This window comes from Scleropages formosus, chromosome 12 (assembly GCF_900964775.1).
Source record: "Scleropages formosus chromosome 12, fSclFor1.1, whole genome shotgun sequence".
NCBI classification, from domain to species: Eukaryota; Metazoa; Chordata; class Actinopteri; order Osteoglossiformes; family Osteoglossidae; genus Scleropages; species Scleropages formosus.
Genome location: NC_041817.1, coordinates 25,042,065 through 25,159,250, shown reverse-complemented (window position 1 = coordinate 25,159,250; position 117,186 = coordinate 25,042,065). Strand labels below are relative to the sequence as shown.

At 48.6% G+C, this 117,186-nt stretch overlaps 1 protein-coding gene and 1 non-coding gene across 5 annotated transcripts; one reads left to right on the top strand and one right to left on the bottom strand.

The window, feature by feature from the left end:
* The first annotated feature begins 2,525 nt into the window (after positions 1-2,525).
* Positions 2,526-2,636, top strand: trnal-caa (transfer RNA leucine (anticodon CAA)). The gene is made up of 2 exons: positions 2,526-2,563; positions 2,591-2,636. It is a non-coding gene; the product is annotated as a tRNA-Leu (tRNA).
* A 22,182-nt stretch (positions 2,637-24,818) lies between these two features.
* Positions 24,819-110,886, bottom strand: gli2a (GLI family zinc finger 2a). Of its 4 annotated transcripts, XM_029256721.1 has the most exons (15): positions 110,334-110,886; positions 92,932-93,003; positions 90,228-90,375; positions 63,308-63,413; positions 52,611-52,813; positions 49,928-50,107; positions 41,776-41,977; positions 40,913-41,105; positions 40,153-40,263; positions 38,356-38,496; positions 34,749-34,898; positions 33,318-33,482; positions 31,164-31,445; positions 28,589-28,925; positions 24,819-28,162 (listed from the first exon to the last, which is right to left on the bottom strand). In XM_029256721.1, exons 3-15 carry the CDS (start codon positions 90,340-90,342, stop codon positions 25,869-25,871), a joined length of 4,479 nt encoding a protein of 1,492 aa, XP_029112554.1. In that variant the 5' UTR covers positions 90,343-90,375; positions 92,932-93,003; positions 110,334-110,886; the 3' UTR covers positions 24,819-25,868. The 4 variants fall into 4 exon arrangements, with proteins under 4 accessions (XP_029112554.1, XP_029112552.1, XP_029112555.1 ...); XM_029256719.1 differs by lacking the exon at positions 92,932-93,003; XM_029256722.1 differs by lacking the exon at positions 92,932-93,003 and having other exon boundaries at positions 28,595-28,925.
* Positions 110,887-117,186: the final 6,300 nt, after the last annotated feature.

Genomic DNA, 117,186 nt, shown 5'->3' with positions numbered 1-117,186 from the left:
AAAACAGATTTTGCAAAGAGATTACTGTGCAATCCAACAATTGTGGCCAAAGGCTGAAGATAAAAAATAAACCCAAGAGGCTTCTTTGAGGGGGAAAAAAATGGATTTATCCTGACTGACAGGTAGAGACTAGTTTCCTCTGTGAATTCTAGGAACTTGGTGCCCAAGTATGTAGGAGGAACTAGATCTTATGCATGAGAGATGAAGGGAGGCAAGATTTTAGCAGCACTTGCCAGTAAAGAGATAAGGGGGCACTAAGAAGTTTACCCTTGTTCTGGAGGAAAGTATTTGCCCTCTGTGTAGAAAAAGATTAAAAAGATCCCTTTTTTGTCAGTGTTTTTAGATTAGTACAGTACCATTGAGAACATCTGAAGTCTATTTTTTTAACAGGCACAAAATCTACAGATTTTAGATGGTAAGAGGGGCCCCTGAGGAACTGTCCTTCTGGGAGTTGTCCAGTTGGCCCAGGCAGCTTTGTTTTGACACCATGGGCCCACAAAAACACTTTTTTTTTCCCCTTCAACAGTATGATTCCCGTCCTGTGCAGCCTCACTTCGTGACATATATCAGTCCAAGTGTGCTTCACATTTTCTTTCCTGTTGAATTGCAATAATCACTATTTACATGGTACCTGTTGTGCAGTACAGTGAGGTAAATATTACTTTCCTGTGTTCACTCGCACACCTTACTTTGCTGGTCACAGCACACACTTTCTTTACTTGAAAACCTTGACACTTGGCTGCCAAACCGGTTTTGCATAATTTGGCTAGAAAGGCAACAGTACCTGTACGTACTCCGCCTTTTTCTCTGCCTTTTGTTTTGACGGCCAAGAATAGCAGAGAGGCCTTTTTCTCAGGCTTTCTAGGTAACTTGGAATGTCTGTCAGCTACATTTCTCGATTGCCAACTTTTTTTTAAAAAAAATTTCCCAAAATAATTGCTCAACTCGTCGGATGAGCCACGCTGCAGCCGAGAGGTGCAGAATTACATTACATTAATTCATTAAGGTATTTGCAGCAAGGCAGCTCTGGGAGTGACAGCAGTGACGGCGGGAACATTGAGCTTTTTTTGTCAAAAACAAACTTTATTGACAAAAACAAGTTACAAAAGTTAGCGTCGTAAAGAAAACAAAGAACCACAGCAATCCATATGACAACAAACAGCAATACCAGAGGGAATATAACAAAGAGGAAACAAATAATAAGCAAACAAGCACATAACAATAAATGTAAAAACTAATATACATAAAAAATAAATATGTATTCATCACAAATGGGGTAAGATGTGAACAGAAGCACAGTTCTCACAGCTTTAGAATTTTTAGAAAGTAGATTAGAATAGTGTTCTTGTAATGTTTAATTTCTTTTATAAACGGGAAAGAAAGGCTGTGAATTACTAAATTTACACTTATGTATATAATATTAGGCTACTGAGAAAATAAGGTTAATTATCGTCTCTCATATTTGTAAAATCGAAACAATCATGCTTAAGTAAAAGAGAAATCAAAGGAAAACCAGGTTTCCACTGGATGGAGAAGAAAGCCCGACCAGAATTTCTACTCGCATAAAAAGTGAACCAAAATAGGTGAAGAGCTGTTTCTGAGGGACCTTCACAAAATGAGCACCTGGTGTCGATCTTCGGATAAAGCATTTACTTGGATAGATTTCATTAATCAATTCAGAGAAGAGTTTTTTTACTTTATTACTCAGATTTGAAGGGTAAGTCCACACCTTTTCCCACGCACGGATCGGATATTAACGATAAATCTACTGGGCGAGAAACACATCATTTACCCCACAGCAGAGAAGCGCGGATTCACGTCTGGGGTGGAGGGACTTAAAGAAGGTTGTTGGGTTTTTAACAGAATGACGACACCTGAAGGTGCTGCATCCAAAACTACGGCAAATTTATGTGGCGTAGTAGGTGAGGGGTCATGGAGTGGCGCCAACAGCGCGTGGTTGCAGCGCGCGCAGAGCCCGGGCGGGAAAAATGGAACGCTGCTGTCAGCGCGTGGCCGAAACAGGTATTACCTCAGGCGTACTGTTTCTATGAATGGGGAGAGTATTTTTTATTTAACTCGATTTTCAAAATATACCCCCTCGAAATCTCCTCCTCAGCGGCGCGGTTTATGAGGAATTGGCGGTTTCTGTTTTTTTTTTTTTTTTTTTTTTTTTATTTTGAAATAACACAGTTAACTCAGAGTTTCCATAATGCGTAACATTGGAACAGCAGCACACAGCGCGAGATATAGGTGCAAACAAAAGGAAGTGATGCCGAAGGCCCGAAGACCCCTTTTCCTCAAGGACCTACACCTGAAACCAGCCTTCACCGACTACCTAGCACCTCTCAGGCTTTCCTTCCTTTCACACTGACCAACAGACACTCACTCCTTTCTTCATATTCCTTGTGAGCCCCCAGCGGTCGAACAACCATTTTATATTTTACCTACAGTTCTCAACTATTTACAATAAATCCATTTTCCCGCTCAAATGTGACACTCCCTGGTAAGAAAGGTCATTGTAATGTGTCAGGATCGCCGAGTGGTCTAAGGCGCCAGACTCAAGGATCAATGCCTTCCATGGGGATGGGTGTTCTGGTCTCCTAAGGGAGGCGTGGGTTCAAATCCCACTTCTGACAAGTGTTTTTCTATGCCTAATAGAGTAATTAAACCAACGGTCACAGGCCCGAATCTCACTACTAGCTGCAATAACCTTAAGAAAGGTACTTACCCTAAATTGCTCCAGTAAAATTACCCTAAAAGTATGAATGGGAAACAATTTTAGGTAGCTTTATATTGTAAATTGCTTTGGAGAAAAGCATCATCCAAATGAATAAATGTAAAGTACTGTTTTTGTTGGGGGGGTGCAGTGGGTTGGACTGCAGTCCTGCTGTCTGGTGGGTCTGGGGTTCGAGTCCCGCTTGGGGTGCCTTGCGACGGACTGGCGTCCCGTCCTGGGTGTGTCCCCTCCCCCTCCGGCCTTATGCCCTGTGTTGCCGGGTAGGCTCTGGCTCCCCGCGACCCCGTATGGGATGAGCAGTTCTGAAAATGTGTGTGCGTGTTTGTTGGTTGTGTAATTGATAGAGCTTTGGGAAATGCTGAGTGGAAACATGTTTGTTTGTTTAATGATCTGCTATATGAGCATAATTATGCCTTCATCTTGAAGCGTGTAAAAAGAGTACTGCATTTAGGTTTTGGTGCGTGAGTGTCAAAAAATGGCACTATAGCCACCTTCACACTCACTCACACACACGCACACGCACACGCACACACACACACACACACACACAATGTCTACAACCGCTTGTCCTGAAGAGGGTCGCTGCGAGCTGGAGCCTAACCCGGCAACGCAGGGTGCAAGGCTGATGGGGGAGGGGACACACCACGAATGGGACGCCAGTCTGCCGCAAGACACCCCAAGCAGGACTCAAATCCCAGATCCGCCACACAGCAGGCACCGGCTAAACCCGCTTCACCAGGGCACCACCAAGCCCCCACCTGACTCACCTTCAGCAAAGTTAAAATTGACTGTTTTTGCAGGAAGAGGGGTTGCAGTGGCACAGTGACACAGTGGTGCAGTGGGCTTGGCTGGGTCCTCATCCCTGGCAGGTCTAGGGTTTGAGTCCTGCTTGGGGTGCCCTGTGATAGGCTGGTGTCCTGTCCTGGGTGTGCTCTCTCCCCTTCTGGCCTTGTGCTCTGGGTTGCCGGGTTTGGCTCCGGCTTGGGACAAGCGGCTTCAGCCAGTGTGCACTTTCGCGAGAGATCACTATGCAGTGGAGAACAGATTTGTCTGCCAAAACATTTTGAAATTTAAAGAACAAAATTTTTTCCTTGAGCATTTTTCCAGAAAAAGCGATCCAGCTGAACTGAGGTCAAATGCACAGGCACACCCATAAACACTTACGTTTGATGCCTTGCAGAAGTGGGTAATGGTACACTAGTACAGGTGGGTACTGACATTCATCTTGTGTGGCTGCGGGTTTTTCCCAGTTGGAGAGCCTTCGCTATACAAGCCTAGCTGCAGATCCTTATCCTTCTGCCTTCTGACCTCTGTAGTCGAAGGGGTCAGACTCTAGGGGGCACAGTGTTTGAAGTGATACTTGTCTAAGCTCCGCAGGTGTTATAAATGCCGTCTGCAGTGAGAGAAGCAGCTGTCACCTCATAATCTGGCTTTTTTTGGGAACTGTTTGATACCTCTCTCCTCTTATCTTGTTGCAAATGTCCAGCTTCTTTAGACACTTGTTACATGTGTAAAGGATATGCTGAACTGATCTCTGTATGCTCAGACTTACACTAGTATGAAAGTCTGAAACCTGGTTAGTAAACGTGTATAAACAAAGAAGCAGTAAACACAAGCACAGTATTTAATATTTATATTTTAAGGCCTGATCAGTGTATTAGCAAACTCGTGCAGATTTCCCTCTAGCTATCTCTTTGTATCAGGCAGATGGGCTGGAGACAGGAGGTAAGGTAATGGACCCAAGTGCGGGTCGGCTTTATTTCAGAGGGGGAACGGTGGGGCAGATGAAAACAATGTTCAGGGACAGGCGAAGGTCGTTCGAGGCGCAGACGTCGGTACACGGGCAAAGCAAGTCTCAGTAGTCGGGAGAACATGCGAGGGGCAGGAGCCAAGAGATCAGAATATGAAGCCAGGACTAAGGGCAAGGAGTAAACGCTGATACTGCACATCCACGAAGGAAGGTGTTTGCAAGAATCCACACCTCTGTGCGATCACGGAGCTCCCTTTATACCTGGCCGGGTTAACTAGCTGCAGGTGCGGTCGCTCGGCTTTATCCTGGGGGCGTAACACTTTGTTGCCTATTTTGAAAACCAGTATTAAAATATGTTAATTCATTACACATGTACCTTGTGTTATGAAGATTCTGGTTGTGCATTTTTGAAGGTTTCTGTGTTTCCCAGTTTATTTATGTCTTTGTATTTAGTTTAATTTTTCTCACTGTTCTATTTTCTAAAGTTTCTCTCTGTTGCAATCCGAAAATGACCTACATTTCCAACTGCTGCCATTGCTGCCATGAGTTTGCAGCAATATACTCTGGGACACAATAGAAACCCCAGTAGGAGTTCAGGGCCAGCTTGATTCCTTGCGTTTGCAACAGTTTTTATGGTGTGTACAGCTAATGTATTTTGTTCCTGAATTTGATGATCAATACCAAGATGATGACCGCTACATATGTTCATAGACAGTAACTGGTACTGAATCAAAGTTTATAGAGAAGATGTATTTTTATTTTACCTTTGCACTTACATTTATTTACTTAACAGACGCTTTTCTCAAAAGCGACGTACATCTCACAGAAAAATACAATTTTAGTCATTTAAATTACCTTTATTTTTAATTCAGCAAAGCAAATATTTTGAGGGGGCATGGTGATGTGGTGGGTTTGGCATGTGCCCGCTTTGTGGAAGCTCTGGGGTTCGAGTTTTGCTTGGAGTGCCTTGCGGCAGACTGGCGTCCTGTCCAGGGTGTGTCCCCTCCTTCCTCGGCCTTGCATCCTGTGTTGCTGGGTAGGCTCTTAGTTATTGCAGCCCTGCTTAGGACAGGTGGTTGTAGGCAATGCAAAAAAATATTTTGAAATAAAAATACTTTATTATTGATTATAACATGATTTAAGATTTTTACAAAAAGTGGGCAGCAAATGAGTATTATTGCTCTTTTTTGGTTGAATATATAATAAAGTATCAGTGCCAAAATGCTGACAAACATTGCACATGCTTTCGGTTCAAACCTCTTCACCAGGTTTGTTGTGTCATTTGCAAATGGGACACGTAACCAGTATTTACGCTCAGAGACTTAAATATGTTCTACTGACACCATCCTTCATTGCGCTCCTGCACTTCTTTCTTTACTCCACTTTGTCATTCTTCTGTCAACTGAACTGCTGAGGAACACAGCACTGTATTCCATGTGTAAGGCAGAATATAACACATTGAGTAGGAGATTGATCAGATGACATATTTTTTCAGCCAGTTTACAGTAGATTTAACATTAATGTTGCTTCGGGTTAATAAAAATAAAAGTTCCGCAACGGACTGGCAATCTGTCCATGGTGTTCCTTTCCACATCTATTGTTTTAGTATAGAATCTGAAACACTGAGACCCTGCACAAGACTAGTTTATGACGATACATTAAAAGAATACAAAATAAAATAGTCTTGCAGCATATTTTAATTCATCGTAGCTTCATTTGATTTTTTTTTGCAGAACCTAACGTGAAGAAATCAAGGGATCTCTGCGTTAAGATTTTTTTTATTAACTGTTATTTAAAGTGGACTTTAAACACACACACACACACACATTTTCAGAACCGCTCGTCCCATACAGGGTCACGGGGAACCGGAGCCTACCCGGCAACACAGGGCGTAAGGCTGGAGGGGGAAGGGGACACACCCAGGACGGGACGCCAGTCCATTACAAGGCACCCCAAGCGGGACTCGAACCCCAGACCTACCGGAGAGCAGGACTGCGGTCCAACCCACTGCGCCACCACACCCCCCTTGGACTTTAAACAAACTATTGAAATTACAATTAGAATTCTGGTACTGATTGTGTTCATAAGTTGCGAGCCAAGTTTATACTGTGATACTCAAATAAGAACAGCAAGGAAAGCAGAAAAACTTTGTGTTAAAATCTATTTTTCTCAGATACGGACGCTTCCTCAGGTATGTGTTACGATGACTCTATTGATACATTTCCCCCCTAATGTCTTGGGTCGGTTCTGTTCCACAGTCAGTTTATGACCTGTTCCAAGGTGGTCCTTAATGTATCACAACAGTCCTCTGGACATCTTGTTGAAATGCTCCTGCTCTTGGTACTATTCGCTTTGTGAATCATCCTGTAGCCTAAGCCTCAACTAAATGGAATTTTTCTCAGGAGTGTTTTTCTGTACTTGTGAGATTATGTTTTGACCATATTTGGTTGTTGCTGTACATTACAAATTCCAGGAATAGCGGTGAACTCCATTTAGGGTTATTTATACCCAAGTAGAGATGTCTAATAAGTCACACATAATTTGTCTTTTCACTTCTACGTCTCAACAAAAGCACACAGTAGGCATTTTTAACTGTATTTTTAAGTTTTGATTTACTAAATTAAAAGATATGTTTCCATGTACAGTGTGCAAATTACTAAGAGGAAGCACTAGAATGAAACTTTGTTTAAACTGTATTGTGGCATACAAATCTCAGGAATCCCAGTACTAATTTACTAACCATACCGAGGAATAGCCAGTACTGTAGTGGTTAGCGCTGCTGTCTTTAGACCCAAAGGTTGCAGGTTTAAGCCCCGCTTTGGCTGTAGTACCCTTGAGCAATGTACTTAACCTCCATGGATCCAGTAAAATTAATCAGCTGTATGAATGGGTAAATAATTATAAGTTGCTCTGGGAGAAGTGTCAGCTAAGTGAATAAATGTGAATGAAGGAAAACAAGCGGCTGTTTAAATGGGGATAGTATAAACCTGAGTGCTGAACAGGAGGAGCTTGAACCCCTGCCACACAACACAGACCCCCCCTTGCCATTTATAGAGATATTTCCTCCAGTTCTGGGGCCAAATTCTCTCACACTTAATTTCCTTCTCTCCGGTGCTGCTTTTCTGCATCTAAGTGTTTCTTTCCACTAATGTAATGAACACGTTGTATTTTCTATGAGATGTACGTCGCTTTGGAGAAAAGCGTCTGCTAAATGAATACATGTAAATATAGTATGTGTCTTGGGTTGTTCACACGTTTAATATCTTTTTAATGTCATTATCAAGGCAAATTTAAGAGTATTATTTTTTATACATTGGACCTAGGCCAATCATTTGCCTCTTTGTGTTCTAAAACAGTCTCATTAAACCTGAAATTTCTCAGCGGTGGCCACGTCTCATCTCAGACTTGCTGGGGATCTCAGCCATCCATTAGCATTCACCCTCTGCTGAAAATTAATTTTGTTAAGGGTTCAATTCCCCACCAGCCCCTTCTGTTTAAATATCATTTTAGCGCATGATTAGCATTTATTCCCTGAAGTTGTCCAGCAGTGTTTAGCGGTGGTGAAGGATGGGGGGGGCCTGCAATGGGAGGGGGAGAAAACTACTTCATTGTGGGGATGACTGGGCCATAAATCATTGCCCATTTTCTATAAATCACGGCAGATGGCAGGGAGTGAGCAGGAGCTCATGGGAACTGGCATGCCCCTTTGCATGGCGGGAATGGCGTTCCACAGCAGACGCCGGTGGACCACGAAGGTCGTCGTGCAGAAGACAGCGAGGCCTGCAGGCACGGATCGGGAGGTGCCCTACCTGACGCCCCACCTCTCGGCAGCCCCTGGGATCCCGGCGGAGCTGCCTGTCAGTGCAGGGCCGTCGTTTAGCTCTCTTAATCTGTCTGTTTAATATGTATGTGCCTCTGTGCCTCCCTGTCCCTTGGCGATGGCAAGAGCTGTCAAGCTGACATTAAACTGGATGCATTTTGCAGAGCTGGGAGGTGAACTTTCCATTCTGTCATCCAGACTGTGCTTAACAGAGTGCATTTTCCTGGGCAGTGGGACAAAGCGCAGCACTGTGTTAAGAATAAGAAGTGGTAGTTACAGAAAGGTAGAAAAAGCAGAAATAGACATACGTTGTATTTTTGTCACCTTTTAAAAAGTGCAGGTGTCTTATAAGAGTTTGAAGGCAGGCGGAGGAGAGCAACTCCGATAAAAGCTAGAAATTAGGCTGGAATTGAATGTTCCCTCTCACAACCGTAGGAGCGGAGGCTTGGGTCAGAGGTCAGGCTAAGATGGAAAGCAGAAGCGCCTGAATCGCCAGAAAGCGCTGATCTCCAGCTTTCTTCTGAGGTTGCGCACCGAAGGAAAGAAGGATGTTGCTTGGATGTCACTCTCTGGTCCGGAGGGTCTCGGATTGAGGTTACACTCCCACTGGCTCCCCTCTGTGTGGCCTCAACGCTTTCACCACTTCACTGCGGCGTCTTCTTCCCTTCCTCCTTTATTTTCCCTATACCTACCACCTGACGGGAAGCAGGGCATCGAGACGCAAGCACCTGCAGTCCTTGGCTGCGATTTGTGGATGTTTAGGTGGGGGTGCTCTTATCGCTGCTTGCACTAGGCTAACATGCATATGCGAGAGAATATCTGATATCATCCACATGTTTACTTTGATGCTACATGGGCAATTTCTTAGATCCTGGAGCACAGTCCCGACAGCCCCGCCTGACTGCGCCTGTATGCGCAAAGATGCATCGCGGTAGCGCTCCCGGCGGCGATGGCTGGCGGTGATGAGGGTGCAAACGCTTTGACTCCGAGTGAAGCGTGGAGCACATCGTAGCCCTGTCATTGCTTGAGGCACATCTGTTGTGAGACCAGACAGAGCAGGACCCACAGGAACGTTAATGTGAATCCAACCCCTCCAACCCCTGGCCTTTTGCAGTTACGGGATGCCTGTGGGACTGTGGTGCAGATCAAGGAGAATATTTGTAAAAATAATCATCTCTTGTTACTTTGATTGTTTTTAATATTGGTGGGGCTGTGTGGCAAGCAGCATAACCCCGCTTTGTGCCAGGGGAACTCTCGTCCTCTCATCGTAGCGCAAGACTGGGCAGTTTTCTGTGATAAATTAGAGTCCGGAGTAGCAGCTCACCTTGTTGCCACACGCACACACACACATATATATATATATATTATCCTCTGATATATATTTGTATAGATATATGTATATATGCCAATGTCTGCTGAACAGACCCATACATCTCATTTTCAGGTTGAAACTGCTACCCTCCCCTCAAATCTGGGGCCTAGTTTTTACCCTCTGTGGATAAAATAATAGTTGAAGACCTCCTGACTGCAGCAGATGTTTAATGTTATTTTTGTAAGAATAATATGTGAGCAGCTCAAATGACTTGTTGATTTGCTGAAATCCACCCTGGAACATGTCAACTGCTGTTCTACTGCTCCTCCGTGTGTGTCCGCTAGAGGGCGCCGCATGGCTGCTCACATGGACCTCACAACCTACAGGAGGCTGAAAGTCACCCTGGACCTGTTGAGCTCCCTCATCTTAGGAGCTGACAAACAATCAGCAGGACTTTTTCATTTCCTAAAGAAATTTCGGAATTTCAGCTTCATTTGTTCTACGGCATTTCATGCCCAGAAGCATGTTTATTTTAACCACAGTCTAACCACCAAACCCTAACCCTAAGCTACAACTTTGCAATGTACCAAATTTTCAGTAAATATAAAACTTAAAAACTTACTGTCCTTACTCATCTTAAACTCGAATTTATTAAACCTCCTTCGTGTCTGTTTGAAACGTGAAGTTGCGGTATTTGCTGTTTTATGTTAAATCACTTCCTAATTCCGCTTCTGTATTAATTTTAATTCTTGAATGGTTTATACCTTACTACACTATTTCTCAAAAAAAAAAAAAAAAAAAAAAACAAAGAGGGTGACGCTGGGAAGCGAGTGCAGATTTTTTTAGTGTGCATGATTTCCACAAAGGAAAATGACAAATGGGAAAATGCGGTTATCCAGAAAATAAGAGCAGGTACAGTAGAGGTGCCTCTCGCAGAGCCAACTTTGGCTGCGTTGCCACTGGAGTCGCTTCTCATTCGAGGACGAAAAGTGCAAGTTCTCCCCAACGCTGTTTCCCGCTCGTTCTTCTCGAGCCGCAAAGTGACCGAGAGCGCGCTCTCGGCCGCAGCTTAAACTCATAACGTGGCCTGAGTGATCTGCTCTGTGTTGTTCCAGCTCCCCCAGGGAAAGGCACAATACAAGGATTGTTGATTGCATTTTAATTTAACTGGGAAATTAATGATGGCTTCCTCCGAAGGGTGCGGATTTATGGAGCTGTCACGGCAGCAGGGCCCCCGGCTCCTCTGATCTGCGTTTCCGTGAATGACCCCGTGACCCTGGCAGGCTATTGAGACGCAGGAGCGGAGAAGCGGGCTGAGCGCCGAGGATCCTACTCGTCTGCAGCCTGAACTCTACTCTTGCCGTGCAAACTGGCTGAACCCAACGGACATCTGTTCGAAATTGCCACTTTGCAATAATTTTGCATGTAACTTTTCAGTTTGGTTTGGCATAAATGAAAAGTCCCTCTTTAATGCGCAACTCCAGCTTCTTGATGCTGTCGGCAGCCGGAAGAAAAGCAGCAGCAAACAACTTCTTGCTTAGTTTGTTAGTTTTCCAGTACGAAGAAAATGTTGCAGATGCATGAGTTCTGAATGCTTCCTAAGCGGGAATTTTGTTTGGGAAGTGGCGTGCCGGAATCTTGATCTTCTGGTCACTCGGAATCTTGGCTGGTTCTGAATTTTTCCTTAAATCGCAGGTAAAGTTCAGTTTGCGAAACATCCTGTTTGATTCGCAACGTGGTGCAAAGCAAAGTTGTTTGTGCGGCACGTTGAAATAAGTGGAGTTTCAGTTTTGATTACAGACAGTCTCCGGATTACGAACGAGTTCCGTTCCCAAGTCCGTCTTTAAGTCGCATTTGTACGTAAGTCGGAACGGTTCGGTACGGTTCGTATCTAATGTCAGTTTGTCAAATGTTTGTCTTAGTATACAGTGTATCGTGTGCCTTTCTATGCATAAAAAGACATTAAAGAAACACTTCTGGATACACTGAAACATCTTCAACATAACAATGCAGTAATAATAATAATAGAATGTAATGATAACAATACACACACACACTTTCTGAACCGCTTGTCCCATATGGGGTCACAGGGAACCGGAGCCTAACCCGGCAACTCAGGAGGGGGAGGGGACACACCCAGGACAGGATGCCAGTCCATCGCAAGGCACCCCAAGCGAGACTCGAACCCCAGACCCACGGGAGAGCAGGACCTGGTCCAACCCACTGCACCACACATGATAACAATGATAATAATGATAAATGTTACTACAGTATTTCTAATAGAGAGGGAGCACGCAAGAGGAGGAGCACAGAGAGAATATGTGTGTGTGGGTATACAAAAAAAAGAAACTTTAATGTTCACTTTTCCAATGTTCATTGGACCTTCACCTTTTTCCGATCGCTTATTATTTCCACTTTAGTTTCAGTCGTGATCGTTTTCCTTTTCTTGGATGCATCACCATCACTTGCATCATATTTGTGCTTTGGTGACATGGTTAGGAGGGTAAGCACACAAAAAAAAAAAAAAAAAAAAAACAAGCCAAATACAGTAACACAATACACGGCAACATGGTCCAACTGAAAAGAAAGAAGTTTCAGTCCTACTTCGGGCTCACGAGCCGACGAAGCGCTGTAGATGCGCAATGTTGTAGCGTCCTTTGTTATTACGAACCGCTGTGTACAGTAACTCCAATTTTTTATATAATAGGCTTCATGGGGGTGGTTTGTAACTATGGGTTGTATGTAAGTCGGACGTTTGTAACCTGGGGACTGCCTGTACTTTGAATTGGGAGCTCTGCTGGTATAGAACTCAAAGATCAAATTTTGATTCGCCATCCGACCTTGCTGCTAGGCGTCAGAGCGCTGGCCTTTGTGTCACTCGACTTATTGGAAGCTGCGAGACGATTGTTTTCAGATACTGAAAGAAAACGTTGCTGTCTGCCAGTCCATTGCAGGATAGCCACACATACACAGTCACTCACACATACCCCTGCAAAGGGCAATTCAGAATCACCAGTCAATCTGAAACACGTGTCTTTGGACTGTGTGAGGAAACCAGAGCACCTGGAAGAAACCCATGTGAACAGGAGGACATGCAAACTCCAGAAACACAGTGCCAGATCTGAACCTCATCACAAGTGTTGTGAGACAGAAACGTTACCCGCTGCTCCATCATGCAGTCATAATATTATAAGCGGAACATTTTAATCGTACTACTTTGTTACAAACACGGGGAACCAGAAGGTGCCGGCAATATGGCGCTGCATGTCAGTTTTTTCTCATCTTGTTTTCCGTCCACGCTCCGTCACGGTGAGTTTTTTTTCGTCCTAACTGGTACATGAATGTGTCTCGCAGCACTTACGATGATGACTTATTATGCCACACCAACATACTGTGCTTAATTTTTTCTCAGCCGAAGCCCGAGAAAAGAAGAAACAAAGCAAAGAAAAACAGCGCTTTCTGTACCCGCACGGACGTGGGACCCTTGGCACTTTTGTATTCCTCTGGCAGATCACACGTTGAAGGAGAGGAGCCCCATTAGCTCGGCCCTTTTATTTTTCTGTGGCATCTTTCCAGTCCAGCTGGCTCTTCACGAGTGTCTCATTCCCCCTCTGAGACCTGTTCAAACACTTAGTTTTAAAAAACAGGACAACTTTGGCAAACGGCTCCGCGTCCCATGTCAGATAACAAACAGCTTTCTCCTGGTGGGTTCAAGGGCTGGGCCTGGTGGGGGTGGTTGGGGTTCTGTGTGTTATAAGGTGGGAGGAGGAGGGCGCTTCGCTCCATGCCGCTGGTGGCCTCTCTAACCTAATGGCATTCTGGGTAAACATTTCCCCTTTTCTCCTCTGTGCTGCTGTGCTGAGAGCCTGTACCTACATTTACACACACACACACATCATCTGAAACCACTTGTCCCATACAGGGTCGCAGGGAGTCGGTGCCTGACCCGGCAATACAGGGCGTAAGGCTGGAGGGGGAGGGGACACACCCAGGACGGGACGCCAGTCCGTCACAAGGCACCCCAAGCAGGACTCAAACCCCAGACCCACCGGAGAGCAGGACCCGGTCCAACCCACTGTGCCACCGCGCTGCCTCCTACAGTTACATTTACATGTATTTATCAGAGACTTTTCTCCACTGCAACTTCCAATGAACTCTACGTAGTGTTATCAGCCCACACACCTTATTCACCGCGGTGACTTACACTGCTAGATACACTACTTACAATGAGTAACTTATCCATTCATCATTGGAACACACACACTTTCTCTGTCTGTCACTCACACACTATGGGGTAACCTGAACAGCATGTCTTTGGACTGTGGGAGGAAACCAGAGCACCCAAAAACTTGCACTGCTAGATACACTACTTACACTGGGTCACTCATCCATACGTCAGTGCAACACACACACACACTCTCTCTCTCACTTACACACTATGGGTGAACCTGAACAGCATGTCTTTGGAGTGTGGGAGGAAACCAGAGCACCTGGAGGAAAGCCAAGCAAACACGCGGAGAACATGCACCACCCGGGTGCTGTGGAACACACTCTCTCTGTCTCTCACTCACACACTTCTATACCTTGAGCGCTTACTCTCACCTGCTGTGTACTCAGGTATGCCACCGTAATAAATAATTCACACCGGGAGGGCTGTAAGAATAGCACCTAACAAGCAAATATCATGACTCCTGATGGCCCGGAAATAAGCGCGACTGTAACGACAGCATAGCCTTGTTTTGCGCATCACAGCTCCGTCCAGAATCCAGAACAGGCCAGGATTTGGCGCTCAGTTCTAATGAGAAGTTGGAGCAGGTGTGGGGAAGAGGATCCGGTCTCTGCAGGTCAAGGGCGCTCGGCCCCTTTAGAAACGGGGAGCTCTTCTAATGAACAGAACCGAAGGCTCTGGTCGGACTCCCAGTTCCGGCCGCTAATGCAAATTGCCCTGTAATAATTTAATAACTTCCCCGACTTGATCTGTCCTTTTTACTGCAATTATCGTCAACCGGGGGTTGTGTTCCATCATCAAAAAACAAACACCATCCATCATCCCTGCGGTGATTAGCCGGTGACAGCCGAGCCCCGCTCCGCATAAATGTGCAGTAATGCAACCTGGACGAGGGCTACGGGAGAGAAGGGACCATTTTTCATGGCCGCAGATTAGATGTTGTCTGGGGGGGGCTTTATGTGAGCTTGTTGCCACGCTGATTGTCAATGTGGGGTGCGCAGCGCGCGGTGTGGGATGCGTGAGCGTTGCGGGGTAGCCGTGAAGCGGGGCTGCGTGGTGTCCGAGGCCCTGCGGTCAGGAGAAGCTCCTGGAGCTTGGAGCTTTTTGCCCAGCCTCTCCGCCGGGGTCCACCGCGGTAACCCGTGTGCCGCTCTGCCGTCGCCTTAATTTGGGGACGGAGTATTTGCTCAGGGTAACTTTTGTTTGAACGTAGACTCACAAGTCGATTGCACACTGATAATATTGGTCTCAGAAACTTTGAAAACATTCTATTAGTAATATTACTTACACAACGCAACAAAATTTTTCTAATTTCTTGGTTATGTCGATTTTCGCGTTGATTATGATTAGTTAAAATTCACGGATTACAAAAACACCACTAGTTCTTCTAGAGTGTCGCTTTTAGTTTGGTACTTTACAGCCATGGGAAGATTCTAGAAGGCAACAGAACATTCTAGAAAGCATCAGATCCTAAAAGGGACTGGAATAGTCGGTGCTTGGAACCCGGTGCCGAAATTTGCTAATTTCAAGAATGTGGAATATTTTTCGAAAAACTGAAAAAAAGCTTTTTCTAAAACATACAGTGCAAACTAATGCCAAAAGTATGTTTAATCTTACGAAACTGAACGGAAAAAGCAAAAAAAAAAAAAACCAACATAACATTTTTGTTACATTGTGTTGTGTATACAAATACATAATTATGAAACTGATGTTGCAGAAATCAATGTTATTTGTATAAAACTTTAAGGTTATTCTGTACACTCACTCTCAGAAAACATGTCATCTGTTTCCAGGGAAGGTAAATGGAACTGACTGTTTCTTGCAGATGTTTCAGCTTCAAGTTGTTTTTGTTTTCAGCGGTTTTCTTCCTTTTTATGTTTGCGTGTGTCACGAGAAGAGGCACTTTGCACATGTTCACACAGATCTGGTGTCACGAGAACAGAGACCCTTTGTCTTTGGCTCTCCTGTGGGATTGTTTTGAAATGCTTGTGTGGAGCAAACCTTCCAGCAGGTTAGCAGTTTGAACCCGCAGCGTTCATGCAGATGTAAAGATATATTATACGTATTTTGTACATGTTCAAACCACCATTACATCCTTGGCCTTTTTTCTCTGACGGAGATCAAAAGAGGATGAATCTTATGTTTTAGCATTTTCTCCCTGGAGTTCACAGAAAGGATGAGCGGAGAGATTTCTAGAATGTTCTTCTGGAAGAAGTACAATGACAAGTACCGCAAGACAATACCGCAATGCCTGCATTGCAGGCCTAGAAAGGGGAGAACGGACTCGACGATTCGAGGTGTGTGATGTCGCCATTTTACACTGTTTTACACAAGCGTTGGTACCGAACCCTACGGTGGACTGAGGGAGACATGAACAGTGAATATGGATGTTCTACACGTAAATCTGTATGTGCTAAAGTCTTCCCTGCTTTCTTGTTAAATCACAACCCAAACGATGTCTTTCACACTGCCGAGGAAACGTATTTTAATGGCACCCTTTACACCTGAAGTGCCTGCAAATTATGTGGATGAGTGAAGTGTTTACATTTCTTCTGCTTTTAAAGGGACACGATTTTATTTTCTTCACAACTCAGAGGAGATCATCTGGAATGTCTGGACACCCTTCTGGAACTTATTATTAGGCAGGACTGTGTTAACATACCTGTGAAATATTGTCGCCGTTTGACCTTCAGTCCTTGTCAATGTCAGTGGGTGTATTTGCGGTTCCCCGGTACGCTGTTTCTGTCCGTGATCCACTGCTCTTCATAAAATATTAAAATTACATTGACATTTATTTATTTAGCAGACGATTTTCTCCAAAAAGTCTTCCAATGAACTCTACGTAGTGTTATGAGCCCACACACCTTATTCACCGCGGTGACTTACACTGCTTACACTGGGTCACTCATCCACACATCAGTGGAACGCACTCTCTCTGTCACTCACACACTATGGGTGAACCTGAACGGCATGTCTTTGAAGTGTGGGAGGAAACCAGAGCGCCCGGAGGAAACCCACGCAGACGCGGAGAGAACATGCAAACTCCATGCAGACTGAGCAGGCGCTGTGAGAGAGCAACTAATGTAAAACTAATGTAACCAACTAACTAGCAAACTAAATAAATAAATATTTGGTACCTCGCACCTCATAGGTACAGGAGAGATACAACTCAGACAGCATCAAATATAGTTTATAGCTGAAGTGCACTGGAACAGAAAAACACATTTCTTTATACAGCTATTTTACTATAGGACAACCTGTGCGAGGAGGGGATCCAGAGGTCTTGATGGTTATTTCAAGCTACAGTGTTTACTTACTGCTTAGTACACTTGTACACACACACACACACACACACACACACACACACACACACAGAGTCAGAAACCGCTTGTCCCAAGCAGGGTTGCGGCAAGCCAGAGCATAACCTGGCAACACTGGGCATAAGGCTGGAGGGGGAGGGGACACACCCAGGACGGGACGCCAGTCCATCGCAAGGCACCCCAAGGGGAAGTATTATACCCCACAGGGGGTATAATACTGCGGCCAAAGCCTCTGAGAGTCAGAGGCCGGTCGTGTGGCTGGATGGAATGGCCATTGGTGGCCTCGACTCTGGGATTCAGCAGACCCCCGCCCCCCACCCCCCACCTTTAGTGGTGTTACAGGGCCCCTTTAATGCTGCTGCAAGGCTGCCTAGCATGCTCTGACTTTGTCTCCATGTACTGCAGGTCAAAGGGATTCGGAAGAATCTTTTCCCACCTTGGATATGGTGACTTGGCACATTAGAAGTGCTAAAAGCAGAGACATTGCTGTGATGTTGGGTACTGCATTGAAAGAAACTGAAAAGGGCATCCGGTGTGTTCTGCCTTCCGCGCAGCAAATGGGTCGGAATGTTCATTCCGTGTCTGGGTGCCCCTTACGTGTCACAACCCAGCTCTCCGTAATGGTCCGCACACTGACATCGCAGCAGATGGGGTGCGGAGGACAGTAAAAAATAAACCTCGCTCCATGCTATTACGTCCGCTTGCGGTGGCACGTCTCCGTTTGGTCCTCGGCCCCCCGGCTGTCCGCAGCCTTAGTTACATGCTGCCGAAAAAGTTGACGGGCTATAGAACGGGCCCAGTGAGATTGGGCTCCCGGAGAGATGTTGGTCTTGCGCTAAGCCGATCGGGGCTCGTAGACCTCAGGAGAAGTTGCGATGATCCGGTCAAGATGGTTAGCGAAATGCCCTGGATGAGGAGTTAGCTGGAGAATACGCCTCGTGTCCTCTGAGCCTGGAGCTGAAGAATCGTACTTAGATGATGTATGTGGACGTTATATTTTTTCAGGGAAATCTCCCCCTTAATGGACTTAGCATTAATTGACAATCAAAGTGGAGTTAAGTATATTTCAAAAGACAAATCAAAGCTTCGGGGCTGACAAACCACAGCATCAAAGTTTTCGAATTGCGTTTTATTTTACTGATTTTACGATAAAATGTCACAGAATTGTTACATACAAAACTTGCGTGAAAATCATTTATAGTTTTCTAGGTTAGCAATCATTCTCTGGATACCTGTCATTTGAAATATTGCTTGAATTTGAAATTATTCTGATATTAAGATAAATCTCAGCTAATAATAGGCATCACAGTTATGCATAATACAGCCATCCTGCATGGCATTGCTTAATAAACCATAAATGTAGCAGAGTCCCAAAAACAGATGGCAACTTATTAAAAAACAGATGCTATTTTGCATAGTAACACATCATGAATATTTATGTTTGATTACTTTATGATACTGATCGTGTTTTGAGGATAGGGCCAAACCTGAAATGCTTTATTTTGAATAAGGTTAAAGACCAAGTATAGGAATAGAATTTTGTACATTTACAATAATTTGCTTGCATTTGAACTTTTTTTTTTTAAATTTCAAGAATGCTGTTGTGGATAGATTATATAATGTGACTTGAAAACATTTTGTGGTTTTCATTCTGAAATAGAAATACTATAACTTTGAGCAATTTAAAAAAAAAAAAAATGTTGGTTCATGTGAAATTATTGTTGGCCAAAGTGTACAGTCCTTACACATCTGCGTTTGGCATGAACTTCGACGAGGACAATTAGAGAGACGCTCAAGCTCAGTTCTTTTTTGTGGATGGCAGTAGATGTGTATGGACCAAAAAAAAAAAAAAACACTTGTTTATTCATTTGCTCAGTTTAAAGCTCTTTGCGCACAAGATTAGCTGTCATTTTGGAGAAACGCATTCGCTGTGTCCATCGGTGCCCTCGAGATTTCGGAACGGACGCGGCGACACTTGTGCTTCGGCCCAAAGCGCAACAGTCGTCCGCTTCCCGCGTTTTGCCCACGTAAGAGAGAGCCTTTCTGTGCTCGGCGATCTGGATTCCTTTCGGACAGATTAGTTCGCTCCCTCTTGCGCTAAACATTGCTGAAATGTTGGGGCAGATGGGGGGCCGACGTCACGCTTCACGTGTTTTCGCCGGCCCCTATGTTAACTGCACACCAGGCCTCCCCCTAACTGCGTAAATCAGGATCTGATGGGGGGCTGTTTTGGGAATTCGTTGCTTGTTGCCAGCGGCCGATTTTGGCTGTTTACTCGGGCGATTTCCAGCATGGGGGTACAGCGGGACGCAGCCGCTCCGTGTGGACTGGGGCTGTCGTCACCGGCAGGGAACACTAAATTTGTATTTTCGGCATCAGCTGGAAGAAAGCGTTCCCAGTAAACGAAACCCTTCCTCCTTTGCTGAATCATGCCTTTCATTGCGCTGCTAAAATATGCACATTTCTCATGAAAACGTACGGTTCCGTGAGGGTGATGAGCAACGCTCCTTTGGCCCTGCGTTGCACATCACGATCACGCTGCTGATGTTAAATCAGTGCTACAGCAGCATGTAAAGGTGATGCCCGCGCTTCCAAGGTCAAGAACTCGTCTGAAGTACGTCGATTCGATCTCCGCTTTGATGTCGACCAGGCTGTCGAAGAATACGACCTTAGATTTGCAATGAAACTCTGCAGGATGTAATGGGGATATCACACGGTACGCACACGTTACCAGTGTCGGCCTGAGTTGGACCACACGATGGTCCTGCGATGACTAGCAGAGCAGCCCGGTGGACAAAGCCGTGCCTTATTACTGCCTCTTGTTCACCTAAAACCAGAGAGCCTGTGTGCCTCTTTGCCAAAAAGCTCCCTTGTCTCCAAAGGTGCTCTCTTTGTGTTGTCCAGAGATCACGGCTAGATTCCGCTTCATCTGCATCATCTCCGAGGTTCAAGAACAGGCTCGGTTTACCTAAGAACGTTACGTGATGGTTTACAGGTGTTTCTGAGTCAAAATGGATTGTTTTTACATTTATTTAGCAGATTCTTTTCTCCAAAGCGACTTCCAGTGAACTCTATGTAGTGTTACCAGCCCACACACCTTATTCACCACGGTGACTTACACTGCTAGATAGACTACTTACACTGGGTCACTCACCCATACATCAATGGAACACACACACACACTCTCTCCATCACTTACACACTATGGGTGAACCTGAACAGCATGTCTTTGGAGGGTGGGAGGAAACCAGAGCACCCAGAGGAAACCCACACAGACATGAGGAGAACATGCAAACTCCACACAGACTGAGCGGGGATCGAACCCACGTCCTCTCGCACCACCCAGGCGCTGTGCCACCATGCCGCCCACAGACATTAAAACATTAGAATAAAGACAACAAAAGACCTAAGAATAAAGAAACAGCATAAAGACATTTTTGCCAGACATTAAAATAAAACACAAAAAGACAGAAAGCAAACACTTTTGCAGTTTTAACAGTTTAAATTGTTCATTTTCTGCAGGCTCCTTTTTGTTTTATTTGTCTAGTAAACACACATTGTTCGTTTTATGTGGCTTCCAGATAACCCCAGACCAATATTTCACTCAGGTCCATCAGCACACCTGCATGTTGGCAGGAGGACTGCATATAAAACATGTAAATTGGAGGTGACCTGAAGAAGAGCACCAAGTTTTTACCTGTCAGAAGTGTCCCGCTCTACTTAGAGTCCCTTTACAAATAAGGCTGAAGGCTCATTTCAATAATCATCCTTCAGCTCCGTTGGCATCAATGTATTGAGCTCCGATTTTGGGGTAGCGTTGCTCTTTCTGTTGGCCACACACACACACACACACACACACACACACACACACACACACACACACACACACACACACACACACGGTCTATGCCAGAAGACGTTGGTCTGAGAGCCTTGTGTTCAAGGCTACTGGTGCTCCCCTTCCTGTGACGCACGTTCACGTACGACTGCAGGAAACCAAGCACGCTGGATTACTTGCATAGTAGACACCATCACACCTCTTACCTCTTCAAACCGAACAAACTTCTAATTGCGTGAACTCTGCCGGGTCGCCCCGTGCTCCAGCCTTGTCTTTACTCGGTCGTGTGCTCTGTCTGATGAAGAGCGTTCTCAGCGGGCGTTCAGACCGATTCACGCATTAATTTTATCTTTTGTTTGCATGACAACGGTCGGAATTCAGCCGAGCTGATGAACCGAACTCCTTGTAATAAAAACGAATGGCCCATCAAAAACGATACAGAGCGATCCATCAATGCCAGCGCTTCTGACAAGAAAATATGGCTGCTACCTTCTGCGGAGGGGCTTTCTGAGGAAGAGGTGGCCTTGATGCGTAATAATGCAGCGCCGAGGCTTCAGCGTTGTGAAGCTGTGTTTTTGCACAGAATCAATGCAGCCTGGAGATGGGTCTTTCACCAGCTGCTTCATCCCCCACCTCACCACCTTAGTATATCAGTGATTAAAGCCATGTTGGATTCTTCTAGTTCTTCTCCAGGAGTTCCATCCACTCGTCCATTACCAGCAACAGCTTGTCCAGTGCAGGCTTGTGGGGGTCCAGAGCTTATCCTGCTAGCAGAAAAACAGAGTCAGTTAAGAATATAGAAAGAAGGATATTAAACAATACCTACTTCACAGCAATGAAATGAAGCCCTTGGTGCCGAATCAATGGCAGTGATTTTTCTCTACTTTTTGAGTAAATTTTCATGTTATAAAAATGCCGAGGTCCTTTTTGCAGCGGCAGGCAAAGATCCGGTGTCACTCCAACCCTAAAGCAAAAAAAAACTAGTTGAACAGATTCTCGGGATGTCCGAACTGGCAAACGGCCGCCTAAATTACTAGTTAAAGGGAGTCGCATTATTTGCATGTAGTGTTGCGAGAAGAGCTTGGCTTCTCTCATTACTGCGGAAGGGTTGGCTGTTAATTAGGAAGTCGTGTCAGCTTAGAGCTCCCTGGCCGGTTAATTGATGGACTGGCTCAGCGCGGTGCTCTTACCGCTCGCCCAATCCGTCATCCGTCCGGGGGTGGAGCGCGGCACCAGCGCCAGGTCATCATTAGCGTCGAGCGCTTCCACAGCCATGTGATGGAGAGCGCCATTACGACATCCCGCTGCTCTTACCTGTGTGGCGGTCGTCTTCGGCGGCTGCTTTCGCCGTCATTGGAATCTCGAGGGTTATTCGCGCGTCGGATGCAGCGTGGGTCGCACGAGGACTCGGCGGCGTTTAAAAGAGCGATTTAAAAATATTTTGCGCAGTTTAGTTCTCACATCGCCAGCCCACCATCACGCTCTTCTGTTTTGTCAGTTGGAGTTGCCCTGACGTTGACCCTTCATTTGGAATGCTCTTCTCTCAGCTTACAGCAGTGTTATTCACACCAGCCGTCCGCAAGAAACGCCCCCTGCACTGTGCTCTTTGAAGGACTCTGGGTGACAATGGGAAAACATTGCAAGAGTTCGGGAAAAAGTATGTCTGGAAGGGTATTCGCACTCCACCCGGGTCTCGGCGAGTGGCAAAATGACGACGAGTTGCTTTTTTCCTGTCTAACGTCATCAAATGTCATACCTCAGTGAGCACTGTATTAAATGTGTCTTTGCGTGGAATATGAAAAACACACGCGCAGTACACATTGCACTAGAAACGTAAACCGAAGGCCTACGTTAAAACCGTTTTCCCCGTCTGGATGCGTTCTCGTGTGGGTCAACGGCTGCTGGTGCCCGGCCGCACGTCTCGGGCACGTGGGGCAGCTGTTCCAACGGGTGCGTTTCGAAGACATCGCTTCCGCGAAGGCGCCGTTCGAGGACGGGAAGCGGCGAAATATTAAAGCCTTTCTACTCGAACTGCAGCGGTCACTTCTTTGTAACGTGTCCCGAAAAGAACTCGTAAATTATTCCGCTTGAGCCAGATTACGCCGAAACGCTGTCTGTATTGAACAGTTGAAAAATCTGAAACATTATATGTTGTAGGTGTAGCGAGAAATACTGGAGTTGGGAGTCTGAAGAAATAGAAATGGGTTGTGGGGTGGGGGGGGGTAACATGGAGTTTTACAAGCTTATGGAAGTTAGTGAGAGAAGTAGGTTGCCTTGCTTAGTGCAATACTCTGGAGGAAAACACACATCTTGTGTCATAAAACCTGGAGCCCTGGGAGCCTCGGTGAGCAGGAACACAACACTGAGGGCAACGGGTGATTTTTGACAACATAACTTGTTTTAAACTACGATTATAGCCTGTTTCTGGATAATTTCGTACGCCGGAAATGCGAAGCACACGTTTTTCCCAACAAGTCTGGTGTTGATAATAACGTGTGGAGCACATATAATGCATGGCAAGAAGTTTAAATGAGACTGAACTAAAAAAAAAAAAAAAAGTGTTGGATGACCTAGCCAAAATAAATTTAATACATGCCCCCCCCCACCCCGCCCCCATTTAGATATGCACTTTGTACGTTGCTACATAAAAGCACATTTCTTATTCCATTAACAGCATCTTCTAATTATGAACTTGTAAGTTTATGATCAGCTCAAGTCTCACACTGACCTCTTGTTCTTTACTTTGTGTGCTTTCTTACCCCGAGGCTGTTTTTTCCCCCCATCATTTCTCAGAGAGAATAAGGAATTCCAGTGGCAGAAGCAATCAGCAAATCCGGATCAAGGAGATCCTCAGCCGAGTCTGCTGTCAGAAAGGAATCATTTGTTCCACTTGCAAGCACCCGCTGCTTGGTCCCTAGACCTCTCCTTCTTCAAGTGGTGTGTTTCATGTGGGTTCTCAACACTTTCCTCTGGGCCAGACTGCCACTGTTAATTTTACACTACATGCCGGCTAACTTTGGAAACTGCTTAGTATGTATATTGTATCCTCTTTTAGAAAGATGTCACATTGTTTCCTTCTCTGCACCTCCAACGGGTTGGAAGAAAGCGGCGCAGAAGGTGCATGATTAAGTCGATGGGTACCCCGGTAACATTTAAACATCCGATGCGATTTAAACTAAAGAGGTGAAAAAAAGGCGTCATAACTTGTATGTTCGAGGAAAAAAAGTTGCCTTTTACATTATTTAGCCATTCGGCACTGATTTGCTTCCAAGATTAAAAGAGCCGCACGTCGACGCTGTGAGGGACGGCTAAACTTTAGTTTTGTTCCGTTCTTCGGCTTAAAGAGGACACACACGCGGCCACAAATGAGATGCGTTCAGCCGCTCGCGTGGTGACCGGCGACCGCAGCCGCGGGCAGGTGTGCGTGACCGTGAGGTCAGTCGCTTCCGTCTGCGGGACGCGGCCTGACGCGGCCGAACGGCGTCCCCGGCTGCTTCGTCAAGTGCCAGTGGCTTTCTATGCGGCGCTGAGAATCATCAGTGTCACAGTGAAACCACCCCGAGAAGAGAAACGCACGACCGCCAAACAAAGCGTGCAAATCTCGATAAATGCGCTCTTCAAATGTATGTACCTTTGACTTCTTGAATCCACGAGGATGTTTTCCACGCCCAACCCCACGAGTGCCCTGGCTTCGCACGGCCGCGAACCCCCACACGATTCTCATTCTACACAACATCACGCAGGACTCAGTATTAAAAAAACAATACTGTATTTTATAAAATGTACAAAAGGTATATACATAAATACCCGGCACATCAACAGTGCAGTGGTAGTTTACAAAAGATTTCAGTGAACGTAAATTCCAAACACAATGAATCAGGATCCACATGATTACCAGGCTGTCCTTGAAATACTTATGCAGTGCGACTTTATTGCGGCACGCAGTTCTTTCCGTCTTCTTCGCAGTTCATGGCTCGCTCAAGTAACTTGTTTTTAAATCTCCCACAAAATACATATCGAGTATTTGCATATTCCTCTGAAAAATATCTGCGAGGGGTACAATATTTCCAGTCATTATTCCCGTGGCCCAGGGACCGACGCGGAGAAAAGTCCTCCTTCTTTCCGAGTTCATAACTTCCTGCGATAACCCCAGAAGCACGATGTCTCCGATAGGGTAACGATAGCAACACTGACACAAAGCTGAAGGAGGCAGGTCTGGAAGATTTAAGAAAAAAAAAAAAAAAGTCTTTCTCAAGCGTTCCTGAAAGCAAAGTAAAGTCATGTGTACTACAGAAACAAAGTATAAAAATGTTGGATTGTTGCCACAGGGCCAATGACGCAATTTACAGTATTTACAGTGTATTACTCTATGTTTAACATGATGTTAAAAAGTGAGTTTCTAGATATTTATACCTGCATGCCTTTCTGTGCATCGTAGATCTTTAGTCGTAAGTGTTCATATGCTCATACTATTATCTCAGTACAGCAAGGCACTTAGTAAAGTGTGGTTTCGGTACACTGCCCTTAATAAAGACAAACGCAAAAGTTGATAATCGGCTGCTCGGCTATACCCCGGACTACACTTCACTCTAACTTGCAAAGTATGGCTTTTTACTCACACACAAAAATACAATCTTAATTTCTTGACAGCAACACAAATTAAGCAAGCATTACAAGTAACCTTTAAACCGACACGTTGCCATTAACTTCCGTCGAGGGCAACGCTTCGTCTTTCCGAAAAAGATACGATTCTAGAAGTTCTCCATATAACACCGCTAGGTAAACAATTAGATACAGGTTTTTGGCAACCCTCGTTCACAAGACAGCCTCGGTGCTGTCCAACGTAAGCCCGGCTATCTGATTTTAAGACATCATATTGAGAAACCTGCTCTCTTCGGCCAGCGCGGTCAACATTGAGCTCATGTCCCCGATGGCCATGTTGCTCACACCTGGCGGCACGGAGGGCAGCGTCACCGAGTTGCGGGGGGTGGTGAGTCGCGAGGAATTCTGCGACAAGCTCTGGAGGAGGGCAGGACTGAGGGTGCCTGACATGAGGCTGGAGTGGTCGCCGTCGTCCAGCATGGAGTCAAAGTCAATTGGAGCGTGCTCCACACCCTGAGAGGAATCAACTGTGCTGGAGACCTGGTTGACTCCAGGGGATGCCATGGCGACGGTCGCATTGTTGTTGTTGGGCTGCAGCTGTGCACCTGTCACGGGATGGCCGCCGCCAGGGGACACTTGCATGTTGAGGGTTCCGCCGGAATCAAACATGTGGACCTGCCCTGTGTAGAAGATGGCGTTGTTGTGTTGGTTACAGTCAGAGCTCGACCTTTTGGGGCTGGCCTCTGAGGTGTCGTACCCAGCGTTGAACACGGATGCCGAGACCCCAGACTGCTGCTCTTTACTCAGCCCCAGGTGCTGCCTTCTGAACGGCTTGGGTTCGGCGGGTGGTTGCGGGTGCGGCAACCCTTGGGTTCCGTTTTGGACGGTCTGCTGCGATGGCCCAGTACTGGCTGTGTGGCTGCTGTTGACTTGGGGGTAGTTCTCGTGGTTGCCACCAAGAGTCATGTGGCTCAGCCCAGTCCCCGGTTGAGTCCGCCTGTAAGCTTGCATAGCCTGATTCTGCATCATCTGCTCGCTGCTGTTCACACCCAGTATCCCTGGTTGCTTCTGGCTGGCATTTCCAGTCACAGTGTTAGAATTGAGGTCCTGCTTATACTCTTGTGTCATCATGGCCTGATCATTTAAGTTATGATGGAAGTTCACGGACTGCTGCCTCTGAAGGCAATTCATCCTCTGGGGGTTTAAGCCTGAGTTCCGCTGCATATAGTTCTGCTGCATTGCCTGTGCGAGGCTCTGACCTGTCTGCACAATCTGTTGGCTTGGGCTGAGATTCTGGTAAGGGCCAAAGTTTTGTTTCTGCTGGACCACGGCCAGGTTTCCTCGAACAAATTGCTGCTGCTTGACTTGGCCAGGTGTTGTGTCCACACTTCCGGAGCTGACCTCGTTCCACTGCACTGGCATGTTGTTCTTGCTGACCTCAGCTGAGACAGAGACCTGCTTCTGGGAGCCAGGGTTCAACTGGCACGGGGGCAGCATTTGCCCTGGCAGGTTCATGTTCACGTTGCTATCCACGATAGCCATGCGCCGCTGGCTGTAGAAATGTTGTTGTTGTTGTTGTTGTTGCTGCTGCTGCTGCTGCTGTTGCGGCTGTTGCTGAAAGTCCTGTAATTGGTTAGCATACCCTGACAAACTGCTGTCGCTTGCGGGAGCGCCGGCCTGGGACCGGAGATACTGAACCACATCGTCCGGCAGCATCAGATCATCCTCGGTGCTCTGTTCACCTCCGTCCCCAGCCATGGTCTCCATCGTTACGTTCTCCGAGATACTGGGCGGCCGGGTTGCGAAGGCATGGCGGTGGAGGTTGCCATCAGAGCGCGTGTATCCGTGCGGTACGTGGTGACGGCGCTCCAGACTTGTCGGTGGTGCTGCCTGGTTCACGTTGCTTATGCTGCTGTAGCGCTGCATCATCGGGAGGGACAGCGGATCGAGCGCTGGCCGTCGCACAGGGTCGCTGGCCCGCCGCGGAAGACTTCCGGGGACTTCGTGGGGCATCATGCTAGAGCCGACGAAGCCGGAATCGCTGCAGCGTCGGGGTACTCCAGGAGGGTGAAGCGGATGAGGAGAGGACTCCTGGGAGTCCACGTAGAGAGCCATCCGGGTCTTGAGGCCCATGCGGTCCATATTAGGCAACGGTGTTGGCGGGGCGCCCCCGGTGGCAGCGGCATACTTGGCCTTGAGGCGGTAGTGCTGAGCCGGGGTGAGGCTGAGCAAGCTAGGGAGTCCTCCGCACTGGCTGGCCTCACTGGAGCGACGCGACAGGTCTGCGGAGATGGGGTCGTACGAGTCCGCCGAGCTAACGTTGTTGTGGCGGCTGCCGAACTGCGAAGCCTCGCTGGAGCGGCGGCTCGAGTAGCAGGGTGAGATGCCCGAGGACCGGCGGCTAAGGTTGTAGGCAGAACTGACAGTGCTGGTGGTGCTGTCCCTGCGCTCAATAAGGTGGTGCAGCATGGTCATCTCCCCAGAGGACAGCTCGCTGAAGCGTGGATTAGGGAACACTGCGGTCGGACCGACGCTCGAACTCTCCATTAAGGAACCTGAAAGCACGACACCTTTTGGTTAGAGGTCACCGTAATGACTTTCTTGGGCTCGATACACTAACCAACCAATGTCTACAACCGCTTGTCCCAAGGGGGGTGTCGCGGCGAGCCGGAGCCTAACCCGGCAACACGGGGCGCGAGGCTGAGGGGGGAGGGGACGCACCCAGGACGGGATGCCAGTCCATCACAAGGCACCCCGAGCAGGACTCGAACCCCAGACCCACCACACGGTGGGCACTGGCCAAACCCACCGCACCCCTGCGCCCCCCCCATTGGCTTGATGAACACAAACAGATACACTTCTCTATGCGGTATATTGCGGTTTCCTTGCACAGTCTGATTTAGACCATAACCGTTTGCGACCGTAAAGTAGAGCACAACAATTGCCGCTCCTTTCTTTGATCACGGTACAAAAGTACTCACCAGTACCTGATATGGGAGGCAGCTTAGTGTTGTGCACTTGAGGTGCCTGGTTGGCCCAAGAGCAGGAGTCCCTCACGCTCTTTAGCTTCTCCTTCTTGAGGTATTCCAGCCTGTGGGCTGCACTGGTGGCCTTGCGCAGCTGGAGGCCGACTACCTGGGCACCCGGGGAGATGGTGGAGTCCACAACGGGAGCAGGCTCGTCCTGCATGCTCAGGTCCCCCGGACTGCCGCCGCTGAGCGCGGCCATCTCTACCCCACTGTCGTGGTTGGTGCTGCTGCCAGCTGGCGATGGCTCGCTGCAGCATGACGACTGTCCGCCAGGGCTGGAGTGATACATCTGCGGGGCGGGAGAGCATCGCACCGGGGATCAGCGAGCGTTCGGGAAGACGGAGGCAACGAAAGAGCGGCAACTTGAACGCAACAGTGTGTGGGGTGCGGTTGCGCCTTAGAGCACGTGCAGCCCTTGCTGAAATTATAAGGGCGCATGTGTGGCCGGGGCTGCGTTTGTACCTCTGTGGTGCACGGGACAGCTGCTCCTGCCCGGGAGTTAATTCTGAAAGGCCGCCTCGAGGCAATTAACCCGCCCGCAGGTGCTCGGCTCTTTCTGCTCGAGACTTTTGTTGCTCCTCCCAGACCCTGCCTCCGTACGCAGCTGCCGTGAGCGGGCGCTGGGCTCTGCAGCTGCACCGCTAACCACACACACTCTTGCACACAGTTATCACTGGCCTTGTCTACTGTGCCCTTTGCTTCATTCCTACACAGCGGGGATATGGAACAGGGTGAAATGGATCGCATGACAAATTTCACTCTGTATCCCATGACTTCATTTTTTTTTTTTTTTTTTTTAATGTGTAGACACCGAATGACAAATGGTGACCCAATGCGGCAGAGACCCTGTCCATTATGGAAGCGTCTTGTGTGTTTACATGGACAATGAGCAGACAGCTGATTTCGAGGCCGGGTTCCCCCGATGCATCCGTTCCGCGACAAAAAGCCTCAAAGAGGATGACACAAATTTATTCTGACCCAGAAGACAGTAGAAAAGGAAAGGAATAAAAGGCAAGTCTTGATCACAGCTTGAGGAGCAGCGTTATTTGCTTAGCACACGCAAAACAGCGCTCGGCCTTTGAATATTAATGTAACGGCTTTTATCATAGCGGCCCGGGGATCACTGTCAGACCTCTCCAGCCCCTGCGGGACACGAGCGAGGGAAGGGAGCGAGAGCTCCTGGGAAATCAGCATAGTATGTAGTCCTTTCTGTTGAAGCCTCACGCGAGACACGGGAACATATGCTGCTGACTTGTGTGTCAAACTGCTGCATGCCATATACTGAATTTTGTTTTCATAACATGTGTCAGAATAGTCAGTTTAGCAAAAAATTGTCTCTGATCATCACTTTACAGGTGGTGTGCCATGTTATGAAAGGTTTATTGCTCTGATATTATAGTTTTTTCAGAAGAAATCTAGTCAAAATTCTGCTGAAATAATAAGAAGTTTTCAGTAACTTATGACTGACAAATTTAAAACCGCTGTACTTCCATCCGGGGGGCGCGGTGGGTTGGACCGGGTCCTGCACTCCGGGGGGTCTGGGGTTCGAGTCCCGCTTGGGGTGCCTTGCGACGGACTGGCGTCCCGTCCTGGGTGTGTCCCCTCCCCCTCCGGCCTTACGCCCTGAGTTGCCGGGTTAGGCTCCGGTTCCCTGCGACCCCGTATGGGACAAGCGGTTCAGACAGTGTGTGTGTGTGTGTGTGTGTGTGTGTGTGTGTGTGTGTGCGCGTGCGTGCGCGCGCACGCGTACGTACGCGCGTGTGTACTTCCATCCACCCATTCATCTTCAGTGACTGCTTGTCCCGAGCAGGGTTGCGGTACAGAGCCTATCCTGGAAGCATTTGGTGCAAGTCTGAGGAGGTGTACACCCTCTGGACGGGACACCGGTCCATTGCAGGGTAGTTAGACACACACACACACGAGGTCACTCACCCATTCACACACTAAGGGCAATTTAGCATCACCAATCCATTTGGACTGTGGGAGGAAACCAGAGCACCCGGAGGAAAGCCATGCAGACGCTGGGAGAACTTGCAAACTCCACGCAGACTAAGTGGGGAGATGACGGCGCTCCTCTCGGCACCAGCCTCCCACCCCAGCTGCTGTACTAGATAATGCAAATTATGCATTCATGCAGCAACAGAGTTTCATCGTGTTGGTACAGTTTCTGGAAAGTTTTTTTAAAGCTGATATTGTAAGTACAGGATGTAATGCTGAAAGGAGTTGAACTGTAGCTCACCTTAGTAATGTCTGTCCTTATGGAAAGTTTTAAAGAAGGAGAAAAGAGACATTGAAGCAGCAAGCAAGGAAATGTATTAATAGAAAGAAGGAGAAATATAACTGGGTTAAGAGGTAAAGAACAAGCCGAAATTTGTATATATTCTGATAAGATGTGAATTCTGCCACAGTCTAGCTTTCTTTTTACTTACTGTCACATTTAAAAAAGATTTCCTTGCACCAAAATTTTGATTCAGACACGACGGTCTTCACAAAGCCCACGACTGTATGGGTCGCGACCTCGTCTTACCACAGAGTTCTCCGTTTTTATGGATTTGAGCTGCAGACAGTCCTCCACGCCTCTGGGGGCGCTGCTCACATCCACCTTGTCCTCGAGGCCCCGGCCACCGTGCTTTGCGCTCGCTTCATTATCCCCGTTCTCTCTCGGTGGCTGCGACCGTGGGGGCAAGTCGTTCCGTTGCTTTTTGGTGACGTGCGCTTCAGGCCCATGGACGGTCTTCACGTGCTTGCGGAGGGAGCTGGGGTCCGTATAACGTTTTGTGCAGCCGGGGATTTTGCACACGTACGGTTTCTGTGTAGAGAATGTTTCAGAGAGTGTTTCTTACTTTTCCCAACTATCAAAAGTCTCAGGGTGTTCAGTTTAAAATGTTAACCGGCAGTTACTGGCCGACATTAGTCAGTGTGTCACGTTAAAGTCCGAGCGCATGGATAGAGCTGTTGCCGTTTCTGAAGGTTGCTGGTTTAAATCCCTCACTTGCTGCAGAATCTTTGTGCAAGATATATACCATGAATTACATTTACATTTACTGTATTTATTTAGCAGACACTTTGCTTCAAAGCGACTTCAATGAACTCTATGTAGTGTTATGAGCCCACACACCTTATTCACCAGGGTAACTTACACCACTAGACACACTACTTACACTGGGTCACTCATCCATACATCAGTGGAACACACACACACACTCTCTGACACTCACACACTATGGGGGAACCTGAACAGCATGTCTTTGGACTGTGGGAGGAAACCAGAGCACCCAGATGAAACCCCCACAGACACGGGGAGAACATGCAAACTCCACGAAGGCTGAGTGGTGATCAAACCCACATCCTCTCGTACCACCCAGGTGCTGTGAGACAGCAGCGCTACTCGCTCTGCCACCATGCCGAATTCCTCCAGTAAGAATACCCTGCAGTTTAAGATGCTAAATAATTGCAAGTTGCTCTTCAGTGAAGGTGTCACCTAAATAACGTAATAATGAAGTCACAACACACACAATAAAAAAGTCTAAGATGTTCCTTGTTGCTCTATGGAATATTGTGTCTCCATTATTTTTTCTGTTTTCTGGTTGATGGTCAAGACGCCCAAAATTGCACCAGGTTTATTGATGGATTTCGGATATGCAGGTGGTCCTACTGCGAGGCGCCGTGCTGGAATCACACCGACTGCGATACATTTTAAGGTTTCCCAGCCTCCTTGTTTATCCTGCGTCTCATAAATTAAGCCCAAAGGCGTTGCTAATGGGACAGGGCAGGGACCTCCAGGAACTATTGCGAGCAGATGGTGAAAAATGAGGTGGACAAGTTTCTGCACCGTTTTCAGTACTGAAATATAAAGCTTCAGGGCTCTTGCAGAGCACAGAATGATGTGTGGAACCGGTACTGTGGTAACAGCATAATTAGGGTTATACGATTGGGAAGTATATGTGGAGTTTATTATTTACTCTTACATTTACTTATTTAGCAGATGCTTTTCTCCAAAGCGACTTCCAATGAACTCTATGTAGTGTTATGATCCCACACACCTTATTCACCACGGTGACTTACACTGCTACTTATACTGGGTTACTCATCCATACATCAGCAGAACACACTGCCTCCATCACTCACACACTATGGGGGAACCTGAACAGCAAGTCTTTGGACTGTGGGAGGAAACCAGAGCACCCAGATACACTATTTACACTGGGTCACTCATCCATACATCAGTGGAACACACACTCTCTGTCACTCACATACTATGGGGGAACCTGAACAGCATGTCTTTGGAGTGTGGGAAGAAACCAGAGCACCCAGAGGAAACTCACACAGACACGGGGAGAACATGCAAACTCCACACAGGCTGAGGAGGGATCGAATCCACATTCTCTCACACCACCCAGGCACCGTGAGACAGCAGCGCTACACGCTGTGCCACCATACCACTCTGTACTCTACCAGTACATGATTTTATACAGAATAGCTCGGGTCACAGTTTTACCCTGTTTACGCCCTTGCGCATCTTAAACCGCTCAGCTGCCTATTTAGACCCAACTCTTAATATTCAACACAACATGTGCAGAAGTGTGTGTTACTGTGACGTAAATTCCCTCCTTCCGCTCCAGTCCTCTATCCAGGCACGGTCTGGGGGTCGAGCGGAGCTGCGCGTGGACCCTCCCCGTACCTCGTTGGAGTGGGTGCGGTTCTGGTGCTTGGCTCGGTCGGAGGCGTTGGAGAACGCCTTGTTGCAGCCTTCGTGCTCACACACGTAGGGCTTCTCGCCCGTGTGGGACCTCAAGTGGGTCTTGAGGTTCTCCAGTCGGGAGTAGGCCTTCAAGCAGCCCTCGAACTGCGGAGAATCAAAAGAGTGCAGTTAGCCCTTGGTATGATTGAGCACTTCACGAGCAGTTAGGCATGATGCGCCACACATTGACACGGAGCATTCCCTGGGATAGGCCTACGTGCTGCACTTTCACTTCCCCTAGCATTTTCTGCGTAATTTGTTATTCCTATGATGGCGGCTCGCGATACTCGTAATTGGCAGGCAGCGTGCAAGAGTACCGAATTAGATTAGCTCAAAAAGCTGATCTAACTTCTGTTCTTCAAAAAAAGTCTTTTGCAGTTAAAACTGCAAGAGATGAAATGAATGCACAGGGGACTGTCCAGCTATAGGTCCTAGTAAAAACCCACACTGGCTTTTCTGACTTTAATTACACTCCCTGCCCTTCTTCTCGCAACCACCTTAGGGAGGTTTCTCCAGTTTTTCTTTTTCTCAGGGAAATCACAAGTTGGCTTCATGCATGAGCTTTGAAGCATCGAACCACAGAGCGTCGAATTTCTTAGCTTGTACTGCGGTACGTGGTGCGTTCCGTGCAGATGAGACATTAAGGGAGGGATCCTTGAGCGCCCTGTTCGGGACGTCCTGCAAACCTCACGAAACATCACGTCCGTCTCTTGAACGGCTGTCTTGCATGTCTTTCAGGCAAACTGTTCTTTCGCTGAATCGGTAGGATCATCGCCGACTGCTGAGGCTGTGATTTTACGGGCACCTGCTCTCTTTGGTTCTCCGCAATGTCCCAAGTTAGAGATTGTGCTCAGGTAGGGGAAGGGCGAGTGCTCTGGAGTCGAAATGGGCTCATGGAAACCACTCACTTGCTTTTCACCGTAAGGAAGGGTATGGAAGCGGTTTACATTACTATTTCAGTACGTCTTTGGACTGCGAGAGGAAACCTGAGCAAAGGCAGGAAGAACACGCGCAGAACTCCGCACAGAGTTAAGTTCCAATCTAAAATGACAGAAGTACGGCCTGGGCGCTGAGACACAACAGCTCTACTTGTGCACCCCGTGCTGCTGGTGGTGTGAATTTCGGGTTTTTTGGACCTTATACTGGTATGGGCTACTTTTTATGCAAAGAGCATGGCGAATACTTGGCTTTCTACACTGTTGACTCTGAGTCCTGCTTGTTGGCTTTTTCTCTGCAGTTTAAGGGGACATTGACTTCAACAGGCTTCTTTGCGTACGCTTTTGTGCTTGCGAAGGGGAGCGGCGGCACTGTTTCCGCATGCATTAATGCATCCCTGTCCGAATTCCCCCCGGCGAGCCGCCAGTCACTCACCGTGCACTTGTGCGGCTTCTCGCCCGTGTGCCGTCGCATGTGGACCACCAGCATGTACTGGGCCTTGAACGGCTTTTGCTCGCGTGAGCACTCCTCCCAGCGGCACACGAACTCCTTCTTCTCCCCATGGATGTGCTCGTTGTTGATGTGCTGTAACGGTGCGAACACGAGCGGTGTAAAAACATGTAAAGCTAAGGCCCCCATTGACAACTTGCAGCCAGGAATTTGTGACATGGTTTCTCCATTATGCAGGTTCTTAGAATGTCTCTGGATTTGAAGGTTGCAGGTTCGATCCCCACCTCCAGCTGTTGTACCCTTGAGCAAGGTACTTACCCTAAACTGCTCCAGTAAAATTACCCAGCTGTATAAATGTGTAAATAATAGTAAATAGCTTAACACTGTAAGTGGCTTTGGAGAAAAGTGTCAGATAAATGTAATTATCTCAGAATTCTTCCTAAATTTCCTGGAACGTTTTACATTTGGAGGGGGGGGGCGCGGCAAGTTTGGCCAGGTCCCGCTCTCCGATGGGTCTGAGGTTCGAGTTCTGCTTGGGGTACCTTGCGATGGACTGGCGTCCCGTCCTGGGTGCGTCCCCTCCCCCTCCAGCCCTGCACCCTGCGTTTCCGGGTTAGGCTCCGGTTCGCCTCGGGAGAAGTGATTTCGGCCAGTGTGTGCGTGCGTGTGTTTTACATTTTTTGATCTTTAAAAGTCCTTTCAGAAGCGAGCCCAGCGGTACATCTTTTGATTAATCCGACCGTTCCCATCCTGATTATCCCGTGGTGTTAAAAGAGCGCAGAAGCCATTGTTGTGGGACAAGAGGGTTGTCAAGAGCTCCAGCTAATAGAGGCTTGTGAAGACAAACTCATAATTTCAGGTTCTCGCGCAGAATCTATTCATTTAAGGAAGGAGAAGTAACGCCATCAATCAGATTTGCCAGCATGTCTACATCTGTCGCGCTGGAATGAAAGGATCTCATGGTGATGTTTTCTCGGCGCGGACATCAGCAGGCGGGAGACCGGTCCTTCGATACTGGCCCGGTTACATTGCCAGAGCACAGCTCGGTTATCTGCCAAATACCTGCTCTTTTCTTTCTGCTGGACCTTGAATTGCTCGTGCTTGAGGAGGTCACATTGAGCAGGATAATTTGAGTGAAATGGACCATTGTTTTGTTGGTTTTTTTCACAAAACAAAAGCAGGGCAGAAAAAACGGGTCAGAATGTGAATTCCACATCTCAGATCAATGTGGTGCAGTGATTGTTTACAGAGGTGCCTGAAGTTCAGCTGTCATGAAGAAGTATTTTTTTTTGCCCCTCTTGCCTTTCCGTGCTGGGACTTGCACGGCCTCTACGTGGCCAGTTGCGGTACAGTTACCCGAATCCTACCGCTTGCTGTGACCCTTTCATTAGTCCCCTCCCGCAAAAGCCGTGATGGGTCAACGGGCCTGGGAGGGAGGGGGTCAGGCTCACATCTCTGACCGCCTGCAGGCTCACGTTTCACGGAGACGACCGAGTCTCATCCTGCGACGAGCATCCGAAAAGTCCCGCACGCCGCACTCTCACGGATCGCAGACGGTGGCCTTCGTTACGGTCCGCGTCCGTGGGCAGTTCACTGCTGGTGAAATGCAACGCCGTGTGTGTGTGTGTGTGTGTGTGTGTGTGGCTGGGAAACAGTCCTTTCCAGCTTGTACTACTCATATCCCCAATAAGTATCTGTACCCATAATTATGTGCTAATTGGTCATTATTTTTTCTTTCCTCACAACAGCCAGGATGTTGCTTATGCTGAGTGAGGAGCACAGAGTGAGGAGGGGGATGGGGGCATGGCGGGGGTGGGTACAGGCTCCGCACTGCTTATTTACCCCACAGTTCCCCCTTTCTGTTCTGCTTGAGCAGCTGTGAGGAATGCAATAGAGACACTGGCCCTTGGGCTCAAGTCCTCACATGTCGAGATACGCCAACCCAGCAGCCCTTTTTTGGCGGGGGGGCACGGTCGTATAGCTCCCTGCGTGCCAGACCTCTGGAGATGTAAATTACAACATTTCCAGCAAGTTTACTTCTTGACTGGATGCTGTTTGTGCCCAGAGAATGAATGAACCAGTTGATGGCGAATGGTGGTAATACAGTATTTTATCAAAATGCTTCCACACTTAGATATAATAGTGTCAGTGAGCCTTCTATGTATAAAGTTAAGAGCTGATGTTTTTCAACTGACATACATTTTTTACACCTGCCAAACCGTCGCTCGGACCGATAGTCCCCGTTTTCGCTCGCAGCAGGATAGGAAAATTCGAAGGACGAATTGGGGATTTCTCACTAATAGTTAAGACAGTTCGATTGCACTTATATCTTATATATATAAGATATAAGCACAGCTGGTAGTATAGGTTGATTGGGGTAGCTGGTAACGTAGTGGTTAGCGCTACTCCCTTTATACCCAAAGGTTGCAGGTTTGAGCCTCACCTCCAGCTGTTGTACCCTGGAGCAAGGTACTTACCCTAAACTGATCCAGTCAAATTAGGTAAATAACTGTAGGTAGATTAACACTGTAAGTTGCTTTGGAAAAAAGCATCACCTAAATGAATAAATGTGCTAGAACTTGTAGTAATTTCTACAGATTCATGCCCGTTCTCCTCCAGAATATCTGGAAGAAAGCTACGCTCTGCTTTACGCACACAATCCCGCACGGATGCGCACACACCCGCATACGGGAGCGGCTACTCTGTACGGGTCTGGAAGGAATTAAAGGTTGACCTGAGCTCGAACCCAAGGACAGCACGAAATCTTAGGAGCGTCTATGTGCTCACACACTGAGAATGCAGGGCCTGTCCTGTTCATCAGGCTGCTTTAACAAATAAAACCTGAAGGTGGGGGAGCGTTAGAGTCCCCTCCCAAAATGACAAAAGATTTAGATTGGGCTTTAGGGGTCAAAGGTCAGGATGCTTGTAGATGCAGAGGTCATAGGTCAGTGCAAAGGCCAGGGTTTGGTACCGGTGCAGCTGTGCTGCCAAGACTGCTGTTCCACCACAAGTATCAACAGGCCTTTTGAGATGCATCAGATGACTTTCTGGCAGGAGACATTCCTGTCTGTACATGCAACAGTGCTCTGTCATTCAAGGAAGTTGTTTTATGACATTTACCTGATGCATTTTCCAAAGCAACTTGTAATGTTGAAGGTACAATTAGTTACCCATTTATACAGCTGCATAATTTCACTAGAGCAATTTAGGGTAAGTACCTTACTCAAGGATACTACAGCTGGGATTCAAACCTGCAACCTTTAGATCCAGAGGCAGCAGCTCTAACCACTACACTAGTAGGACTGAGCTCACTTACAACACAGCTTCCAAATTGCACTTGTGACTAACCTTCAAAAGCATGGCCCATACACACTGCCTTGATGTGAGATCGTTTATTCTGCACCACAGGCAGCCCGGTACAGAGGTACCCAGTAGTTACTTGTGCAGGAGCAAACTTGGAAGACAAATACACCGTATCTGTCGACGTTCAAGGTTCAGTGTGTTGTTCACTGATGATGCCGCGGTACCCCGGTGATTTTACCCTCAAGCAGTCCACCTCCCCAGCCCGTCAAAGAGGACCGCAGCCACTTACGTGCACCAGCTGTTCCTGCGTGTCGTACTCCTTGGTACATCCCTCCCAACGGCAGTTGGTCTCGTACACGGTCTCTGGCTCCTGCCTGCACTCATCCTTGTCCAGGTCCTCCTTGAGGTCCAGAAGGCCACCTAGCTGGTCCTGGCACAGCGAGAGGTCTCGGTGAGGCCCTGTGCACGTTTATCACGTCTTTGACGTTCTTGGCCAACGGTTAACTCCTAAAGAGGGCTGATTTGCGGCTGGCGTTCGTGGGACAGCTTGCCGAACAGGGCAGCGCTAGATTGCTTGGGCACATTGAGTCTTTTATCAGCGCTTCTCAGAAATTTTAATGCTTTCCAGCAAAGCTACAAAAGCCTGCTTTGGGTTCCGGACCTTAACGTGACACACAACGATGTTCCTCGTAGAGCGTGAAACCCTTGTCCCTGAAAGGTAGGGCTGGTTCCGGTGGCGGCGGTGACACGCGGCCTGTCTTTCGGTCCTACAGCCGCGCCGCTGCCGGCCCCCGCGGTGCCCAGCCTGCTGACGGCAGCATGTTCGTCTGCACCCCAAGCGCTGTCTTCATCAATTTTGCCGGCCCCAGGGCGACGCCGCTCACCACCGGCCCCATGCATCACAGCCCCGAGCCCGCGTCTGGATTGCAGAGAGGGGCCGTGAATTTGTCAAAAAAAAGGTGGGGGGAAGGGGGTGAGAAGATGGAGGGAGTAGGTTGGGGGAGCTACGTGACAATAACGGCCAGCCCCATATTTCATTAAAATAAAGCGCTCCGGTACAGTTTACAGTACAGTGGTCGCAGAGGAAAAGGAGGGAAAAACGAATGGTGGCAAAGCTCTCATCACCAGGAGTTTTTCTTTCAGTCGGCAGGAAAGGGGGCCAGGGGACCAGGCGGCTCCCATGGGTTGCGTGTTGCGCCATTGATCACCAAACGGCATTTCAGGGAGAAAAAAACACGTTTCGTGGATAACAGGATGCTTGGCGGTGGGGAGAAATGCTATGGGGGACGAGACTATTCCAAAGAGCACGAGTACAAAATAAGAAGCTGTTTCTCCGTTTTGGTTCAGAGTATACATTGTGCAGCTTACAATTTGGCACTTATTTCTTTCTTACCACAGCAGGCTTGGAAATTTCTTTAGATCCTTCAATCATAATCCTTTGGCATGCTTGCATTATAAATTGCTGCAAAAATGTAACTGGTTGAAAGTACAAAAAAATCCAAGTAAACAAGGTATCAGCTGAGCGTTTACAGCCTCTTACAGAAAAAAAACAAAAACATACAAAAGCATTCACCTCCAACAGATGCATAATAGCAATTTGTTTCATAATGAAAATGCCTTTATGCGGCGACTCGTGTGACGTACACCGGTTCATGTGGTGCCGTGGGACAAAGGGACTGTACTCTACAATCACATGCCTGCATCCAAATCTCTCCTTCCGTTGATGCAGCGCACTCTTTATGTTGTTCTCCGAGATGTTCGTCGCTTCGGAGACGGACATCAGATAAATGGAAAAATGTAAATGGGAATTTAAAGATAACTTGCATTATTCGTGTCGCTTTCAGTATTTTGATTTGATAATGTCCAGAAATGGATGGAAGACTTATTATTCCATGTCTATATTGTCTTTGCTCATCAAATAGCTAAGAGTTCGGACACAGCATAACGTAACGATACGGGACGAAACTCCGTGTATTGATTAAGAAGCGCCGAAAGATAAACACTTTGCTATCTGATGTGGCCCTCGCTCTCACGCCTATGAAAGATGATCGTGGCCTGGCTGGGACTCTTATCAAGGTTGCTTTACCTGAGAGCAGGGGGAGGGTGGCTGAGGACCTTCGACCTCCGTCTTCACCTTCGACCTCTTGGTCGTCATGGGGTTGACGGTACTGGTTACGGCCGAGTCGCTGCCAGAGTTCTAGAACAAGAAGGGCGACGGCGAGATGAGCGGTCGGAACAAGTTTCCATTTGGCGAGGACCTCTTTTACACTACGTCTCCACTCTTTGCGATACTTGCAGCTGAGATTTGCACAGATCTCTTGGCAGAGATCGCGGAAACGGACAGCCGAGCTACCACCCAACGGGCGCATGTGCAGCTGACCACTTGTGTCATTCATCCTGGGTTTTGGATAACGCCCGGAATTACGGAAGTGGTCCGCAGAAGTGCATAGAAACGTGTTAGTGATTTTCATCCCCCGGCTTGGACTCTGCGTGTCTGCGTTTCGTGTCCTGAAACTAGTAAGGGGTGGTGGCGGTGGTGGTGTGGGGCAGGCTGTGGCCGGGGTACGTGAGTGGGGGCTAAGTTCTCTACCCTGTTCTTTTTCCTTAGGAGTTTATCTTCACAAAGGCCAATTCAAGTGCCTTGCAAGGGGACAAAAACAGCCGAAACCACAACAGTTAGATGCCCTGCATAAAGAGCAGGCGCTGTTTCGCTCTTATACAAACAAGAAAATAGGGGGAGGACAAAATTTGTGCTTGAGAGACCACATGAAATCATGGAAAATCAGACACTGCAAAGTTCTGCCTCAATCAGGGTTTTTATGCTGAACTCCACCAGGAGGCCTTACCTTGCTGGACTCATTGCTGTTGTGGGTGGCGGTGGGGAGGCAGGAGAGGCCCAGGGCATGCTGTCGAGAAGAGAAGGTGGGTGACGGCTGCAGGAGGGGCGGGGTGTGGCCGAAGGCACTCAGACCCCTCTGCTGGGAGAGGAGTTGCTGGTAGGCCACAGGGTTGATGGGATGCGGGAATGGGAAGGAGGGGCTGTGGAAGAGAACAATAATCAGGTCATTAACTTGACTGGCTGCTTGCTTCTCGCTGTTGTTTCCTCCAAGAAATAATACCATTATTTACTAGAGTTCTTTAACTAGAAGTCCGCAATGTGTATGTCAGGATGGCTGAGTGGTCTAAGGTGCCAGACTTAAGGCTTAATGCTTTCTAGTGGGATGGGTGTTCTGGTCTCCCAAAGGAGGTGTGGGTTCAAATCCCCCTTCTGACAAGCGTTTTGTGGGTGGCATGGTGGCACAGCAAGTAGCGCTGCTGTCTCACAGTGCCCGGGTGGTGCAAGAAAATGTGGGTTTGATGCCCGCTCAGTCTATGTGTGTTTGTGTGTTCTTCCTGTGTCTGTGTGGGTTTCCTCCCATAGTCCAAAGACATGCTGTTCAGGTTCCCCCATAGTGTGTGAGTGACAGAGAGAGAGAGTGTGTGTGTGTTGCACTGATGTATGAATGAGTGACCCACTGTAAGTAGTGTATCTAGCAGTGTAAGTCACCGCAGTGAATAAGGTGTGTGGGCTCATAACACTACATAGAGTTTGTTGTAAGTATATGAGTGATCGCTATTATCAGCATGAATGTGGTATAAATTAATATGTAGAAAAGTATTGATGGCTGGAGGACCGTTCTGTTTACTGCTACTGTACAAGATGATTTACCTTATGCCCCCGACGGAGAGGTGGCCGTACGAGCTGCTCGCCGCTGAGCTGCTGCGGGAATTGTTAATGTAGGCCACCAGGGAATTCGGTGAGGTGCGAATCATGGTCTGCAGGTCGATGCTGGCGTCCGACAGGGGCGAGATGGAGAGGGCGCGCTTGCGGCTCAGTCTGGGGGTCAGCCTGGGGCTGGGGAAGCGGGACACTGTAGGGCACACAAAGAAAAAAGGGGTGTCAGGAGCATCGTCAACCATTAACACCCCCCCACCCCCCCAGCTTTGTTTCCACCCCATGACCACAGAAGAAGGTGGAGCCAAGAGGGACAACCCCCGTCCCCAATTCTGACATGAGAAGCACACCTGCGCGTAGAGGAATCGCAAAGAACTGAGCAGCAGCCATCCTCCGGTCGTGAATCATCGTCCGGTACCGCAAATCAAAACCGCTTCTTTCGTTGTATGGTCTGAGCGCATCGCACAGGAGGAGGCGCTCTCTTACAAACACAACCGGGGTTATGAATGTTTACAACTCTGGGATGATTTGCTTGAAGCACAAATGCAGCGAGTCACTCCCAGCTTCCCCGCGCTCTCCCGTTCCACACACTGCTATTTCTGGGTTCCGGAGCTCAGGTGGAAAGCTCCGGTCGGGACTGCGTGATTGATGCTCATGCAGCCTCCCCCTGACACGGAAGCCCCCCTGGAAACAGCGCGCCGCTATCAATAAGTGGCCAAGATTGATTTCCGGCTAATACCGTAACAGTTGTACAGAAGGCGCGGAAACAGAAGAGCTCATCTCCCAGGTGTCCTGCGCAAATGCTGCAGTGAAAGTAACATGAGGACATACTGAAAACTTCCGTAAAAAAAAAAAAAAAAGAAGTTAAAAAACTTTAAACTGCAATTTAAACAATATGTGAACAGAACACTTGGATGGACGATTTGGCTTAAGCCAGTGTGTGCGTGTGTGTGTGTGTGTGTGTGTGTGTGTGTGTGTGTGTCTATATTTTTGTTTCCGCTTAACAAAAGGTTATTCGCCGGAATCATAACTTTTGTCTAAAAATGTTTCACTTAAGCCGAGGAGATAAAGATCGTTTAAATACTTACAGCGCAGAATATCATTTTGTGAAAAAGACTCGACAGCCACCAGTAAAGTTCGTGGAATTATGGGATTTCAACGTTGTCATCATAACAAATCCATAATCAAATATCTCCAGAAGAAACACATTGTTTCTTTGAACCACATTTCTTTTCAGATCTGTTTTCAGATACGCCGAAAAGTAAGTATAAGAGAAATTATGAAAATAAGTAAGCAACTCTCAGTTTTTGTTGTGAAAACAAGTCTTGGCATCACATGTGTGCCACAAAGAAGCATATTTGTTGTTAGAGCAAAAAAAATTGATTACCATGAGACTTGGCAATGAATCACTTTATCTTCATAATCTTTCACATTCTTAGTCCTTATTGAGATTCAGATCTTCCAATGGACAATTAATTGTTCCCAATAATTTACAGCAATTACTAAGATAAGTATCTCACTGTGGCTGCTACATTTCAGAATGTTAAATGGAGGCAATTTGCAGAATTGATTTCAATCAAAAAGGTAGTCTGTTCTTGGTGGGCCGTGTTCTCTTCTGTTTCTGTCGCTTTACTTTACAGCAAACAAGGGAAAAATTCTTTCGACAGTTCGACGCAGCATTTAAAATAGCGCTTTCCTGCAGCTATTGAAAACGTTCCTACTTTATTGTCCATTTTGAGCTTTAGCATTTCATTTCTGACTGACCTCAACTTGTTCCCTCGCTAATCCTGAGTGGCGGCCTTTACGGAGGACCACATTTCTGCCTAGAGAACGGTTCCTATCGGGAACGGTTCCGACGGACTGCGTTCACCGTGCTTTGCAGAAATCTTAAAGGTGTCGGCGGAAAAGGAACAAACACAGACAGCCCTCCTCTTACGTAAATTCGACTCACATGCCGTATATCCGGATTTACGTGAAAAATTCCCGGCACGCGCGTTTACGGACAGCGCTTACGTAAAACATCCAAAATACGTTAAGTGTAAGTCGGCGTGACCAGACAAGGCAGGAAGCTGCATCTCCCCAGTTCCAGCGCGTTTTGAGTTGCGAATGTATCTCCTCTCGTTGGTGTACTGCTTTTTCCCATATTTTTTTACCCTTTTCAATACCTGGTGGTAAACGTGCACTTGAAGGATATTCACTTACCGAAAGGGTCTTAACACTCACCTCTTCCGGACTCAGTTTGACAATGATCTACTAAGTTCATGTAGCGTGTAAATGTTCGTGGTCTACAACTTTGAAATCATCCCTGTTAAACAATGGATAAACCTTTACACAACTACTTCTATAATATAACGAAAATGTTTATATATACATTAAAAAAAATACTAGGAAGTAATCGTCAATATTGTGATAAAGTTTTATGCAGCTACTCGTGTGATGAACGTTGGTTCATATGGTGGAAAGAAAGAGACAAAGTACCTACTTAAGAATAACACGTCTGCATCTAAGTGTCTCTTCCTGCTCATGTAATGAACACTGTATTTTCTATGAGATGTATGTCGTTTTGGAGAGAAGCGTCTGATAAATGAATAAAATACACGTAAGGAAAATGAGAACCGTCTCACAAGCGGACAGCGGTCGATCTGGAGATGGAATTGAAAATAATAAGGAAGTATGAAGGTGGACAAAGATGATCGCCTATAGCATGGGAACCAGGTTTAGCTGTATCGACTATAAATATGATAGTGAAGGATGCTGCACGTATAAAGGAGCGGTGAAAGGAACGGCTAGCATGAAATCAACGATAATTACGAAGAAACGTCAACGTGGAATAACTGAGATGGAAAAATTATTCATGCTGTTATGTTGAATGTTGGGCGAGGAGGGGGAATCCGACACACGTAACTTTTGACTTACCTAAGGGGTTGAAGAACGGTCCGTTCGCGTAGGTCGATGGGCGTCTGTATGCGTCACTTACGTACAGTGACATGACTTGCCAGATACCCTTTTTAGAAGCTTGCTTTGTTCAAATAGGTATCAAGTCTATAGAGGAGAGGCAGTTGTATGGTGCAGATGAAGCCAAGCAACATATTAGAGCTAGAGGTGGATTACAAAGCAGCGCCATAAGAAGCGCGCACAGCTGTCCTTCCGGCGCTGCCCTAGAGGGACAGCTTGGACAGAGTAGGAAGGAAACAGCCATCGCTTTCGGACTCAACCCTTGCCTGGTCCTCGTTGGGCCGCAGCCCCAGAAGCTTCCCCTCAAAACCGGTCCATTGACAGAGAGCAATAGGAGGGTTAGCGCTCTCCAACAGGAGCTTGGATGATTCGGAGGGAGCTGAAGCCAGAATGTGGTGGGATGGAGCTGTGACAGGTAGTAAGATCGTAGCCAAAGGCGCTGGAAACGGGTAGGCTGCGGCAGAGCCAGGCAGACGAACACGGATGATCCCTCCACAAGGCAAAGGTAGCTAATGAGATAGCAGTTTGTAGATCTGTTGACGCCGAAGAGTTTTTCAGCTCAGGTTTGCATCGTACACACGGCTCTTTTGTTCGGAGACAGGGATGAGGTGTTCGGGAGCAGCGGTCTTATTCATCTCTGTTTCTCCTGCACATCTCTGGGGAGATGTTTATTAAATGTGCCACTTCCCTTGATAAATGGGGAAATGGAGAGCAGTCTTCTGCTTTGCCTTCGTGCTCCCCCTTCCAAAAGCTTCCCCCTCATACACACAGGTGATTTATTCCAGTGACCGCTGTTCGGCCAGCGGGTTCCCTGCCCCACAGCCACTGCCCGTTTGGGGGAGTTCGAGATGTGCGCCTTATTTCTACCTGTATACACCCAGTGCAGAAAAAGGGCCATTAGTGGGTCCCAATGCAAAGAAGAGTGCGGGGGAAAGATTTTGGGCGTGTAGGGAAAGCCCCATGGAAACTTGCGAACCACACATGGTACCACATGTTGTTTCCGGACAGTTTGTCCTCTCCATAATCCCGTCCATTCCTCTCCGGCTTTGTGGATGAGGGAGCAACAGTCTTATAATTACATGTTTGGGTGCATGCTTACGAAACCTGTAATTACTGTACCCATCGGCCATGCTGCTGTAATTGGAAGAGTTTTGTAGAAAATAAAACTATTTGACAGAAAGGCTCTGTTGCGTTTCCAGACTGCTTCCCAAGCCGAACGATGAGTCGCGTCTCTTTGCCGGCGTACCGGTGCGGCGCACGTTCACCTGCGATGCTTCGGTCTCCTGGGGGACAGCAGTCAGACCACACATCGTGGCAGAGCAGAGAAATCGGCAGCTATTTGCAGCCTCTTTGTCTGCACGGAGGGCTCTGCTGCGCTTCTTCCAGGTGGACGTTCCTTCTTACTGCTCCCGCTTGAAGGTGCGTGCAGGGCTTCCCCAGACGGAGCGAGGTGCGCCTCCTTCGGGCTCGAGCGCAGGTCATCCTTGGAAGATCAGGTGCGACACCTCCGTGCAGGCTCAGAAGCAACGCCTCTGCGCCGTGAGCGGGCGGCACGCCCTGGCCGAGTGGCTTTCCGGCACAGTCCGCGTACTACGGTGTTATTTACTTTGCCAAGTGCGTATAGCGAGTGCTGTTTTCAAAATCTGTTGCCTGGATCTGCAATAAACCCACAGGCCCTTAATCCAACAAGCTGCATATTTATTTGTCTGCGTGTGTTTGTATGTGTTTTTGTCAAGTGGCAAAGGTGAACACTTGTTACCGAACACAGTACCTAAGCTCTGGCTTCAGAAATGGAAACATTTTCCCTGGCTGCGCCTATTGTTTAGGGAGCACGATCATTTTTTCCCATCGCCTTCTAGATGCAGATTATTTCGCTTCATTTCCCCCCCTCCCTTCTGTTCGCCTAAGCCGCTCTGTATGAGACAAGGTAGCTTTCTTTCACTCTGGTATTGTGGGAAGGAAGGACAGGAGCTGTGAAAGGACTTATGTAAATCTCGCGGTGTCTGGAAGACACATTATCATAGCGTTGCCCGGGTTGTGCGGCGCGTTCAGCTAAGCGCTGGGCCTTCTTTGGAATAAACCGGCCATTAGTGATGGATTTATTTATTGATCCAACCGAGCATTCGATGAGCGCTGTCCTCGAGCAGCCCGTTTCTTTCATTTACTATGAAAACAAGTCCCTTCAAAACAAGACACCCGTACCTAATTTACTTGAAACGTAAATCAGCTACGCGCCAACCAGGCCGCTACGCTCCTCCACATCTGCCCGCTTGATGGTCCCACGTACGAAAGGTAAAGCACGGAGGCTCTCGGTTCTGGCTCCTTTGCGGTGAAACGACCTCCCCCCGTCACTCAGAACTGCTGAATCTCTGTCCACATTTAAAAAGGGTCTGAAAACTCACCTTTTCCAGACCCACTTTGCCCATCATCTCGTAAGTTCGTGTAATGGATAAATGTTCATGCACCATGACTTTAATATGATGCCCGGATAAACCTTTACGCAGCTACTCCTGTAACGTAACGTAAATGTTTATAAATCTCAAAAATAAAAAAAAAAATATTAGGACGGCGATCGGGTATCGTCAATATTCGGAAAAAGTTTTATGCAGATACTCGTGCGATGAACATCGATTCATATGGTAGAAAGAAACTAACTGCACTTAAGAATCACACGTCTGCATCCAAGTGCTTCTTCCTGCCAATGTAATGAACACACTGTATTTTCTACGAGGTGTTCGTCGCTTCGGAAAAAAGCATCTGCTAAACGAATACACGTAAATGTAAAAGGTTCGTAAAAATTTCATCGTGGAAATGCGTTGCCCTCAGCGAAAACCCTTCCACGGAAGATGTGAGCCGTTCGCATTAGTTGCGCGAGCGGTCGCCGAGCGGTCGCCGAGCTTTCAAACCGTGAAACGCACCCTGCCGCTGTGACCCGCGACACGCAGCTGCCATCGACAGCCCACCGACACACCCCTCCGCACGGCGCGAAAGCGTTTCAGCGCACCGAAGCTGCGTCTGCCAGCCTTCTCATTGTTCGCCTGTGTACGTTTGCGCTTTAACGGCCCCGTTTAATTGTTCTGCGCCTGACGCCCGTGTCATGGGGAAAGTGCGGATATGTTGGACGGAAGAAGAGCTACGGTAATTCAGCGCAGAGGGCCTGGCAGGCCGCAGGAAACCTGGCCAAGGCAACAGCTGCCTCCACTACCTCAGCCACGGGCGCTCTGTTGTTGTGGTATTTCACTCGGAATAATTATGCTCTCTGTGGACGGGATGGGAGAATAACCCTGGAAAGCACTCAAGCCAAGGTTCTGCAGTACGAGACAATGTGTCGGTTTCAGCTGGCAGTTATTTGTCGTATCATTATTTCGCAAACGGTATCGCGCAGAATCCGGTTACTTAAAGGGCGGAACGCTGAATTTGCGTCTCGGCGTAAGAAAACTCAGCCTTATCCGTGAATTTTTATCTCGGGTTTTGCCGTGGAAACTTCGCTACCGCGACCGTTCCTCCGAAAGGTGGTTCGTGTCGGCGCCGTGGACGGACATTAATGCGCTTCTATGCGACCGGTGACCGCTGTTCACCGTCAGCGTCTCTGCTGTGCCTGGCGACCGATGCGAATGAGAGGGCTTCATTGAAGGCTTGTGGTGGGTCTGCAGAATTTATTAGTGCATAAATTGATATTAAAGGCGTGCATAAATTTATCGGTGCTCCGTGCCAAAGCGATGGAGATGGAGATGCATGTTTACGGCTCCTCTCAGCAAAAATGAAACCCTTCATCGAGGTGTTTCCCCTTGAAGTAATTAGCCAGGCCGGGCCGGGCTCTGTCAATACCGCATCTGTGCGCGGGGCCGATTCGGCCCGCGGCCCCAGCGGCCCTCGCTCGGGGACGGCCCGGAGCCAAGAGGCGTCGAACCCGCTGAGAGGGAAAACAAAACAACAGACTGGGGCAAGGAGAGGCGGCGCAGGGCGGGCTGCAGTCTGTGGGTGTTTAAGCAAACAACACGGGGGCTGCCTCGGTAAACAGCCGTGGGCAAGCGCCGCGTGTTTTTCCAACCGCGGCACGGCGGTCCGCAGCGCTGGAACCGGGGACCGTCAAAACCCCTACTCCACCCCCTCCCCCCCCAACCTCCGAAACGCCGAACTTACTGCCGAACCCCACCGCCACCCTCTGAAACCTCCAGTGCGTTTGGAGTTGGACATGTCCCAGTGAGTCAGCTGTGCCCCGGCGATCCGAAGGGTTAATATTCCAATGGGACACGGGAAGGATGAGCAACACGCGGAGCCAAGGGGTGAAATGACAGAACATGCACCGAGGAAGCACAAATCAAGCTGATGAATCTGTTGGACTCTTAACCGGTACGATGCAGGCATGACTTGAGGAATTTACGGTAGCGCGGCTAGACAAACTGCACCAGCTTTGCAATTTCGCCGATGAACATTCCTCTTTAAGGTGTGGGTTTTCATGGCGTTTTAAACTTTTCTTTAAAGGGAGCTCTGTGATGGATTAGACTACAACCTGAGGTCCTTGGGGCAGTATTATCCTGGCAAGAATCTGTCTCTCATCTGGACATGTCTACCCTTTTAAGGTGGCAGAGGATGTTGAGGATGAAAGCAGTCATTCATTACAGTAAACAGACCTCCAACCCAACGCTTCCCCCGAAAGGACAATCACCTCATAAATGTCCTGCCTGCCTGATCCGTCCTATTCTTGTTTATGGAAAGTTCTGGTGAAGATCTGAAGTACTGTATATACCTGAAGGGGCTCTCCCTTTTGAAGTTGTTTCAAACGGAAAAAAAAATGTGTTAAACATCCTTATGTTTTGTTGCTCTTGGAGTTTTATCGCTCCCCTTTGGGTCATTCCTTCATACCTCAATGTTACAATGAAAGGGTGGGCCGAAGAAGAATGGCCATCTGAAAAAGAACACCTGCAACTCATCCGCATCTCAACCAAGGGAATACGTTCAACTGAACGCATCATCGATATTCCCTGGGCGATATCAAAATTCCTCTGGAGCTGCAGGTCTGAGTCTCTATGATTTAACTTGTTCAGATGTGCCCAGCTGTCCTGCCACGTTCCGAAGATGTTCTGTTCGTGTTGCGTGCGCTCAGCAATGGACTCTGATGCGATGCCAGCGATACGTGTTGGATTGCAGTGACCCTGAATGGATGAGCAGTTCCATTGTTGTGACTCACCATCCACGGGGCTGATGTAGTCCGGCAGGTGGGTGGCTGCGGCGGCTCCCGTCTGTAGAAGCAGGTCCCCGTAGGGACTCCGGTGACTTGCCATCAGGTGGTAGTACTCTGTTGGGTTGGCCCCCGGTGGGGGCGGGGGCAAGCCGAAGAGTCCGCGCTCCTTCAGGTGCTCGTGTGTCACTGGGGCGGAAGAACAGGGACGAAGGATTTCACCGAAGAGTATCTCACCGTTCTTTGAGTTGTGTACCCAGCGTGTTCAGCTTTAACAGTGTGTGATCAGCACTTTCTATCTGTGTTTTCAGCTAAGAATTTTGAGTTGTCTGCCTAACACGGGCCCCCATGTTCCCTTCCAGTTTTGCTCAGCTCAGTATCCCAGGGTCAACAAATGTGCCCAGTAAAAACACCCCTTAACGCATCGGGAGCGATAAGGGGTTTGTGTGATTTTGTTTTATAGGGTCCACCTGTTTACCAGGAGTCCATGTATGGATCAGCCGTCCTCTGTGCCACGGATGGGGGGGATCCCGCTCCGTTTTGGGAAAGCGGGGTCAAGGGTGGTGACCTTCACAAAGTTGCTTCATGGGTCACGGTGACACAGGCTCTCAGGAACAGTTAGGTGTGTTAGGCCGTAAAGGAGAATGGCAATGTGTACATGCCCTCCTCGCGGCTGGTGCTCGACTGCAGCCCCCCCCCCGTCATTTGCTCCCTGGATCATATCACTGGGCTGTATGAGCTCATTGACCCAAAAGTCAGCGAGCAGCAGAGACCCCAGTGTGGCCCCATTGAGACTGGCTGCTTAGTCAGGACATTTCTGAGCAAAGGATAAATATTTAGGACAAATCATACATCATGAAGGTCCTGGAAGAGTGTGTTCGTGCCTAATGTGACATCAATAAAAACATTAACACAGAGAAACCATTTCGGCTTTAACTTAGAGTACAGCTGCTGTTTTTCGAAATAACGGATCATATAAAACTGATTTATATATCCTCTTTTGTCCAAAGCAACTTCCAATGAACTCTACATAGTGTTATTAGCTCACACACCTTATTCACCACAGTGACTTACACTGCTAGATACACTACTTACACTGGGCCACTCAGCCATACATCGGTAGAACACACACACTCTCTCTGTCGCTCACACGCTACGGGGGAACCTAAAGAGCATGTGTTTGGACTGTGGGAGGAAACCAGAGCACCCGGAAGAAACACACACGGACACGGAGAACAAACTCCACGCGGCGTGAGCAGGGATCGAATCCCCGTCCGCTCGCAGCACCCCGGCACTGTGAGACAACGGCGCTACTCGCTGTGCCACCGTGGTTGAGTTACCAGAGCTGTGGCCACTTCCTGTTTGAGTGTAATGCTCGAGAGAGGCCTCAGTCCAAACGGGGTATATTTTCTAGGTTAGCAGTGTGTTTGTCACCTCTTCTCATCTGCATTCACTTGAAAATTCCGGTAGCTTCCCATCTTTTCCCCCCCGTCTCTCCCCGTCTGACTCGCGCACACTGCCGTATCAGCGGGGAGATCTCCTGCGCGCTGCTTATTTAACTTTAAAAGTGTGCAGAGACATTACTGTTGACAGACTGTAAAACGTGATTTATTTCCTGTTCTGATCCTCGCCTCAACCTGTTATTGTAATTCTTCTCGGAAGAAAGAGCTGTCAGCACATCTAAGCAAATCTGGGGAATTCGGTTAGGTCTGTTTTCCTTTATTAATTTCCAATAGCAGCCTCTGTCACCCCACCCTTACTGCCCGAACACTAAAGCTCAGAGAAGTTCAAAGTCTTGCGGAGCTGTATCTGTGGAGGACTAATTGAGCACTCTGGGGCGATGCTGGTAAGGGCACTATATAAAAACTAACCGAATTTAATTGAAATAATTCAGTGGGTTGGGTATTTTAAGTGGGTGCGATTTCAAACGCAAGTTCGTACGCTGCCCTGTGATGCAGTCGCTCTCCAGCAAGAGCATTATCATCCGTACGGCTACAAAAGATGGAAGTGTTACGTGTTCACCTGCTGCCCATCTCCTGTTTCTCAAGATTGTAAAGGCTAGACATAAAAACTGTATGTTATGTAACGAAGCTATTTTAATGCAAATGCATGTTGTTTCTATAGATTCTTTCAATCCCGTTAAATAGATCAAAATTACACATTTATTTACAACGTAGCAGATGCTTTTGTCCAAAGCAACTTCCAGTGAACTCTATGTAGTGTTATGAGCCCACACACCTTATTCACCGTGGTGACTTACACTGCTAGATACACTACTTACACTGCTCACTCATCCATACATACATCAGTGGAACACACACACACTCTCTGTAACTCACACACTATGGGTGAACCTCAACAGGGTGTCTTTGGATGGTGGGAGGAAACCAGAGCACCCAGAGAAAACCCACACAGACACGGCGAGAACATGCAAACTCCGCACAGACTGAGCTGAGAGCAATCCCATGTTCTCTCGCACCACCCATTCGCCGTGAGACAGCAGTGCTACTCACTGTGCCACCGTGCCGCCCAACATATGTATTGTGCATTGGGTCGTGCTTCTTATGGTTACAGACTGCCGAGTGTACCGCAAAGCTTCTGTATTTGGCGAAGACACAGCAAGGATACCCCTTCCCTTCTTCATCCCTTCCATCTCTTCCAACCCCACCCCTAGTGCGGTCGGCCTGCTCACGCTCAGCTGGGCTCAGGCCTCTTGCTGCAGAGATCATGGAGAGGGTGGGACTGCTGTGGACGGAACGGAGGTAGTGCTCCATGTGGGGGCTGACATAGGGGTGTGTCGGGTTGAAAGGAGACTCCCCTGTCCCAGAAGCGTGGGGTGACAGGCGGATGAGGGATATGTCCGAGATGACTGGGCTTCCCGACAACCCCGGAGGTCTGAGGGAGAGAGGAACACAACGTTACTTCATCATCATTACCTCATTCTTGTATCTGTACTGCACAATATAATGTGGTGTGTGTCCGTGTGTGTATGCGTACGGACAATGTTATACGCACTGTGCGTCCGTACTTTTGTCAATTACCGGAATATATACAAAGTACAGTGATGCTGTGGTAGGTAGGAGCCCAGGCTACACCACCACCACCCAGACTGATGGCTGCACCTGGGAGCAGCGAATAAATCCAGTTATAGATTCTGTTTAAAGAGACTGGACTTTTTCAGAGGAAATGAATTATGGAGTTTGAGGGAGAGGGAGAACCTTTGGTAGATGAAAGCTAGAGTGTTTTGTCTATTGGACCTGAGATGTGCACCGGTGAATCGGTAGCGATGACAATATTTGGCTCTCTGGAGCTTCATTAGCTTGACGCATTCGTCCAAGACGACGGAAGGTTCTAGATACACTAAACTCTCTACAGTCCAAAGTGATACAGCTAGCAATATCGTACTTTGGAGAAAAGCCTTTACTAAGTGAATAAATGTAAATGTCTTGTGCTCTTCAACAGTTGAGAGCCACGCGAAATCCAGCTTCGGCCTTCATAAACGCAAGGAAATGCCTCGTACGGTGAAGCTCGGGTGTCAAATGAAACTCCTCGTGCGGCTGAATTCTCGTAACGCGAACGGGCGTATCTCGGGGTACGACTGCTCTTGAATCCATTGTTCCTGCTGTCGCATTCATTCCTCCTGTTACAGTGATCGTTCCTTTATTCATTGTTACCGTCTGGGTGCTGGAGTCAACATGTGTAGAGCATGTATCAAATTGCTGAACGTGTTTATACAAGTTTGTTTGAGGCAAAGAAAGAGATTTTGATGACAGGAGGAAATAATGTGAGTTTAACCCTCTACCTGTTTCGTGTCAATCGATTCTGGTGTGCTCGTGCATTCTGGCTGGTTGAACCAGAGAAATTTTGCAGTACTTCATATAGAATTTAGTTTTTAAAAAAAGTAAATCCACTCTTAGCATGATCTCCCTTTACCATGCAGTGACAGTGGGTTTCATTCTGCACCCCCAAACCCACCCATGTGTTCAGCATGGAGTCATACTGTCTCTGAGAGTTAAATATGACCTTGATAGCAAGGTAAATCAGATCTGTGCATGAATCTAACTGGCTGTGTATTCTGATACAAACTCTCTTCCCGTCTGCTGCTTATTTCAAGATCGCAACTGAGATCATGTCTGCTTCTGTTCTTAGTCCTATTGTTCTTTGAGCCAGGTAGGATGGGATTAGTTTGAAGGCGGTAAGGCAGGCAGGGTCAAGGAGCAGGGACAGCTCATGCTGGTCTGCTTCCCATGGAGGTGTCACCCGGCATGGGGTCACTGTAATTACAATGGAAGCGGTCTTTACCCGCCTGCTTTGACCCACCCAGTTTGATGAACAAAATACTGGACTGTAATGAAATCCAACTAAATCGCCCAAGGGTTGTCTACTGGACATGAAATGTGTTGTCCTTCCTTTTGGCAGGTAATTGGGCTGCTTCTCTACAAAAACCCAGCCTGTGAACAGCAGTATGTTTGAAACCTTCTGAAGAGTGCACAGCATGTTTGATTGCCTCTTGCTCTTGAGGAGAAAGTGGAGGGGAAGAGGATAGGGTGAGTGGCCCCCTTCTGCACTCCTTTGAAGGTGGGTACTGGTGGGGCTGATATGCACCGAAAAAGACTCGCCCAGCATGCGGATGACAGGGGCAGCAGGGAGTGCTCTTTAGCAAGGCAGGTCTTCCGCCCTAGAAGGAAGAGAGAGCTGGGGTGGGGTTCAGAAGAGCACTGTCTCGCTATGGGCCCCAGGCTGGGTTCTGACACACCGCTGTATACATCGCTGTACAGAAATCGTGGAAACCACGCCACGCTCCTCCCCCCTGCTCTCGACTAGACTCCCTCGGCTCTTGTGACATCGGTGCCGCTCAACACTATTACACAAAGCAGGCCATTTGCGTTTCCTCAAACTTCATTCTTCCTGAATTTCCAGAAGAGGGAAAAAGACAAATGGTAATGAATCTGGGTCTGCTTTTTTTTTTTTTTTTTTTTTTTTTTTGGAGCAGCGGTTTTTGACTCGCAATGGCATTGACGAGTTGCAGGCAGCACAAAGTAGCAGTGTGATATTTTAATTTTTCAAAAAAAAAAAAACATGGAGTTTCACTTGCTGGGAGGCTTTAAAGGAAGCCTGTATTCTCAGTTAGCCAACCCATTGTTGGATGCATGTCTTCCTATCCGCCCAGCGGGAAGGGCCCACGCAGGGCCGTGTGTACAGGCACTGTTCCCCTCTGTACAAAGACAGACCAGTGGGACACCAGAGCCACACTTGCATCCCAGTACCTTTCACTGGTGGGAAGTACATGCGCCATGGTTTGTGGCAGTCAGCTGCAAGTCCCCACTGTTCTTTGCTCAGTTTTTCCAGTTCAGAATCTATCTTCCGTAGGGATGTGAGTCGTCAGCGCGTGAATGTGTTTCAGAGCTCACAATCTGTCATGTCCCATCATTTCCCTTCAATGTTATATGAATTCCAGCTTGAAAATCACTGGAAGCAGCAGACTGTCTCACAGGAAGGTGCCCTTCGAAAGCCTAACACACCTTTACTGCATTTGAAGTATAGGCCGCTTCTCTATGAGTGTCTTAAATCACTGCAATCCACTAAGGGGTGGGGTTGACTCTCAGCCCGCAGTGGTTTTTTGGGTCTGAAAGGTGGGTCTGAGATCCAGAATTCCTCAGGTAGGTTCTGAGTGACCTCAATCTCTCATTTATTTCTAAGCTGCCAAGGGACCAGGCATCCTTGACCCAAACCCCACCAAGTTTCCAGTAAATGCCTGCAGACTACCAGCCCTGTTCCAGTGCCAAAATTCTGCCATCAGCCTTGCAAATGGATGGCAATAAAGAGGTCTCTGTTCAGAAGCTAAGAAGAAACAGACACGCCATCCACACATAACACACTACCCTTCCCTTGTAGGACAGAGTTTCTTGCACATGCACCCTCAGGACTACTATTTGGGTTGAATATTGTCCAGATTTTGCCCCAAAATGGCAACATGCATGCTCTTGTCAGTGTGAATAATTTATGGTGAAAAGGCTGGCTTGGTTGGGTTTACTCTCTCCCCTCTGGCCACACGCTCTTTCATCTCCCATGTCCACCTATCCAGACTGCTTCCACATGAAGGCTGCTGTGGTGGCAGAAGTGGGATCCAGGAGCAAACATCCCCTCAAGGGCTGAACTGACAATCAAACTCACCCATGGACCATCCAGCGGCTGCTCATACAGGACCGGGCCAACCAGGTGGCTTTGGCAATCATTTTTTTCTGTACGGAATGCGCAAAAACATATCTAATTGCAAAAAAAAAGGGTCTCGCACTTCACAAACACGTCACGGCATGAAGGGCCAAGTTCTATGAAAACATGGGCACTTTCTAACAAGCAGTTTAGATTCTCTCCTTTTTAAAAGTTTCGTTTATCATGGCATCTTTTCTTCGTATGAGGTTTTGATTGCCACTGTGAAAACGCGGAACGCGGAGTTATTGAGGTACAGGGCTGGTCAAAAACTGTACGGAAGGGAAGCGGGAGCCTCTTCGCGTGGCCCTGAAAAAACAAGTGTGGTTTGATAATGTGCCCACCTAAACAACTGCATTTCAGACACACTGTAAGATCATATGCTGCTTAATGCATGATGAGGGCTCACAGAAATATGCTTTAAATATTAATCGCATAAATATTTCTGTGTTCTGCCAGCAGACGTATAGTACAGTACTCAGAACGCTTTCAGAAACAAAACCCCCCTCATGGAGACTCCTTAAACCCAGTAGCTCTAAATAAGTAATGCGAAGCTGCAGTTTTAAAGGCGATACCCACGGAATGGCTTGCGTTATTACAGCTCACATTAGCCTCTACTGAGGGAAGGATGTTGCGCCATGTTGGACAGAGTGACCATGAGACCCCAGAAGCATTACCTACGCGCTCTCGGTAATCCCTCTCGAAACGAGGCCTCCTCGGCCGCTTTTTGTGCTCAGTACGTTAAACGGTCGGTATTCAGTGGGCCGACAAAACTCCTACTTAGCATGAATCTGGCAGACTTGATAGAACTAAGACACCATGGATGAAGAGTGGCAGGGAATGCAAAAGTTATCATTCATTCATTCTCCACACCGGACCGCTCTAATGTCTTTGTGACCACGACAGAATACGTTTGGGGAACACGTTTATGGTCTTTGAAGACACAGCATCAACTTGGAATGTAAGAGACTACAGCGAGAGCAAACCGCATTTAAGGTATTTGACGCCTGCCCTCTTTAGTGTGCTTAAAGATTCCAACTTGTACGTGAAGAATATACAGTATATTTAGTAAAATCAAAAAAGTTTATATGACAAAGTGTAGGAATGTACATGTTTATTAAGTCAAACTGTGTTTATACAAAACTGAACACAGTTCCCATGTTTCTCCAAATCAACTTACAGTGTTAGGACACCTACAGTTAGTTACCATTTTATACAGCAGAGTAAATTTACTGGAGCAATTTAGGGTAAGTACCTTGCTCAAGGGTACTACAGGCAGGATTTCAACCTGCAACCTTGGGGTCCAGAGGCAGCGGCTCTCACCGCTGCTCTACCAGAGTTCTGTAGAAGGACAGTAACAGCAGGAAAGATCCTCTGGCTTTGTGTTCTCACTGTAATACACACACACACACACACACACACACACACACACACACACATTTTTAGAGCCGCTTGTCCCATTTGGGGTCACGGGGAACCGGAGCCTACCCAGTAACAGAGGGTGTAAGGCCGGAGGGGGAGGGGACACACCCAGGACGGGACGCCAGTCCGTCGCAAGGCACCCCAAGCGGGACTCGAACCCCAGACCCACCGGAAAGCAGGACTGTGGTGCAACACACTGCGCCACCACACCCCCTCACTGTAATATATTTTATGGAAAATCAAATACCAAATAGATATACGACAGATTATGAAAAATTAGATTCTAAAAATATTCAGTCACCATATTTCTCTTTTTCTACTGCCTCGCTGTTTGTTCAACGAGGAAGAAACAGACATAATTGAATGACTGGAGGACAAAGCCGGTGAAAATACCATCTGTTTAAAGTGAAATGCGCTCGGACACAATTTAGTGCAGGACGTGTGTAAGGACTTTTTGATTTGACTTACGATGGTTCGACTTGTGATTTTTTCGACTTTACGATAGTGAGCTGGTGATAGACATTCAGTAGAAACTGTACTTCGAATTTTGAATTTTGATTTTTTCCTGGACAAGCGATATGTGGTGCGATACTCTCTCGCGATGCTGGGCAGCGGCAGCGATCCGCATCTCCCAGTCTGTCACGCGGTCGCTATACAGATACCCCCTTGTATCTACATTGTGTTTTGTGTACCATAATGTCACAGAAAAGCCCATCTGTGTCTCCTGCTACTGGTGGGAAGAAGAACAGGAAGGCAGTTACTCTACAGGAGAAACTCAAGATAATTTCCCAGCATGAAGGCGGCAAACCCGTAATGGCCATCCCACGTATGCTACGCTATGATGGTCTGTAGGTTGGGTGTGTATTACATTTCGTGGCGCGTAACCCCATTGTAAGTCAGGCACCACCTGTACTCTAATTGGGGCCTTGCCACTATACCTCTGCTGACAAGATACTACTTGAACTGTGTTTCTGGAGGTCAGACTGAAGTCACTGAGAAATCATGTGGTGTGTAACCCTAATAGGAGCTCCGAGAGCAGTCCCTTAGTCAGTTCTCATCATTTAATCGGGCTTCATTTATGGAAACACTGGATCTTCTCAGGGAAGAACACAAGGTAATCATCTCTTAAACAAAGGAGCAGTCTTCCACCATTCATGCTGTTTCATAACACCTCTCAAGTTCATCTTCCATTGCCTTGGTCGGCGCAGAATGCAAACTATCCCTGCTGCTCGAATAAGGTAGGCTGAACATGGCCAGAATTTTGAGGGATAGTGATTTTTGAGTGTCCAAGGCAGGGCAAGAAGAAATTTGACAGACTTTTTCCCCCTACTGGGGAGCAATTACTGACACAAGCTGGGCTACTGGCTCAGAAATGTGTGCTGTGTCGGAACTCACGAGTGGGATAGCCCAGAGATACTGGCTGGGTGGTGCCGCACTATACCTGCCCACCCTCCGTTCCCAGCCTGCTTCCAGGTAGGAAGTCTTCGGGCTACTGCTGGGATTCGTTTCAGCCGGGGGTTAAGCACAGCAGACTCCTGCCTGGATGGCTGCTGGGCCGGGCCAGCCTCGAGTCTATATTTGCCTCTCTCTCCACCCCCACCAGCTCCCACCCACCTTTTGTGTGCTCTCGGAATGGAGCTGGACAAGAACTATAGTGTGACATAGGCTCTTTCTCTTTGGCCCATTGCTCTATGTTCCATGCAGGTCTAAGGGACACTTGATAGTTTGGTCTTCAGCTGTGCAGATGATTCCTCGGCATGCTCCTGCAAATGAATGCGAAGCAGTGACCTAGAAACACACGTCAGTCGTCGGAAAATAATGTATGCACCGATACATTTATTTTATATTTTGGTAAAGCACAGCCCAGGTGTGATGCATGGCTGTGTAGGTGCTTTACATACAATGTGCAAGTAAAGCAAAGACACCCTGAAGAGTCATGGCGTTGGTTTCGCTGTTCTGTGTGACTAATAGCACATCCTGATAATGAACTATTAATCCTTACGGTATATTATTAATTGATCCAATGCCTTTGTGTAAGGCGACTTACATTGTTAGGTCTGGGCACTGAGGTACTTATATCAGTGATGTGTACAGAAGGACATTCTTAGTGACGTAAGTGAGAGTAAGCACTCTGCTCAAGGGCACAACGGCCGGAGCAAGACTTAAAGCAGGAGCTTTCAGACCAAGAGGTAAGTGCCTGAACCGCTACACCACCGGCTACTTTAAATTTTTGGCCCCTGAAAAAATAACGTACAGTTGTACCTTGAACAACACGGGCTTGAACTGCGCAGGTCCACTCGTACGTGGATTCGATAAATATGTTGGAAAAACTTTTGGGAGATTTGTGACAATTTGAAAAAACTCACAAACGAACCGCGTAGCCCAGAAATATGGAAAAAATTAAGAAAATGTTAGGTGTGCCTTGAAAGCATAAAATATATGTAGGTACTAGTCTATTTTATCATTTAGTACCATAAAATATACACATAATACACATAACATCTATATTGTTTTGTATCAAAAACAATATTGATGTAGGTACTGACAGACAGAGAGATGATTCTCGTAAACGGACGATGTAAACCTATGGTATCGATAAATCCAGCACAGTACTGTAAATGTATTTTCATAATGATTAGCTCAACATTTTCTTTTCTCTAGCTTACTTTATTGTAGTAATACAATATATAATTCGTATAACATACAAAATATGCGTTAATCGACTGTTTGTGCTATCGGTAAGGCTTCCGCTCAACAGTAGGCTATTAGTAGTTGTCATTTTGGGGAGTCAAAAGGTATACGCAGATTTCTGACTGCGTGGGGAGTCGGCGCCCCCAACCCCCGCATTGTTCAAGGGTCAACTGTATTGCTTCTAGTAATAGTAGAGGTTAACGTGCACATTCCGTTACTCCCAGAAATCTGCCGAACATTCGTGACATTAATTTAGGCAAAGAAAGCTCCCCGGCTCTCCAATACTCCCCTCCGTGGCACACGGTTCAGCCGCACTGGTCTGGGGATGACTGTCAGGATGGGCTGGCATTCTGGAGTACATCCTCTTAAAAGGGTACACCCTTCCATCTGAAGGGATGATCCACTGCAACGGTTATGCGCAGTGATTTATTCTGGAGACCCGTCTCGGACAGTGACCGTGCAGGAAAACGGTGAACTGAAAGCATTTGCAACCCTTTGATAAAATACCATGTTTTGTCCAGTTTGTCCAGCAGGACACAGTGAGGACAAGTCCTGTAGTTCTGCAGTTTTAGGGATTAATGGACCAATTAACTTGCCCATGTGACCCCGAGGGTGTTTTGCACACAGACTTTCTACGAGGTATGCCTGGAGAGAAGGGATGGAGCATTTACTTCTGCCTGGGCGGCTTACTGCGATCAAACTTGCCCAACAAAAACCGAAAAAAATAAACATACATTGGAGACTAAAGTGCTCGAAACCTTTTTAAATAATATGTTGGCAGCATCTCAGATAAAGTTTGATAAGCTGAAACAAAATCACCCAGCTCTCATCACAGAACTAGTAAACTATGAATTTTAAAAATACATCAATCAGCAATACTTGCTGTTGTTTTCTAAAAACTTTGCTGCACAGATAGTTGACTACAGGTGATTCCCGACTTATGATGGGGTAACGTTCCGCGAATACACCTAACCTACCGAACATCACAGCCTAGCGTACGTGCGATGGCCAATATGGGATCGCTGACGCTGCCCAGCACTGCGAGAGAGCATCGCACCGGGGAAAAAACTCAAAATTCGAAGTGCGGCTTCTACGGAATGTCTATCGCCAGCGAAAAATTGTAAGTCGAACCATCGTAAGTCGAGGAGCACCTGTATATTTGAAGCGTGATACCGTGTTATGGCATCTTGCAATTTGTGTGCAATGCAGAGCTTTGTGAAAGCATGGGCTCTCCTGTCAAAATAAGTGCTTGGCGTTTAATTCACTTAAAGCTCCAAACCACTTCTGACCTGGGTTTAGCCCCTGCCACTGGCCTTCAGGTGGGACAGCAGCGCAAGGACACACGCACATACTGTCTGAAACCACTTGTCCCAAGCGGGGTCGCGGCAAACCGGAGCCTAATCCAGCAACACAGGGTGCGAGGCTGGAGGGGGAGGGGACGCACCCAGGACAGGATGGCAGTCCGTCGCAAGGCACCCCAAGCAGGACTCGAACCCCAGCGCCGCCAGAGAGCGGGACCCAGCTAAACCCGCCCCCTGCCGCCGCGCCGCCGCGCCGCCACGCCCCCTTTTAGCAGGTGTAGGAAGATGCCGAAAATCTCGTCCTGTATGCTGAGTCCTGCTAGACTGGATCTTGACTTGCTGTCACCTCCGCAGAGCCAGGATGCTGGCGGTTCGAGGGAAGCCCCCCTGCCGCCTTTCTTTTTATGATAGCTTTGACAAAATATCCCGGGCCCTCATTATGCTATATGCAAACAATGATAAAGGGGACTGTACGGAGATGTCATGTTAGGCAATCAAGAGGACGACCTCTGACACTCTGCCACGAGTGGATAATAAAGTGCCTCATTTCACGACAAACGACACCACACTTAATTTGCTGTGCAATGTTCATGTAATTAGATGAATTTGGCGCAGGCAGACGAAAAGACGGCTAGATCAAGGTCTTGATGAATTAGGGGTCCACTGTCAAGATCAAATCACATTAATCAAGGTGGCCGAGAACAGAGACAGAATTGTTTTTTTCCCCCCTTTGCTTTCCGGTCCCTGTGATGAATTGCCCTGTTTCTGCGGGGTTCCCAGAATGCATCAAAATCAGATCTCTGAATTTAAATGTTACAGCAGAATTTCCTCAACTCCATTGTTTTTTTTTTCTCTCTTCCAGTTTTAAGGTGGAAAAAAGCAGGTTGTGCTTAAACTCAGTTCCATCCTTCTGAGGAGACAGGGACTTCCTAGCGGTAACCTCAAGAGTGATGAGGAGCGTGCGCGTTGGTCCACAAGGTGCGATAAGGGCAAAAGTCTTGCGACGAAGCAGAATGACAGTGTTAGCTTCACACACGGCGTCACGCACTTTCTCGGCAATGTCCTGCTAACGAAGAGCGGACTTGCGCTGGAAGTACGTTCCGCTCACAGTACGCCAAATTCCAAAGCGCTACAAAGAAACCAGTGAAACTTGTACCCATAACTCTTTAAACTCATGCTGAACCAGTTTTTTTTTTTTTTTTTTTTTTCCCATGGTCTCGTACCGGATTCATCTGTCTTTGTTATCTGGCTGGCCGACATATCTGCGGTTTTGCTCACTCTTGGACATTCCAAGTACACCTCTGTGCTGCCTACAGCTGATGGATCTCCTGGCACTCCTCAACCTTGGATGTCCCAGGGGTGGAGAGGAGACCCCCGGCTTTTCTCCACCCTGTACTTACATGTAGATCCGCTGTAACCCGCAACCACAGGACTCCCCACAAAACAGAGACGCATCCTCAAAGACATTGTTAACTTAAATCACATCGTTTGTCTCTGCGCCTCGTGTTCTCATCTCATGGCCAGAAACACAGTGAGAATCGAGACGGAACGTGAGCCGTCCGCTGACTGAAGGTATCCTTTCCGGGTTCGCTCCTGCCGAACAATCTGAAAGCGAGCTCCCCAGCGCAGACAAAACGGCTTCCCTCCGAAGTTCGAGAATCGCTTTGACAATTTTTTGACTTCAACAAGTCCAGGCCGAGCCTCAGAAACCTGGAGGTCCAGGACACCACGGCTGATGTGCGGCAACGGCCGATCCGTGACTTACCCGTGCATAGCGTGCAAGGTGTGGGGCTCGTAATGATACCTCCCTTCGTGGTGGCGCACGTCTATCGGGATGGGCGCGTGGAAGGTCGGGAATATGTGATGGGGGGCTGCGGGACGGAAGAGGGGAAGAAGAAGAGCGACTTCAAAAACAGTACACTTTTAAAAATTCATTTCAAAGGCGAAAGCTGTACAATAAGGCTCCGCATGAAATTCTGAGCAAGCTGAGTAGTTTCGTGTAAAATATTGGCACTATCACACAAGAGAAGTGGAATAAATAAATAATCAAAGTAATCCTAAGAAATCCTACATCTCCAACATAAAAGATATCCAACTGGGCTTTTGACAAAGACCTGCAGCTAGGCTGTCTTTGAACTGGGGGAGATGATAGACAGTAGCGAGGAAAACCGCAGCTCTAATTCAAACAGGACCTGACAGCGTTGGGAAAACCCTTTTTCTGCACTGCTGCATGCGCGCATCCCGGCCAAGCGCCACCTCTGACTCCAGGGGTGTCTGCGCAGCGACTCGGGCTGCCCAGCCCACGGTGAGCTGTCATCCTTTCATTAGCACAGAGTCATTAAACGGGAGGGTGAACACAAAGGCCGTACGCAGACGGCGCAGGAAGACGACCGCCACTCCTGACCGTTTCGGAGCTCGACCCGACAACGGTACATGCAAGCGGGCAGTGGCAGCACTTGATCAATACCACCAGTTCCTTTGAAATAAGCACAGCTTTAAAGTATATCAAGCCGTTCCATTTAATAAGAGCCTTTCACTTAGTTAAACCAGCTGCGTTAAAGTTTATGCGTGTTTTTAATTTAACGGGGGAAAAAATGCCAAAAATCCTCCAGTAATAAATACTTCGTTGGCACGGAGCATCTTGTTAAACACAACCAGCCTCCTTTTGCTGTTCTAATTACAGGAGTGACGCTGATCCCGTACCATTGTTTTGCTTTTAGAGCATCTTTAAAAGTTTTTGTGTCTCGTTAACATTTTTTTTCTCTCTTTTATAACTCTGCCGTTGAAAGGATTCTACCCCACCTTGTTCTTCCGCTCATAATAAAAATTCCTAATACAGCCTGAGAACCTTTCCGTTCAGGGTTCGAGCGGCACTGAACTGCGGCACCTCGGCGCTTCGCGATCACAAGTCCCGGGTGATCTCTGGGTCGCGTTAAAATTTTTTGGGTATCACTGTGTCAGTGAGTCACTGCTCACCTGAGTACCTCGATGGTGCAGATCTTTACCACACCCCGAGCGACACGGGGAGGGTGGCCCGAGGGTCGGGGAAGAGCTCCCTGTGTGAGTCAGCATCCCGGGAAACCAGCTTTCCTCCGTTGTCCTCTGCAAGTTGGCACAGAGCTGGACAGCGTCTCATTTGTCATACCTGTCCACTTCTGGGATGGACTGGACCTGAGCTTTTCATATGTCCTCTTGAGCTCTGACAAAGTTCTAAGGCTGCTAGTAATTACCTGGTACTGTGTTAATTTGTGGGCCTCAAAATAGAAGCTAAGAATAAAACCACATTTCAGTGTCAACATTTCACTTGCATTCGTTTCAATAAATGGCCCTACTATTAATTAAAGGGATTTGTTCAGTTGGTCCGAAACCCACGTGAAGCACAAGCAATGCTCTACTGGCATCGGTTTTAAAAACTTGTTTCCAAGCAAGAGGACCGGTCTCGCATTGCTGAGTTGGGGAGCTGGGCTGCTTTCAAGAGCAATGACCGGGTCTCTCAGCAGTGCCGCTCCGTGTGAGACCACGGGGTACATAAGTGGGCAGAATTGAAACAGATTTACCAAACGTATCGGGGGCTGGGGGGGATTAGAGGGGGGAACACGGGGTGCGGAAACCCGAAGACAAAGACCGCCGGGAACTGGGTCACGAAAACATGACAGAGTGCGGCGGCCCGGAGCACGGCTTAAATTCTCGCAAGCTGAAGTCATGAGCGACCACTCTCTGACGCCGAAAAAGCCCCCTCCGGCTCTGGCTTCAAACGCCCAGCTTTTCCATTTGGATCTTAACGTATCACTAGAGACCATGAGCGCCGGATTGTCCGGAACACCTCTGCCTTTACGTCCAAACGGCTGTCTTGAATGACGGAATGAGTCTGGGAGGTGCGGAGCAATTCTTCTTGATGGTGGTTCCCGTAAATAATGCCCCCCTCTCCAGAGTGATCTATGTCACTTGGCAAAGCGGTGGGGAGGCCACGGGGGGCATTGCGGGAATTGTCCCACACCTTATTCCATCACCGGGACAGTTCCATTGTTCGCGGAGCGCGGGGACGGGAGGAGAGAGAGCGCTCCAGAGAGTTCGCATCCACTGGCCCGACGTGCACTGCAGTGTCCTGCTTGGGCCCATTAGTCTTCGAGCTTTTACACGTGTCCCCACATCTGGAGGAGCACCGCGCGTGAGGGTACTCACTTCTTCATCATCCCCCCCCCCCTCCTCCTCCTCGCTGGCCTCTTAGCGTGCGCACGTGCGCGTGCGAGCGTTACAGAACCACCGGGATCTATGATGGACTGCGTACACAGAATTAAAGCTGCCGAGGGCAAGAGGAGCCCCAGAGCGACCGCTGCTTGTCCAACCGACAGGACGTGCTCATCCAGGCGTCACTCTTTGCGTTTATTTAGTAGCTTTAAATATTATCATTTCTAAACCAACCTAATCGCGTCTTCCGAGAGCGTGAAATCCTGCGAGCGAAGGGCGAGAGCCATCCGCGCCCGAGCCTTACGGGACGTTTCATCTGGAGACGGTGCCAGGTGTTAAACATTAGCAGAAGACACTAGAAGTCGTGAGTCGCAGGGAAAAACATTCACTTTTCATGTCCAAGCTGAGTCGGAGCCACAGAGGATATTTGTGTTGCGAAGAAGCACATCCTCGGAGGAAGCGCTCAATAACAATAATAATCATATCCTGAGCAGCGAAACCCTCGGCAGTGTAATTAAAAAGCTTTTCTGTCTGTGCCTGAGAATGAGTGCTGGCAGGGGGTAGAGTTGGGTGGGGGGGGGTTCATTCAGACAGGAAATTCCACCGGAGCGAGCTGGCGAGCCGCCTAACTACACAGCGGCATGCCAAGCGCTGCACACGAGGCGGCCGCAAAGCGCGTAGCCTCATGCCGCGGGGGGACCGAGGCCTGCCGGGGCGTTTGGAGCACGATTCGTTAACCGCTCTCGTGTGTGTCTGAGGAGTTGGTCATATTATCACCCTGCGTCCGGCTTCTAGGTAGAGCTCTGCGGTTCACAGCTCTGTAACAAATTCGGGCAGCGAATTTAAAGTCTAGCTTTTGTTCTTTATGGCAGCAAATTTTTTTCTCTGCAAGGATTGTAATGCAACTATAATGTGTATAATGGGTAAGTAATATGTGAAGCTTCTCTTTCTCTCTAATATCTATAGTACATGTTACACACACACACACACACAGAGTCTGAAAGCGCTTGTCCCCAGCAGGGTCACGGCGCCTAACCTGCCAACAAAGGGCGCAAGACTGGAGGGGGAGGGGACACACCCAGGACGGAACGCCGGTCCATCACAAGGCACTCCAAGCAGGACTCGAACCCCAGACCCACCAGACAGCGGGCACGGGCCAAACGTGCCGCACCCCCTCGCATTTCTAATCCCAGACTTATAAAATAATTGCAAGGTGCACTGAATATAATTTCAGTTTTTACATCAGCCTGTCAGGTCACAATAGCAGTGCACGGTGGTTACTAGGTTCACGTCTTGTCATAACCTGCAGGCTTTCGTAGTTCACAGGATAAACTATTTAGGCTTCAGAAAGTACATTTTCCTTTCAGACGATCACTTTATCTTGCCTAAATATCCGCCTGGCCTGTAGTAAACACTCAGCCGAATGGAAGCAATTAAATTTCTTTCTTAGAGAGGCCTAGGCTGGGAGAGAAGAAATAGGCCTACTTGTGCTGCTAAAAATATATATTTGGACTTGGGGAATCTGCCCTAACATTTAAGTATTTATCAGACACTTTTCTCCAAAGCTGCTTCCAATGAGCACTATGTAGTGTTATGAGCCCACACACCTTATTTACCACGGTGACTTACACTGCTAGATACACTACTTACAGTGGGTCACTCATCCATACATCAGTGGAACACACACTCTCTCTGTCGCTCACACACTGTGGGTGAATCTGAACAGCATGTCTTTGGAGTGCGGGAGGAAACCAGAGCACCCGGAGGAAACCGACAGAGACACGGGGAGAACACGCAAACTCCGCACATACTGAGCAGGGATCAAACCCACATTCTCTTGTGTCACCCAGGTGCTGTGAGACAGCAGTGCTACTCACTGTGCCACCATTTCATCCAACAACCCCTCGTGCCTTAAACATGATGGGCTACTGGATGCAAATGCAACAAAACTGTGAAATGCAAAAGCTGTTACATCAGTCACGTAGCAGCAAATGCTTCTGAATAAAATGCGTTACAGCCCAACACGCCGCTTTGTGGCACTTTATACGCTGTGTGCTCACAGTTAATAGACAGTTAAATGAGCAGCTTCTCCTTAATTTCTTAATATGGTAACGCGATGGAAAGACAGTGTGGAAAATATACAGCATCTGCCTGGCAAACACCGGTGTGCCAAGAAACAAGCTGCTGTATTTATGCGGCATTGTCACCATTTGCTGGAATCCAGATGTGGTAGATCTTCATCAAGTGCCGCGTCTCCCGCGTTTTCCTCCTGGTGTTTATGGGGATGGACTTGCTGGCTCTTCTCAACCCCGGTCTGTTTGGTCTAACGCCATTCATAAATCCAGGGGATCACACACAGCACTCCCGGAGGGTCGTTCGCAGGGTACGGCGCTCTAGGCTGCGAGGGCTTTGGGATCCAGGGCCAAAAATCCCAGTTTGCCTGGACCGAGGCTGGGGTTTGCCTAAGTTTGGCCCTGGACCGTCCCCATGCTGACGCTCGAGGCTCAGCGGGACAACCTTACCGCAGCCTTTCTCAGCTGAGCAAAGCAGGTTGAAAAAAGAAAGGGGGAAAAAAAACCCCACGCAGAACGGTTTGTTTGTTTGTTTGCCTCATTAGCACCGCAGCGTAACTGTGGTTCTCAATAAATGCGTGCTGTGTGCGTCCAGGGTGATGATAGCACAACTTTTGGATAGGAGTTTCAATCACGTTGGTTCCCTCTGCCGGATTCGCTCAGGCTCGGACGTTCGGCTCGGCGATTTCCTTTGTCGCGGCTCTGTGTAACCAGCACGCGAGCCGACGTGAGCCGGACCGTGCTGCTTCGCGTGTTATAAAAAGAGACGAGGCCGAAGAAGCCCAGCCGGAGCTCTCGGCGACGGCTTTGTTCGTCGCCGTGCCTCCCCAAATCACCGCCGGGGCGAGTTCCTGACGGACGCATAAATGGGAGGGCCAGTTATCGTCGTCCAGCACCTGCGCCCAGGGCCACCTGGGGCTAATAACCCCCATGCATCATTTCGCTGCGGGTGAGAACGCGATGGCTGGCCGTGGGTGCGGGGAACGAGAAGCCCCCCCCCCACCCGCTGATCACGCAGACAACCGGCGGGCCGTTGTTAGCATGCTGTTTGTGTAATTTGGCTACTTAGTGCAGCGAGGTGCCCAAGACTGATTACGCTCCTGGAGTAATCAACCCACCTGGCTGCATGCTGATTTATCACCTGCCCACCTAATAGCGCTGCTTAACATGCGAGTTTGTCGAGATTAAATAATTACCTTAAACAAAAAGTTTATTATCTTTTAAGCTGGCCGATAATAAAAGCCGTACTGTCGAAAGCGAGCAGCGCTGGAGCTGCCCTTAGGTGAACGAGAGCGATCATTAAGATGCGATAAATTAAAGAGGAGGTGTTCGCAATCGTAATACCCCTCCAGCATCCAGGGTTCGGGGCGACAGGAGTCATACCTCATCGAAGGGCATCACCAGCACCCTATTGTGCTTAATGAGAATTGCGGGATTTACACATTGCAGCTTCTGCACATTAAAAGCCAACCCAGAACCTGGGCAGGTGATTACGTGACATTGCAGAATGTGTGGAATATTCAATGCCGAAGTGCATCTCGTGCAAGGAACCGGCGTAAGGAAAAAACAACTCGCGGGGTGACGTGATGATTGATGAGCCATGAGCAGAAATAGCTACAGCTTCTTCCGTCATGCCCCGTTGACACTCCACTCCACTCCACTCCACTCCACCCCACCCTGCAGTCTTGACTCTTTTACGGTCACAGGTCCAAAGCTGCAGGAAATTGCGTCTTCCACGGCTCCTCTCCCATGTTTTCCTTGACTTTGTCCCATGATGCTTCTATGAAGTTCCTGCCTAAGCTCGGCTCCCCGTGCGCTTCAGCACCCACGGTGATGCAAAGCAGATGTCACAACCCCCCACTCCCCAGGGGGCTTTGCTTTAAAACACACCCAGCACCATTAATCTGAGGCCTCCTTCCAAAAATGGGTAACTCCTCTTTCATTCAGCCGGCTCTTGTGGGCCGGCTCCATGGCTACCTCCCGAAACCTTTCATAACAAGATCCACGAGAGCCCGTTTCTGCATCCACCAGGAGTTCCGGAACCTCCGTTTCCCCAACACGAAAATCCTCCGATTTCGACAATCGCCGAAATCCCGAGCTCGGCCTCAGGAGGGCTATCCCGGCGCTCATCCCCGCCTGTATTCCGAACAGAACCAATGCTGTCCTGCACACTACAGGTCTGCTTTACCCTTCGAAGTGTCCTCAGCACTTGTTCACCTTCACTTATAGCTGGTAGAAACAGAGCTGGCAGCACGGGGGAGGAAGGGGAAGCGTAAGACTTGAACAGCTGGCATGAAAAACATTTGGAGCCACGTTAAAGGTAACGTAATGTCAAACATCGCCCATTAACGTATGGAAATCCATGTCCTCTGAGACAGAATGTTCACTACGTCTATTTCTGGCCTTTCTTATCGACGCCCTTTGACACAAGTATGGATATTTCTATGAGTTAGACTCGAAACAGCAGGACACGTTTCACGTCCGAATTCTTCTGAACATCGATGTATTTCCACATTCCGTGAGGCGTCATCAGGTCAGCGGTCAGAGGGCAGAGATCAGCGTTTAATTTAGATCCATTGGAACGGAGCGGGGGATAAATAAAGCATTGCTTGTGCAACTGGTAGGATTTTCTTGCCGAAAAATAGGAAACGAGCAGGGTGTAAGAAAAGCTTCTGCCACACCCAACCTAACATGGCCTCGGTTAGTTCTGGATGAAACGTCGTAGAAAGAGACCTCCTTGTGAAGCATAAATTGGAAACAGCTGCAGCCAATGGTTTCAGTGAGTGGGGGATGCTTTCAGCATGTTTGATTCTTCCTGCCTTTGCAGGGGGTCTGAAAAAATGCTGCCCAGTTTGACTGACTCTTAGGGGTCCTCCCGTTTGTCTGAAAACACTTTAAACCGCGCTTACTCTAAAACGGAGCTTGTTCTTTGCAAAGCCAGCGCACACCTTTTTTTCCCATGTTTTGCCCTGCCTTCCAGCACCAGCTGGGTTTTTTAAATGTAACTGTGTAATGCTTTTGAAATGTCGTCGTGGGGCTTTGTTTTATTTGCTATTACTTTCTTGTTACCAGGTGCTTTTTCTGTAGCCTCGTGTTTTCTTGTAAACATTACTGAACTGTCATCTACATCTTGGAATGTTGGAAACTATAATAAGTTCTTTATTAATGTAGATATTGTAGGCCAGGTACAGCCACTGTACACATAGGCAGATAGGAGAAATGTGGATTGTGGTCACCCTCTATCATCAGCTGCAGACCCACCGGCAGCTGTATAGAGGGTGGCACGGTGGCACAGTGAGTAGCGCTGCTGTCTCACAGTGCCCTGGTCGTGTGGGAGGACATGGGTTTGATCCCTGCTCAGTCTGTGTGAGCTTTGCATGTTCTCCCTGTGTTTACAGGGATTTCCTCTGAGTGCTCTGGTTTCTTCCCACAGTCCAAAGATATGCTGTTCAGGTTCATCCATAGTGTGTGAGTGACAGAGCGAGTGTGTTCCATTGATGTATGGATGAGTGACCCAGTGTAAATAGTGTATCTGAGTGCTCTGGTTTCCTCCCACAGTCCAAAGACATGCTGTTCAGGTTCATCCATAGTGTGTGAGTGATGGAGAGAGTGTGTGTGTGTGTGTGTTCCATTGATGTATGGATGAGTGACCCAGTGTAAGTAGTGCATCTAGCAGTGTAAGTCACCACGGTGAATAAGGTGTGTGGGCTGATAACACTACACAGAGTTCATTGGAAGTTGTTTTGGAGAAAAGCATCTGCTAAATAAATACTTGTAAAGTGCACAATGCTGCACTATCCTGACAGCCTGGGTTTATGTTACAGTACCAGTAACTGATGGCATCCCATAATGCAAGGTGTCCTCCCTGCTCAGAGGCTTCCTTCTAGGATGATTACAATCCAGTTCTCCATTGCATGTTTACAGCGAGCAGTTTGAGGAGCATTAAGATCTGTACTGCACCCCCCACCTCAGGCTTTGCTCACATAAAGCATTTGCAGGGCTGCCTGGAGACATGTCTTACAAAAGTGGCCTCTGGTTCCAATAAACCACCGTGACCTGAAGAACACACCCCAGCGGAACAGTCGCAGGAAGCCCTCTTTGACTCTGTCTCTCGTTACATCAGTGCCGTCCCGGCTGTATGGAACGATCCAGCAGGATGCCGTGTTAAACTTTGGTGATTCTCGTCATTCTCGTTTTCTAACCAAGGAAGAGTTACCAACATCAGGCAGCTCATCTTCCTCGAAGACATGAGGACTGGATTTTTTTTGTGCAGAACGAGTGGGCAACCAATCCCACGGTGTGGTGAGAAAGGAGGGTGGTGTTGGCAGCCCTGCTTCATGCAGCTGTCAAGCGAAAAGGCGTTTTGCGGCTGCAGTGACACTGGAGCAGTTTTTTAGCAGTGGCCCCCAATGTACTGAAAGTATGTTCTGCCAGTCATCTTCTTCATGTTCTAACATCCTCACTCGTTTAATGGGTGTCTTTTGGTCTTCAGCCAAGCAAAATTAAGTGGAGATGATTTAAAGAGCTTAGCAAGCTACTCTATAGAAAAAGAAATTTCATGGTTTCTCCTTTTTTCTTTGGGAAAGCTGGTGAACTTGTCAAGATGTGTTCTGTAATTTCTTGGATCTAACACTGTAATCCGGACCAAAGCTGTTCATTAGAGTTCCTCCATCAGTGTGAGACAAGCTCTGCGCTCAACTCCGAGTTGGCGGGTCCGAGGGTTACGCGTCGGGTTACGGGAATGACAAAAAAACACTTTGCCTTTAGGAAATGCCTGGACTCCCGAGAAGCTGGTCTGGGTGCATGGGTACATATCCTAGAGTATATGAATTATTTCAACCTTTTGGCTCATTTTGAAATGTATTCATACACATTCTCTTGCACGTGGATTTAAAGAATACGATCAGTCGGCCGGAGTCAAATGCGGAGCTGTACAAATGAGGAGCTTCGGAAAAAATCCTCGAACTCCGTTGAAGAAGGAGCACAAAAGAAACATGGTGCGGTTGTAAGTAAGGAGGCAGGGAGATGACAATCCCAAATCATCCTTCTGCGACATAAATCACCCTGCTGACCCTGCAGCTTTGTGCTCCGGGTCCGCTCTCCACGGGGGCCGCTCTGTCACCCGCCCCCACCAAGCGCTCTCCGGCCCGTCGGCTAACTAGCTGGCCACACATCACGAGCTCTCCGTGGAAACACCACTGCAGCGTGGCACCGTCCCACATGGGGGCCAGAATCGACTTGGCTGCCGCGTACCTTTCCCGCCTCGACAGGCCCCCAGCATCAGACTGCCCAGAGCACTAAGGACTGCCGCTGAATTAAGCCTTGGATTACATTAGTGTAGCTTGCTATGCCAGACCATGATTTTTTTGTTAAAAAAAAAAAAAAAAAAAACATTCAGCAAACATGAGACATATTGGTTAAAACTGAAAATAAACAGAAACATAAGGACCAGATTTAACTGATGTTTATGGGCGAAGCCCTGGAAAGAAACAAGTGCAGCATACAGGTATATTAAATATTATAGACTTTGGCCTTTATAGATATAGTGTTTTGGATGCTCTGATGGAGAGCCTGCAAACGGAAAACCGCGTCAAATGAACTCATCCAAGAGGCCTGTGAGATTTACAGAGGTATGACGGAGACTGAAAAAGCCCTCGGAGGTTATGACATTTATGGAAAATATAAAATAAACTCTCACACAACCATAACAAAATTTAACTGTCAAAGCTTTTTTTTTTTTTTTTTTTTTTGCAATTTGCCTTTTAGTTGTACTAATAAATTAGCCCCTATGTATAACACTCTTGTTTTTTTTCTGCTCCACACTGGCAAAGAGTCAAAATATTTACCCAAGACATGAAAGTTTGTTATTCAGTATGTCCGTTTTCATTAGCGTCTAGTTCTATGTAACAGGAATGGGATTATATGCCTTTGGTTGCTAACGGCGGACTGGCATGTTCTCTGCAGGACTCACTAGCTCATTCTGTAAAGGAGACGGACAGTTAAGAGAACCTGGGGCGACACGCCGGTCCTTCCGTTCAAACCAGCAATGCTGCCCGAACTACAATAATGGTGTGATTTACTGGTTATCTGACACTGGCTAATCCAAAGCCAATAAATGCGGCACCATGTGAGCAGGTTTCAGGTTTCTGACCACCGTGTGGCCTGAAAAAACCGCAAGAATGCGAAGGTGTAAATGTCGATGTGGAGCTTCTGGGCAGCCAGGGTGTCCCATGAGGAACACAGCGGTCACATGGCAGAGGTCCAGGAAAGAAATGTTTTAGTGAAAGAGTATCCACGCTCAACGACAAGACTTCCGGCCCCTCCATGAGCGTTGATCTCTCGCTCGGTCTTGATCCCTTCCTCTATCCTGTTCCCTCTTATACGTGATCCCCCCACAGAGAGAACGGTATTTGCAGTGGGCCAGAATGGAACGCTGGGATGCGTTCTGGGCGATGCCGGTAGCGCCGGTCTGCAGAGGAAACTGGTCGAGACGGCCCTCGAGCACTTGCCCAAGTTGGCCACCTCCTGACCCCTGCCATTCAGACCCCAAATACTAGTGCAGGCCTTGACAAAAACCGGGCAAACAAGGCGCTGTTTAACGACAAAATGCTCCTCTGTAGGGGAGCAGGGCCACTGACACAATGACGGGAGTGTGTACACAGTCTGAGCACCAGCGGCGGCCTCTCGTCAATGCACAAGATGAGCTTTGGCTACAATGGGGCGTAATCAAATGCGTGAACTCTTCCCGAGAGTGAAGTGGGGCAGCAGACCAGTCGGGGTTTATTCTTCTTGGACTTTGTCAACGGGAACTGAAGGCTTCATTGGATTTTACCGAAAAGGCAAGTAGGAGAGCCAAGCAGCTGATATAACAGTCAGGGTTTCTGCAGCCGCCGTCAGTCACAGTCCAAAGAGCGTTTTGAGAGGGAAATGGCAGTAATCGGGAGGAAGATGCTCTTGTAAAAACTCAAAAATGTGGATTATTGGGAATTTCCCTCGAAGGATTATCACAGACTGACAGCACTTGTGAACAACATGTTGTTAATGGCAGCTGCCATTATGGAAAGATGGGTCACCGAAGCAGAGCACTGTTAGGCGGCACCCGAGACACTGTAATTTAGTAATTAGACCATCAGTCAGTGGGGGATTTGATGAAGTCAACGTGAATAACAGGATAGGAATGGACATGCAAGCTTTCTGGCCCTATTTTCTATAGCAAGCTGTGTCTGAACTGGTTTGGTGCACAATTGGTTTTTTTACCCATCTGGCACGTTTCCCAGGGCAGAAGAAAGACTGTGGGACATTACATGTTCGAGTACACCAACTGTCCAGCTACCACTGCTCAGCACAGCAAAGGAGGTTCAGGGCTACACCCAGGTGAATCTTTCTTTTCCAAAGCGTCGTACTCTACTGAGTTGGAGAGATGGACCTGGAGATGAACCTGAAGTCATCTCCATGAGGCCATGGTTCTCAGGTCCAACAGAGGTCTAACACAGGAGTAATAAGAATAAAGAACGAAGCTCGGATTCCATTAAAAATGGCTTTGAAGGGAACAAAGGAAGACTACCGGCGAGGAGCCTTCGGAACATCCAGGCAACCCATAAGAATTCAGAGATGCTAAAGGGAGAGGAAGCAGCGTAGGAGAAAGGTGTGTATTTACATCTGCATCCAGATCCTCCACAGGCCCATGCTTGTTTTCCTTCATGAACGGGCTGCCCGCTGAAATCGTACAAATGACGCATTTGTCGTTTTATATGTATGATTTGCTTTATCAAAAATGGGAAGTCATCCTGACGAGACCTTGAAAGAAAAGTTTTGTTGCATAAGGGCTCGGGCCTCTTCCTTCACCATTAGTTACGCATTCTTTATAGGTTTGCGCCGCTTTATCTACGTCGTCTGTTATCTTTCTTAATTAGTCTTGCCTTTTCGAACGTGACTGCGGGAGAACACGGAAAAACAGCGGGAACCAATAAAATGGGCTTATTTTAGGTCGCGCTCATTGAAGCCAACGTGCACATAGAACGAATGCGCGACGTGAATGGAAAGAATGTGTATAAATACAGACGAAAAAGCACCGCCTTCGCTCTCCTTATATTGACTGCAACTTTATAAGGTTAATTTGAGACCGCGCTCCTGTGGTATGGAGTTACAATAAACTGCAGGGCATTTTTTTCTTTAAGGGTCTAATTAGAAGTGAATTTTTCCTTGGCCCTCAAAGTGAGCCCCAGTCTCAGAGTACACTAAAGTTAACAATCTCAGTCCGCTGTGCCGCAGATGTACTCTAAAATAACTTACATTCCTCTTGTGGGCACTGGAGGCCATGTGGCGGCCCCTGCGATGTCGCCTAAAACAAACCCAACACACATTCTCAGTGCTGTCCTGCCCGCATCTGATCCAGGGGTTGGGTCTTCGCTGACGTTTGCGACATCCCCCCCCCCAGGGCTTCGGAGGACATCTCATCCTCTGGGCTCGTCCTGCTCTTTCATCTCCACGGATGAACCGTAGCACTTCTCCTTTGGCGTCTGCGTGCCTGTACCCCTCTCCCCGCCGTGTCCCATTTAACCACAGGGGAACGGTGAGCGCCGAAGACGGCCGAGGAAACCATCCTCCCCACACACACAAGTAGGAGCACAAAGGAGCTCTTTCAGAGACGACTCTTTTGTGGGCTGCCGCCACGGGGGGGGGGGGGGGGGGGGTTGTCTCCGCTGCCAACCGCAATCCGATCACCCCTGTTGGGTCTGGCTTGTCAGCTGCCTGTACGGCAGCGGATCACCCAAACTGCTACCCTCCGCTTCTTTCAAAGACTTTTCTAACGTTGCATTGTGGAAAAACGACGGACGCCGAGCGCATTCGTGTGCAGTAACGCGACATGACCGCTCGTCCCTCTCGGGTCGCGGCTACGTAGTTCGGGTTGCAGCGTTCGAGTGAAAGTTTAAGCAAGGAAACCCTGAGAGGGAAAGGTGCATAAGATTATGTCTGGCTGCGTACCATAACAAACAAGAGCCTTTTAATTCAACCCTGGACTTTCAGTTTCAACAAGTCCCCTCGGAGAGTAAATGAGCCGGGCTGTCATGGAACCATTAACTCAGGCGTGTTTATGACGGAAAATGACCCTCAATAAGTTCTATGTTAAATATGTGAATGGGAGGGGATTTACCTTGACCTAATTATTTTTCTTACAAGTGACATGGATCGATGATGATATGTGGAAGGATCCATTTTTTTAAGACGGTTTAAAGCCTCTCCCCCCCCCCCCCCCCCCTTAAGGAGATCAAGTACCCCAGGGCTTTTGCCACGAGCTTAGTAGAAACAATCTAGCATTATAACTAGCAATTCCTGACAAGTTGCAGTTCACACTGATTTACTCTGTTATGGATTTGTGTATGTTTTTTTCCGCCAATCACCGTGCATTGATGCTCACGTCCGCGTATGTTTGAGAAGTCTGTCATTTCAAAAAACAGCTAAAGAGTAAAGAATCCAACATTCCTTACAGAAAAAAAAAAAAAAAAAAAACATATTTTCAGTGCACCTACAGGGAGAGTGAGGTCTGCCGTGTGTTGTAACGGACCCATAAATTCTTACTACGGTGCCTCTAAAAAAAGAAGAATCAGAGACGCGGTTTCAGGATAAACCTTAAGGTTCACTTAATTCTCTACCTTTCTCACCATTCGAGCCAGCAGCGGGAAATAACAAATGTCCTCAATAGCCGTGGCTGCAGTAGGACCTAATTTATTGTAATATCACATGTCCCTGTAATAACTCATTTGTTCCTATAATAAATAGAAAAGGAAAGATAAATTGCTGCTAGAGGTCCACATTTTCCTCGCAGCGTGGTTCCAGCAGCCCCCTGGGGCCGGAACGGCGGCCCTGTACGCCAACAGCGAATCCTTCGGAAAACCCTGTGACAAAATGATGGACAACTGACGAGGAGGGGGTGTTAAATAAGGGTCCCGGGTCGCTCTCCCGAACGGACTTCGGCACAGCTCGCGGCCCCGGTCGCCGCCCGTGTCCCAGAATCCCCACGACCCACGACCCTCATGACCCCACGTGGCTCCCTTTCGCTGAGCAGCCCTACTGCGTTCTCTTTAGCGCCGCACATAATAAACAAAAGCAAAATTAATTTGCGCAACGTCTGCCAGTTTGGCTTGCCCAACCTTCACTTTTTCTAATCCATCATTAGTCTCTTTGGAGTTCAGGTATTTACGCAAAACAAACTAAATTTTTGACACGTACAGTACAGTTTTTACAGCATCCATGAAACCGGCACTGCGTTCGCCTCAATGGGAACCGTGATATTTCCATCCATCAGGACGCACAGGTGTGTAAGTAACGGAAAAAAAACTATTTTCCGTGCATGCGCTCCTTCGGCCGCCCCACCTCTGACTTCTACCTTTACGGATAATTTCTTTCGTGTCGAGAACCGGCGAATTCCCGTCGAGCTCCCGGCTCGTCCCCATTGAGAAATCCTCGACTCGCTTCGCTTTGTGCGTCTCAGAGCCGTCTAACGCGGGGAGAGACTGAGCGAGATAAATGGTCGGACTTGTTCTTCGTACTTTCCAGTCGGAGAGGGCGTTGGCACCGCGGGCTGCTGGAAGGGGAACGGCTCGTAAGAAGTAGTGCGCCTATGGGTGTCAGTCTCAGATCAGTTCCACCAGACGTGATGCAAGCGGCATCGGGCCTTCTGTTTTTTTTGCTGGTTTGAATTTTTCCCCTTTCTTTCTGCTGTTGTTGTTGGCAGGCCCCGGGCGCTCCTCTCATGGCCCAGACGCCTCTGTGTCTCCACCGGCAGGGTGAGGCGCAGCCCACGGAAGGAAACGTTACCTGGAGCGTAGCGCTCGCCTGGACGTGGCCCAGCGCCTTCCGCAGAAGACGCAGAATATTCCTAGGGCGCTCGCGAAAAATAAGGCACGTGAAGAGCGGAAAACAAAAGAACACGCTCGTCAACCTGCCGCCTTGCTCTCTTTCGTTTGTTGCGCTTTGTCGGCTCCGTCCGGGGCACCCGAGCTCTTTCCGCGGCCAGTTCCACGTTGGCACATGCCACGTTAACTCGCGCGGCCCCGACGCCGACAGCTACGTACGTATCGCAGGTTGCCAAAACCACGGCGGCCCGCGTGACGTTCGCTCAACGTTCGCCGCGGGTTGCGCGGGCTGCCGAGCAGCGTTGACAGTTTTGCTGTCAGCTGACGGTGCTTCGAGGACGACAGGAGCCCGCAAACACGCAGTTCAAGCCAAGGAGTTAAACAAACCACAGGAGAGTTTATCTGGCCATACAGGGACTCTTAGAGAGTTTATTGAACTCTGACTGAACTGTTTGGGCCTTCAGGCTAAAGGGCTCTATGAAGACTGGAGACCAGGCCCACAGTCATCACCCCTCCCTCGACGCACTGCGGTCTACGCCCCTGTTCGTGCGGTGGGACACCCTGCGCAGCGGCTCAGCGTCCTCTCCTGTCCCCCTCCGGACCATTTCGCTGGTGACCCACACCTGCTTCCCTCCTCCTTGGAGCGTGGGAACCTTCGACATGAGCAGGTACGGGGAATAGCCCTGCGGGACGACCTGTGCCTGCAACCTGCCCACAGACAGCACACCGAGATGCTCGCCAAACACACAGGATACTTGGAGATCCCTGGAGGATGAGCCCAGGGCTTATTCGTCACAATGAAAGTTAAGCCCGCTAGCGCAGGCTGAAGAGAGAGCTATTATTACGTTTATCTGAGATGAACGACTGCAAAGGAAAAACACATCTCCGCACAACAGGCCCCGGCCGTTGCGATAAGTGCTCTTTTTGTGGCGTGGGAATCTCAGCATTGACGGAATATGCCTTTTTTAACGGCGATTTTGCTAGCTAGGGGAGGCTTTGGGGGCGGGGCCTTGCATCACGCTCAGGCTAACATTCAGATAATACGTACACGTGAGAAAGAGCCAGACAGAAGACAGGCAGGTGACTGGATGGAAGATTTGTCGGGTGAAATACCAAATGACCCGCAGAATGTGCACACATTCCCCTTGGCGATGATGTGAAAGTCCTGCAGCTCTTCGGGTTCCAACATGCTCCAGCTATCGCTTGTTTACTGCACCGCTGCCAGTTTCGTTTTGTCCTCTGGGCCATAGATAAGATAACGCCCATCGGGAGCCGTTTTACCGACGAGTGTCATGGCACCCCGAGCTTGAAAACACGGAGCAAGCTGCCATTAGCTGTGGCGGGATGACCCTATGGATGTTGAAACGCCCCTGCAAGGAATGCGCGGGCCTACTTCGGGCGGCAAGATCTCGAAGGGTCGCGAAAACAAGGCCGAGGGGTGTTCGGTGCCTGTCCTTTCGCGTTACAACAGAAACGCTAACTGGAACCAGTCTTCCGAACCTGATCCCAGCTTATTTACCGGAATAATTTACTACCTTGAAGTGGTGACTGTGAGGTCCTTTCCCAAACCATTTATGTCAGCAGCTATAAAGAGATGGCAAGGGGCGAACCCTTGTGTCACTTTCCCCATTTTGTTTGTTCAGCGTGCCCGTTTCTTTTTTCTTCATAAAACCACCGCGTTTTCCCGTAACTGTTGCTATAGGGGCAAGTCAGATGGCAAACAATGCTAAATGTGCTATGACAGCCTGGAAGGAAAGTTATGGAGGGAAAGCGAGTCAGGATTTATAAGCCTATCCTCCAGTCCTTGTTTTTGCGATGTGTGCATTGGATGTCTTACAGGACAGAGATCGCTGGTTTCTGGCATTCTCTAGGAAGCCACCGGCAGCCCACACAGAAGTTCATGTATAAGTACAAGGCCCCGGAATGCAGAGAAAAGCCAAGAGCATTACGGTGGTAGGCGGTGTAGCAACCATCCGGATGAGGCGGTAACAGATGTATCGCCTGGGTGTGGTGTCTGTGTCATCGAGAGACCCCATGGAAAAACTTTCTTAGGGGTTTTCTTTACATGTTGTAATGTAGCCCAACCCACTACTGTCGTTTTCACATTCAAGTTTAATTCCATTTACTGACCTTAAATGTGAAGAGAAACATCTTGCGACTTGGAAATTGCTTTTCCAAACACTTTCGGAAACTTCATATGTTGCTCGGCTCATGTTTATCTAAAACGACCGGCGCAGCTCTTCGGAAAAACTTCAGATTTGCTCTTTGTTCATTGCGTGTAAAATATTATCCGGAGCGCAGGTGACGGTGGCTTGTTTTCTGGAAATAAATCTACAGATTAGAAGGTCACCAGAGACCTTGAAGACTCTGCAGACCAGATTAGTTCACCCCTGGATGCAGACTGCACCGCAAAGCCCCTGAACGTGTAAAAAGAGCAGCGAGGGGTCCGTTCCCTTTACCTCGAGCCGTCTTTGTCCGCCACCGAAGCCCATTCGTTTTTTGGTCACGCTTCTGGAGCTCGTCCGGTGAGGACCGCGAGGACTGGAAACGCGCTCTATTTCAAAACACCAAACCACCAAGCCGCAGCCCAACATACATCCTGCGGGGCTTCTCGCGCCGTCTGGACGCTGTGCTCCCACCCCCTGCCGCGTTTAAAGAGCAGCCCCTTTTGTGTTTCCGACGCAGTAATTAAACACGTTTCTTTGCCATTAACCATCAGGTGTGTTGTTTCGCCAAGTGTACATTATCTGGCGGCAGTGCAAAGCGGCCTTTTTGCACAATGAACTGTGTGCGTGGCTCTTGTTTACAGGTGCAGGCAATTGACTGAGCACCATATGCTATTGTTTTTCCTGGCCCTCAATAATTACATTAATTGCCTCATGGTTAATACCGTGGGGTGGACTGCACTGCTTACACAACCTTAGATCTGTAATTACCAGCAAGCTAACTCCCCTAGAGGGCAAACACTGGTGTCGGTAGAAATCAATTTTCCCTTTGAACCCTACTGAGGTTCAGCTCGCACACACGGGGAACGCAAAAGCGTTTGGCACGAGCCAGGATCCGAACATTTGCTTTCGCATTTTTCTGCACGCTTGCAAAAAAAAAAAAAAAGAAAAAAAAAAGGGGAAGTATTTTGGGACCCAGCCCTCTCAGGGTGAGTTCGTAAAACAAAAATATATGCCTTGTGTTACACTGCAGACCAAAAAAAAAAAAAAAGGGGATTCTGGCCTGTTTGAGAAAAAAATACACCTTATTCGTGATTACGGTCAAACTGCTGCTTCCTTTTTTCTCCCACAGCATGGCTTATATCAAGAGCCATTGTTTACATACTGTTCTGTATAGTGAAAGTCACAGACACTTAGTTCTATTTGTCCTTTGGAATATCAGCCCATTGCAGCACTTCCACGTGTATATTTCCCTTTCTATTTTTGCCGCGTTTACTCAACGCTTAGATTACTCCAGACATGCACTTCTGGTCACGGTTAGGTGACCTCCCATATACCATTGCCTTGCGCGTCGGAACAGCGCGCTGCCGGCCACACTCTGTTTTCACTGGGCGGTCGGGGGCGGGGCGACGGAGCGGACAGATGTGTCCGGGGGCCTTCGGAGAAGTCTCCGGCGCTCATATTCCGAGGGTAGCGTGGTTCGAACCCCACGGTCCTCGCTCGCGATCCCGACCCCTTCGCTCCTCCTCTCTTCCCTTCTCTTGTTTGTTATCCTTTTCTTTACCCCAGGCCGTGTCACCGAAGCACCGGCCGACGAAGGAGCTCCGATGGCCGCCAGAAGACTAAGGAGCAGCTGGTTCAAAACTCATGGGGGCCTTACTCAAGACTTACACTGTCCCTGAAATTCCCACGGCATAGTAAAGCTCACTCGTGTAAATTGCTCTGGATTAAAATGATAAGCACGAGTTAAACAGGAGAGAAGCCTCGACGGGACGTGATTTGCCGCCGGAGACGCGAGACGAGCCGGGATAACGTGCCGAGGACGACAAGCCAACCTTAAGGCAAAAAAAAGAGAAAAAAAAAAAAGAAAACGAGGCAGGAAGAGAGAGGGGTTTGGCCGATGCCCTAAAGCACCCTTACGACTCGACTTCGTTCCCAGGTTCTGCAAATTGCCAGGAATCTAACATGTTGTTTTTGGGCCCCGTGTACGTGAACACCTCTGGTTTGGAAATGTTTCTGTTTGCAGATGTTGCCCAAAGCTCACCTTCATACGTTTAAGTGGAGCCTTCGGGGAGGGAACTGGGCAGTTGTTACTGCTACGGAGTGCTGTTCATTTATTCATTTTTTTTTTTTTTATTTTCGATGGGGAGGCGCGATCGGATAAATCTTTGGAGTTTGTTCTGCTCTAAGGCGCGAGAGTCCTTCCGCGCACGCAAACGCTCCGCGCTTCGGTCGGAGCACCGGTCGCCACCGCACACTTTTTGCGGAACAAGGTCTCGCTGCTGCCTTGTGGCCTTGATGTAGAGAGGCAACTTTTCATATCTTTTATCGCATCCTTTCCAGAAACCGATCGCCACCGACCCCCCCACCCCATGCCCCTTCCCCCGCCGACGAATACCAAATGATTGCATTTGTAACAAATAACAATCTTAAAAATGCTTTAGAACCAAGCTAACTGTACACATTGGATATTCATTATTTCCTGTGATTAATATGCAAAAATATTCCCAGTGTATTTTTTTTAAAAAAGCCAACATCAAAAAATATAAAGAGTATTAAAAGCCCTAGTGATTAATTTTAAGCAAAAGCAACTTTTCTCTGGTTTTTCTCTCGTATCTAGGCCATTACTGCACCGAGCCCGAGTCCTTTTAATGACTGAGAACGCACACAGAAGGCACAAAATCTGGTCCATCCTGCAACTAACTTCTCGTACTGTAAGTAAACTAAAGAAATGAGAGACCGACTCCGTCCTCGCATTTTATGACTAATCTTTAAAAGCCTCTCTTGGCACACCAACCTCCCAAGAAAAAAATTAAGAAAATGAAGAGGGAAAAATCTTCAAAAGTCACCAAGATAAATGTTTACAAAAGTCACATACGCAAAAGTAAACACCAGTCCCGCTTACGCGGTTTGTTTTTCGGACACGCTGGGTTTAGGAGAGCGTTTCCATGGAAGAAAGACGGCAGATGTCTTTGTCTCTGCCGAAAGGACAGATGTTTCGGCATTCTTACACTGGCCATTACCGGTGGGACGGGAGACACTCGGTACTGTGGACTCGCTGTACTGCGCTGCCTTTCACACCTCCGCGCTGTCAACTAGAGCACTTTGTCCATGTCCGCATTTGCATATAAAAAGTAAGCATCTTGAACAGCACGAGTCTCTGGAACTTCGCACAGTCCCCGTGTTGCTGGTGTTGTGTACGGAACTCTGGGTGCTCTGGTTTCCTCCCACACTCCAAAGACATGTTGTTCAGGTTCCCCCATAGTGTGTGAGTGACAGAGAGAGAGGGTGTGTTCCACCGATGTATGGATGAGTGACCCACTGTAAGTAGTGTAAGTCTTCAGGTGCTCTGGTTTCCTCCCACACTCCAAAGACATACTGTTCAAGTTCCCCATAGTGGGTGAGTGCCACAGAGGGTGTGTTCCACTGATGTATGGATGAGTGACCCAGTGTAAGTAGTGTATCTAGCAGTGTAAGTCACCGCGGTGAATAAGGTGCGTGGGCTGATAACACTACTCAGAGTTCATTGGAAGTCGCTTTTGAGAAAAGTGTCTGATAAGGAATAAAATTTCCCTGCTTTTAGACTTCAGGTCCTTAAAGCACAAGAGTATTTAGTTGATGCTTTTCTCCAAAGCAACTTACAACATTAAGGTTACAGTTATTACAAGCTACTACATTTAATCACCCCTTTACACAGCTGGGTAAGGTTACTGCAGGAGTTTTTTTAGGGTAAGTACCTTACTCAGGGGTACAACAGTCAGAGGTAGGGATCAAACCTGCAACCTTTGGGTCCAAAGGCAACATCTCAAACCGCTGCACTACCAGCTGTCCCCCGTTTATTATATTGCATCGATGGACGTGTCTGACTTTGGACACTGAGCTGGCAGCCTGTCCGTGCGCGAGCAGGTTTAAGTGAGGTCCAGGAGAGCGGGAGCGTCGCTCTCCCCGACTGCTTCTCAGAGAGCCGGCAGAGTTTTGGGTGGGGTGGGGGGGGGGATCGGGGGAAGGGGACTCATTCAGAGCCAGGGTGAGAGAGAAAAGAAAGAAATTCCCTTCTCAGGAAGATTAGTGGCGTCCTTTCGGAGTGGGTGTCGGATGCGGAGCTGTTCTCGGGCCACATTTTTCTCTGCCAGCGGCCTGACCCCCAGAGCGGGTCCCTGTGCAGCTCACACGCCGCCACGGGAACCGAGCGCCGAGCACCCCCTGTCCCCCCCCCCCCGATCAATTATTCACTGTCGGCAGGACGACACCGCCGGGTGATAAAGAAACTGCCCTTATCGCTTACTTGCTGCTCTTAAAACACTATTTACACAGCGTGGCCCCTCTATCCATCTCGTGCCGACTCCCGGCCGGCCCGGTGTCCGGGTTTGGGCCGATCTAAACGGCATGTGGCATAGCCGTTCATATCACATTGGTGAGTCATTTAATTTACACCAAACTGGTCAGCTTTACAGTGTGATGCTTCTTGTTTATTATATATTATGAGATGACGATTATGAATTATGATAATTCATATTCAGAATTATGATCTGATAATAATATATGCCGACATAGTATACAATGCAACGGATGAAATTTCGTAACTCTGGGGTTTTCAGCCCCGGTCCTGCGGAACCCCTCTGTATGCTGGTTTTCATTGCTGATGATCTGTTAATTAATATCACATTTGAGCTTTTGACGGAATGAGTTCTAACGCAGTTCTGAACTGGAGGCACCAAATATGTAGAGGGAAGACGCAGCGTGCCACTTCACCTGTAAGAAAACAGATTCGTATTGGCGTAAGAAGCCCCAGTAGAGTGTTAACTTCAATCTGTCTTTAGGGAAAACAGAATATATTAACAGCAAACCTTTTTTCGAATTAATCAGCCGCTTATTTGGCGAAAACTGAGGAATGATTAAGTATCCTACATAATTATGGGTGGGAGGTGGAAGCCCCCCCCCCCCCCAAAAAAAAAAAACCAAAAAAAAAAAAATCTGAGTCCCATTTGAGCCAGATTCTGGGCCTTAGGGGCAAGGGAGGAGGTGCCAGGTATCTCACTACCCCCCTTCCACCCCACACGTTGCTCCGACTCAGCGGAAAATTTCTCCGGTGGAAGCTGAGACGCTTAGTGCTCCGCATCAGTCTCCCTTCCGCACGACAAGCTCACCTTCAGCAAGATGTATGTGATGGGTCACCAAAGCCAGTTAATCAAATCATTACCAGCACGCGCTCCGCTGGCCTAGTTATGGACCCGGCGAGCGAAAGAAACGCAAGAAAGAGAGAGAGAGAGAGAGAGAGAGAGAGAGAGAGAGAGAGATAGAAAGAACAGTTCACCAAACAGTGTTTTTTAGACTATATTCTCTTCTTTGCTGTTTAGAATTGGTATTAAAAAAACTGTCATTATCATCATTGACAGATTAGGTGGTGAGTACTGGATAACAGCACGTTATTAATTCGTATTCATCGTTTTGTACATTGTTTCTTTTTTTTTTTTGCTGTTACTTTTTTTTAAAGAAATATATTTAATTTTCTTTGGCATATATGTTAAGGTCGTCCGACTGGGCATTTCAAATACTTACGAAACATAATTTAGGTCGAACATCCTGCACGTATTCGCATAGGAACAATCCTGTTAAATGTGTCGTAGTCATTTTAAACAGTAAATAGGAGAGCTTTATACAAGTTAAATGGGTGTACGTCAAGAACAAATCTGCAAACTTTCAGGACGAAACGAGAAAAAAATCTGTCAAAAATGACACCGGGGCCGATAAATCCCGCAAACTCGGCCCTGTGCCGTGGAGCGCCTAGGAAGGCCCGTCCGGTCGCAACAGATGCGATCCGTCACAATAAATACGAGCGACCATCTGAATTCATTAATGAGATGCATATTGAGGTGGCTTTTCGCCCCCCCGTTGCGACCAACAGTCCCATACATAAACGTGACGGTCAAAAACACGGCACAGACATGGCAAATGAGTGTTGGGCCTGGCCAAAATATTAAAAGGAGATGCACAGAAAAATAGATATTACAGGAAAATAATAATACTACTACTAATGATAATAATAATAGAAAAAAAAACTCATCCCTTTAACCCAGCTCGGAGACATCGCCGTGAGAACACGGAGGGCCTCGCGCACCTGCTCTCACTTTAATGGACTCCTGCATTGTTTTGTGCCGCCAAACGAAGTGACTCTTACCGGGAGTTCATTACGTGCGCGCCATTTCCATAGACCGCTGGGAAACGAGAGCCGTGCCGCCGACGTGAAACAAATGACCGGCCCGTGATAAATGGTTCTATTAGCGCACCAGATTGTTAGAGTCTGATATAACAGATCGGAAGGGGAGCGGCGGCCCATTTGTTCTCGCCTCCGTCGGCGCGCGGGGCTGTAAATAGCTTGTTTTCGCTATGTGTAAATAACGTATTAAAACTCAGCATTAGCCCTGTCCTTTGATAGAAGGGAAATTGATAGGAATAAATAACAGCGGGTAGAAACGGGGCCGGCGCGCTGGGTTAATAGAGCCGCCGCTGTCTTGCGGGAGTCGGCGTGACGGCGGGTGACAGGAGGACAGGAGGCCGCCGTAAAAACCGCGCGTCCCGTGAACGGGGCCGTATTTCTGCCACGGCGGCAGCGGCGGCGGCGGCGGCGCCTGTCCACGGGCCAAGGTCCCTCGTATCCTTCGGAGCGACGGGCCGCCCCTTCGAGCCGAGGAACGACCCCCGGCGCCCGCCCAAGGTCCCCGAAGAGAGCGCGCTCGCTTCCGTTTTTCACCCCTGAATATTTCGGCGCTGCTTTTCAAACGGGTCTCGTCATGCTAATACCCAGAAACGAAGCTCTAAGCGCCGCATGGAGAAAAGGGAAAAGGGTTCGCCGACGAGCACCGTGCCCCGCCGACTCTTACTGGAAACACATTTGCAGCCATCAAAGCCGCTGCCCGTGAGAAAATAATCCCTTTCTGGTCATTAGGGCTGCGGAGCCGCAAGGAGCCGAGGGTGAAGTCACTTTGAATCAGCGTGCGCTGCCCCTGTTTGCTCTCGCTCCTTTCGCACGCCGCGCCGAGGCTCCTTCCGCCCCACGGCGGAGGTGCCCATCACATGATGCGGACCGTGGCTCCCCGTAGCCTTCCTCCCGATCACAGGGGTCCGCCGGAGCACCCCCCTCCGTCCCGGGACGCGTCGGAAACACGTGCGAGGAACGCCGGGGAGCAGGAGAATGGCAGCTCGAGAAGGAGAAAGTCATTCGGGTGTTTTTCTCGACTCCAGCCGAAATAAGCGCTCGTAGATTGGAGAAGCTGCTTTGTTACATTTTCGGACATTAAAAAATTAAAGTTTTTGTTTTCCAAATTGCTGCAGTAAAAAATTACATTTCATGCCTTTGACAAACTTTCCATTGACATCTGACAGCGAGAGGACATCATTGGAGTCAACAGTTTGTTCTCTTCATCTATCTATCTATCTATCTATCTATCTATCTATCTATCTATCTATCTATCTATCCATTCATTTCCCCTGTCCCTAACCCTAATCTGATAGGTATTCCTGGTAGAGTTGCTGGAACACGAAGTCAGCACGGCCACAATGCCCTATTTTCATCCATTTCTTTAATAAACAATTAATGACCATTACTTTGTTATGGCAGGCCACCAAGTCCTTCATTAAACAGTAAAAACGCCACAATTTCTCGAGTCCCATTACCATTTCAAAGGTATCCTTCAGTCGGGATCTTGATCAATCTCAGAAGGACGTGTCGTCCAGTTCTTCTACGAGACACTTTAAGTAATTTATTACTTTTATACTCTGGAGGTAAGAACAAGGTCTTTCAGTCTCATTATGCCAGACTTTCATCACACATTCACTGACATCTTTAAAACATGCGTTCTCTCTCCTTTCAGTAGCGGCGCTGGACACACACCAGTGCCCCGCTGAAGACGGGTCCTGCTGCTGTTCGTTAGGATCAGCGTAAACAGCCCTTAAAAGTGCCAACTCGACACCTTCGTCCATCACGGTGCCTTAGCCGCTCTCCTAACCCCACCATCGTCCGGTGGCGGTTTGGAGCGTAGCGGCATTTAAAACAATTCCCTCGTCACAATAAAGGCAAGCGTCCCTCTCCTGTGCGGGACAGAAGTTTTTCCAAGTGACTCCAAGTCCTGGCACAACTTGAAAGAGCCCAAGAGTCCACTGCGGACACGAATGGAGGACAATAAGAATCGTGCGCAAACCCTGTTTCGTCCCTGCAGGTCGGTTCCTTACAGGGGTCACCAAAATAAAAAAAAAGGCTTTGGCTCGACGCCTCTTCTTCGGTTCATGTTTTGCCGAACTTTTATTACGGCGCCGACGCGGGAACAAAAAGTGTCCTATTTTTGTCCATTCATTTAACAATTAATGACCATTACTTTGTTATGGCAGGCCACCAAGCTCTTCATTATACCGTGAAAACGCCGCAGTGTCTCGAGTCCCATTACCATTTCAAAGGTATCCTTCAGTCGGGATCTTGATCAATCTCAGAAGGACGTGTCGTCCAGTTCTACTGCGAGACACTTTAAGTAATTTATTACTTTTATACTCTGGAGGTAAGAAGAAGGTCTTTCAGCCTCATTATGCCAGACTTTCATCACACATTCACTGACATCTTTAAAACATGCGTTCTCTCGCCTTTCGACACCGGCGGCGGACATGCACCGGTGGCATGTTACAACCCCGGAGAAAGCCGCGCTTCGGAAAATTAGGAGGTGCAGCGATTACCTTCCTCTTCCCCATCAGCCATTCTGCGTGAAATTATGCCCCAGGGCAACGCTCTCTTGCCACCTTTGCGGGGTCCTTCCATACGTTAAGCGCTCTGCTCGGCGCCCCTCCTAACCCAGTATTAATGACCACCCTCGACAAAGGCGGCGCACGTTACACCTCGATCCCTATCGCTGCCGCAGGGAGTGACCCCTTACTCCGATCCCGCCTTATCGGTGCTGCCCATGACTGTGAGCATCTTCTCCCTGGCCCAGGGTTGTATCTCCTAAACGAGAACTTTACATCCCAGGGAAGGGCCCCGTGAGGAGCACCGCTCTTATACCTTTAAGCTTGTAATGGAACTGCATTTACTTTGCTGGGACTGTCCAAGCGGTGTATGGTACCGCTGTAAAAGCGCGAGTCCTCTCGAGCAACCTGGCTACACCTGTGAGGGAGCAACTGGACACGTGTCCTACATCTCTGGGAAGACATGGCTCCTCATTTCCTGCTCAGACCTGTTGGCCAAATGCCTCGTGAGCAGAAAAACTAGCTTCCGCAGTGTGGACTCACACTTTTCGGTGTTGCCCTCAGTGTGTTCCACCGTAGCCTGCGGGAGTATAAAAATCATCACATGCCTGCGGAGACGCCAATAACAATATGGACAAACGGAGCAGCGTGGGCCCGCGTCGGGGAGGGTGTAGTACCTCGTGCCACCGCCGTGGGGGAGGGCTTCTTGGGCAGCTCAGGGAATCCGTTTCCATCCAGGCCCGATCCTTTGCACTCTTTCTTCTCCGTTGCTGCGTTAGAGGTGGTCTCCATGGTAACAGGCGAATCTCTGAGAAACGGGCTGACCTGGACAGGATGGAGACCAGGTTAAGTTAAGTTAGTAAGTTAGTTGGTTAAGTTAGGCTCAACAAAGACGAGATGAACGTGTTGCTCCAGCAGTTTTATCGCCGTCCAACTGGGTTTCCCATCTGCCGCCGCTTGCGTGAGCGGGCAGTTCCGCGCACAAGTCGCCTCTTGGGCGGGATATTTGCGCGGCGGAGTCAGGACAAGGTAGGCCTACGGGAGTCTGCTGTGTGGGGGGGGTGTTTCTCACCGTAGGGGTCCAAGAGCACAAAGCGCAGTGTTTTCCGCTGCCAACAGAGGGAGCTCTACAAAACGACAGCTCCCACTCGAACCCGACACAACCCGGTGGCCCGGGCACACGGTGAGTGCGAGGGCCTTTCGTAAGGTCATCTCTACGACCACCAAACTTTCCGATTCACAACGGATCACGAATCTCATCTCAAGCGCCCGGCGAGGGGCTCAAGTAACAGCTTTTCCCTGTTTCCCCACTTCGTACAGGAAATAAAAGCACCGGGTTTTGGAGGTAACTGGGAACCGGCCCCACGTGCAAGTTGTTCTCATCGGAAAAAGCAAGACTGCGTTCCCACGTCTTCAGACAACAGCTTTAATGAATCCGTTTAACGAGTCTGCATATTTGATTACGCGCCCCAGCATCACCTCCGACGGCTCCGCAACATCACACAGCAGCGAAGGCCTCGGGACGGAACGAGCGATCGAGAACAAATGCGCAACGCAATAAAATGCAGCAGCGATGCCGCGTGACCCTCAGAAAGTGTATATGTGCTTCGGAAAGCCAGCCGTCGTTTTTCGGGCGCACGTTAGAGCTGGAAGCGCGCGGAGGAGTTAAATATTTACAGCGACTTCCTGTAATGTTCTTTTACTCACCATCCGTCGCTCTTACTCACCGCTTTCTGGCTTGTCTTACGTCTATTTTACATCACGAGAGATCCGTTGGAAGTCGGCCTTGTTTCTCGTGGCTCGGACGCCCGTTTCCCCAGCCAGCCATTCAAGGTGTGATTTTTTTTATTTGCTCCTTTGTGAATTAGGTTAACGCCGCACCTGTCGTAAAGCGGCTGCCAGGTACCGGGCAATTAAGGGTCTAATTCGAAACAAAGATCACACCAAATTAGTTGTGTGTTTTTACAGTTCTTGGCTGTTAAAAAAAAAAAAAAAAAAAAAAAAAAAAAAAAAAAAAAAAAGGCCGAGACGTCGTTTACTGCCGAAGGGCCTAGAGAGCCGAACGAAACAAACAGCTCTTAGAACCGACTGCAACGATTTACGAAACGGCGGCAGGCGCGGCGCACCGGGTTCGAAGGGAGCGTTTGATGTTTGCCGGCGCGCCCCGCATCAGGACCGTGGGCCTCGAACCGCAGTCTCGCCGCTCAGCTTGAGCATGTTTACGGCGCGAGGTGTGATTTCAGATGCTATTACCGTTAACTTTGCCTGCATAACAAATCCCCTTAGCATGATTTAGTAATGAGTTGTTTTGTGGGGCTTCTGACTCCGCCGTGGGAATGGAAACACTGTACAGCACATGTGTCTGAGCTTGTTCAATCGGGAAAGGATAGCCACTATTTTCGCCGCAAGCTATTTTGGCGCACAAAAGAACATCAAGATACACCAAGTTCAAGAGGAGACTGCTTTTTCTATCCATCCATCCATATATACAGTATTATATATATATATATAGACAGACAGATTTTAAATATATCTGTATATATTTACAGCTCCTCTCCTAGCAGGAGCCGAACGTACTGAAATTGTTTCATTTTTGAAATCCTGTATGACAGTCTAAGATACGGCATATTTTACTTTATGAGAATTACGTTCACAGCATTACCCTTTAACATACTGTACGCACTTCTTTTATATCAAACATACAGCATTCTCCACATCGCCACACCCGGTTTCAGTTTGGCAAAGAAATTATAAATGGATACATAACAAGCGGTGAGCAAAAAAACTAGTTTCCAGTGTGCAATTTATTTGCCATTATTTATATATAGAAATTATATATACAGGTGGTCCCCGATTTACGATGGTTCGACTTTACGACAGTGAGCTGGCGATAGATATTCAGCAGAAACCGTACTTCGAATTTTGAATTTTGATTTTTTTGCCCAGGCAAGCGAAATGTAGTGCGATACTCTCTCGCGATGCTGGACAGCGGCAGCGATCCGCATCTCCCAGTGTGTCACGAGAGGTGTGTATTAGGTGTATTAAATGCATTTTCAACCTACTATATTTTCGACTTATGGTGGGTTTTGCGAAACGCAACCCCATCGTAAGTCGGGGACCATCTATATATATATATACAGTATATAAAATTTCTATATTTGAATAATGGCAAATATGTGGCAGATGAATTGCAAAAAATATCTGAAATGTGATTTTGGATTTTTGCACTCATGCATGAGTAAATGGGGCGGCGCATTTACATATTACATTTACACGTATTCATTCAGCAGACGCTTTTCGCCAAAGCGACGTACATCCGCCTGCTTCGACACCGAACATGAGCGCAGTGTGTCCCAGTGGTTGCCCGGAGCCACGTCTCACCGGAGCCGGTTAGGTAGGTGCGGAGCAGCAGTAGTCCGGATGGCCTCCGCCCGCAGCCAGCCGCCCGTCTTTCTGCCAAGGTAAGCCGATTAGAAGGGGGCTTATAACCAGGTTTGGGAGGCATCTGCTTCTCTTCCTCCCGCCAAGAGCAAAGGGACCGCCGTTCTGTCACTGTCATTGTCACCGTCGTGCCTCGCTTGAGACGCCGCGCCGAGTCAAATGATCCGAATCAGTCTGACGCTTTGCTTTGCCCTCTTCCGTCGCACGTCGAGCCGCTGTGATTTCTGCCCCCGGCGTTACGGCCGCGGCCTTCGGCGGGCGCTCCGCCTCGGAGGAACGGCCTCGCAGCCCGCGGTGCGTCCGCGTCCTCGTCTCGCACCCGGATTCGCTCTCCGAGCGCCCCGCCGCGATCCAGCCCTTCCCATTGAAAGGCATGTCATGCGCTTGCTTCCATTATGCTACTCTTTGGCCCAAATTCACCAGGGCTGGTGCCCAGGAGTCCAATTTTTGCCACATTGTTATTTACAAAAGATGCCCGTTTTAATATGCAAAGCCCACTTTGTCGAAACAAAAGTCGGGGGATGGAGCAGCTTGTTATTAATGTAATTTTACCGCAAGACCCCTGTTCTCCCCGATGAACTGGCCTACTCTCCATTCTCTCGCCGCGCGGTGACTAAATAAAGGTCCGCTGCATTATTTATTGAAGCAGCTCGGTGATTTGTGAAAACGTCGGGGTGCTGCGGATGGACTAACAGCTGTATTTGTTTATAAATAAAGCTCAAAATCTCCAAGTGGGGGCCAGGGATCAGCGGAACGGAGTCGAAGGAGAAGCCGGCGGTGGGGGGGCGGGAGAGGACGAGAGGTCCTAACACCCACCCTCCCCAGCCCGCCCACCGCAGCCCTTCGCAGCCACACACATGTCGTGACCCTGCGCCCCGCCCCCGGCGACAGGGGACGGGGGTCCTGACGGGACGGCACAGGTGACAAAACGCACAGATGGCGAGGGGCAAAAGCAAACAAACAGCTTCTTTTCCGTCCCCGTTGGCTTGCGGGGGCTCCGAGAAGAGCAGAAAAGCGAGCGGAATCGGACCTCGACCCCCCTCCCGGCGCCCATGCGACCGGAGGCGGCCGGGACCGGCTCCGGAGCAACGTCCGTCCGTGACTCCGGGCGAGACCCGGTCCGGGTCGAGACGGATGAATGAAGCCGCTGAGGGCGATGCGCGCTGTCATGGCTTTTAATAATTCATCAGCCGGGCTGCACCAGGTGAGCTTCCCTCACAGTGCGTGTAGCGCAGAGGCGCGGGGCCTCCGTTTTTCCACCGCTGAGCGCAACACGCGCCAGCATTCGGCCGCACGGCGCCTTCAGCGAGCGCAGAAAACCTGGTTCCTGTTAGTTCCTCCTCCCCGATCTTCACTGCGGCGGAAGATACGGGATGCGAAGAGAACTAAGTCGGAGTCGTGGAGTCGGACGCAATTGTTGGGTTATTGGAATCGGAGTCGAAGGTTTTGCGCACCGACTCCGCAGCCCTGATTACGTATAACATTATCCACAAAACTCGCACATTGTTTTCGGTAAAACGTAGCGGCGAATAGCTGAAAAACAGTTTAAGCAAAGTCCACCAAATTCCCACTGAAGAATGTGTATTTAATTATTTATTTTGGCTCCAGACTGGGAGCCAATGGGAATAAGAGTGACGAGAAACTGCACTCGGGCACCAACTGAAGGAACGGGCTGCGACTCCTCTTTGCGGCGTGCGTTCATCTGCCTCCGTGCCATCGAGAGAAACCCAGTCGGACTTTTTCTTCCCCCGAGTAATGTTTCCGAGGCCATAAATCCAACCGAAATGATCGAAATGAAAAAAAAATAGAGTAAAAAGAGCGGAGCGCCAGTTAGAGCTCTGACTGTTTATACAAGTAACGTTCACTTGAGATGACACTGTAAAGACAGAGCGGAGGCCTCTGTGTGGTGGGGGGCGGGGGGGGGGGGGGGGACTGCACCCTCACACGCAAAGCCTCGCTCAACTTTCTACCGGCACAACTGAATATTTCCACAACGGAAAGCAGAACACGTCACGGTCAGAACAAGACCAAGTTATCCGGGGTGATACATTTTTTTTTTTTTTTTCACTGAAAAATCTGATCCCTGCACAAATGTAGATGGAGGGAAGATTTTTTATTTTTTTTAAACTTTCCTACCTCTTCAAAGGCAGCTGAGCAATTACGCTGGACATCTGAAGTCAAATGTTTATTCAACATTTTTTTCTCAAGCTTTAAGGTTTAAACATTTTCATTTTTCCAGCCTATTAAAATGTCTCCTCTCCCTCTTGAAAATCCCCTTTTTTACAAGTTTTTTTCAGGCTCTGAAACATAAGAGCATCTTCCTGCTTTATGTTGGTGTTAAAGCACATATCACATAGAACGGAAGCTCGTAACGAACTATCCAGGGGTCTGCGGGGTGAACGTGCGGTCCGGTATGGTTCTCCCCCGGTGCGGTCAGCGCGCGATCGCGAACGGGACCGAACGAAGGCGACGAAGACGGCACGTGAACGTCGGTCCCGTTTGTAATCTTCGTCTTCCGGCGTGTTTATTGGCTCATTAATGAAGATCGGCCAAGCTCATGCGTTTCACTGCTCAATTCCTCCTTTAATTACAGCACAAAGTTAATTTTTCTGCCCTCCAAAGGTGAAGAGGAATTTATGGGGATTTATGGCCTGCGCTTGATGCTAATTTTAAGTTTCCTGTTTTGTCTCTCTAAAATCACAAATGAAAAACAGGAGCGTCAGCCGGGAAACAGAAAAGGGAGAAAAGTGAAATCCGGGGGGGGGGGGGGGGGGGAATGACTGGAAATTTGAGTTTTTTTGATTTTTTTTCATTCGAAGATTTTGAGAAACTTCCCACAAAATTATTTCATTTGGGCAAATGGGCTGAGAGTCCAGGACGGTACTTTCTCCTTGAGAAACACACAGGACTGGACTGGCATCCGCTGCAATCCAAGGCAAACATTATCAGCGCCATCAGCGGCAAATAAAAGGCAACTGTTGGGACTTGCATGCGGGCAGAAGGACGGTTTCTGCCACGAACGGGCGAGACGCGACCGGCACGCGTGGCGGTCCCTCGTCCCGTTGAACAAATTCCCCTCCGACCCGAGAACACCTCCCACCGCTGGTGACCGCAGCCTGTCCGGGCGAGTCCGAGAGAAAGTCCCCTAATGCAGCGCACGCGTCTTCGTCTTTGCGCCTCCTCCTCCTCCTCCTCCTCCAGCAAGACGTCCCCCCACAGGCGTCGTGCGCCAACCTTCTCGCCACCGGAGGAATGCAAACACATATCAAAGGAGCCTCCTGTCTGAAGATGCCCTGCTTCCTCGAGACGTTTCTCTATCTGCCCCTCTCTGTTTTCTCAGCCGGGGAAGGTTCATGCAGGTACTTCTACTCCCCCCCCCCCCACCGAACCCTGCATCCCGCCCTGAACCATGAATCATGCAAAGAACGAAAAAAAAAACCCCGTTCCCAGTTCCAGGAAATACCCTGTTCGAAGAACACGTCTTGAAACTCACTGCGCGGCAGCATCGCCGGTTGGTCCTGATACATCAGCATCATTTTCATGGCTTTATTCCATCGGCTTTTTTCCAAAGAAGCTTCCGAAATGGTGACTATCCATTAAAGAGATCATTCCTCCATTTATTGTGCACTGCTGCTGTACGGATACTGTACTCGCTCCCAAGATGCTTATCAAACATATAGAAACTCGAGAGATACAGATACAGGTTAGAGCTGCTGCCTCTGGACCTCAATCCCACCTCCACCTTTAGTACCCTTGGTCAAGGTACTTACCCTAAATTGCTCCACTAAAATTACCCAGCTGTGGAAATAGATAAATAATTGTCAGTTGTTCTGGAGAAAAGTGTCTGATATTACATGATATTTGAAATTAATAAATGCAAATACAAATAACTTTTCTTACTTTGCCATATTTGTTGGCAAGGCTGAATGTTGCTCTCTGTGGCTTCATGGTGATGTCGGTTGGACTCGGTCCTCGTGAAGAGCCGGTGTAATATACGCATTGGGTGTAACATCATGTCCCGCGTATCTCGAATGTCTACATTGAAAACTCACTTTGTAACCGTAACAGCTCGTCCAATTCTGGGCCGTGGCGGTCTGGAGGCTAAGTCGGCTACTTCTTGGGTGGGACGTCAATCCATCGCGGTACATTACAACCTTAAGGGTTTTTTTTAATCTGCACCATTTCGAAGCTCGGCTGCTACCGCCTTCTGACAGAGCGGACCGGGTTCCTGGTCCTGATTGCGGATGGAACTGAGCCATCTCTGCGCGTTCTGCGGCCTGCGTGACCCATCGGCTGCACTGAGCCGGGCTCTGGATTCTCTGGGACGCCAGGGGGTGTGTGTGTGTGTGTGTGTGTGTGTGTGTGTGTGTGTGTGTGTGTGTGTGTGTGTGTGTGTGTGTGTGTGTGTGTGTGTGTGTGTGTGTGCGTGCCAAAAGCTACTCCAATCTGCCCTAATCAGTCTGCGATACCTCCGGTGCTCCCTGTCAGCTCAAACTTGCTTCTGGAAGTCAACTGGAAGCGGTTTTGGGTCTCGGCTACGAAAGGCCCAACTGCTCGGGTTCAGCCTGACTTCTTGTTGGGACTTGACGCCCTCAGGTTCCCCGAACCCTCCGCACGTCGTTCTCGCCGTTACGCCTCGCGCTCGTTTCCCTCTGTCACAGGAAACTTGCCGCGCGGCATCTCCCAAAAAGCGTACCGCCCTCCTCGAATACCCTGACCCCTGACTCCTTGGAGGGTGCAAGATGAGATCAAACCCGGGACTGAGCGTCACATGGTACGAATGCCTTTGTTATTCTGTAAATTAACTCCTGCGTAGTTTTTTCTTTGATTTAATTTAAAAAAAAAAAAAGCTGTCCTTCGCCGAACGGCGGCGCATCGCAAAGCCCCACAAGAGTTACACCTTTGATCGGGCCGGGAACGCCGTCGAGAATCCGAGCGCTCGAACAATACACGTCTCACTTGCTGCTATTTGAGAGTCTCGCAGCCTCCGGGCTGGAACGGGGGCTGGTGGGGGCGGGTGGGGGCGGGGGTGCCGAAGCCGTGCCGTCTTTCCAGGGGGACGGGCGCATTCTTTGGGGGGCGGTTGGAGACCGCGACAATTGCTAAAGCAGCCCTGAACGCCTGGCTGGATCACAATGGTGATCCCACACCGTCCGGGAGGTGGGTCAACGGGCTTCACGTAGCTGGCCAACGCGCTAAAGGCAAAGGCAAAGTCTGGAAGTGCTCTTCTGGGCGGCCCTCTCTCGTCCTCGTCTCAAATGTTTTCTCCAGATGGTTCGGGGCCGGCCGCTGGCACACGATTCGGCAACAAATGTGGAAGTTCCGCGCGGGGAACGGACCGTGGCGCGATCGCGGTTCTCCTTAAACGCGGCTCTCGCGCCTCGGCTCCGAACGTCGATGCGGGGCGGCGGCGGCGGCGGGGTGCCGTTCCGTTTCTGCGCGAGGCATGAAAAATGCTGAAGGAAAAAAAAAAACTAATTGAAACATTTACTTTCGCCGTTTTTGAGGGCAGGAAGCGGCCTCTTATAAACCGAGATCCCAGATAAGTCGGCGAACGGGCGACTGCGCGCGATTCCTTCACAAACGCTCGCTGCGCGAACGATCCTCGGGGCGGACGAGTCTGGGGGTACGAGAGCAATTCGTCAGTCCCCACCCGGGGACGGGGGGACGGGGGGGGGGGATCTGAGGTCATCGCTCTTTAATTTGCAGGTGGACAGCTGGCGGGGGAAGATATTCCCCGTCCTGTTGCCCTGAAGACGTGGAGCTCTTACTCGCCTAACCCGCAGTCCAACCCATTTCCTGTACCGAAAAAAAAAAGCAACCAGTTAATTCAGACAAAATACAGCTGGTTCTTCTGCAAGGCCACTGTGGCTAGAGCGATGTGAACTTCCTCTTCCTTTTCGGAGAGCGTCACGAAACCCTTTAATTTAATCCTGTTTTCACTTACCGGTACGTTCCTTTTCTCCCTCTCTCTCTCGCAAGGTCACATCTCTAAAGCCGTTCATCACCGCCAAGGCTACGGTAACACCGTGACAAAATAATGGCTTAGATTACATCGCGTTCTGGTGCTCAGGATGCACCGCCGTACCAGAACAGGGCCACGTGCGTTAGGTAAAATAAAGGAAAAATAAATCCATCGAACCCGTCGCTCTGTGCAATCGTGCTCCCCGTTGTCGGAACTCGAAGTGTCGGCGAAACCTGTCATCCGAACCCCTGAGAAACGAAGGGCTCTCCGCTCCAGCTGCACTCCGCAGCGCTTCGCTCGTTCTGCCGGCGCCTCGGCCCGCTGCGCTCCATCGCTTAGAGGACCCCAAAAGCCGTCGCACGGGGCAATTGCACCGCTACCCGTCATGCAAACAAATCACCGCGGGCCAACTGCGAAAGGCTGCTTCGTGGAATCGCCGCAAACACGGTGAGCCGTCCTGCTCAGCTTCCCACTCCGACCCGCGACCGTAGCGCACCTTAACCGTGCGCCTCGTGCGTAAAGTGCCGTAAGTGCGCCTTTCTTTTTACCTAACGCAGGAGTAAGAAGCGTGTTACGTTTCGCACCAAAGTGCGGTACTTCCCTGTACTGTACCGTAGTACATGTCACAGATGTACATGGCATTTGTCTCCAAAGTCAATACAGCAAACTCGGTCGACTCTTTTTTGAAAATGCAAAATAGCTTCGTGTTCCACGTGCGCCTGTAATTACGTTGATTGCGGACTTATCGATCCATAATTTCATTTTATTGTACAAAAAGTTCTGAGGTTCTTTAAAACTGATGTGAGCGGTCAGTACGCACGTTGGCCCTCGGCGGGAAGTCCGGTCCATTTACTTGTTATTTCTGCGAAGCGACTCACAATTATTTACCTATTCTTGCAGCTGGGTCGTTCTGCCGGCACAATTCGGGGTGTAGGTACCTTACTCAAGGATGCTGCAGCTTGGGGAGGGATTCAAACCTGCAACCCTTGGGTCCAAGGGCAGCAGCTCTAACCCTACACTACCAGTTGCCCCCCTCCCCTGCCCCGCCCCGTCCCACTGACTTTCAGATGTTGTTCCCCAGAGTGCAGATTTGTGCCTGATTGTCCACTGAAGCACGTTAAATTTTTGAGCAGGACTAGTTAAACCCTGATTAAAGAATTTCAATGAAAAAAAGAGGTCAAATTTCCTGAAACTTGCACCGAATGATCCCCCCCTCCTTCCCCCCTCGGGCTCCGTGGACCTCGGGTTTTAGGCTTTAATGACACGCAGATTTTTGGTGAACATGCTGAGGGAGACTGACTGATGGGGGCGAATGAGTCTGGAGATGACGCGCGCGTCCCGTAACGCGTCTCTAGTTAGACGCTTGAGCGGCCCGGGGAGCTCGGGTCCGGCGACGAGAAATAGGTGGGGAGACGTTCTCCGGCACAAGTGCGGAACCACTTTTTAGGCGCGGTGTCGGAACGAAGAGGCCGAAGAGGCGGAGAGGTCAGCGCTGCGGCACGAAAGGTACGTCGTTTCCCGGCTACGCCGAAGATCCCGGAGCTCCTCCGGTCGCGAGATGTTCGCCAGGGGCGCCGTCCTGCTCAGAGTCAGGATGAAGGCAAAGCACATCTGCCAAGGATGTCAGAGCGCCACAAGACTGAAGAGAAATCCCTCTAGGAAGGGAGCGGCATGCTGTTGGATGGAGGGGTTGAGGGCGCGGGGGGGCGGGAGCGGAGCCCCGTGGATAAAGATCGAATACACCCCCCCCCACCCCACACAAGTAACTGCAATATCCTGTGTGTGATCCCCTCTGCCCCTCCGGACCCTGGCAATGTCGAACAGATGTGGAGTTCACGGCGCTCGCCAGAGTTCAGCGTTCAGCAGAGGAGGACCGCGCGGTAGGAATCGCCCCGTCTCAAAATGTCAAGCGGTCCCGCCCCCACGAGGCGAAATAATTCCTTCAAACATGCAGCAGGTGTGCGTTGTGGCACTTTCAGCGGAGGAAGACGGCCGCCGAGAACGCAGGAGACAGCCAGCGACCCCCAGAACGGCACCAAGAGAACAAAGCCCCGGGGCAGCTGAGGCCCGACGGAACCCAACACCCGTGGCTCGTCCAGGCGCGCGCCACGGGGTCTGCCACCTCCCGTTACGCTTTGGTTGGGTCCGGTGGCCAAAAGGTGCAGCGGAAACGCCGGCTTTATGACCGGTGCTCCAGCTTTCGAAGACGCTCCGTGCTGCAATGGAAGACCGTTCCCAGCGGGACCAAAACCGGAGGAGAACCCTTTTTCTGTAGCGCATCTTAACATTTCCCAGCGTGAAATGAACATTTTATCAACGTGCCGGTCAGAACTGTCAGTTGTGGTCACTTTACAGCCGTGCGCCTGGGTTGTTTTTTCAGGTAAAACATGGAGGTTCTCGGCTCTTGCTCCGTTGTGATGGAACGACCTTCCCCTGTCACTCAGAACTGCTGAATCTCTGTCCACATTTAAAAAGGGTCTGAAAACTCACCTCTTCCAGACTCACTTCGCCCATCATCTCTTAAGTTCATGTAAGGTGTAAATGTTCTTTCTCTATAACTTTAAGATGATGCCCAGATAAACCTTTACGCAGCTACTCCTGTAATGTAACGTAGATGTTTATATGTATCTCAAAAAAAAAAAAAGAAATTGTAGGAAGGTGATCAGGAATCATTGATATTCTGAGTTTTATGCAGCTACTCATGTGATGAACATTGAGGCATATGGTGGAAAGAAACAAACTAACTGCACTTAAGAATCACACGTCTGCATCTAAGTGTCTCTTTCTGCTCATGTAATGAACACTTTGTATTTTCTATGAGATGTTCGTCGCTTTGGAGAAAAGCGTCTGCTAATAATAAATGTAAATGTAAATAAATGTAACTCATAAATGCTTTTCCACGTGTAGAAGATTTTGCCGAATGGTGAAACGGTTCTGGTCGCGCTTGATTCCTCCAAAACTACAAGTGCAGTTTACTCGAAATCCCAATTGAACATCTCGGCTTTCGGTCAATTCCGCATATTAAATGACCGCGTTGGCAGTTTGACGCGTTACATCCTTGAATTCAACTGAACTTTCCTTTCGTTCACCGGTCGAAGATCTCTGTAGGAGGACGGTGTGGTCTGGGGAGCAGCACCGCTCGAGACTCGCGCGCACCGATCTCGAACACGAACCCTTTTTAAGAACGAGCCGTCGTGCCTTCTGAAGAAAAGAGCGGCGGTCGAGCCCGGCGTTAGGAGAAAGGCTTCCGGAGCCGCGAACCCGTAGACCTTGTGAAGTCCGAGCGGCCTAACGGGGGTCGGGGGAGCCGTACGGGGCACGCGGCCAGCTGAGCGGCGTCGCGTTCCGCGGCGGGACTCGGTCGGGCCCCCCGATCCCCGGACTCGGCCGAGGCGGGACGGCAGCTTGGAGCACGCGCCCGGGGGACGGTCTCGCTCGCTAAGGACTAACGCACGGCTTCCCGTCTGTCGGCGTGGAGTCTGCGGTCTGGCGGCAGTTCAGTGCTTTTTGTTCGCCCCGCTCGACGCGCTCGACGCGCTCGACGCGCTGCCATAACAAGGGCGCTCCCCACCGCTCCCCACCTCTTCCCACCCCCACCGCCGGCGAGCGCCAAGCCGCCTGCTTTATAGCTACGGGAGCCTGGCAAATAAGTCCCAACGCAGAAGGTTTCCACCGCGGCTCGCCGCGAGCCCGACTCGAACGGAGAGCGGCAAACCTTCGAAACTCTTTCGCGAATCGGCCCCGCCCTTTTCGGCCACGATCAAAGTCCGGCGAAAGGAAACGGCGCGGACGACGGGAACGGACGGAGCGTCGACGCGTCCCGTATTTCCTGAAGACGCGGCCGTACGAACGCAAACAGTTGTACTGGAACAGCGACGATCCTTTCGCTGCCAGCATCGGATCAAAGTCTCTCTCTGCTCTAATAACAGATCTCTGAGCAAAGGAGCCCTTCAGGAATTAATTAACTAATGACTCAAAGGAAATCCACAGAGACCGTGATACATAATACATTTTATATTGAGGCAGACAGACCAGGGAACGGGGGACCCGCTCCGTCAGTCCGGCATATTATCGTGTTATTGCACATCTCTCACTGTACGCCAGTGTAAACTCGTGTAAAATTCATGGGCCCGAGTTCTTGTGCTCTCGCTTTCATGGCATACATAGTTTACGCAGTTTTTCCTCAACTTTAACAGTAAAAAAAAAAGGCGGCTAAGGCAGAAAAAGTGTGCGTTTACATTTATGTAGGCGGCATGGTGGCACAGAGAGCAGCGCTGCAGTCTCGCAGCGCCTGGGTGGTGGGAGAGGACATGGGTTCGACACCCTCTTAGTCTGTGTGGGGTTTGCATGTCCTCCCTGTGTGTGCTCTGGTTTCTTCCCACCCTCCAAGGACATGCTGTTCAGATTCCCCCACGGTGTGTGAGTGACAGAGAGAGAGTGTGAGTGCTCTGGTTTCCTCCCACAGTCCAAAGACATGCTGTTCAGGTTCACCCACAGTGTATGAGTGATAGAGTATGTTCCACTGATGTATGGATGAGTGACCCAGTGTAAGCAGTGTATCTAGCAGTGTAAGTCACCATGGTGAATAAGGTGTGTGGGCTGATAACACTACATAGAGTTCATTGGAAGTCGCTTTGGAGAAAAGTGTCTGCTAAATAAATAAATTTAAAGCGGCTGAGGCAAAATAAAGCGTGCGGCCTCTGTGCTTCTAAATTCCCTGCCTGGGTATCGCGATCACCACACGGTCCTCGAACGTCCAATGATTTAAAAGACGAAGGTGTCCCGGTGAGCAGGCATCTAATGCACCGTGTTCACAGGCGTTCCGCTTTTCACTCCCGTTATTCCTTACCGATTGCCGCGACGAGCCTTTCTGCTGAACGGCGTCGGTCCGTCGGCAGTACGGCTCAGTCAGGAGGCCGGGGCTGCCCTGCGCTAAACGACAGCTGAGGTATCTGACCGCTGTTTACTTCGCCGGATCGATCTGACAAGTGAAAGATGCGCACAGAACTCGAGCGAGAGGGCGACCACATGGCCGGGGTGCGCCGAGCGGACATCTGCTCCTCCGCACGCCTCAAGCAAGACACTGGAATGCCCCCTCTGTTTATTTTAGATTAGGAAATGAAATAAATTTGAGTCCGTCCTCCGCAAATGCTGCCGACGACCTGATAAATCACGGCTAAAAAAAGCGTCGGGAGATGATTCCCGGTGCATGCTGGGGCTGAGCAAAGATGGATTGCTGATGACACATCTTTAAACCATTGTATAAACTGTATACATGATTTCATCTGTTTAAATTTCCCCATACTCTGTGGGAGAACAGGCTGGATGCGGACCGTGCCGGGTCTCTGGGACAAAGCAGCCGCCTCCTCTTCCGACTAAAATGTTTGCAACTGCAAATGGCGTTCGGTCCCCTGAGATGCAGGAAAATGAGGGTATGTTCTGTCGCCGTGATCCTCGCAAGCACAAAAAGTCGAAAACATATACAGTATGTGAAAAACGTGACTATCGCTGCGCAACAGCTGACTCAAAAGGGCATACAAAGGTGATTCCACCTACATTTATTCATTTAGCGGACGCTTCTCTCCAAAGAGACTTCCAGTGAACTCTATGTAGTGTTATGAGCCCACACACCTTATTCACCGCGGTGACTTACACTGCTAGACACGCTATTTAAACTGGGTCACTCATCCATACATCAGTGGAACACGCACTCTTTGTCACTCACACACTATGGGGTGAACCTGAACAACATGTCTTTGGAGGGTGGGAGGAAACCAGAGCACCCGGAGGAACCCCATACAGACACGGGGAGAACATGCAAACTCCACAGACTGAGGATTGAACCCACATCCTCTTGCAGCACCCAAGAACTGTGAGACCCCAGTGCTACTCACCGTGCCGGCCGTTAGTCCTTTACCGTGATTATTTCTATTATGCTGTAATTAATCAAAAGGTCAGTAATTATGAGAGAGTATAACACAGGCCTGCGAAATTCAGCCTCGAGAGCTGTGATCAGAAAGGGCGAACGGTCCTTTACAGCGGAATCGGCACTCATCTGACTTGAAGCACATGTGGCGCCGTCCTGCCAGTGATGCGACCACGACGGCCCAGTGCTGAGCTGCCAAGCAAAGCAGAGCTACGGAGGCCCAGATGTGGACAGACTGCGCGACTAATGCTTCTTACATGGATGTGGACGTCTGGCGAAATTCGCCGGGCCAAGTTTCCGGGGAGCCGTGCGGTTTTTGGGAGCATTTCAAAATCCACCCCGAAACCAGCTTTCTGCCGCTGCCCATTCCCAGCGAGGCATGTCTTTATCCGTGAGTCATGTGACCCTGCAGCGGTGGACACCAGATTACCATAAATAATCACTCTTCCTTTTCAGGAGCGGTCTTTCTGCATAATGACATGCATGGGGTGGGGTGGGGGGGGGACCGTTTCCTCGTCTGGCAAGGCGACGTGATATTTTGAAATCGGTCGCGTTCCAGCAGTTGTTCTATCCGACTTTGCGGGAATTTGTGACGGCACCACCAATGAAACCCGTGTCATTTTTTCATGCAGAAAGAAGTGCGCAAGCGGGGAGGGTTTCGCTGTTGGAAGCTCGACGCTCGTCAGTTTGCCCCGAGCTGCTGGCCATGAGGAGCGCGGCCAGACACGTCAAACCCGAAGGCCCCCCGGGCCACATCCTCCCTGGAGATGGCGGTCGACGGAGACGGGGTCCGGCGGAAGGGCCGGCACCCTCAAAATGCTCCGTAGCCCGTAGGCAAAAGCATGTTCGCGGGGTTGCCCGTTCCTCGAGTCGGACCGAACGAGAAGAACAAACAAGGTGTTTAAACCTTGGCCTGAAAACAAAGGAATTTTAAACTTTGAGAGTTTACAGCAACTCCCTCGGGTGCCCGTAGAACATAAACCTCGTGGGACAGATTTCAGCCCCATCGGCCGTGTCACGGGCCCGGGCGCACGCACACGCTCGAGGCTCCTCGCCGCAGTCGATGCAGATACCTGCCTGAAACTGGCGGGCGAAACCCTACGAAATGACTTTGATTTTTCAGAAATATGGCAGCATTTTCAAAAAATTTTAACAAGCAACCACCGGCTTCGGTAAGCTGTCACGTGGCGCACGTGCGGAGCCCGGAGGACACGGCGAAGGGCGACGCAACGGCCGACCCGGTCGGGTCTCGGCGGGCGACGAAGCCGCGCGCTCGCGGACGGTTTCCGGAGAAGTGCGTAAGTGCGCGCCGGTGCCCGTGCTGACTCCGCAGCTCGGAGAGACATAAATTCCGGTAATTGCACATTTTCCCTAAAAGACTTTTCTAATGACTAATGAAGTCATTCGCCCTTGGCGGCGGATGGCGCTCGGCTACGTCGCCGTGCGCCCCTTTAATCGGCCTCTAATTGAAAGTTCAGATCTTTCTGGGTTCAATAATAGCGGGTGGGGCTCGGCTTTTCTTAACGACGGGAACAGAAGTGTTACCCCACCCCGCCGTGACATAAGTGTCCGCAAGGACTTCGCAGCGCCAGGAGTCACAGCTATGAGAACGAGCCGCTGTGAAGTGCGTAACCCTCTTCCTCGCCGCTTGGGAAGTGCTTCTAATTAACCTCCGATACTTGAGTGAGACTGAGCAGGCCCGTCGAGCGCGTCCGCACCACCACGGAGCAGAATGGAGGGATTGTCCGCGGGGGGCTGAGCGAGAGGAGGACGTGGCTGTAGAGAGCGCCGGGCGAGAGTAAAGACTGAGTCCGCCGCCACTGCCGCTTTGCCGTCTCCTCCTGCTCCTCCTCCTCCCGCCGCCCTCCCTGCCCCTGCGCCAGTCTCAAGTTCGGCTCGAGATCTTGAAAACATCCGCAGCTTTTCACAGGCCTTCGGGGCTATTGAAGTCCAATCACTTTAGTCCCAGGACAAGTGTGCTTCGAGAGCCCCAGCGGTTCCCCTTGGGCCGCGACTCCGAGATCCTGCCCGATGCGTCGCCTTGTCTCGCGCACAAAACAAGCCCTTTTCGACGAGCGCGGCGCGGAGCGACAACCCTCTTTGGGGGAGCGATGCTCTTTTCGCGAGCCAGCAGCAAGGCTCCTAGGCTCGCCCTCCTGGTAACGAACGACGAGCTGTGAACGATTTCACGTTTATTCACTTAACGCTCGTGCGTGGCGACAGATGTCAGTTTTTGTGTCTCGGAGGCTCCGTGCCAGCGGTTGGAGCAGCTTTAAGGTTTCTGGTGCTTTGTCATCGTTGGAACGAGTCGTTCGACTAAATTTATTGAAACTGTAAAACTGCGGTTTAGATTCAAATAATAAGCAACTGCTGCTGCCAGATATTTTATTGAAAAAATAAAATGAGATAATCATCATTATGTAGAGCTATAGTTATTTCAAAAGCAAAATCAGAGTGAGACTAATGACAGCAGAATCGGGGGGGGGGGGGGCGCACTGTACCACCGTATTGCTTTCTGTGCAACACGCTGAAGTGCCCCCCCCACGCGCCCCCGGAGCTCACTGCACTTCTCAGAAACACAGTAATTCTTGTAAAGGTCGAGCAGATTTTTTTTTTTTTTGGTATCATAAACTTCACTAGCAATGGAATTTTAATGACGGTTTAAATAATAGAACAAAACAAAAGAACAAAACAAAAAAAAAAAACTTCAGCTAGCTTCTCTGTGATTGTCAGATATTCGTGAGCATCATATTATTTAAAGGTAACATTTTTTTGTATTGATTAACCATGTCTGTGTGAAGGCTCTGTGCTTTTTTCATAACCAAGTTCATAACCAAGTTCATAACCAAGCTCTTCAGCATAATATTTAAGCAGCATGAAAATTCTGTTTTAATGTAGTTAGAAAAACAAAAACAAAACAAAACAAAAAAAAAAAACCCTTTTGGTACTCGTTCGAAGCCATGCTCACATGTTAACTTAACTCATCCATATGGTGGTTAAATTTACTGCTCCAACGAGGCTCTTTTGGTGCTCTGTAAAAAGGGAAATGGTTCAAACTGCGATATTGGTGACAACTGCAAAGCCTTAGCAATAGTTGGTGCTTTTCCAACCACTTTATTTTCCAGAAAAAAATATGGAAAGCAAAATAAATTTGACTCCCCCCCCCAGTACATTCTAAAAATTTTTGAAATAATCTTTATTTTAAAACCCTTTTTTCCATTTCGACCTCGTGAACACCGCTTCCGACCGAACTGCCGCCTTTCAGTTTTTCACCTCACGAAAAACTAAGCGCGATGCTTAACTGTTAAAAAATGTTCTTAAGCTGCCCGTGCATGAGACCCTTTTAAGCAGTAAATTAACCACAGTGACAAAATGACAAATTGAAAGCAGAGAGCGAGTCAGCGTGTCTCCTTCCAGGCCGGATCTGAGAGGAGTTCACTTTGTGCGGGGGGACGCCATCGGTGACATCCCTCCCGCATTAAATAGCTTCATTCGTGAAGTTTTCGTGTCTCCGAGTAAAGGAGAAGCCAGTACTTGTCCTACCTTTTCAGTCGGCTCAGCGGGGAGTTTTTACACAGCTCTCATTCACAGATTCTCAGGCTCCCCTCTGCACCGCGCGCCACACCACCATTGTAGCTGCACCTCCTTTTTTTTTTCTTTTTTTTTTTTTTATCCACTGACACTCCAAACTACTCCCTTTTAGGGCATTTTGGTTCATTAAATTTTCCACAGATTTCCAGAGAAGAAAAAGCCCAGATCAATGAAGGCCGACCAGAGGGGGACGTGTGAAAACTGCTGTAGAATGGCGGTTGGGGAGATGAAAGTGACATCCCCATCACGGGTCCCCGAGCCTGGTGACCGCAGAGCCCGGCCTGCTTGAATAATCTGAATGGCCCGTCATTTCTTTACGCCTTTTCACTCGCCTCTGCCCGACCGCTGGGACTCTTCATTCTCCACAATGGCAAATGCACTAAAACTTTTTTTTTCTTATGCTAATGGACACAACTGTGTCCTCGCACACAAAAAAAAAAAAAAAGAAAAAAGAAAAAAAAAACCCCACACTTCCTACCAGCTCTCTTTTCTTGAGAACTTAAACTGCCCACTTGGACCATCTCTAGCAGCTCTTTCACCCCCTTGTCTGCAATATTGTAAAAGCACAGCAAAAATGATGCTTCTGCATCTTGAATTTCTGCACATTATTAGAAGGTCTCTGTTCACTAAGAAAACATCTCTGAACTGACTTTGATGACCCTATCAGTGCAGCGTGGATAAACCAGCACACATTTAAGATGTTGATTTTCACCAGATTCATTACATTAATTTGATTAAAATTAATAACCAAGTGGCTCGCAGGCAGAAACACGTGGGGCCAGTTTTTTTTTTTTTTTTTTTTTTTTAACTTTCTAATAGAAAGTAAATAGAGGAAAGAGAAACATTGTGTCACTCCTGCAATTAATTTAACACGTTTTTTTAGTGGTTGCCGGGTGCGGGGTGGATAAAACGGTCAGTAAATAACAGCACAACATGCATGGAGTGTTTGTTGACTTTTGGCCCAGCAGTGCAAACAGAAAACCGCGGGACAAACGCAGAGAAACCCAAAGAAACGCGGAGAAACCAAACTCAGAACACGCGGAATTGACCAGCGACCGAGGCGGTGACCGGTTAACTGACCGCCAGCTCTCGATGATCAATAAGCTCTCGGAGATCAATACTTCCAGTTACTGACACGGACAAGTGACCGAATATAATACTGCATGTTCTTGGGCTCGGTGCCGAAAGTGAACTGTGTTCCTATAAGTGCTCTCCAGACCCCCCCCTTTTTTTTTCCACTGGGCCGAACGACGCAATGACACTAATGACCGCAAACTGACCGCAAACAACAAGGACCTTCGTTTCCAGGCCGCCTTCGGACCGTTTTCCGTTCACTTTGGGTCACTTCGATTTCCTCATTTTACACTGAAACGGGGGAAGGGGGCGGGGGGGGGGTTATGTGTGTGATCCTACCCCATATCTGTGTGGGCCACTACTGACCATACCCCCCCCAACACACACACACACACACACACACACACCGGCGCAATGTGCTCTCTCCGCGGTGCGAACCCGTACCGTACGGACTCGTGCGGGACCTCGCGGGCGAGCGCGCGGACCGACTTAGTTCGGAGTCACCCAAGTGGGAAAGTGCGCTTGCACCTCCCCCCCCCAGCCCACTGCCCCCCGCTTCACCTCATTTTCACCACAGTGTACTCGGCCACCATAACAAACACCGCACGTATATTCAAGTTGGAAAATATGACCAAGCCGGGTTAGGTGCGGAAATATGATGAAAGTTAGGCGCGAGCGCTCGGAATGCTCTCGCAGCGCCACGACTTACTACTTATTCATGGAACTCTGTCTTTAAAAAAGGTAAATAAAACAATAATCCCGGGCGGCCGGCAGGGAATCGCCTACCTGGCCCAGTCCTGGCGACGCAGGGCAGGGGGGTCGGAGGGGGTCCCAGCAGCCGGGCTCTCCGCTCGGACCTCGAGCCGGACCGTGAACGAGCTCCAGGCAGGAGAAGTTCGCGCGCAACACAAACTTGAAACTTGTCTAGGAGGGCAGCTGAGCGCGAGAGCGCGGCGACACGGGGGTCCCGGGCAGGGCGGCGGGCAGCGGCGAATCCATCCACTTGGAGGTGGGACGCGGGAGCGCGCGGGGCGACCGGACAGTGAGTGAGGGGGGGGAGGTGCGGAGGGCGGAGGGACAGACGGTCACGGAGGGGGGGACGGAGACGCGGCGAGAAAGTTGAGACCGAGTTCGAGTCCCACGAGTGACTGTGACTCCCCCGAGCTCCGCTCCGACCGAGGAGTCCTCGCGCGGCCGCGCTCGCGACGATCCCGACCGTCCTCGTCCTCGCGCACGCAGGGTGGCGCGGTCACTCCCCTTCGCGGTGTCCCGGAGTGTGAGAGCAGCCGAGCTCGCGCTTCCTCGTCCTCTTCTTCCTCCTCTTCTCTGCGCTCCTGTCCTGAGCACTTGGACCATGTGCTGCGCCAGATGGGCGGCCGAGCTGAAAGCCCTCACTTTGCTCTCTCTCTCTCTCTCTCTGTGCGTGTGTGTGTGTGTGTGAGTGTGTGAGCACACACACACACACACACATTATTGTTCTATTCTATGGGATCCAATCCCCCCCCCCATCATTATCCTGTTTATTCTTCATTCCTCCACTTCAAAACTGACCCAAACCCACTCTTATTTTTACCTTTACTTTTACCTTTATGTTCCAGTGCTCACTATAATTGCGTCACACAATATTCATTATGAATCCCCATTAATACACTTATTAACAGTCATTCGCGCGTTTTTTCCCTCTGGATCTGATGTTAATAGGGCGCAACAAACTAGGAGGTTCAGAATACGCAAAAATTGCGCCTAATTTGCAACGTTTTAGCAACGTGTTTCTCGAGATGCTGTTGGTTGTGAAGTTATACTCGTTACATAAATTCTCTATTATTTGCTGCCATGTATATAGTTTTGCGATGAATTATCTAATTTCATATTTATTGATTCTGTTATACCTTCCCCATCGGTTTATGACATATTACACAATTTATAATACAAATTAAAGATTTTATATGAAAATAGCAATTGCGCCCATACCACGAATCAGTGTTTAATTGGACCCGTCGGAAAGACGAGGTGTTTCACTGTAATTAACCTGAATTTCTGCGGTAAATGTTACACTGCGAAAGATTGTGCGAGAGACTGGATAGAAGTGATTTTACTTTACCTCCAAATGGGTTATAATTTAAAAGAAGATTTTGCAGAAGTTATTCGTTTCCCTCGCACACGCATTTTGCATTGAAAATAATAAGTTCCAATTTGTTTTAAATAATATTTCTGATAATAAAATAAAATCGTCTCTAAACTTTATAGTGAAGACCTATAAAGCTCTATAGTGACTGTCTATTGCTGGAGATTAATTTAGAATAATACTCGGTAAAGTAAAATTTTAGCATCAGATGAGACCGCAGGCTTTTTGCGCGCGATAACATAATACGTACATTAATTTTGTTAAGTTTCAGAAAGGCGAGCTTGTAGCGCGTCGATTCTCATGATCGCCTAACTTGCGGTACGTGATTATTAAAGTTATAACCATTATGTTTTACGCCTCTTTCCTTTTCTACCAATTACTGTATCATTTATTTACTGCACTTTTACTTTCTCACTCCCTTACTAAACGGCCCCAATAAGCAAGCCCATGTAAAGTACTAAAATCCTTTTGTTTTATCGTTACTGCGGTCTTTTGAACTTCTAATTAACAATTTTCGGATCATTTTCCGCGCAAAAATGAGAAGCGAAATTGCACCTTAACGCGAAGAAGTTAAACTCGTCGCGCCTATAACGGAATTACCGGTCGGAATAAAACGCGCACATTAATTTGACGCGAAATGGCGACACCTGGTGGTCAGTGACGGAAGTGCAGCGAATTACCGGGGGTCGGGACGGTGGCCATATACTGTAGAGGCGCCTTTCTAGCGTTTTACCCGATATGTACCCGCGCAGGTTTGTCTTAAACACACGTTTTATAAGAACAAAAGGCAATTTAAAGAAGGAATTTTAGTTTTTTTATGGTAACTTTTAATTTAGGGTAAGAAAGCATCCTTCTGTGAAACCTTTTCATATCCGAATAGTAAAAGTATCACAGCAAGACATGGTGACAAATAAAGGCCAAAAGGATCTGTGAAACAGTGTAATGTGATCAGTGTAAATTTCTGCAAATGTGGCTATTGTAACAGTCTTAGACAGGACAAATAATGATAGCAAATAAGTGACATGAACCTCTCAAACCATGGCACATAATTAATATGAACAATTTCACATTTACCACTTTTATAAATGGTGAAATCAAAGTGAAGTGAGTTGGGCAGTACGGTGGCCAGTGAGTACCTCTGCTGTCTCACAGCACCTGGGTGGTGTGTGAGGATGTGGGTTTGATCCTGGCTCAGTCTGTGTGGAGTTTGTATGTTCTCCCTATGTCTGTGTGGGTTTCCTTGGGGTGCTCTGGTTTCCTCCCACAGTCCAAAGACATGCTGTTCAGGTTCACTCATAGTGTGTGAGTGACAGAGAGTGTGTGTGTGTTCCACTGATGTATGGATGAGTGATCCAGTGTAAGTAGTGTATCTAGCAGTGTAAGTCACTGCGGAGAATACTCTACATAGAGTTCATTGGAAGTTGCTGTGGAGAAAAGTGTCTAAAGAAATGTAATTATTTCACAGATGCCCTTTCAAGTTGACTGTATAATTAACGTCACACAAGCCTTTTAGACCAGCTTTTCTTTTCACTGCAACTGCACCGTGGCCTTACCAAGAGAAGTTGTTTGTACGTAACAGCGGTGGAGGGTGTTGTATCTGAGGGCACTTCTTTTGCGCCTGTTGTGGGCTCACCGCGTGGGAGCCCTTTAAACGCTGGTACAGCGGTGCCAGGATGCTCATCTTTGTTCCAGTGCCAGCAGCTCCCGGGGGCAGGAATTTTAATGAGCACGTTAGGGCCCTTTCATAACGAAGAGCGCTCCAGGGGCAGGGCTGCACGACCAAGCTAGGGAGGACCTCTTGGCCTCCGCTCACTTTAATGGTCTCTCTTTTCCACATGATATCATACATTCCTTCAGCGGTACCTCAACCCCTGGTGCTGACGGGTCTTGCTAACATAATGATGGGCGAAAACCTTCCCATTAAGGTGTTCCTGGAGTTTTCTTTTGCTTCGCAACACATCCCAGTCTTTTTCATCTCCTTTACTGCGGTTTATTACGTAAGAAAAGCATAACTGTCTGAAAGAGCAGGCTAACACACACACAATGTATTTATTCACTGGGGTTGCTGACAGATGGTTTCCTCTTTTCACAGAGTTATAACCACCGATTGTACACATCAGCAGTGAGTGCTGCTCTGTCAGCTGCAGATTTATGGAAGAAGGAGTACACCGCTTGTTCAGTGCAGGGTCATGGTGGCCCAGAGTCTGTTCTCGCAACAGACCCCTGGATGGGAACCCGGTCCATCACAGCAAAATCACACACACTTCTTGAATCGTAAATTTGGAATACCTCTCTTTGGATTGCGGGTGGAAACCAGAGCACCCAGAGCAAACACTCCGTGAGGCACCAGTGCCACCTGCTGCGCCACTGCGCAGAATAGGTCCCTGCTATATTTAAAATTAGACGGCAACATTTACATTACATTTACATGTATTCATTTAGCAGACGCTCTTCTCCAAAGTGACGAACATCTTATAGAAAATACAATGTGTTCATTACATTAGCAGAAAGAGACACTTAGATACAGACGCGTAATTCTAAAGTGCAGTTAGTTTGTTTCTTTCCACAATGTGAACCAATGTACATCACATGAATAGCTGCATAAAACTTTATGACCTTCCTTGTAAATTTTTTTCTTTGGAGATATATATAAACATTTACATTACATTACAGAAGTAGCTGCGTAAAGGTTTATCCAGACATCATCTTAAAGGTATAGAGCATGAGATGATGGTCAAAGTCAGTCCGGAAGAGGTGAGTTTTCAGACCGTTTTTAAATGTGGACAGAGATTCAGCAGTTCCGAGTGGCAGGGGGAGGTCGTTCCACCACAACGGAGGCAGAACCAAGAACCTTAGTGCTTTACCAAGACGCATGTGTCAAAATGTTGAAAAGGGCCAGTCTAGACTCTACTGCAGGGGAGGGTCAGAAGGGTTGCGGGTCTGAATCACGCATCTCTGAAGGTGACAGAGGCCTCAGTCAGATCACACAAGAGCGAGTGAAGGCGCAGTCATCGCTGATGATGTCCATTTAGATGAGAAAACTCTCCCGCTGCTTTCCTTCCTCAGTTAGCGCAGCCTTGAGCAATTGTGGGACAACACTTCGCCTTAACAGTGACACGACCTTCTCTTGTCCAGCTGGATGAGTCTCCGCAGATGGAGCTCCAAGTTCAGGCCCCACATTCCTTATGGGGCTCTTGTTTGCATGCAGTAACCCAAGACAACCAGGAGGGGGCGCAGGAGTTAAACTCCTCCAACTTCGGCCTGCTCTAAGACTCTCCATCAGTACTGGATGCAGATGAGAAGATGACAGTTTAGACCTCAACTAGACCAGTGTCTGTAAGTCACACATCCCTTGTTTATCGCCACAACAGTTACTTATTAGAACTGAATTCTCACTAAGTTCTTTTAAATGGTGAAATTTAACTATTTTTACCAATATTGTTCAAATGTATGAGGATTTTTTTTCTTTCTCTTTTCTTCTCACAGCTTCTGTTATTGCATTACCCCCATTGCCCCCCCTTACAAAAAAACTACACCATCACTGGTGTGGGAGGGGTTAACACATAGAGACCATAACCAGTGCTGTTGGGGGGTGCTGTTTCTTTTCACTTTTCAGACTTCAGGCTGCATCAGGAAATGTAATATGACTGGAGTCGAGTGTTTTGTGCCCAATTCCAACCACAGTCCCGCACGCAACCAGCTGAGCAATACCAAGGACTGAGAAGACCCCCTGCAAAGGAAACAAGGGCCTGTCTGTGTTCTCCAGACCTTCTCCCCACAGATAAGTAGAGGGAGAGTGAGTCCCATTCATTCATTTAGCGGACACTTTTCTCCACTGCAACTTCCAATGAGCTCTATGTAGTGTTATCAGCCCACATACCTTATTCACCGCAGTGACTTACACTGCTAGATACGCTACTTACACTGGGTCGCTCTTCCATACATCAGTGGAACACACCCACTCTGTCACTCACACACTATGTGTGAACCTCAAGAGCATGTCTTTGGAGTGTGGGAGGAAACCAGAGCACTCAGAGGAAACTCACGCAGACATGGAGAAGAACATGCAAACTCCACACAGACCAAATGGGGATTGAACCCATGTCCTCTCACACCACCCAGGTCCTGGGGGGGGGGGGGGGGGCTCTTATATAGAAATGAAATGATGCTTTGTCCATTCTTTAAACATTCATATGTAGCAATGCACATGTGACCCCTTATTTCTATAAGGTTTCTTGCAAAAAATATTTTACATTTGTTTATTTCGCTGAAGCTTCTCTCTACAGCGACTTACAATTGTTTTCCCATTTATACAGCCCAGCATTTTCATTTAAAAATTTTTTTTCCCAAGAAATTTATTGTAAGGATGTTGCTCGAGGACACAACAACAGCAGGGGGGGTTCAAACCGACAACCTTTGGGTCCAAAGGTAGCAGTAGCTTTAACCACTACACTACCAGCTGCCCCCCGGTCCTACATTAACAGCATGGAAAGTGGAGAAACGCAACAGTTTGATGATTTATGGTGAATTTGGGAACTGTAATGTAGGTCTTGGCAGTGAAAACAAACATGCGCCAGTTGAGGGATCGGTGTGTCTTCCTGTCAGGGTCTCGCAGTGATTCAGCGGTGATGTGGCCTGACCTGGGACCTCCTTCCTTTCCGGGGCTCTGGGTGAGAAAACGCAGACTCCCTCTGTACCCGGGACCTGGGTCACGTCGCAGCCCGTTCTCCTGGACTGCTCTCAAGGACCGTGGTTCAGCGAAGTGACGGTTGAGTGAAGCTTCAGTTTGTTGCTCTGTGAATTTAAATTTGTTTGCCCCTTGCGCTGGGCAGCGGCTGCACTTTTTGTGGAAGAAAAAGAGTCCAAATCCAGCATCCTGGATAGGACAGCTAGAGGTGTAGGGGTCAGAGCTGCTGTCTTCGGACCCAGAGGTGCCAGGTTCGAGTCTCAGCTCCAGCTGTAGTACCCTTGAGCAAGGTACTTTCTCTAAAGTGTTCCAGTAAAAAAAAAAAAAAAAAACCTATCCAGGTGTGTAAATAACAGCAAGTAACGTAACATTGTAAGTCACTATGGAGAAAAGTGTCAGAGCTAAATGAGTGAAAGTAAAGTACTACAGCTTCCCTCAAAGCATTATGGGTAAACATGTCTGCATGATGAACTGTGTGAATCAGCTGCTCCCTGTGAGCTCACAGGGAATGTGGTGTGTTGCGTGTTGCATGAGTGCAGCACGCCCCCACCTGACCCCGCTCCCCTTGAGGCTGGAGACCTAGAGATGGGTAACCAAGTTCCGGAAGCAGCGGTAAAGGACATGTTGTGGCTCTGTTTTGGTGTTGCTGTTGTTGCAATGTAATTAATACATGTCAAATATAAATAAATAAATAACTAAACTACTCATTTTATGAAGCCAGCTGGGATTTTGGGAATTCATAAAGCAACTTCTGTAGGGCAGGAGGCTCTCGGTGATAAATAAAGATAAATAAATAAAAGATAGATGAATAGATAGATGAATAAAAT

Excerpts from the sequence above, each read along its gene's own strand:
- gli2a (XM_029256721.1), bottom strand. The coding sequence starts at position 90,342 with ATGGAGACCACCTCTAACGCAGCAACGGAGAAGAAAGAGTGCAAAGGA. Across the intron at positions 52,814-63,307 it reads ACCTTGCACGCTATGCACGG|ACCTCCGGGGTTGTCGGGAA; the intron begins GTAAGTCACGGA and ends TCTCTCCCTCAG. Across the intron at positions 28,163-28,588 it reads GCCTCCCATATCAGGTACTG|GTTCCTTAATGGAGAGTTCG; the intron begins GTGAGTACTTTT and ends TCGTGCTTTCAG.